The sequence below is a fragment of the Stomoxys calcitrans genome, chromosome 5 (assembly GCF_963082655.1).
Source record: "Stomoxys calcitrans chromosome 5, idStoCalc2.1, whole genome shotgun sequence".
Classification (NCBI taxonomy): Eukaryota; Metazoa; Arthropoda; class Insecta; order Diptera; family Muscidae; genus Stomoxys; species Stomoxys calcitrans.
Window position 1 is genome coordinate 94507110 of NC_081556.1, and position 118353 is coordinate 94625462.

Genomic DNA, 118353 nt, shown 5'->3' on the forward strand with positions numbered 1-118353 from the left:
GCCTATGATGCTCGATATGACAAGGCGAGTTATTGGCGCCTTTAAATAATCAATAGCCTCTCGGTTCCCACGGCGATGGTCCTTTGGACCGGAACGAGCTTGCTCTCCAACAGGAGCAACACCACACACAAATCTGACATCAGAGCCATAGCTTATGTAATATAAGCAATTATATTACAGGCATTAATGCAGAGCAAGTGCTCCATAGTCCCCGGAATTCCTTTATGTTCGGTAACCCATATCAGTGTCTCATCGTGGACCTGTAGCCTATCCAGGGACTTCTAACAATCTGCCACGCACGTCGACCTCACTATCTTAGAACCCAAGGCCTTGAGCGCCGCCATACTGTCCACATATATTCTGAGTTTTGAGGACGGTAGATTCCTTACCAGATGTTCTCTTGCGGCTACCGTAATGGCACAGACCTCTGACTGAAAGACGTTGAGTACGTCGGAGTAGACCTCCAATCCAGTCCCTGACTGCATCTGGGAGTCATCAGTAAAGAACTAGTTCCCCCCTTAAACATAGCATTCGCCTTCAATTCATCCCTGCCTGGAAAACGAATCCTGAATGTCCTAATCCCAATCGGTACCGGTGATCTTGCTCAGTCTACCCTCCACATCAATAGCATCTAGTATGGATCTGTGACCGCACCTGTCCTCCTTCAACATGCAGAGCCCTTACAGCCTAAGCGCGACCTTGGCGGCGCAATTCCGAATATAGGCCCTAATGAACTGCAGATTCAGCATCGCCTTTAGACCTCCCTGCGGTGCGGATCTCAGTGCTCACTGTGACGAGTCCTCTTATGTACGGCCCTCTACCATACCAGCGCCTAGCGAAGTAAAAAGTGCACAGTGCCTTAAGGCTCCTTTCCTCCGTATTCTTCTTCCAGGATAGCTTCGAATCGAGGACTATGCAAAAATACTTTACCTCCTTCGACAGCTCCAGGGTGATTCCATCCAACGACGGAAGTTTGAACTCTACAAGTGAAGAGCGCCAGCTTCGTGTTTCTTGGGTTAGCCCTCAACCCATTTCTGGTAGCCCATCGCAACAACCTCCTCAGTGACCCTTCCATGACCTCGCTGAACGTCGACGGAAACATGTCTCGGACCAGTAACACGACGTCGTCCTCATAAGCAATTATCCTCGTGCCATCTCCGCCGAGATCCAACAGGATTTCCTCAATATCCCAAAAGGCCGCCAAAGTGTACTCCTTCTACCGGAGGGACGTCTCGACCTCACGTACCATTTGTCAAGAGCGGACAATCAGCGGTATCGACCGGAAAGTCTCAGTGAGAGGCCGGGCAGCACCGGCTCTTGCATAAATACTGAGTGGCTATGATGATCCATATGACAAGGCGAGTTATTGGCGCCTTTAAATAACCAATGGTCATCCTGTTCCCGCGGCAATCGGTCCTTTGGATCGGAACGAGCTTATTCGCCTACAGGAGGATCGCCACCTCCACATAAAATAGGTGGCTACAATAACAACAACCAAGTCCCTCCTCTTTTACCGGGTCACTGTTTGTAACAAGCGTTATATCTATAAACTATTCCCCGATCCGGTTGCAGAAAGAAGGCCCATTACACCCATTATTACCAAGCCCGTGAATAAAATGTTATCAAAAAGTGACTCACCCCTTTTGTGATGTGTAAAGTTATTTGCGCGGCAACTACTGTTAAGTCCTCATCGCTGAAACGAGAAATCAGAGTTAGGAACAAATCTCTACTGGCTACGATACAGCTTCTAATCTTACCTTCTGCCGGAGGGAGAGATAAGATTTAGATAATGTGATCTGAGTCCACGACCCTTGTTACATCGTAATCACGGTTCCTGAACGAGGGCCACGTCAGTGCCGTCTCTTTCCATAGCATCAGGGTACAACACAAAGCCACAACAACTACAAAGGTCTTTCGTTGTTAACACACTGTGTTTTCCGATTTTCGATATGAGCACCATTCACAATTCTTACCATTTAACAGCGATGATGATTATTTTAGTTTTTAATTTATGTGTATTCTCTTGCTATAATATTAACATATATTTTTTTTCAAATAAAAACCTATTCAATATTTTATACTTTTTTCTTTGCAGCCTATGACTCCGCTTGAAACTTCAGCATCTGACAGTTCTCAATACTTTAAAGCCAAGAACAAGCAAAATAATAACGGAAACTCAAATAACAATAACAACAACAACAACAACAAAATAAAGGCAAACGATAAAAAATCGAATAACAAGAATAATCGAGCAAGACTTGAATCTGAATCGTCATCGGATGTGGATAATCACAAGAATTCAATGATGTTCGAAATGGATATGTAGACTGCCTCCGTAGTTTAATTAGGAATAGATTCCATACGATATGCACAATACCACCACTAACAACAACACAACACCCACATAAAACGACACAAATTTGTATTGTGACATCGTGTTTTTTATAAATCAGCATAATCATATAACACATACGTACATACATACATATTTACTACGCCCACACACAGAACACATCTAAAAAAACATACATACACACATACATTGTTTTAGCCCATAGAGGGAATATCTATAATAATTATATATAGTACACACTGTTATTGAAACTAGGCTAGAGTTATAGAAAACAAGAGCAACCAATTAATCAGGATACAATTACAAAAAAAAACACATTTCTGAATATTTATTAGAACTACTCGTACTCTTTAATTGCCTTATAACAAACGAGATACATACATATGTATTTGAATACAACAACACAATCACAATAACTGAATTTTTCAACACACCAACTATAACAACAACAACATCACCACGATGATGATGATGATAATGCATGTGCATGCGGCTCACACAATAAAAATTAGAAAAACGAATTATCCACTTAACGTAACGTTACAGATTTTGGCCTTTTGATTTTTTTCATGAATTATGTATTGCAAATATTTTTTTATGAAAACCAACTTGAAACCAAGACTTTGAAATTTGAAAAATTATTAAAATATTTAGAAAGATAAACTTTTGTTGATATATTTAAATTATTGTTAAATTTTGATTGTAAACCCCTGTTACATCTGAGGAAAATTAAAAAACTCAAACAAAAGAAATGTGCATGCATACCTCTGGGGCTGTGTCTATATGTCTCTCTCGGGTATCCTCTTAAAAATCCAATTTTGTTTTTGGATTCCAGAAGAGCAGCCTTCTTCCGAAGGGATTGCATGTATTTACAGCATACCACGAGTATATTCGGTTTAACTTTATTATATTTAGTTGTTCATATCAAATTATTTATATTGAATGTGTTTTTATGGAAAATCCTTTTAATATTTCTAATGTTATGCAGATATATTGAAGTTACTCCTTATACACACGATGAATTGTTTAATACTAGTAGTGTATCAATTGCATATTAGACATCAATATTTTTTAAAGGTGATTTATGTACGTACTATTTTTTTCCTTAATTGTATAATAAATTTTTTGAAAAAAAAAAACAAAGTGTGATGTCTTAGTTTTATTTTTTCAGAATGATATAATCTCCAAGTAAGTTTTAGTATCAAGAGTGGTTTCGGGGAAGACTTCACGACGAATCTAACTCAGAAAACTAGAGCAAATTCTACAATTAATGTAAATGGCACGTCTTATGGGTTGTAAGTCAACTATAGTTGCGTGTAAAAAATTCTTTACATCTGCTAACCAGTGTCGACCCATATGGTCCGAAGACAATGCCTGCAGTGCCGCCTGACACGTATATCTTGAGAGTATGATCCGGTAGCCCCTCCTGAATCCGCTATTCGCTTCACCCATCCAGATGCCTATATGACTTCCTTATCAAAAACAACTCAACATAGACATCTGACTCAGTGTCCATAACCAATTTATGTATACAGAAGGCCCTGGGAAAGACGGAGAACCCTCCCGTGGCACCTAGTCCGTCGAACCGCATAAAGCATGGCGTCTTGCCGTATCGTCAGCTACTAGCAGAATAAAGCGTGATTTTTTAGATGTTGACATCATTGGACCGTAATTCTTCGAAACTGATGCGAATCGTAACGTTGCTGTGAATGGTGAGCACTGTCGTGGGATGATATCCAACTTTTTTTGCCCAAAATGCAAGAGCTTGACTTCCATGACAACAAGACGGTGTCGCATGCCACACAGAACGCGTAACAAAGGACTTATTGAGAGGCGAGTGAACATTTTATTTTACTTCGGACCGATTAATTGGCCGCATAGATCGTGCGATTTAACATCTTTACGAGAGTTTTTTGTGGGGCTTTGTCAAAGCTCATGTCTATACAGACAAGTCCGCTTCAATTGACGTATTGGAAGACAATATTGAAGCATTTATTCGTACAATAGGCCGCAAATGATATGCCGCCTGAAGGGGGTTGTTGTTGTAGCAGTGTGTTGTACAGTGCCGATGAACGAAGAAGGGTCAATCCGGTACGTACAGCTGGCAGCCATGGGATTGGTCTGAAGGGGATGAAATGGAGGATAGGTAGAGGATAAACACTGCGGGAGATCTAATCCCGCTTTGGGGAACTCCCTGTTTTACTCTACGCGGTTTCAACTTCTTATCTCTAAATTCCACAAACGACTGGCAACCCCACGTATAATTCCTGGCTGAAGGGGTGTGTTGGCGATATTACTGCACAGGAGATGTCGCAGGGGTCATATAGTCCGACGACTATACTCCCTAGATGATATAACGCCAGAGCAAGATCGAAAATGCACCTACGGTTCTGGCAAATCGAACAGAACCTGTCCGGGGTTCTCTTCAATCCCGGCACGGACCTGAGGCGACAGCCCCTGGCCGATGAAGAGTTCTATCGGGTCAATCCAGTACACAGAACCGGTTGACATGTGGTCGCATAGAGATCTCGCTGAGGAGAAGCACCCATAGACAGTGCAGGAGATCTAATCCCGCTGCGCTGAGACACTTTGCAAAATATTCAGTATGACTATACTCCCTAGGTGATATAACGCCAGAGCAAGATCGAAAATGCACCTAGGGTTCTGGCAAATCGAACAGAACCTGTCCGGAGTTCTATTCAAAACCGGCACGGACCAGAAGCGTGCCGAGAAGGCAATCCGGGATGTGATTCTCTCATGATGGAAAAGGATGACAGCCCCTGGCCGATAAAGAGTTCTATCGGGTCAATCCGGGATGTGCTTCTCCCATGATGGAAAAAGATGACAGCCCCTGGCCGATAAAGAGCTCTATCGGGTCAATCCGGTACACAGAATCGGTTGACATGTGGTGGCATAGAGCTCTCGCTGAGGAAAAGCACCCATAGGCAGAAACCGGGCGAAACACAGTTGTATACGTCTTGAGCAGTGTTGCCGTTTTTGGTAGGTTCCTACCAAAATTGATAAGTTTTTATCCTCTTGGTAGGTTGGTAGCCTGATCTCATATATATACGTAAAGTTAATTGCTTAAAAAATCACTGGTAATAACACAAAACTAATTCACTTCAAGTAGTTTAGGTGTATTCGTTAGGAGTGCAGAATAAAATCATGGATGTTACTTTTACAAGGGATCTCACTGCTTCAAATTTCAGGAAAAGGACGTAAGTTTTGATATTGACTATAACTGGTACGAGTGTTAAGGGATCTCTTCTAAATTTCGTAAATCTGTGTAGGAAATGCGGGTTTTGTGCGTTCAATTCCTTCAGTCGGAATACCGGAATATGTGGCAACTGCATACTATTGGGTTGCCCAAAAAGTAATTGCGGATTTTTCATATAGTCGGCGTTGACAAATTTTTTCACAGCTTGTGACTCTGTAATTGCATTCTTTCTTACGTCAGTTTTCAGCTGTTACAGCTTGCTTTAGAAAAAAAGTGTAAAAAAAGTATATTTGATTAAAGTTCATTCAAAGTTTTATTAAAAATGCATTTACTTTCTTTTAAAAAATCCGCAATTACTTTTTGGGCAACCCAATATATGGCAAAATTTGGTCCATACTCATGTTCCATGTAACGGCGAAAATGGCACCTTTCGGGACTCAAAACACGTTAGTCTGGCAATCGATTTAATTAAGATTTCTCATCGGGAGTTCAGTATAAAGGGTCTTATATCAAGGTATAGGCCATTTTTGAAGGCGGCAGAGTGATTTCAACAAACAAACGGACGGGTGTGCCTAGATTCTCTATAAAAACGACGATGTAGTACTTTGTAGAGTTGGAAAGGTGTGTAATGTAATTTGATGTGTTCAAAATGGAATGTCAAAATTGCCAACTATGCGGCGATGGCTAAAAATACACACTATACTACATTTTTGTCTTGAAGGTCTGGTTTTGGTCTGGTTTGGTAGGATTTATCTTAAATTTTGGTAGGAAATAATTTTCTCAAGTGGCAACACTGATGTTGAGTACTGTTCACGGCATAATACTCCAATAGCGACCTTGTTGTTGTACTAGCCACACATTTATAGTGGTGCCAACACACAAAACAAGAAGATATTTTCAGGTCTTGCTAATACTTTTGCTGTTAATTGAAGCTCTCTTTAACCAGTGAGACTAACCCTCAAAGTTTGTATTGGGTTGCCCAAAAAGTAATTGCGGATTTTTTAAAAGAAAGTAAATGCATTAGAATGAACTTTAGTCAAATATACTTTTTTTCTGAAGCAAGCTAAAAGTAACAGCTGATAACTGACAGAAGAAAGAGTGCAATTACAGAGTCACAAGCTGTGAAAAAATTTGTCAACGCCGACTATAGGAAAAATCCGCAATTACTTTTTGGGCAACCCAATAGCTTCGTTTAAACGCACCCAAAATCAACTCACCTCTAGTGTTTAGGTTTAAGCGATGTGCATTTCTGTGACAACCCAAGCTTAGCCAAATACTTCAGTCACTCGCCTATTTGCCTGCTCAATACCTTGTTTGATGGTTTGTTATCCTCAAATAATAGATGAGACGGGTATAGATGTCATTGTTGTTAAATCACCATTGCTGTAAATAGATTGAAGGTTAAATTAAAAAAATTTTTTTCCCAGGTCCTTACCTTGTTCTCTGTGTATGAATACCAGATGGTTTCCTTCTCATTGGTCAATTGAAAGGCTATTTTTCTTACCATTGGATTTCTTTAGTCAAGTAGTGGGCTGACATGGTAGCACCAAACTTTAAACCAAAGCTGTACGTTTTTTTTTCGTGAGAAATCTAAGTTTATATTGAGTGGACGTCTTTGATAGGAAGGTAAAAAAGTTTCTCCCATTAACGAAAGCCATCCATTTATCCCATGCAAAAAAATATATTTTAGAATATTTTTATATAGAAAATATAAAATTGACAATAAATAACTTTTGGAATTAAAAAAAATGTACACAAATATAATACAAGCTGCAACCAAATATTCACTAAAATCTCTCTTCCACTAGATTACGATAGTGTACAATCTGCTGTAGATCTCTACGTTTCCCTTCCAATACATAGAGCACCGGACAATCCAAGGAACTGCAATTCAAATCGCCCACACGACCACAACACGCCTGACAAATGTGTTGAGTTGTCAGGTAACCTCTTTCGATTTTGGACATTTTTGTTTGTAATATGACCATAGAACGGGTGGCATTGCCGGTGCAGGTTTCACAAATACCCAGTTTAGTCTGACGGCCACAATCGACAATGCAATTTGTGGTGGAGAAGAATTGCGAAATTGTACTTTTCTTTGACTTGCTGCTGGTACAAGTTGATATGACCTCGTTGGCCATGGATAAGGCAGGAGTCATAAGAATTTTGCGAGGTAAGTTGGTAAACCTTTCGAGTGAGAGAGATATTATGACTTAGAAAACTGCCGTGGTTTCAATTTCGTCTTAACCTACCATTCGTTGACATCGGCCCCAATAAGTAGCAAACAACGATTAAGGGGCGGTATTATGGCCTTAGTTATATAATAAATCCCATTGATTTTAAGACCTTCATCTGCCAGCACTTCATGGGGATGTCGTATCAATCGTATCAGGGGCACTCCCGGGGGTCCATTGGTTATGATAAACGGCACCCGCTCTCCTCTTCTGGGAATTCGCCTTGGATCAGTTTGTATCCATTTTCTAGTTGGAATTAACATTGAGACTTAGTAATGGATTTGCATTTTCAATTATTCCTTTTGAATGTTGTACCTGGTTAACTCCAGGGCTGGTACACAGGCACTTGGCTTATAGCCATTCAATCCACGAAATTCCTTGGCAAATATGAGATCTTGCAAATTAGCCCGACCGGATAATAATTTTGTAAATTGTCTGCAAACGTATTGTTTTACCTGACTGACATCGGCCGTCTCGAAAAGTATGCGCAGAACTTTCTCTAACATCTGAAAAGTATATTTGCGATATCATTAACGGCGTACTTTTCCAAACATAGAACAAATTTCTCAGTCTTCTGTGTTTTGTTTTCAAATGTCTGTAGTTTAGAGATAGATGTCTATCTAGTCTTACTTCTGTCAATGTATGCCTACACTAATGATGTATGATCTCGTTAGCGAAGATCTCGATTGGGTTAGCTTAGGTTAAAAAGAGGGTGCAGATATTAATCCGCCCCATGCCACTATATACATACACCTAAGCCAGTAATCGGCTTGTTGTACGCTGTAAAAACTATAAAGTAAACTCTAAAACGAAAATTTTAAGTTCGGAATCCCGTGCTACTTACAACATCCTTAATTGTTTTCAATACCACTCTCCCTAAGTTGGGTGATGTCTGATATTGTGTCTCCACCTAAGTACCGGTATCTGTTGGGCGCGAAAGCCGGGCAATGACGAAGGAAATGCTCCAACGTCTTATCATCTTCCCCGCATGCCCTACACATGCTGTCACTTGTCGCACCGACTTTACATAAGTGAGCTCGTAGTCCTATGTGTCCCGTTATGATACCAATAGCTATACTGACCTCCTTCTTGCTTCCTTTCAGTAGCAGCCTTGTCTTCTCACGATCTGGATCCCCCCATAGGATTTTCGCCATCCTACCGACCGTTTCGCTGTTCCACAATGTTGCATGCGCATTCGTCGCCTACTCCCTTAACTCGGACTTCGTCGACCCGAAAGGCTTCGGGTTAACCAAGTTTATTGACGACAGTCCTCTGGCCTTCGCTACCAAATCGTCTGCCCTTTCATTTCCCCTTACTCCGTTATGGCCCGGCACCCAAACGATGCGGATTTTACCATCCTCAGAGAAGGATGGTAAAATACACTGCAATACTGTTCGTGACCTTACCGTCCTGGTTGTTATTGCCCTTATGGCAATTTTACTGTCCGTAAAGATGTTCACACTCGACGTCCTCGCGTTAGCACCACACTACTTCAAGCATTCCGTGATCGCCCGGATCTCCGCCTGCAGGACCGTATTATGGTTAGGCAGTCTAAAACAGATCTCAGTCCCTGGGTTCTTAATGTAAACCCCCAGGCCCACTCTGTCCTCTAGCTTTGATCCATCTGTGTAACATGATCTTCCAGATGGTAATACTAGAGTTTCGTCAATTCAAGACTATGCCGATGGCAGCATTGCCTCGCAATCGACTTCGAGGTTCATCTCAGGTATCCGATCGGAAACCTCTTTCCTTCCTTCCAGGTTTCCTATCGCCGCCTCCATTATACCGCGATGGTATGAGTTGCTTCCATCCTCAATCCATTTTCCCATCGCCTTAAGTCTCATAACCTCAGTGGCTGCCTCACACTTAATCTGTATGTCAATGGGTCGGATATCTAGATCTTGAGTTGGAATTGTTTTGTGGGGATTTAATCCACTGTTTTATGACTTTTGGGTTTTAAAGGGGTTCTCAGGCCTTTTGAGAAGGAAAGGGCCAAGGTATAAAGAAATAATTTTACAAGTACGGTCAATGAACTTGGTATTAACCCCAGAAATACTTAGCTGGTATTTTCGCAAAAAGACAGAAATTGCGTGTTTTCAAAGAATCTGGGCGGGCTGGGGTAGAGAGCCCCCCTCTCTCTCTCTCTCCCTCTATCTCTCTCTCTCTGTGCGTGATTCGTGACCAGAAACCTAGCTGAAAAATTATCTTTGAGGAAAAAGTTATACTCCTGTCGCAACTGGATAGGTCGTCGTCGTCGTCGTAGCCATATTTTCATGTGGAGATGGCGATCTTCATCAAGCTACTGTAGGTCAACAAGCTCGTTCCAGTCCAAAGGACCAAACGCAGCGGGATCAAGGTGGCCATTGGTTATTTAAAGGCGCCAATATCACGCCTTGTCATATCGAGCATCATAGGCACTCAGTATTTGCCGCTGCCGCCCTTCCTCTCATTGAGACTCTCCGATTGATACCGCTGTATGGAACATTCCACTATCCGCAAACTGTGGACTAGCCCGGTAGCTCGCAGCTAAGCTTCTCGTGACAGCAATGAACACCACACATCGGACCTAAATGTTGAAGCCTGTGTGGTGCTCACATCTATCCTGTGCCGGGATAGGTAGACGGATGTGGAATAGGCTGAAACGTTGTATTTTATATTTACAGCGGTGGTTGAGCCAATCCTCGTCTATGGTTTTAGTTGTTGTTGAATAATGTAGTCACATTTGCATGTGAAGAAGGCGATCCTCGTCAAACTCCTATAGGTGAGCAAGCTCGTTCCGGTCCATAAGACCGATTGCCGCGGGAAAGTAATAGCCATTGGTTATTTAAAGGCGCCGATAACTCGCCTTGTCACATAGAGTATCATAGGAACGCAGTATTTAAGCAAGAACCGGTGCCGCCCGGCCTCTCCACTCGATACCGCTGATTGTCCGTGGTTACTGTCATGCCGTATGGACCATTCCACTATCCGCATACTGTGGACGCACCCGGTAGCTCCCAGTTAAATGATGAAGGTGAACACTACACAGATCGGAGCTCAAAGTTTCAGCCCGTGTGGTGCCCATGGTTATACCGTGCCGGGAGCTAATATGCCTTGAACTTGTATATTGGGTTAGTCGGAAAACTTGCGTTCTTTAATCTTTAAGAGTCTGGTTATAGAACGTGGCATAACATATACTGCGATTATGTACCATAGGTGTACTTCCCATAGCAGATTGTACGTACCAGGTTGATCGATGGAGGCCTTCATCGGCAAGGGCTGCCGCATTAGTGTACATCGGTAAGGGCTGCCGCATCAGTGTACATCAGTGCACTGCTACAACAACATCCCATAGCAGCCGATTGTACGTACCAGGTTGATCGATGGAGGCCTTTATCGGCAAGGGCTGCCTCATCGGTTTACAAAACACAGCTACAACAACAACTTCCTTAACCGTTTGGAGGTGGTTTTCTCAGAGAATGAGCACAGGGGCAGGGGTACCTCGCAATTTCCCCGCATCATGTGTATACACGGATGCTTCCAGATTGGCTTGGAGGCCCCGAGGCGGGAGTCTTTATTAAGGTGCTAGGAATTAGGGAGATATATAGACAACTTGGTGGGTGTGTCGTCTTTCAGACGAGTCTTTGAGTTCGCGGTCCTGAAGAAACTGGAGTCGATGTAGTTGCAGAAGTGGTTGCCTGATTACAAATGAAAATTCGCTTATGAACATTCCATTAAGGAACATGGGCAAACTTCTCACATATCAAAAAGGGCTGTCCGATTCATGTTTAGGCTCAATGACAAGGGACCTTCTTTTTATAGCCGAGTCCGAACAGCAAGCCGCCGTGCGAACCCCCTTGGGGGAGAAGGTTTTACATGGTTTCTATGCATGTCATAAGTTAGGCTAGGTTGGGTTTAAGTGAGAGTCTAACATCAGATTCACTTAGACTTTTCGTCTATTGTGGTACCACAGGGACCGGAAAAAGGAAGATATCTTCTTAAACTTCATTGAACCATCCAGATCGCTTTAAAAAGTCCAACAATTTGCGAATGTTCACATCCGCTAAAACCAGAGAAGTTCTCAAAGAAATGAAAACCAAAAGTGGAATTCATTCTCATTGCCAGTGCGGCACACACACAGCAGATGTTATATATCCTCTTCTTCCTGGCAACCTTGAGTCTGTCAGCATTTTTCTCGACCAGATAGTGACCTGTCATGACGCACACATTAATTGAAGCGTGTTTCTTGCCATCGACATCGCAGCGATAGACCTTTTCAAGTATAGGTTAAGTCACATAATTTTCCTGTGCGAATTCTCGGTAAGATACAGGCCTGAAGACGCTAAATGTGGGAAACACTTATCGATGAAAACTCTTGCTGTCGTTATGCGGTCCATACGACCGATCGCGGCGGGAACGTTTTGCAAATTGCAAATGCAAATTTTGCCCATGAACATTCCACTAAGGAACAGGGGCAAACTTCTCACATACCAATGAGTGCAGTCCGTTTCATGTTTAAGCTCAATGATAAGGGGCTTCCTTTTTATATTCGAGTCCGAAAGGCGTGTCGCAGTGCAGAGAAGTTTTACATGGCATAGTACCTCACAAATGTTGCCAGCATTAGGAGGGCAAAACTACCGCTGAAAATTTTTTTCTGATGGTCTCGCCAGGATTCGAACCCAGGCGTTCAGCGTCATAGGTGAACATGCTAACCTCTGCGCTACGGTGGCCTCCGAACGTTATAGTCATTGGTTTATTTAAAGGCGCCTTGTCGTATCGATTATCTCTTAGAATTCTATTATCCGCAATCTGTGGACGCGCCCGGTAGCTCCCAATCGAGCTTCTTGTGATGACAATGAACACCACACAAATCGGAGCATAGCCATCCCGCGCCGGGAAACTCTTTTTCCATCTACCCAGCTACCTTCGCTTTTGTTGTTGTTGCAGTCAATGCGTTTTCGTCCATTCATTTGTCAGCTAAGTTCTGCTTAATATCTATAACTAGGAACTCTGCGCCCAGGGAGTTTTGATTCTAAGTCGAGTAGAATTAACTGGGAAGTTTAAGAGGTGACGTGTGTAATGTGGTCTCTGGTTACAAGTCGGGGACACATGCAACACGTTGTCATCAATCCTAGAAATAGAGGCGGCCGAAACTGCAAGAATACATTCTAGCCAGAACAACTCTGGTTAACTTCTTCTGGTGCTATGGGTGGTGGTCGAACTTCAAGGACGATGTACTCTCGGTAGCTAGCTTAGTAGATAAAATTTTATTCACCCAAGCCCACGCCTGAGTTTTTTTATGTCGACTCACGTTCATGCACGATCACGTGACAAAAATATTTTTCATACACGTCCCACAAAGAACTCACGCGACACTCACGATTTATGAGACATTCAAGACTCCTGAGAAAATTACGACTCACGATAAAATTACGTCGCAAGAGAAAAATCAAAATCACGATTCACAAAGACGCATGGTGAATTTCTCATAAATCATGAGTGTCTTCCGAGTCGTAAGTGTCCTTTAGCTTACATGTCGCTAGAGGCATACCCACAGATTCCAGTTTCCCTGGAGTGTGTAAGGTAGTTCCTAGTCTCGCCAGCTCATCCGTTCTGTTACCACGGATATCGTAGTTCCAATCGGTTCTATCAGGAATAGTGGTCTGTAATTTTATCAAAAAGCGGCTCAGGTAAGGTGTAATCCACACTGCCTGGAACATCGGATATTGTATTAAGGATAACACAGTGTCCGTAGCCGCCACATGACCAATGAGAAAGCTCTCTTAACCTCACGGCAGTGGTCGCTGCAATTTGGGTAGCCATAATGTTCAGAGGCATAAGATGTAGCATTAAATTCAGTGCATCACGCGTGAGTCATAAGTGTCTCGTGAATCATGAATGTCTTCTGATTCGTGAATGTCTTGTCATTCATGGGTGTCTCATGAGGCATGATTTTCTCGTGAGTCATATGTGGTGTCATGAGCATTATTTCACTCATACGCGCTCACGTGCGAAGAATTTTAATGCAATCACGCGCGATCTCGTGGACTCCCGTGCAATCTTCTACTATCTAGTCCCGCCTAAAACACTGCCTAATCTAGAGATTACTTCTTGTAGCGCTGAACATCTCGCTTTAGATGATGTATAAGGAAGGTGAATGCATATCTGTACGTGTTTTGTCCTTCGCTTTTGCCGTGTGCGTTAGTTTCCCATTTCCTTTCTGTCTCTTTTCTCTCTACTACATTACGCTGTACTGTGGTGGATCTCTTTCAGTATTATTCGGTTTCATTTTTTGACCAAAGGTCTCCGAGGGCAACCGAGTTTGCAAACAAAGGCCCTTTAACCTAGGTTAGCATAGTTTAGGTTTTAAAAAGGTGCAGACATTAATCTGCCCCATGTCACTATAGACATACACCTAAGCCAGTAATCGGCTTGTTGTGCCCTATAAATACTAACAAGAAACCTCAAAAAAGAAAATCGAAGGTAGGAATTCCATGATACTTACAAAATCCTTAATTGTTTTCCATGCCACGCCCCTAAGTTGGTTCATGTCTGGTATTGTGTCCCCACCAAAGTGCCGGTAACTGTTAGACGCGAAAGCCGAACAATGACATCTTCCCCGCATGCCCCACACATGCTATCACTTGCTGCACCGATTTTAAATAAGTAAGCTCGTAGTTACAATAGCTATACTGGCCTCCTTCTAACTTCCCTTCATCCTAATTTAACATCTATAAACTACCTATCTAATGAATAACTTATTCAAAAATCTTACCTTGGCCACCATGGGACAGCCATCTCTTCGCACAGTTTCAATACCCTTTGCCTCATAGACAGGCTCCTTCTGATCGGCCGTCTCATACATATAGCCCACATAACGTTTTTTTGTCTATAGCCAAGAGAAGAAACGCAAGGTTACTATTTCAAGCTCCGAATTATAATGAATGCAAAATTAACACACCTGTAGAATACATGGCTGGTAAACCTTTTCCAATTTCAATTTGACCGGTTGAGGATTGTTTTTCGTTATAACTTCGGCAATTTCTTCACCTATGCGAAAAGCCTCTTCACGATTACGACCAGGTACTAAAACAAACAAAGAATCCGTATCACCGTAGACAACCTTGACATTCCAATTTTCATTGGCCTCCACAGTTTTTATGGCTCTTTCCAAAGTTTCACGGCCCTTGGCCACAACAGAGTCACCTACTTCTACGGCTGGCATGCGACCACTGAAATTAGCTGCCGTATAACCATAGGTAACATTGGCCATTAGCTTCAAGCCCAATTGTCGTGAATGCAAAATCCGCTGTAGTGCCGAATTTGATTTGTGCAGCTTCATGGACTGTTTAACCATTTGGCGGGTATTCAAAATTTCTGTTAGCATACGAGGCAGTATGCCCTCGCGCACGGAAGACTTGACAAATACTACACCGCAAGGAGAGATGGTAATGAGATCGCGATCAACCAACTTCCTGAGCATGGCAGGAGAAACGCGTAATTGTGAGGCGCCAAACTCAAATGGAGTGGATCTGAAATAAAATGGGAAATATATGGTGTAGAAAAGCATGAAATGCAGGACATTTTGGGTTAGAAGAAGTGGTCATGGTAGCCTTCTAGAACGTTTTACTTTACTTACTGTCCCAAATGTTCTACACGCCCCAAGCACGTGGAAAAACAATAATTGTAACCTATAATCATGCTGGGATATAAACTCTGGAAATCCAACACAATCAAGGGATCAGCATAAAAGCGCGACTGGGGTTCTAATATCAAGGGTAAATACTCGGGCGCTCTCATATGAGCTCTTTGCTGTACACTGGGAGATAGGGGGACTAAGTTTTTAGGTTTGGCAATTCTGAAATGTGAATACAAACAACTATATTTTTTAAGGCTACCAAACAATGAATTCAACTCACCTTAACATCATGCTTTCCACCCGAAATTGGGATCCTCTCGACAGTACTTCATAAAATTGTATTCCTATTAGTTTTGCCATTTCACTGGTACGACCAATCAGGTCCAATTGATCCAGCAGTGCCAAAGTTCCTCGCACTCTTTCCAAAAAGTATTCCAGGACTATCCAACGTGAACCAGGGGAAAAATACCACTCGGTTAATGAGCGAAAGCTGTGACAGGGGCATCGTTTGTGTAAAATGTGATACATGACATTTTCAAATGTGTAAGAGGTCAATGCTATTTCGGAACGCATTAAACGCCAAACATCCAATAGAATTCTTCCACATAATTTCATCTGCAAAATAAGAATACAAGAAAAATTCTATACCACAGAGGGTGTGTTTGCATGAAATGAGAGTCATTGCAAACAGACCGACTTAAGTCTAAAACTTCGCACACATCCTCAATTGAATTGTGACCGAGATTACGTGAGTCCCTCAGCTAGTCGGCAAGGTGAAGTCGAGAAAGAAACCTTTGTATACATTTTTTAAGCGATAAATGGAGTAAGCAAGACTGTGTCGTTGGAATGGTTTTCATTTTTGAGACGGAAAACCTGGCGTACTCCCTATCGAAAAAGTACCAGCCAGTTGTTTTTGATTCTTTGTTCTCAAGCTCATTGAAACTATGTGTGTGTGAGTATAACAGTACAATGGTGCAGTGGGTCACTTAGAAGGAAATCTAATGTGCAGTGGGTCACTTAGAAGGAAATCTAAGTGACCCACTGCACCATTGTACTGTTATACTCACACACACATAGTTTCAATGAGCTTGAGAACAAAGAATCAAAAACAACTGGCTGGTATTTTTTGGATAGGGAGTACGCCAGGTTTTCCGCCTCAGAAATGAAAACCATTCCAAGAATGATGCAATTTACCGGGGTGAAACAATTCAGGGGTTTTTGTTAAATTCCTAGAATTAGGAAGCTACATAGACTTCTGGATGGTTGCAGTGCCTTTCAGGCAGAGGTTTTCGCGAACCTCAAGGCTTTGGATGTGAACTTGAGTGAGGAACGGCGGCTCTCTCTGACTGTCACGATTTATGTGGATAGTCAGGTGGCGCTGAAGGCCCTGGCTGCGGGTCAGGGCTTGTGCTGGATTCCGGGCCATCAAGGGGTGGTTAGTAACGACCCGGCTGCAGAGCTGGCCAGATTTGAGTCCTGGATGGATTCTTCGATTGCTACGACGAAGGCGAACCCCGCTTGCGCTGGCTGTTAGGGATTGTGGATGCCCATTACAACGAACGCGCAGACTTGGCGTAGGTTGGCGCTGCGGGCAGCAGGGTAGCAAAACCCTACGCCCGAAGTTCTCGGGAAGGAGGATTCTTCGATTGCTACAGCGAAGGTCAACCCCGCTTGTGCTGGCTGTTAGGAATTGTGGATGTCCATTACAGCGAACGCGCAGACTTGGCGTAGGCTGACGCTGCGGGCTGCAGGGTAGCAAAACCCTACGCCCGAAGTTCTCGGGAAGGAGAATTCTTCGATTGCTACGGCGAAGGTGAACCCCGCTTGTGCTGGCTGTTAGGAATTGTGGATGTCCATTACAGCAAACGCGCAGACTTGGCGTAGGCTGGCGCTGCGGGATGCAGGGTAGCAAAACCCTATGGCCGAAGTTCCCGGGAAAGAGGACATCGATTGTCCTGGAGCTGACGAAGCGCGACCTTGGTCTGTTAGTGGGGGTCTGGACAGCTCACTGCGATGTCAGGTCGCTGACTTTGCGATGGGCTCGAGGCGAGGATGATTTCTGCAAGGTCTGTGGGGATGAGAAGGAGTTGGAGACGCATCTGCTGTGTCAATGTCCCGCGATGGTGGGGAGATGGGGTAAGATTATGGATAAATACCTCTTTTCTTCTCTAAGCTCCTCATAAACATTCGATACTGTAAGTGTTTGGGTTGATTTCTGCAAGGTCTGTGGGGATGAGAAGCAGTTGAAGACGCATCTGCTGTGTTAATGTCCCGCGATGGTGGGGAGATGGGGTAAGATTATGGATAAATACCTCTAAGCTCTCTATAAACATTCGATCCTCTTGTCATTCTGAAGTACTGTAAGCGTTTGGAAATTCGTTTGTCTAGTTCTCTCTTTATCTTCACACGCATGTGCATGTACATGCAAAGTCCTCTCACTCTCTCTCTCTCTCTCTTTCTTTCATTTCACTTTCTATTATTTTATCTTTTTCTGGGATGAACACAATGGACTAAGGGTCTCCGGATGCTAAACGCGTGTCACGCGCATGTGCATGTACATGCAAAGTCCTCTCCCTCCCTCTCTCTCTCTCTCTCTTTCTCTCATTTCACTCTCTCTTATTTTATCTTTTTCGAGGATGAACACAATGGGCTAAGGGTCTCCGATTGCTAAACGCGTGTCCTTTAACTTAACCTAGCCTATGATCTCAACAGGATTCTTAAACTTTTGAGCCATGATGCAAACCTGTGAGCCAGATGGCCTCCTACATACCCAGTCGTAATTCTTTATAAAAGGCAGAATTGGAAAAGGAAAGAAGGAGAGCAGTAAACTAAGTGTATGTAGTTGTAGTCCAAACGATTCCTACATAGGTGTGTTTGGTTCGGTATCGGCTATGTGGATTATGGTGATGTCGACAAATGTAATACAGTGCGGGGTATTCAAGGCCTGAGGCCCAACATTTTTGGAAAAAAAAATGTTGTTGTTATAGCCACATTGGCTGTTGTTGTTGTAGCAGTTTGTTGTAATCTATCTTCGTCTATCGTCTGCTTGATTCTGTTGAGTGTCAAGACCCAGGAACTCTGCGACTAAGATGGAGTGCATCCACAGGGATCTGGGTCTGAGTCCAGTGGGTCTGGCTGGGCAGTTAAACAGGTGACGTGTATCGTGCGGTCCCTGGTTACAATTATCATACATACATCTTGCACATCGGCATGAATCCTTGCTCTGTAGGAGTTGAGGCGGCCGCATCTACCGGAACGTAATTGGTTTGCCGGGGGGGTCAATTTCTTCAGATGCAATGCGAGGCCACCGTAGCGCAGAGGTTAGCATGTCCGCCTATGACGCAGAACGCCTGGGTTCGAATCCTTGCGAGACCATCAGAAATTTTAAGCGGTGGTTATCCCCTCCTAATGCTTTGTGAGGTACTATGCCATGTAAAAACTTCCCTCCAAATAGGTGTCGCACTGCGGTACGCCGTTCGGACTCGGCTATAAAAAGGAGGCCCCCTATCATTGAGCTTAAAACTTGAATCGGGCTGCACACACATTGTGAGAAGTTTGCACCTGTTCCTGAATGGATTGTGCATGGGCAAATTTGCATTTGCAATGGGAGGCGGTCATTCTCCAAGGACAACATTCACCCGGTAGCCATTTACCGCATCTGCTACCGTGTCTGCATGAATATTGTCTTTTTTAATGTTTCCCAAACATCCCATTGCGGAACAAATTAGGGGGAAATTAACTTCTCACAATATCAATTGAGTGCTGCCCGTTTCAAATTTAAGCTCAATGATAAGGGGACCTCCGGTTTTATGCCGAGTCCGAACGGCGTGTCGCTGAAAAGTGACACCTCTTGGTTGAGAAGTTGTACATGGCTGAAATACTCACAAATGTTGCCAGCATTTGGTGAGGGGATAATCACCGCTGAAAAATGTTTTAAGGTGTTCTCGCCGACAGGATTTGAACCCGGACGCTTGGGCACGATAGGCGGGCATGCTAACCTATGCACCACGGTGGTTCCCTGAATATTGTCTAGACCTGCTTGATATGCCGCTTGATCTAGAGGTTCTCTCTTGTAGAGCTGAATCTCACGCTCTAGATCATGTTGGTCTACCTTAAGGCTTCTGGGCGGTGGATATCTATCCACAAGATGATGATTTGGATGATATCTGCGATAACAGCCCAAAAGGTATTGCCTAGACAGCATGTTATGTCTGCGCACTGGTATGTGGAGGTAACGATCTTCGTCAAGCTCTATAGGTGAGCAAGCTTTTTCCGGTGCATAGCACCGATCGCCGTATGAACATGATGGCCATTGGTTATTTAAAGGCGCCAGCAACTCGCCTTGTCCTATCGAGTATCACTGGCACTCAGAATTTTAAGCAAAAGCCAGTGCTGCCAGGCCTCTCAGTGTGACTCTCGACTCGATATCGCTGAATGCCTGCGACTGTATTTGCATTACACTATCCACAACCTGTCGATGCGCCGCTATCAGAGCTTAGAGTTCCAACCCGTGTGGTGCTCATTATCATCCCGTGCCGGTTCTGGGAAAAAAATAGCTACCAGGCTACAGTATGTTATGAATAGCCATTGACCAGTTTAATGGACCTTAAGTCATATTATTGAATCGGTCAACACTCATTGATATGTGAGAAGTTTGGACATCTTCCTTAATGGAATGTTCATGGGCAAATTTGTCACCGAGTAAGTCTTGCACATTTTCCGATGTTCCAGCAGGGTGGATTACACCCTACTTGAGCCGCTTTTTGTACCTTTATTCCTGTTAGAACCGATCGGAACTACGAACCTGGTAACAGAAGTTACATAGACTTCTATTCAGATGGTTCCAAACTAAACGACCGGGTGGGCTTTGGGGTGTACTCTAAAGATCTAGAACTGGTCATATCGAAGAGGTTACCCGACCACTGCAGTTTGTATCAAGCGGAGATCCTTGCCATTAAGGAAGTGGTGGAATGGCTAAGATATAATGTCATTACGACGATTGACATAAATATCTTCTCAGACAGCCAGGCATCCATTAAATCCCTGGGGAAAGGATTTCTGAACACATAAACAGCCTTTGACTGTCGCAGATTTCCAAACGGGATGGCTGAACAGTTCAAAATTCACCTGGTCTTGGTGCCGGGCCAAAGAGATATCCCAGGGAATTGTAAAGCGGACGAGCTGGCTAGACTAGAAACTACCCTACACATTCCAGAGATACTGAAGAATCTGTGGGTATGCCTCTAGCGACATGTAAGCTAAGTTTTTAGGGCCAGGCCCAAAGAACAACGAATGATAGATGGTCGCAAAGAGGGGTCTGTGAGCATTCCAAAACTATGTGGCCTAATCTAGACTTGAAGAGGTCTATCGCTTTGCTGTCATTGGCTAGAACAGACGTCCCAGTCCCATTGCGTCCGTCATGACAGGTCACTGTCTAATCGGAAAACATGCTGACAGACTGAAGGTTGCCAGCAACGACTTTTGCAGAAGCTGTGAGGACATCTATGTGTGTGTCCCGCACTGGCAGTCAGAAGGAGTTCCATTTCAGGCTCTCATTTCTTTGAGAACCTGTCTGATTTAGCGAATGTGAACATTCGCAAGTCATTAGGCTTTTTAAAGTAATCTGGATGGTTCAACGGTAGGAACTAGAAGGCATCTTCATTCTTCTGTTCCTGTGGTATCACAATGGACGAAAACGCCTAAGTCAGTCTGATGGCAGAGTGCCTATTAAACCTAAAGTCTTGCACATAAAAGACTTACCTCTACATCCAAATCGGTAAATTGTTCACGATCCTCATCGACAAAATCTCTTGTCTTTTGCGACGGCACTCTCGACAGCAGGGGAGCTATGTTTAGACACAAATATTTTGCTCTATCGATGATAAAACCCCACGAAGACATCTCAATCTCATAGCCGGCATAAATATCAGGATCCCAACGTGCACATAGACCTAACAAAGACTCCAATGCTTCAACTTCGCTCTGGACAATGGTTACCTCCAAGTCACTGTCTAGACCGTGTATACGACCTTCTTTGGGATGAATGTCGCGGGGATCATGTACCATTATGTAACCACATGCCTTGCGAGGTAATTTTTTATCGTTGTCAATGTGATCATTGGGTATACTATTTTCGATGGCATAAAATAGACAGCGTATTTCATCTATTTGGGGATTTGGAAACAGATCTTCGCGAGTAGCAACAAACACTTCCAAGGTTATGATGGTAAGATAGTTAAACTGAAATGCAATGCAGAAGTGAATAGTGAGGAGAACTAAGGACGGATAAAAGTACCAACCTCTATATCGGCTTTGGCTTCTTGAAGATTTTCTAGAGCCACTTTGAAACCAAAACTGCTATTCAAGGTTGACTCATTCCCGGCCATGGTAACATCATGTGCTGCTATTTGACGTAAAAATGAAGAGCGTTCCATTTCGGCCAAGGCTGTTTGACTTGAAACACTTGTCTCACTATTTTGGGAAGAATGAGGTATAACACTCTCCTCAGCCGACTGAGAAGTAGCTTCTCTTCCTTGAGAGCTTTCTCTACTCTGGGAGGAAGTTTCTCTATGCAATAACTCTTTGCATTTTTCAGTCATTTCTGATGTTACTCCCTGAGAGCTTTCTCGACTATGCGAGTTTGCCTCTTTTTCCAATGCTTGTCTTAATTTTTGATTGAGTGAAACTCTACGCAGAACACGTCTATTGTCACGTCTTCTAAAGCTAGGCAGGCGTTCTAAGGGAATTTTTTCAAATTTTGTGGTCACAGGAGTAAAACTTTTGTTCAACTTCTCCCTTAAATCACTTTGCACTGGTGTGCCAGGGGTTAAGGGAGTCAACGTTAGACTCATTGAAGAGGTGTCCAAGCTGTTATCGCTATCCTCACCGGATCCATTAGAGTCGGCGGCATTTAACATCATAGTTACCTTCTGTCGACGTATTTTAATGGGACTATCCTCTTGGTGGTGAAGAGCACCAACTTTCTGCTCCAACTCTTCGGCATTGCCTTTACTTTTCATCAATTCACGAGCTTTAAGCCAAAGTTTGGCATCTTGCCTCGAGGGGGCATTTATTTGTGGCTCAATACTCACCCTCTTTTGGGAGGCAAAATATTCCCTTATGCGTTGGCTATTCCGATATTTCGTAAGCATCTCGGGCCCACCCAGCAAGGCCAATTGTTGCCGTCTCCAGGCTGTAAGGCCTTTAATTTGGCCCCCCAAAACACTTTGGAATTCTTCCAAATCATTGAGTTTATTGCTATTTATTTGCAAAATTGTAAACCCAACTTCCTTATGTTTGGTGACATCATCAGGATTGCTGTAAAATGGGTGTTGAAATTTATATTCGGGAATTTTCAGCTTGCTGCAACCTTTGATAACCTCCTCTCGGTTGGGAGGCAAATCTAAGGGTGTCAATACTATTAACGATTGCATGTCAGTGGAATGGGCATGGGCATCTGTGCTATTGGAAGATGACAAAACTATGCTCACCTCCTTATTTTGAGGCACAGCATATGGACTTGAGTTTTGGGTAAACAATAGAGGGCTATTTAAATCGATTGACTTTTCACATAGTCTCGGAGTTTTGCTTTCTTTGACAGCATTTGCCATGGGAGGTGTAGGAGTACAGCCTATTTCGTCATCCCAACTTGCAAAAGGTGGCGATTCAGCTATGAACTCTAGGGAAGGTGATGGCATTACGAAACTTGGTGCTGTGCTCTTAGCCGAGTCTTCCAGACAATCATTGGAGAGCAAAGATGAGAGTTTTAGGAGAGCCTTTCGTATATTGTCATCATTATCTTGTTGTTCCGCTTTCGATTCTTTGATTTCTGAAGTCAAGCTCTCTATTCCCGATAAAGATTTATTTCCATTTATTTTTGTTTCCTCACTTGATAGCACTATCAGGGAATTTTCTTTGGAACTATTCTCAGATTCCAAACTATCTTCAGTTTCCAATCTTAAATTTTCCATTGACTCTACACTCTCATTTTGTTTTTCACTTTTACCAATTTCTGATTTCTCCATCTCGAATTCAAGATTATCGGGAGTTTTGAAATTAGCATGGTCCTCAATTTGAGATGTAGATATTCCCTCAGCTGAACTGTTGTTGTATTTGCTGGCCAATTTGAAATGCTGTTCTTCCATAGGCAGCTCTCCATCTTTTGAGTATTTAAGGCTCTCGTTTATATGATTCCTTGGAAAATATTGTTCTGAAATACGTTTTAATCGCACCTGACACTTTTTGATTGTGTTTTCCCCCTCTGAAAGTTTTACATTAGGACAAGCGTTTTTAGGCTGTAACTTGGAATTGCTTGCTCCATCGGACTTATCTTGCTCCCTATTAATACTTGGTTTAGAATTTCTGTTGTGATTTTGATGCAAAGCCATTTCTTTGTTCTTTTCCAAATCTTTCTTTTTATTTGATGACCTTTTATCTACTGGCCCTCTCGTAGCTGTCAAATCTTCTGTAGCTTCTTTAGTGGTCACAACCTCCCCTTTACTATTCGATAATCCCCTCGTTTTTATGTTCTTAGCTTCATTAAACTGATTAGAAATGTTTCGTTTGCTTTTCAAATCTTGTGTAGCTTCATAAGTGGCCACAGCCTTCCCTTCAGTATTTGGCAATCCCCTCGTTTTTATATTCCTCATGTTATTTGGTTGGTAAGTAGCTTGACCATACTGGTTAAAAGGATTTCTTTTGCTTTTTCTTAAACCATTTGAGGTAGTAGACTCATCTGTTTTCTTGTTATTCAATGAAACTTTGCCCACTGGTCCCTCTGCAGCTTTCAAATCTCTTGCAGCTTCATTAGTTGTCACAACCTTCTCTTTAGTATTTGACAATACACTCGGTTTTGTGTTCTTTGGGTGATCAGAGGTTTCACCACACTGATTAGAAATGTTTCTTCTGCTTTTTCTTACATCATTTGAGGGAGGACAGTTGCCTGTTTTAATGCTTTCTCCTAAAGTTTCTGAATCTGCATTTGTCTTACAATTTTCTGCACAATGCTCCATTACTGAAAGGACGTTGGTTTGTTTTGGTTTTTGTTGCTGGATATTCTGATATTCTTCTTCTCTGGAATCACATTTGGTTTTACTTTTCGTAACTCTGGAGTGATTTTCCTTTTCGACATTCAAATAGTTTTGAGTTGCAACACCTGATCCACATTTTTGAGACGAACATGGAAGTGATAGCTTCTCACCCATTAACTCCGAAGTCCATTCTTTTTGCATAGTTATGTGAGGAGGCGAAGGTTCTTTTTTCTCAGCCGTTTTAGTGTTGGTGGCACTTATGTCCCTACTATCGCTCACCGACTTTGACGAATCATTAAAAAATTTAGAAGAATTAACTCCTTTGGCTTCGGAACATGCCATTTTACGTCTTTTGACAGAGTGTGCCATTAGAAAGCTTCTACGTAGTCGCTTTAAATTTGGAGTTTTTCTGTGGCGAAAAGATACATTTTCCGCTTCACTATCCGAAGCAATAATTTCGTCATTATCATCATCAGAGGGAACAAGAATAGGATTTACTTTGTAATTAGAACAACTGGCTGCATTAGTTTTAGTTTTTGTTTCGCTATCCTTAGACTGTTGGGGAATATCTTTTGGGGTAGCTTCTTTAGAAGTCGTTGAGTTACTTTCATTTGTTTCCATTATGTTTGCGGCAACGGCAGACGCAATGCTGTTAAGAATATTCTGCTCCTTACTTGGAGACTTACTTTCAACATTGTAGACTTTGAGAAATTTTTCATTTGTTCGTCGTGGTGTTAAATTGCAAGTGACATGCGTTTTATCCAAGTCGACCATTCTTTTTGTCGATCGTCTTTTGGTGTTACTGAAATGAATTTAGACACATGAATGACAGTATAAAAGTTATACAAGCTTAACCTAAACAAGTAGACACGCATTAAGTTGGGCAGTGCCGTTAATGCCATGTAAAAACTTCTCCTCAAAAGAGGTGTCGCACTGCGGCACGCCGTTCGGACTCGAATATAAAAAGAAGGCCCCTTATCATTGAGCTTAAACTTGAATCGAACTGCACTCATTGATATGTGAGAAGTTTGCCCCTGTTCCTTAAAGGAATGTTCATGGGCAAATTTTGCATTTTGCATTTGTATTCACACCCTTTCCTTTGGTGGTGAGTATAAAAAACTATTACAAGTAAAAGCATGTAAAGTTCGACCGGACTGAATCTTATATACCCTCCAACATGCGTTGCCTTTGACGGGTTCTTTGAATGACTTTTTCAAATATGTAGCAGATAGATCTACAGATACAAATGGACCGTACTCGTAATGACTATTAGAAGCCATAAAAATAGTTTTAAAATTTCAGCCAAATAATTGCGCCACCTATAGGGGGCGATCGGTTTGTATGGGAACTATTTAAGGTTATAAACCCTTTTGGACTACACTTGGCAGGGCTGTTGGAACCATAGCAAAATTTTATGTGCAAAATTTCAGCCGAATCAGTATGGATTTCGAAGGCTGCATAGGACTACTACTGCTTTGCATGTTATCACCGCACACATTTGCTGTGGCTTCAATCAGCCCAGGCCATGCGATAGGACGGTCCTCGTGACACGGTCAGCCATGCCAAACTATTTGAGAACATCGCCAACACGTCCTTCCAGCTAGGCCTAAAACGCTGCGTCGCGAATTATCTGTGTAGTCGCCAGCGGTGTGTGGAAGAGATAAGAAGTCAAACACCTATAGAGTGAAACAGGGAGTTCCCCAAGGCGGGTTGATATCTCCGGCACTGTTTAACCTCTACCTATACTTCATTCCTTCCCTCCAGACGGTTTGGAGATCGTATCATATGCGGACGATTGTACGATCATAGCATCGAGCCCCGCATTCATTGATGACATCTTTGATAGGTTGAACGTCTACCTCAACGAACTTGCCTCCTATTTCGCTGCAAGAGTTCTAAAGATATCTGCCACCAAATCTTCAGCCACATAATTCACTACAGGGAGCTGAATATGATGGTCGATGGAGCAACAATTCCGACCATCAAGTATCCCAAAATACTTGGCGTCACATTTGACAGCTCTCACACATTCTCCTCACATTGCAATCTGCAATCTGCAATAAGGTCAGAAATAGAAACAAGGTCCTCAAGTCACTTGCTGGCAGCATTTGAGGTGCTGATAAAGAAACCTTGTTGACCAGGTACAAAGAAATTGGTAGGTCTGTGGTAAGTTATACAGCGGTGTGGTCTCGTCAGCTCTGTAACACGCAGTAGAATAATATTCAGATCTGCCAGAATGCCGTCCTTTAAACTGCGACGGGATGTGTCCGCAGTCCTCACGTGGACCACCTCCATCAGCAGACAAATATACTACCAGTTTGAAGATATTTCTACATGCCGTCCAAACAATACCTTCTGGGCTGTTATCGCGGGGACCATCCAAATCATCATATTGTTGTATCCACCGCCCAGAAGCCTTAAGATGGACCTATATGATCGAGAGCGTGAGGTTCAACGCTACAAGAGAGAACCTCTAGATCAAGCGGCATATCAAGCGGGTCTAGACAGTATTCGTGCAGACACGGTAGAAAATGTGGTTGAACAGCTCGGGTTGGTCCTTGAAGAACGACAGTGTCCCATTGCACCTGAAGAAATTGACCTCCCCCGGCAAACCAGATTTCATGTGGGGCGTCAATCCTCGAGAACCTCTAGATCAAGCGGCATATCAAGCGGGTCTAGACAGTATTCGTGCAGACACGGCAGAAGATGTGGGTGAACAGCTCGGGTTGGTCCTTGGAGAACGACAGTCTCCACTTGCACCTGAAGAAATTGACCTTCCCCGGCAAACCAGAGTTCATGTGGGCCGTCGATCCTCGTCAAGCTCCTTTAAGTGAGGAAGCTCGTACCGGTCCAAAGGACCAACCGCCGCGGTAACAAGGTGGCTATTGGTTATTTGAAGGCGCCAATAACTGGTCTTGAAATATAGAGCATCACAGGCACTCAATATTTATGCAAGAGCCGATGCCGCCCAGCCTCTCACTGAGACTCTCCGCCTTTAACCGCTGATTGTCCGCGACTGCCGTTGCAGCGACTCCGTATGGAACATTCCTTGTTGTTGTTGTAGCAGTGTGTTGTACACTGAGGCAGCAGTCCTTGCCGATGAAGGACTCCATCGGGTCAATACGGTACGTACCATCGGCTGCCATGGGATTGATTCCTTGTTGTTGTAGCAGTGTGTTGTACACCGATAAAGGACTCCATCGGGTCAATGAGGTGCATACAACCGGCTGCCATGAGATTGACCAGAGTAGTTCTGGATTAATTACGGTCCGGCAGTTGCAGCCGCCTCAACTCCTACTATGCAAAGATTGAAGCCAACGGGCAGGATGTGTCCCTATTGTGATCTGGGACCACACAGCATCTGTTTAACTGCCCAGCAGACCCGCACGACTCAGACCCAGATCCCTTTGAACACACCCCACCTTAGTCGCAGAGTTCCTGGATATTGATATTCAACAGAACCAAGCAGATTAAAGATAGACACAACACAATGCTACAACAACAACAACACTAACTTGTTATAATATTATTGATAACCTATTCATTTCTTCGACTAGTTCTTTGGAGGGGTTTTACATCTAATTTACCTGCTTACTTTGTCATATCAACGATTTCCACCGGTTCATTTTGAATGTCTGGGATATTGGATTCCAAAGAAATACTTTTGCGACGTAATTCTGTCAGTGCCAGTTTCTTGCGTAAAGAAGCTAAAGGTCTAAAATAAAGTCGACGATTTGGTATAAAAGTTCATGCAAACGAAGAAATCAACTTACAGATTGGTAGATTGTTCAGCTGCTGCACTTGGTTTACTAGGCGTTGTCGGGTTATGGACAGAACTAGTAATAATTTCTGAAATAGCCAAAAAGAAAAAACGTCTCAAGTTTGATTTAAAAGATTCATGGCCTGTTTGTCGATATCGAAGAAAAAATTTTGAGAGTGATACTATCACTCTGATCCAGATTCATATATCAAGAGGGTTATATACTCTTGATGAGCAGTACTCTCTTTTTTATATACCGAAATATTTCCTTTTTTGACCGTATTGCCATTCTACAAAGTCTTGAGTTACACGAAAGTTGCACTTCGAGATCGACAGATAAGCCATAGTCCGCCAGATCAGTTAAACCCTTACTTTTGCCAGTAGATAAATTTGTAATTATCAATGGTAATGGCTTATATTTATGACCACTTTTCGGAGTTCTCGGAGAACGGGTGGGCGAACCGGCAAGAACCAAACGCCGCTGTTTCGGGGTTGTAGGGGTGCGCGGTGGTGTTTTTGAGCTTATATTAGCTTTTGTTGATTTGGTCGGAGTCCTTGGTACATCATCCGATCCATCAGTTTGTGGCAGTGATGCTAGAATAGAAGTTTCTGTAGCTGTTTGTGTTAGTTTCAATATAAGATCATCTAAATTCTCCAATGCCACAGAAAAATCATGTATATTATCGTCGTCCTTTTCGTCATCTTCGTGATCGGATTCAAAATCTGGCAAACAGGATTGCTGCTTAGCTGCGGCGGTGGTTTCTTTATCCAAAAGTTGCGGAGATAAAACATCCACTTGTAGTTGAAAATAGAAATTAGGAAGAAATTTTTAGAATAAAAAGTTTACTCTACTTTAAAGAATACTTCTACTTACAATTGTTGTGAGTTTGACTAAGTGGCGCTAAACTGCTGTCCAAGTCAATTTTCTCGCTGTTATTGTCATCTTCTAGTTGCTGTAGAATGTCCAATAGTTCTACATCTTCATCACGCACTAAAAGATGAGTAACATTTAATACCAAATTAGATTTTAGAATTGTTTCTCTGGGAAAAGTGATGTTATTCTGAAAGAAAAACTTTGTAGACTGACTACCTTAGGTTTGGTAAGGTTTAAGTGGCAGTCGGCTATGTCCGCCTATGACGCTGAACGCCTGGGTTCGAATCCTAGGGAGATCATCAGAAAAAATTTTCAGCGGTGGTTTTCCCCTCTAAATGCTGGCAACATTTGTGAGGTACTATGCCATGTAAAACTTCTCTCCAAAGAGGTGTCGCACTGCGGTATGCCGTTCGGACTTGGCTATAAAAAGGAGGTCCTCTTATCATTGAGCTTAAACTTGAATCGAACAGCAGTCATTGATATGTGAGAAGTTTGCCCCTGTTCCTTAGTGGAATGTTCATGGGCAAAATTTGCATTTGCTATCAGACTCACTTAGACGTTTTCGTTCATTGTGATACCACAAGAACAGAAGAAGGAAGATGCCTTCTAGTTCCTACCGATGAACCATCCAGATCGCCCAATAACTTGCGAATGTTCACATCCGCTAAATCAGACAGATTCTCAAAGAAATGAGAACCTAAAGTGGAACTCCTTCTGACTGCTAGTGCGGGACACACACACAGGTGTTCTATAGTCTCTTTTTCTTCTATGCCCACACAGCTTCTGCAAAAGTCATTGCTGGCAACCTTCAGGCTGTCAGCATGTTTCCTGATTAGACAGTGACCTGTCATGACGGACACAATGACTGAGGCGTCTGTTCTAGCCAGTGACAGCAAAGCGGTAGACCCCTTAATGACAGCAAAGCGGTAGACCCCTTAAAGTCTAGATTAGGCCATATATTGGGTTGCCCAAAAAGTAATTGCGGATTTTTCATATACTCGGCGTTGACAAATTTTTTCACAGATTGTGACTCTGTAATTGCATTCTTTCTTCTGTCAGTTATCAGCTGTTACTTTTAGCTTGCTTTAGAAAAAAAAGTGTAAAAAAGTATATTTGATTAAAGTTCATTCTAAGTTTTATTAAAAATGCATTTACTTTCTTTTAAAAAATCCGCAATTACTTTTTGGGCAACCCAATGGTTTTGGAATTCTCACAGACCCCTCTTTACGACCATCTATCATTCGTTGTGCTTCGGGCATGGCCCTGAAAACTTAGCTTACATGTCGCTAGAGGCATTCCCACAGATTCCATAGTCCTTGGAGTGTGTAAAGTAGTTCCAAGTCTCGCAAGTTCGTCTGCTTTAGAATTCCCTGGGATATCTCTGTGGCCCGGCACCCAGAACAGGTGAATTTTGAACTTTTCAGCCATCTCGTTGAGAAATTTGCGACAGTCGAGGGCGGTTTTTGTGTTCAGAAATACGTTCTCGAGGGATTTAATAGCTACCTGGCTGTCTGAGAAGATATTTATGCCAATAGTCGTAATGACATTATATCTTAGCCATTCCATCACTTCCTTAATTGCAAGGATCTCTGCTTGACACAAACTGCACTGGTCGGGTAACCTTTTCGATATGACCAGTTCTGGATCTTTAGAGTACACCCCAAATCCCAACAAGTCGTTTAGTTTGAAACCATCCGTATAGAAGTCAATGTACCAGTCTGTTACCAGGTATATCGTAGTTCCCATCTGTTCTATCAGGAATAGTGGTACAATAATTTTTATCAAAAGCGACTCAGGTAGGGTGTAATCCACACTGCCTGGAACATCGGATATTGTATCAAGTATAACACAGTGTCCGTAGCCGCCACATGACCAATGAGAAAACTCCCTTAACCTCACGGCAGTGGTCGCTGCAATTTGGGTAGCCACAATGTCCAGAAGCATAAGATGTAGCATTAAATTCAGTGCTTCAGATGGTGTCGTCCTCAGTGCGGCTGTGATGCACAAACAAGCCATCCTTTGGAACCGATTAAGTATTGAGCAGTAGGTGGACTTTTGAAGCGCCGTCCACCAGACCACAACACCATTTGGCATCATAGGTCTGACAACTGCAGTGCATACCCAATGCATGACACGCGGTCTAAACCCCCAACTTTTGCCAATGGCTCTCTTGCAGGTGTATAGGGCAAAAGTGGCCTTTCTTGCCCTTTCCACAATGTTGAATTTGAAGTTCAATTTCCTGTCCAGCAAAACACCCACGTATTTTGCGCTTTCTGTGAATGGAACATTCTCTCCGCCCAAAGAGACAGGTTCCACTGTAGGCAATTTTTATCTCCTGCTGAAAAGAACTACTTTTGTCTTGCATGGATTTATACCCAGACCACTTTCAGTAGCCCACTTTGCTGTTGCATGTAGAGTTTCCTAAAGTATATCTCTTAGAGTGCTGGAAAACTTTGTCCCTAACCGAAAAAGTCACTTCATGCATACGCACCACTTGTTAATGGCTATATTCCAAAGTAGAGGAGACAGTACACCTCTTTGAGGTGTTTCTCTGCTGACCCATCTTTTTAGATCCACAGATCCCAAGCCTGCCGTAATGCATCTTTTAGTAAGTAATTAATAAACTTTCTTACGGAAGTGTCTAGAAACTCCAACTCCTCCATGATTGACGTCGGCTTAACATTATTGAAAGTACCTTTAATGTCAAGAAATGCTATTCCTTGACAGCGAGAGAACCTTCTATGTAGCCGACTAGTTCGTGAAGGGCTGTTTCGGTGGATTTGCCTTTACTATATGCATGCTGCTGCCGTGACAGGCGATCTCCAGTGATTTTTGCCCTAAGATATGTCTATATTAACCTCTCAAGAGTCTTCAGCATAAAGGATGACAGACCAATAGGACGAAAATCTTTCGCCTTCATGTGGTAGGGTTTCCCTGCTTTCAGAATGACCTTCGTGTCCCTCCATCCCACAGGTATATATGGTATTCTGATACAAGCAGAGTATATCTCCCTAAGCCAGGAAACCAGTCTATCAGACACAGCTTGTAATTCAACAGGCGTATACATCATCAGGGCCTGGCGACTTAAAGGAGTCGAAACTTCTTATCGCCCAAAAAATTTTCGGCTCAGACACAAGTTCCCTAAGGGCCTCCGACGAATGCTTTTCAGTGACAACCTCTTCTGGCGTCACGTTGTCCGTTGGAGAATTTCTAAAGATTCCGAAAGTGCAAACTCCAACAAAGAAATTTGTGACGACTTAGCCCACAAACTGCAGTCCATCGCTGCCTTTAGTTCCTTACATATTACATTCTAGTTCTACCCTTAGTTACTTACATGTTGCATTGTGTGGTACATGTTGCTTATTCTGCGACTGCGTCAAGTTTAACACCAATTCCTCATCAACTATGGTTTCTTCAAGGAATATACTCTCATCCTCTGCAAGCTTTGCAGTTCCATCACTCTCCAAAGAAGTCAAATCCAGCGACAAACTTTGCTGAAATGCATTGTTATTGGATAAATGATTTGCCACAAATGAGGCATTTATCAAATTATCCTTTTGACTGCACTCCTCAGGATACACTGAATTTTGTAGCATTTTTGTTAAGTTAAATGTTCGTTTTTGTTGTTTGGCAGTGGAAAGACTTAAATTCAAATTAATATTGCTTGCATTAGTGACGTTTGATTGTAGAGTACAATTAATGGTTTGATCAGATAACTGGGTATTTTCTAAGGCGGATGTTTCCAAGGCCAAGAGTTTGCTTAATAAGGCTGTGCGATAGAAGGTTTCACTTTCGGTTGGATAGATATTTGGTCTATCTTGTGTAGCTGGCACCTCAAGAGCAGGTATCTGTAAGAACAAGAGGAAAAATCTAAGCATTCTTCCGAAATTCCGAATTTCATTCTACTTACTGCCTTTAATTTCTCCTCATCATCGCCAAGAGCCTGAGCCATTTTCTGTCTACGCAGTTTCTCATCATTCCATATCGACTCAATGCCTGGATTGGAATGTGCTGTATTTGTTGATTTAGAGACCAACTGAAATCGATTCAATATAAAACTGGAACCAATATCACATTCAAGTGTGCTGCAGGATAGCTTCTTAACCACATTGTTGTCTAAAATCTGTGTTTCCTTGAGATTCTTAAAGGGCACCAACTCGTTGGCATCACTGCGACGAAACTTTACAATTTCCAAGGGAACATGTATAAAGCTCATTCCATACAAATTGTAGTCAATCATGAATTGCAAGACATAAGGGACATGAGCTTCATGCGGATGGAAATTTTTGTTCATTATGGCTCCATTTTGCAGCAGATTTGCGGCTCTCCTTACGAAGCGGGGATTAAACATATATATTTTTAAATACTGATGCTCGGAGCGGTGATAGCCATAAAAAGGTCTACAACATAAAGAGAATGAATTTGGATACATTTTAGCCAAACTACGGTTAAAACTACGCTTACATGCCCTTAACCAATTGCACTTTAAAAACATGCTGCGCCCCTGAACTTCCCTGACTTAGAGACACATTTATGGCCTTATCCAAATTCATGGCTAACTGATATACTGCCTTATTTACCGACTCAAAGTCTTTCTGGTCATAGGGTACATAGAAATATGGGAAAACTCCATGCACATGCATGCAAGTCTTTTGGCCTTGAGCATTTGAACCGAAAACCCGTATAATTGGCACCTATTTAAATTGATATATATGTTAAAACGAAAGGATTTATGGAAAAATGTAAAAAAAATGCATTACCCTTTTAATTTCCTTGCCACGAAACTCTGAGTAGACCGGATCCAAACCGGGTACCGGTTTTTCCATGTAAAAGTCGGCTATTACCAGACGCAGAGAAAATATGCCCTCATTGTTGGCGTTGTCCATATTAACTCTTGGCAAATGGATTCATCCAAATTCATGTCCAGGCAAAATAAGGCAGTTGTGAAATTTGCGCGCTGCAACAAAACAAAAACAGCTGATTATATTTTAGAGATGCAATAATAACGATAACAGGAAATCGAGGCGTTACTATGGTGTTGCTTCAACATCGATTATCAACATGTTGCTGAAAAATGTTGAGTTGTTTTATGGACATGCAACATGTTGATATTGATTTTGCTTGAACGGAAATTAAGCAGCCATCAAACCGTTAACTAATGTTGTTTCAAATCATTTGCAGGCAACACTTAAGCTGAAGTTACATACCACGCGCAGCACTTATGCGTACTTGAGCAATCTAATGCGGTCACATGCGATCTTTTGGTTGAGTTACATGCCATGCACCTTTTGGTTCGTGGACAAAGAATTCCGGGATTTAAACTTCTCAAGGGTACGGGGAATAGGAGACACAGAGCCTGTATTCTTGAAAAAGGTAGTCTAAATATTTTTCTTCTTCCGTCGCTACGCACCGAAGATTCAGTAGTAGCCAACTTTAAAATAAATAAGACTCATTACTGGCTGGCTTCCCTGTATATGGAACACGATTCAGAGATGCCGCCTTCAAACCTTAAGTCGCTGGTTGAAGCTGCTTCTTTAGGGAAGGAGATCCTCAGATATGGGGAAGTTCGGATGTCAACGAAAGGGGTGAGCTGCTTATTGAATATATTATTGGATTGCCCAAAAAGTAATTGCGGATTTTTCATATAGTCGGCGTTGACAAATTTTTTCACAGCTTGTGATTCTGTAATTGCATTCTTTCTTCTGTCAGTTATCAGCTGTTACTTTTAGCTTGCTTTAGAAAAAAAAGTGTAAAAAAAGTATATTTGTTTAAAGTTCCTTCTAAGCTTTATTAAAAATGCATTTACTTTTTTTTTAAAAAATCCGCAATTACTTTTTGGGCAACCCAATATAAGTTGCAATCAGGCGATTTGTAATAAAGGGGATAAACCGACCTTTATTACCAGGAACAGGCAGGAGGTACAAGATATTACCTTTGTATCGGAAGATATAAGTGGAAGAATATACGACTGGGAAGTGTTGAATGACCACAGCTTCTCTGATCATCGTTAAATTAGTTTTGATCTTAGAGAAAATACTGAAGCAGTGGTCCCTCGGCTAAACGGCAGACAGGCGGATTGGGATAAATTTCGGCACAAATTCTGCACCACTATCCCTTCTAGAGTAGAAATGGAAGTGGAAACTATGGAGGATATAGACATAGTGGTCAAGCGGATCACGAAAGCCCTGAATGACTCGCTTGTGTCAGCGTGCCCTAGACAAGGGATAAACAGCGACCGCCATGGTGGACCACAGAGCTGGTTGGTCTAAGGAAGAATTGGAAAATTTTTTTGCAAATTTTGCCCATGAACATTCCACTAAGGAACAGGGGTAAACTTCTCACACATCAATGAGTGCAGACCGATTCAAGTTTAAGCTCAATGATAAGGGGTCTCCTTTTTATAGCCGTGTCCGAACGGCGTGGCGCAGTGCGACACCTCTTTGGAGAGAAGTTTTACATGGCATAGTACCTCACAAATGTTGCCAGCATTAGGAGGGGAAAACCACCGCTGACAATTTTTTTTGATGGTCTCGCCAGGATTAGAACCCAAGCGCTCAGCGTCATAGGCGGACATGCTAACCTCTGCGCCACGGTGGCCTGCAGAAAACTCTTCAGCAGAAAACTCTTCAAAGCCACAAGAGCTGCACACGATTGAGACATCTATAAGGCTGAGCTAAGAAAATATAAGGGCGAGCTTAGAAAGGCTCAGAACAAATCCTGGTTAGAATTCTGCAGCTCCGTGGAGGATACATCTGAGGCCTCTAGGCTAAGGAAGATTCTGTCCTCGAGACCTATTACGGTGGGGTATATCCAGAAGTCAGAGAATGTATGGACAATGTCTAGTGAGGAAACACTAGAACTACTCGTTGATACACATTTAAATTCTACAACGGACAACGCGTCGCCAGAAGTGGTTGTCACGGATATGCATTCGTCGGAGGCCATTAGGGAACTTGTGTCTGAGCCGAAAATCCTTTGGGCGATAAGAAGTTTCAACTCCTTTAAGTCGCCAGTCCCTGATGATGTATCACCGGTTGAATTACAAGCTGTGTCTGATAGACTGGTTCCCTGGCCTAGGGAGATATACTCTGCTTGTGTCGTATATGCCTGTGGGATGGAGGGACACGAAGGTTATTTTCATTCCGAAAGCAGGAAAACCCTGCCACACGAAGGCGAAAGATTTTCGTCCTATTAGTCTGTCATCCTTTATGCTGAAGACTCTTGAGAGGTCGATAGAAACATATCTTAGGGCAAAGATTCCCGGAGATCGCATGTCATGGCAGCAGCATGCATATAATAAAGGCAAATTCACTGAAACATCCCTTCACGACCTAGTCGGGTACACAGAGGGTTCTCTCGCTGTCAAGGAATATACAATGGTAGCATTTTTTGACATTGAAGGTGCTTTCAATAATCTAAAACCGACGTCAATCATGAAGGAGTTGGAGTTTTTAGGCATCAACTCTACCGTAAGAAAGTTTGTTAATAACTTACTTGCTAAGAGATGCATTACGGGCGGCTTGGGATCTGTGGATCTAAAAAGATGGGTCAGCAGAGGAACTCCTCAAGGAGGTGTACTGTCTCCTCTACTTTCGAATATAGCCATCAACAATATATTATTGTCTCTGGAAGAAAAAAGCGTAAAAGTGGTCGCATATGCTGATGACGTGGCAATTGCGGTTAGGGAAAAGTTTCCCAGTACTCTAAGAGATATACCTTAGGAAGCTCTACGTGCAACAGCAAAGTGGGCTACTGAAAGTGGTCTGGGTATAAATCCATGCAAGACAAAAGTAGTTCTTTTCAGCGGGAGATAAAAGTTGCCTACAGTGGAACCTGTCTCTTTGGGTGGGGAGAATTTTCCATTTACAGAAAGCACAAAATACATGGGTGTGTTTGCTGGACAGGAAATTGAACTTCAAATTCAACATTTTGGAAAGGGCAAGAAAGGTCACTCTTGCCCTATACACCTGCAAGATAGCCATTGGCTAAAGTTGGGGGTTTAGACCGCATGTCATGCATTGGGTATACACTGCAGTTGTGTCACACCTATTATGCTATATAGTGTTGTGGTCTGGTGGACGGCGCTTAAAAGATCCACCTACTTCTCAATACTTAACCGGATCCAAAGGATGGCTTGTTTGTGCATCACAGCCGCACTGAGGAAGACACCATCTGATGCACTGAATTTAATGCTACATCTTATGCCTCTGGACATTGTGGCTACCGAAACTGCAGCGACCACTGCCATGAGGTTAAGGGAACTTTCCTATTGGTCATGGGGCGGCCACGGACACTGTGTTATACTTGATACAATATCCGATGTTCCAGGCAGTGTGGATTACACCCTAACTGAGCCGCTTTTTGATAAAAATTACTGTACCACTATTACTGATAGAAACGATTGGAACTACGATATCCCTGGTAACAGAAGTTACATAGACTTCTATAGGGATGGTTCCAAACTAAACGACCAGGTGGGCTTCGGGGTGTACTCTAAAGATCTAGAAATGGTCATATCGAAGAGGTTACCCGACCACTGCAGTGTGTATCAAGCAGAGATCCTTGCAATTAAGGAAGTGGTGTCATGGCTAAGATATAATGTCATTACGACGATTGGCATAATTTATCTTCTCAGTTAGCCAGGCAGCTATTAAATCCCTGGAGAACGTATTTCTGAACACAAAAACCGCCCCCGACTGTCGCAGATCTCTCAACGAGATGGCTGAACAGTTCAAAATTCACCTGTTCTGGATGCCGGGCCACAGAGATATCCCAGGGAATTCTAAAGCAGACGAGCTTGCGAGACTAGGAACTACTATACACATTCCATGGGCACTGGAATCTGTGGGTATGCCTCTAGCGACATGTAAGGTAAGTTTTTAGGACCAGGCCCGAAGGGCAACGAATGATAGATGGTCACAAAGAGAGGGCTGTGAGCATTCCAAAACTATGTGGCCTCATCTAGACTTGAAGAGGTCTACTGCTTTGCTGCCATTGGCTAGAACAGACGTCTCAATCATTGTGACCGCCATGACGGGTCACTGTCTAATCGGATACCATGCTGACGGACTGAAGGTTGCCAGCAACGACTTTTGCAGAAGCTGTAGGGACTTAGAGGAGGAAGAGACTATAAAACGAACACCTTCTGTGTGTGTGTCCCACACTAGCAGTTAGAAGGAGTTCCACTTTAGGTTCTCATTTCTTTGAGAACCTGTCTGATTTAGCGGATGTGAGCATTCGCAAGTTACTGGGGTTTTAATGCGATCTGGATGGTTCAACGGTAGAAACTAGAAGGCATCTTAGGTTAGGTAAGAGTGGCAGTCCTTTACAGACTCACTTAGACAATTTTAAGTCCATTGTGATAACACAGTAGCGACAGATCAAGGCTTCTGGCGGAAATCGAGCCCACGACCACTGCACTGGTAATCCAAGGACGTTACCAACTCGGCTAGCGGGGCGCCCGGGGCATCTTCCTTCTTCTGTTCCTGTGGTATCACAATGGACGAAAACGTCTAAGTGAGTCTGATGGCAGATTGCCACTTAACACTAACCTAACCTAGCCTCATCGTTGAACACAGTTCTTCGATAAAACAGTGCATTTCGATTGACCTGTTTTCACAAAGCACGAGTTTTGATAATAAAAAATAAATGATTTACAGTGGTTGCCCGTGAGCAATTTTTTCCATGATGAAACGACAGAGCATATTGAACACTTTTCAAATATGACTTTTGCACATAATTATCAACCAGAGATGCCACCTCATTAAAAATCACCTTTTAATATCAGAGAGAAAGAAACAAATTTTTCTCGCATTTTCATTTTAGATTTTATTTTGAAATATTTTTCATCTTTTCCTTCTTTTAACATTTCAATAGATTTCAAATGTTTTTGACTTTTTTGATTTGTTTTTTTTTTTTTTATTTTTTTTATGGTAATTTTTATTTTGTTCTGAATTTGAATACTTTATTTGAATTTGAAACTCTTATTAAAATGCTTAGTTTAAATTTATGTTTCATAAACTCTTGTTAGAAAGTAAAAGGTAAAAAAAAGCGTTAACAATTACATACACAAAGATTTCAATAATAATAAAAAATAGGCGCTTACATGAACTTGACTTGAAATTATCAGTAGGAGGAAATGGCAAACAGAATGGAGCATGACATTTTTAAGTGTGTGTGTGTTATGGAGAAAAATGAGCTTCACCTATAGGAGCATTGAGTCTAAATGTAATGCCTCTTTTTAAGTTCAAAATTAATGGTATGGCCTTGGATTTTTGTTTATTTTTTTTTTATTATTTGCTTTTGGGGATGCTAAGAAATACTTTTTTTTGTATGAATCTTTGTTGTATTCAATTTCGAATGCGACGACAATTGCTCTTGGGAAAGGAAGGATATCTGTTGTTGGGGGTTTTAAAAATGTTCTCCTTTGCCATTCATTATCAATAATCAATAATTATTTATAATGCATTTTAAGTTTGATTTTCTCTTCAATAGTGTGCTTATTTGCTTTTGTTAATATTATTCAAGTTTTGGTTTTTCTTTATTTATTTGTTTTTTTTTTGTTTGTATTTGTTAGCTTAGAAAATGTTTATAAGAATTACATACTATCAATTAGTTATAATTATTAATAAATTTTACAAAGTGCACATTTCATGATTTTTTTACTAGTTTTTTAAATGTTTGTTTTTGTTTTTTTTTGGTTTGTGAATGTTATTATTGTATTGTATTAATTTGTGATTTTTCAGTAAAATGCATGTTTTTTTATTACTAGTTTAAATGTTTTAGAAGACAAAGAGATAGGGAAAAATAGTGGCAAATTATTATTTGAAAAAACAAAAATTAATCCTATGTACCACATGGAGGTGGGTAGGCAGTTCCGCACAAGTTTAATTGAGCAGAGTAATTCTTAAAGTAATAGCAACATTTTTTGTAGTTCTTGGTTTCGCGTCAGACAACAAATCAGCTGATCTATAGTCATTTGTGTTGGATAATTATCGATATCATGTGATTACAGAGAGTAATAACCGATAAATGGTGATTTGCACCAAATAACCCTTAAATACAGGATTAACTAATTGATGTGTTTTATTTTGGTATTATATGGTGCAGATCGCGATTTATCGGTGATTATTATCTGTTATCGCAGAGTAATTCTTAAAATAATCGCAACATTTTTTGTAGTTCTTGGTTTCGCGTCAGACAACTTACTGCAAATCAACTGATCTATAACCGATCTAACCGATTAATGGTGATTTGCACTAAATAGCCCTAAAATACACTATTAACTAATTGATGTGTTTTATTTTTGTTTTATATGGTGCAGATCACGATTAATCGGTGATTATTATCTGTTATCGCAGAGTAATTCTTAAAATAATCGCAACATTTTTTGTAGTTATTGGTTTCGTGTCAGACAACACACTACAAATCAGCTGATTTATGGTCATTTGTATTGGATAGTTATCGATATCATGTGATAACAAAGAATGATAACCGATTAATCGTGAATTGCACTAAATAACCCTAAAATACAGGATTAACTAATTGATGTGTTTTATTTTAGTTTTATATGGTGCAGATCACGATTAATCGGTGATTATCATCTGTTATCGCAGAGTAATTCTTAAAATAATTGCAAAATTTTTGGTAGATAACGATAGTATCATATCTAACTGGATATGACTAAAATTAAAGACCACAACTATAAGGTTGCGTCACTTACGAAAACCAAAACTGGATAGGGCCCATGAATCGTCATCAGGACTCAACTGACAAGGTGACGGAAAGCAATCAGCCCACACAAAATGTTTTGAATTTTCGCATTTTTGCTTGTCAAAGAGCTGATTGTTTACGTTTTTCTTATTTATTGGTGAAGCTTCTGTCGTCTAGAGGTGTTAAGGCCATGACATAACTACCAGGTGGTGTACCGTAAACAGCTGAGTAAAATTTTTTCTCGCGAAGTGCACTATCTTTCAACCAGTTTTGGTTGTGTGTGTGTGTGTGTATTATAGTTAAGAACCATAGCACACACAAACAAATAAAAATGGCGCGAACTAGTAACATACACAAAATTAGAGTTGCACTAATCACTGATTGTGACAGGTAGTAAATGAATATATCTTGGTTAAGGCTATTGTTAATTTATTAATCTAAAACTGTGCCAATTGCGAATATCAACAAGCGTCATCAACATTTTTTTTCTGACAAAAAAAAACTGTAAACAAAATTTAAAAATTTAAACAAAACACAAAACTTTGAACAATATTTAAAAAAATGAATTAAAAATTAACCTTGCACAACTTCACCTACTCACCAACAATAAAACCCTGTTTACACTGTTCATTATATCCGGATTTAAGGCTCTCGTCAGCTGATTTTATAAAGGAAAAACCGATAACAGAGGCATTAAATGTGGATTTAAAGAGCAGTGTAAAACGAGGTTTAATGCTCGAAGAACACCTCTCAAGTGAAATGTTTCTCTTTAACCACTAAAGACAAAAAATAGACCTGATCCTGGCTGCTTTCCAATACCTTATTAAGTGAATCCCAGACAAAAAATGATAAGCTGTTATGGCCACCGTAGCACAGAGGTTTGCATGTCCGCCTGAACGCCCGGGTTTGAATCCTGGCGAGATCATCAGAAAAAAAATTTCAACGGTGGTTTTCCCCTCCTAATGCTGGCAACATTTGTGGGGTACTACGCCATGTAAAACTTCTCTCCAAACAGGTGTCGCACTGCGGAACGCCGCGGCTATAAAAAGGAGGCCCCTATCATTGAGCTTAGAATTTGAATCGGACTGCACTCATCAATATGTGAGAAGTTTACCCCTGTTCCTTAGTGGAATGTTCATGGGCAAAATTTGCATTTTTGTTAGGGCATACCAGCGATAACTAACCTACACAACATTGCACTGGACATTTATGTATGCTATTTTTTTTTATTGAAATACTATTCAATAACCTGTTCTAGGCTGTTATCGCATAACATCGATAACTACCCAACACTTACATTGCACTAGAATTCTATCCAGCACATCAAACTTGCACAAATATTAATAAAATAAAAAAAGGGAGCAGTACCCGCCCTTGATAGAAACAAAAAATACTCCGATTATTGCGAAACAAGAAACAAAAAAAAAACAAGATGAGAACTACTCACTTATGATGAAAATAAAGCTCGAAGAACACCTCTCAAATGAAACGTTTGTCTTGGACTGCTATACAAGTTTTTTCGGAATTACCAACTGACTTTATTAATCATGGTTTTATTTAGCCTGTGCATTGGTATTGCTACTATATAAATCGATCTCCTGATTTTTACTTCTCATTTTCGTTGGAATATAGGTGACGGGATATTAACGATAGTATCGATACTATCGATATTTATTACTAAATCTATCGAAAATATCGAATGTTGCTATTATCGATAGTTTGCCAGCTCTAACTGTAGATCTATGTATGCTATTTTTTATCCTAGTATGTTTTATACAGTCCAAATAACGTATTTAGGAAGTTATCGCATGATATCGATAACTTTTCAGTTCAACCTTGCACTGGAATTCTAGCCAGCACATCTGACTTGCACAATTAGTAATAAAATAAAACACGGTAGCAGTACTTGTTTAAACAAGTAAGAGCGTGCTAAGTTTGGCCGGGCCGAATCTTATATACCCTCCACCATGGATCAAATTTGTCAAGTTTTATGCGCGGTATCTCTTTTTAGGCAAACAAAGAATATTGAATAAGAACTGTTATGCTATTGGAGCTTTATCAAGTTATAGTCCGATTCGGACCATAAATGAATGCTAAAGAGAGAAAACAATTTTTACAGACATTTGTTTAACATCACCATTCACTGTTGATCACTTGCTCAAACATAAAGGCACCATTAATATCATTAAGGATGTCAAACGTGCCGATTGAAAATGTCATTAAATAGCATGGCAAAACAATTAAAGGTGGTCTCATTCATGACATAATTACCAGATAGTGTACCGTAAATAGCTGAGTACAATTTTTTTCTCGCGAAATGCACTATCTCTCAACGAGTTTTGGTTGTGTGTGTGTGTAGTATAGTTAAAAACAATAACACACACAAACAACGAAAAATGTGGCTATTATAGTTAAGAACAATAACACACACAAACAACGAAAAATGGCGCGAACTAGTAACATACACAAAATCGGAGTTGTACTTATCACCGATTTTGACAGATAGAGCACTCTATATTTTGTTGTTGGGCAACTGCCAATACCTGTAAATAAGTATATCTTGGTTTCTTGCTATCATGCTGATCGACGTTTTGCCAACACATGTAAAGAAATTTGTGTGTATACGTGTACATACATGAGCAGATAATATGCGAGAAAGAAGATAACAACAAAGAGAATGTGAACAAAAATCTGACATCTTAATACTGTCAAACCTGGCCGGCTGTTAAAAGTTGCTCGCGTGAGACCTTATGAAATCCGCCTTGATGATATTTGACAGATAGTGCACTCAAAATTTTGTTGTTGGGCAACTGCCAATACCTGTAAATAAGTATACCTTGGTCTCTTGCTATCAAGCTGATCGACGTTTTGCCAACACATGTAAAGAAATTTGTGTGTATACGTGTACATACATGAGCAGATAATATGCGAGAAAGAAGATAACAACAAAGAGAATGCAAACAAAAATCTGACATCTTAATACTGTCAAACCTGGCCGGCTGTTAAGAGCTGCTCGCGTGAGACCACCTTATGAAATCCGCCTTGATCAAATAGGAGACAACGCAAACAAAGAATGAATGTGAAAAAGAGAATAAGTTGACATCCTCAATGCCAAGCACTGCCAAAAATTAGAAAAAATGCAATGTCGGGTGATCGCTTGGCTTAACCTTATTCAGTGAATCCTGGTTTAACATTCACAATTGACAGATTTCGACAATCTTAATGGGACCTATCCACTTTATGTTTTTGTAAGTGACTTTACCTTCTATAAGTGAATCCTGCCATGTCTTATAGATTACATTTAAATTTTAGCAGATAATCTGTTTTATGTTCCAAATTACAATGCATAGGATTAAATGAACTGGCAAAAAAGTACACGACAAGCATGGGTTACCACTGAACTGGATATTCAATGAAAAATAAGAACGAAAAAAACATGTTGGGCAATTTTTTAGTTCAGTGACCTGTGTATCAAAATCGCAGTGCTGCCACCTATTATGCGTTTATCGAATGAATTAAATGACAGGAGGTGGTAACTAACCTTAAATAAACTGACTGAGCTGTTAAACTTAAAGGGCCAACTGCTGCGAACTAGTTCAGTTCGTCAGTGAACTATTCAAATAAAATTTTCAATTTTGCAATAAACACCTTTTTAAATAAAGAAGGGTCTCTTGTTTTTTGTATAACTTGCCTTCTATTACAACACAATTTAAAGCTGATGAGTGAAATTACTAGAAATTGTTTGTTCATTTCACTTAGTTGTTGTTGTTGTTGTTCGTTTCAAGACAAATATATATATGTATATGTATGTATAGTAAAAATCGCTTTTGGATAATTTAAAAATATATATAAAATTTGAGGGGGATCTTTACAATGTTTGTGTTAATAATTAGCATTTATTGATTTAAATTTATTCAATTTATATAATTATTATTACTTTAAGAGAATTTGTTTGGTTTCTTGTTAGATTTTTGTTATATATTATTATATATTATAATTAGATTAGATGATTAAATTTATTTGCAATTTGTATTATTAAAAAATAGTTATGTAGAAGTCACTTTTTTAACACATACAAATATTTTCTATATGATTTTGTAATTTTAATAGAAAATGTTAATGATGTTAACTTAATGTTGATTCAAAATGGATTTATGAAATTTGTATGAAAAAGAAAAACAAAACAAAAACGTTTATTGAAAATTGATTACATATAACAAACATAAAGAGGAAAAATAACAAAAAAAAATATTAATTTAATGATTATTTTTATAAATTTGTAGCTTTCTCGTCTTTTAGTTGTTAATTCTATTGCATATGTTTTTTTTAGCGTATTAATATTAGTGTTAGTAGAAGGTGTAATGGTCTGGAATGGGGTTTGTGGTGAGTGGATAAGTTGCATGACTTGATAAAGGGGGAAATCGATTTCGATAAAAAAATATTTACCATATTTTGATTTGGCGGCCTGTGGCCGAATTATTGCGTACGTGATCGAGTGCGCTTTCGAATCGAATGGAATTTCATCTCCTATTTAATGGATGTTATACCCATTTAATACAAATTTTAATGTATATTTTTTTATAAATTACAATCGACTTAAACATTTGCGTTCTTAAATTTCAAAAATTCTCTTTCAATAAAGAAATACATAATTCACAATAGAGAGATTTCGAACGGGTTTACTCATTCACGCATGCATTGATTCGGCCCCTGTATTATTCTAGCATTATGCTATCCAAGTATCGGCTGTCATCGCACTTTTCGAAATTGAATTGATCACACCGTTAACATACCAAGTTCGAGTTCCACAGTGAAAATCAAAGTTAACAGTATATGGGCGGGTTTCTCGTAGAAAAACTAAAGATCGTGTTCGCTAACCAGAACATTAATGTATCATGGTGACAAACCTTCTGTTAACATACTTGGTTTTCTCGTACACTTTTAAGGTAAATTAGACGATATGGCAACATTACGCAGCAATCAGCAATAAGAGTGTTCGCGTACTTAAAAATTTGCACAAATTTTTATAGAAAGTCGTTCGTTTTTTAGTAAAAGAGAGTGTGAGAACGAAAAACATTTGGAGAGTTTGCAAATTTCTTGTGGATGTTCTTTTTCCCCGCTGTAGTTTCTGGTCTACTGGTCCAAGTACCGGCAGCAATCGCGAATCATTTGATTTTTTTTCCACCACACAAAGGGCTTTTATGTCCAAGTACCGGCAGCAATCGCGAATCATTTGATTGTTTTTCCACCACACAAAGGGCTTTTATGTCTTTCTGCTTGTGGTGTATTCGTTGCCCCTTTTCTCCCCGTTTCGTGTGCAGTGGTTGACGCTCTTGTTCTCTTGCCGCTGTCATCCCGCTGTTTAAGGCATAACACTAAACATTAGGGGTATTTACGGTGATAAGAGAGCAGGTTTGAATACATTGTACACACAGAAAAAGTTTAATATTTCTGATTGGCACTATGTTTGGTGAGTTTAGAATACCAATACCAACATACGAGGGATACGTTCGAACTTTTTCACGGTATATTCGCATGTTCATTATCATCGACTGATCTCTCTTTATGTCTCGCTTTATGTGAAGCCCAGGTGGGTGAAGATTCTGATCCACAGGATTTTCACATTCCAGGGTATCACACTCTATCTCTTTTTATCCCCCACAGAAGCCTTGTAATGACATAGTGTTCCATAGGCAGCAACACTTGGGCTCACAAAATCCAAAATTCAATTCCATTTGGGTTAAATTTAGGATTGGAACACACGTACTTTACTTCGGGTTTATATATAGAAGTCCAAACTCGGAAAGGGAGGTTTCCTTAAGCGGCTTTGACTTCCTTTCAGACTCAATTACTACAATCTTAGAGGATTTTCGGGACAGTGAAATCGTTGTTGCTGGAGATTTCAATGTCAATAACTCCTTTTGGCTTTCCCATCCGGGACATACGACGCCGGAGGGTTAATACGCCGAGCTATTCGCCACGCAGAATGGCCTGATGCAACTAGTGAATGAACCGACACACATTTCATGTGTCGAAGGGCACCAACATAACACTCTTGACCTATTCTTAATTTCGCAACCTGAGAAGTATGAAGTTAATGTCCTTGCGCCTCTTAGTAACTCCCATCACTGCACCATTTCAGCGTCCTTTTCGTATTCTGCTCTTCGCACCGCCTCTTCCTCAGTCACGAAGCGTTAAATTTTTGCATACGAAAGAGCACGTTGGGCTGAGCTCAATGAAATTTTCCAGCATTTTAATTGGAAACTTTGTTTTCTAAACGGTGACGTTAATGCTGCTGCCGAAATGGTGCAGGAAGTAATATTAATAGGAATGGGGTCGTTCATTCAGACTAAGAACTTATCGGTTAAATCAAAAGATAAAATTTGGTTTAACCGGGCATGCGGAGATGCTGTCGGATCAAAAGAGGATGCATTTAGGACTTGGCGTCTGAACAAAAATGCCAATACCGAAATGCTGCGCAAACAGGCAAGAACTTCGTGTGCCAGAGTTACTTAGAGTACTTAGACACGAAAAGTTTCTTTACGAACAGCGTCTTCGTGCCAAAGTTATTGCTTCTCCGAGAGGAAGCAAGGGCTTTTGGTCATTCGTAAAAAGAGTAAAGGGCAACCCATCGGCAATCCCAACTCTAGTTAAGGATGATCAGGTGTTCACTGACCCGCTTGATAATGCTAATCTATCGGCTGAAGTGTTTGCAGGAAATTCTTCCTTGTCGTTTATCAATCATCTACTCCCCGTGATTGATAGTGTACCTAGTTCGATGCCTCAGGTATTCTTGCGAACACATGGAGTTAAAAGGGTACTTACGGATCTCGACGTTAATAAATCTCCGGGCCCGGACGGTATATCAACACTTGTCCTTTCTAAATGTTCTTTGGCGCTTGCTCGTCCACTACGCAACCTTTTCAACCTTGCTTACCATGCGGGAGTTTTCGCGAAGGGTTGGAAGGTTGCGAACGTGCATCCCATCCCCAAAAAGGTGGGGCGAACAACCCTGCGAATTACCGGGAAATTGCGATATGCTCCGCGTTCCCCAAGTTTATGGAGAGTATGGTTAACCATCATCTTGTCAGATACCTAGAGTCCAATGGCCTTCTTAGCGACAGACAGTATGGGTTCCGCAGAAATTGCTCTACGGGAGATCTAATGAAATTTTTATGGGAACGATGGAGTCTCTCTATCCATCAGTTTGGTGAGAGTAAGGTCGTGGCTCTGGATATCTCTAAGGCATTTGATAGGGTCTGGCACGAAAGCTTTTGGAGTCTGTAATAACTTCGTTCGATTTATATTGAGCTTTCTTAGAGATCGCACTATACGAATTTTTGTAGATGGGTTCTTATCAGATGAATATACATTGACCGCAGGTATGCCACAAGGCTCTGTCCTTTCCCCTTCCGTTCTCCTTATTTTCATTGACGATCCATTGGGTCAGACTTCGAATCCAGTCTACTCACTTGCCGATGACAGTAGTCTGTGTCATTCATATTCGTTCGACCATAGGTGCAGCCCTCAAGAAATTGTGGACAGGAGGCGTATTATGGATGAGACGCTCTCCCAGGATTTGTTGGCCCTTTCCGATTGGGGTAGAATGAACAGAGTAGACTTTAACGCTGTTTCTTGTCTCACAACCGATTCACTGAACGATTTCTATCGTCGATATGTATCGACGGTATGGATATTGAGCAGTCAGATGCTCCTGATGTTCTGGGCATGAAGATATAATGTGATGTCCGCTGGTCAAAACACGTATTCGAAGTGTCGAAAGAAGCATTCAAGTGTATGGGCTTTCTTAAGCGGTGCAAGAAATATTTCACCTCTTCTGATCTTCTCAATATCTATACTACCTACATTAGGCCGAGGATGGAATATAACTCTTATATATGGGCAGGAGCTCCAAAATCATCTTTGGAGCTACTTGACCGGGTTCAACTGAGAGCGATGGTGTTGATTGGAGACAGTAGGGTATCCATCTTTTTTGCTTCTCTTGAACATCTTCGGAATGTGGGTAGCGTTGTATTGCTCTATCGTTATTTTCATGGCGTGAGATATTCGTCTTCTTATTCCTGATGTTAGGATGTTCACCAGGAATACAAGACTTGCCAGGAACTCACACCCGTTTGTAACTGACCGAACCCGAACCCAGTCGGCCGAACCATGCATTACCGAGATAATTCATTTTTCGCCCGAACCATTCGTATGTGGAACCGAACCCACCGACATTGACGTTCAGAATTTTAAGACTAATATCTATAAACACTACTCATTCTTTCCCACCCTCCAATCCTTAACTTTCCTAATTGCCAACGCAATGCACTGCATATATAGGGGAATTCCCCTGCGTGTTGGTTACGTGAAAAAAAAATTATAATGGATAGTTATCGATATGATGCGACAACAGCCGATAACACATAATTTGCTCTATACAGTATGAAAATAAAATACAGAATTTTTTCTACATTATGGCTGGTACTATGTTTGGTTTTTGCGACTTTTTTTCGTGATTACTTTTTTTACATAATAGATTTTGAAGGAAAAAACTTGCTGATTTCATTCCCTCACTACAAATGAAGAAATGTTCACAGAGTATTATGTTATCATTGAGATTTGTTTAGTGTTTCAAAAAAGTAACCATGAAAAACATGTGTTTTCACCGGTGAAAACCAAACATAGTACCAGCCTTTACCCGTGAAATATTAAACTGGATAGTTATCGTTATAATGAGATAACAGCCGACAACACTTTCGATGACAAATCGTTACTAGTTTGCTATGCAGCCAATCTGAACTACATTGATTAGTGCTAATATAAAGTGGGCCAAGGGTTTCAAAATATAAAAGATTACCATGCGAAGAAATTAAAATACTTACGTCCAATTGTAAGCTTCTTCAATTGTTTTACAATAGAAAAACAAGACTCATTTGGCAGCAACATTGTATTTCGACAGATTTACAACAATGAATATTATTCTTATTAAAGAAAATCAAAGAAAAAACTTTTAATAGTATCCGTTCCTCAAGATGATATATCAAATTTTTAATTAGCACGAAGTAATTACTCGTTGGCAAATTATGACTAGTCTGTTCATCGATACCATCTGATGCACTGAATGTCATTTTACACTTAACTCCACTGTTTTGACAAAAGAACTGTCATGCCTTAATGTAATGCCCGATATTCCCCACAATGTCTATTAAACATTGAACCTCTGTTCTATAAGAAGTACTGTTCTGATTGAGCCGATAGGAACTCCAACATCCTGAGGCCTCTAGGCTAGAGAAGATTCTGTCCTCGAGACCTATTACGGTGGTCGCGTATGCTGATACCGTGGTATTGCGGTTATGGGAAAGTTTCCCAGCACTCTAAGAGATATACTTCAGGAAGATCTACGTGCAAGAGCAAAGTGGGCTACCGAAAGTGATCTGGGTATAAATCCGTGCAAGACAGAAGTAGTTCTTTTCAGCAGGAGATACAAGTTGCCTACAGTGGCACCTGTCTCCTTGGGTGGAGAGAATGTTCCATTTGCAGAAAACGCAAAATACTTGGGTGTTTTGCTGGGCAGGAAACTGAACTTCAAATCCAACACTTTGGAAAGGGCAAGAAATGTCACTCTTGTCCTATACACCTGCAAGAGAGCCATTGGCAAAAGTTGGGGATTTAGACCGCGTGTCATGCATAGGGTATACACTGCAGTAATCAGACCTATCATGCTATATGGTGTTGTGGTCTGGTGGACGGCGCTTCAAAAATGCACCTACTACTCAATACTTAACCGGATCCAAAGGATGGCTTGTTTGTGCATCATAGCCGTACTGAGGGCGACACCGTCTGATGCACTGAATTTAATGCTACATCTTATGCCTCTGGACATTGTGGCAACCCAAATTGCACCAACCACTACCGTGAGGTAAAGGGAGCTTTCTCATTGGTCATGTGGCGGCCACGGACACTGTGTTATAATTGATACAATATCTGATGATCTAGGCAGTGTGGATTACAACCTACCTGACCCGCTTTTTGATAAGAATTACTGTACCAGTATTCCTGATAGAACCGATTGGAACTACGATATCCCTGGTAACAGACTGGTACATTGACTTCTATACGGATGGTTCCAAACTAAACTACCAGGTGGTTTTTGGGGTGTACTCTAAAGATCTAGAACTGGTCATATCGAAGAGGTTACCCGACCACTGCAGTGTGTATCAAGCATAGATCCTTGCAATTAAGGAATTGGTGGAATGGCTAAGATATAATGTCATTACGACGATTGGCATAAATAGTTTCTCAGACTGCCAGGCGGCCATTAAATCTCTGGAGAACGTATTTCTGAAAAAAAAAACCGCCCTCGACTGTCGCAGATCTCTTAACGCCTGTTCTGGGTGCCGGGCCACAGAGATATCCCAGGAAAGCAGACGAGCTTGCGAGACTAGGAACTACCCTACACATACCAGGGACACTGGAATCTATGGGTATGCCTCTAGCGACATTTAAGCTAAGCTTTCTGGACCAGGCCCGAAGGGCAACGAATAATACAAATTTAAATTTTCTTCTTCAAGATCACTTTTTAGTGTTTAGAGCGCACAACAAGCCGATTACTGGCCTAGGTGTATGTCTATAGTGGCATGGGGCAGATTAATATCTGCACCCTCTTTTCAACCTTACCTAACGTAACCTAACGTCACCAAAAACAAAACATCGTTTCTATTGTAGTAGTCTGGTGCCTCGGGGACCGCCCAAAACACGCCAAGTGGATATATGTCAATCACAACAACTCGGCGTCATAGGCGGACATATGCTACAATGGCACGAATTCGATATTCACAGGGCGAAGTGTCCCCACCCTTAAAAGATATTAGAGAGTTAAAGAAGGCTCAGCGTACCGGGCCAGGTTCGGCTAGTACAATATAAAAAGTAAAACAAATATTACAAAAAAGCAATACTAAACATGTTTGTTAACTTTTAACAACCTTTTCGTTTAATTTTGGTTAGTTTTCCATTTCATATTCCCTTTTTCAATAAATAATAGTCAAATGTTTAGCCAAAATAAAACAGCTGAAGTAAAACAGCCGTTTTCGAAAAATCGAAATTCCTTCTCCCAAATTTTTCATCTCCCTATTTAATGAGAATAGGAGGATTTTATTCGAGGGAGAAATTAAACTCCCAGGGAGTTTTCAGAATTGAACTGCTTCTCATTCCTGACGCATAGTTGTTTGTCAGTCATACGAAACTTTCTTGAAACGCGTCCGATCAGCTGATTGGACCGTGCTCTACTGAGAATGTTCCTTGTTTGCACTGTCCATTTGTAAGAGAAATTGACCATCAGCTAATGTCTTTCCCAACTGCTACGATATCCAGATATCCATAAAGCAAAAATATCAACAGATACTCTTAATCCCCCCTCTGATCCTTTACCTAGCTATCCTCAACGAAATGCACTACATATATAAAAGACTTTATAAGCTTACATGAAAAAATTTAAATTTTTTCAATTAATTGCAGATGTTTGTGCATATGTGAATTTACAAATATTTTAAGTATTTAAATTGCAGTTCTCCATTTTCATCATGCGCTATCACGTTATAAAATATATAATCGGTTAACGTATCTAAACACCACATTGATTCTTTTTACTTCTCCCACATTTCACTTAAGACTCAGTCTCTCTTACTTGATATCGCATCTAGCAAGTGTGTGTTTTCTCTCTTGAAGTATATGTGTGTGTGTACTCATGAGTATTTTCTCAGTACATGCATGAGAACTGTTATCAGTTCAATTGTCAACTAATCCAAACACCACTGTAACTGAACATGCGTGTGGGTGTGTGTATGTTGTATGTTATGTTTCTGCACTGCGTTACTTTAAATAGGCGCTTGTAGGAGTTCGTTTGTTTGTGATAATGAACACCTTCTCTTTTCAATAAGAAGGTATATTACGATTGTTATTTTAAATATATATTTGTTGTTGTTCTTGTGTTTCTGTTGTTGTAAAAGTTCGTTTATTGCTGATAGTTGTTGTAGATTAGTTAAAATGTTTATTTAGATCTATTTTAGTTGGTTTTTTTTGTTAAGTTTAGATTTGTGTTTTTTATTATGCTTGTTGTTTGCTTATTTTCACGGTAATACTCTTCTTCTTCTTCTTCATTACTTGGAAGTTAATGTTCATGTTCATGTCCATGTTCTTTTTGTTTTTGTTTTGCTTTTATTTTGTTTATTTTAAATTTGTTTTATAAAGTAAATTACTGTACGCCATGTTGCTGCTCAGTTTGTCGTATTTTAAGCTTTTTGTTGTTTTGTTGGTATTAAAAAAAGTTATGCTCTCTTCATGTTGTTGTTGGTTTTTCTTTAACATTGGTTTTATTTTATTTCTTTGTTTTTGTTGTATTGTTTTGGGAAATCATTATAAAGACTTTAACAAACTTAATCTTAAAAAAGCAAAAAAAAAAATCTTTAAACAAATAAATAAAAAAATATATGTAATTTCTGAAGAATAGAATAAAGAATATAAGAAAAGAAAACAAAGGCAACTTGAGAGGGGAGGGTAGCAGATGAGTTAAACGAAAGAAAACAGCATTAGATATTGAGTTTAAAAAGTTCAAAAAATTTTAGAAAAATAAATTACAGCTTAAGTTTTGTGTGTTATTCAAAGAGAACTTGGAAACATTTTAAATGTAGAGGTATGTAAAAAAAAAACTATAAAAATTGATTGTATCCTTTCTTAAATTTTCAAATATAATAAATTTTTCTAAAAGTAAATGTTAAACTTTATCCCTTAGAGGAAGAGGAAACAACGAAAAATAAACGATTTAAAATATATGTATATATATAAATATTAGTTAAGTATATCATTTTAAAGTGAACGACGCAAAACGTTCAGTGATGATGTTGTTGTTGTTGTTGTTGTTTTTGTTTATGACAATGATGGAAATGATGATTATATGATAATAAAGGTGATATTGGTGTTGAGATAGTGGGAGAAGTTGTTTTGGGGTCGGCAGGAAAGAGGAAGAGAATTTACTTTGCTAGGGATTTAAGGACAATTTGGAGTTGGTTCAAAGGGGAGTTGTTTATCAGTTTTTCAGTTTTCTGGTTTTGTTTTGTTTTGTTTTTTTTTTCTTCTTTGTTTTCTCTTTTTTTAATTAAGTAAGTAATATAAAAGCGACGTTTTATCTTTAAACGTCAACAACCATTTTTTTGTGTATGTCTGTGTTACCAACCACCGAACAGAATTCATCGAATGAAATTTTGCCATCCTCATCCTTGTCGGCAAAACAAATTGTCTTATCCACAATCTGTTGTAATTGTGTATCCTTCAGGTTATTGCCCACCATCATCTTTAAGACCTTCAATTTGGGAGAAAAGAAACAAAAAAATAAAAGGAAACACAAAAACATTATATTAAATAGCTTCATAAAAACACTTCAAAAAAATTGTGATGCTTTTTGGTGTTTACATTTAAAGATATCTCTGTTGATTATTTGAGAAATGTTGCCCATCCTAAATATCTATTATATAAAAATTAAATTGTTGCGCTTTGTTTGTTTATTTGTTTGTTAGTGTGTTTGTCTGTTCCGTATAGACTCAAAAACGGCTGAACCAATTTTCATGAAATTTTCACAGATGGTAGAGTTTGGGCCTAGGTAGTACCCCATAGGGTACTATATTTTTTGATATCCGAAGGTGGGGCGGACCCTTCCCCATGCCCCAATTTTCAAAAACACCAGATCTCGCGTTAAGCGAAATTTTGTATGCCACCTTATGGTACCCCAAAAACACGAAATTGGTAAAGAAAATTTTGGGGTCAAATAATCTGGGGGGACGCCCCATCCCAAAACCCACCCGAACGGACATGTGCACCGATTGGGACAATATGGGTATCAAATGAAATGTATTTAAGAGTAGAGTACGAATTTGGTATGCAAATTTCACTCTTAAGTTTCGGGATGTCCCCCACCCCCAAAAAATCCCTAAGAGGATACTTTTACCGCTTTGGGCAATATGGGTATCAAATGAAAGGTATTTGAGAGTAGAGTACGAACTTGGCATTAAAATGTTACACTAAGTGTCGGGGGGCCCTCCAAAAAATACCACCAAACAGGACACTTTAACCGCCTTGAGTAATATGGGTATCAAATAAAAGGTATTTAAAAGTAGAATACAAATCTGAGACAAAAAATCATTTTTTGGTGTCTGCTGGCCTCCCCACCACCTAAGACCCCCTAGCCCTGAATATCTTGATAGCCTTCTTCAAAATGCTTGACATTATGGGGCTCAAACAAAATCGTGCTCTAGCACTATGCTGATATTACTTCAGGGTTGGCCTCTAAACTCCTTTCAAACCGCTCAGGATTAGCTACTATGGCGATAAATAATAGGTATTTGATAGTAGAAAATTAATTTGATAGTAGAAAATGAATTTGATATCCAAGTTTGAGGCCAAATGTTTGGGGGTCGTGCCAACTCATAAACTCCCCCTAATCCAATGGCAAATGGGGCTCAAATTAAAGAAATTTGAGAGAATAACACGATGCTGATATTTTTTCAGGGCTAAGTACGGGCTAATGCTGGCAACATTTGTGAGATACTATGTCATGTAAAACTTCTCTCAAAAGAGGTGTCGCACTGCAGCACGCTGTTCGGACTCGGTTATAAAAACGACGACCCTTATCATTGAGCTTAAAACTTGAATCCGACTGCACTCATTGATATGTGAGAAGTTCGCCCCTTTTCTTTAGTGGAATGTTCATGGGCAAAATTTGTTGTTTGTTTGTACCTGATGGCCCACCCTGCATACCCCTTAAAACTGGAAATATTTGTGGATTATGGCAAAGGGACACCTCACCCCATAAACCCCCCCTAAACTACACATATATACCGACTATAGCAATATGTAGCTCCAATGTGATTTTCGGGAGTGGAGTATGAATCTGATATCCACTTTTGGGGCAAAAAGTTTGGCTACTCCAATCCACCAACAAATCCAAGAGAATAAAGTAGATCTAACATCCAAACTTTAATGGGCGGACCCTCCCCTTACCCTATTTCCAAAAACGCCAGATCTCGGAGATGGGTGGTATATCTACGGGGCCGTCCCACCTACCAAACCACCACCCAAATGAAATATAAACCAATAATGCAAATATGGGACTCAAGTGAAAGGTATTTGAGACCAGAGCACGAATTTGATATATGGGGATCCGCCTCACTCTCAGAAACTCCCCCATACCGACCATAGCAATATACGGCTTCCATGAAAGGTATTTGGGAAAAGAGCACCAATATGATATTCACAATGGCGCGAAATATCTGAAAGGCCGTACCAGCACCCTAAAACAGGACTTATTTCCTGACGTGACCCTATAGGGCTCAGATAAAATAAGAGAGTGAAAGAAGGCGCAGCGGAGCGGGCCCTGTCCAATTAGTAATAGCATAAATTAAACGCGTAAAGACGCATTACGATCGGCGGCTCGATGTTCTGAGTGGAACGAGCCATGTCGGTTCGTCTGCCCGTTCGTCGAAATCAAGATAGAGGTCGAACGCGTAAAGCCAGCTGCTTGACATTTTCCACAGACACTTAATATTAATGCAGGTCGTTGGGGATCGCAAAGGAGCCATATCAGTTCAGATTTAAATAGATATAGCTCCCATCAGGGACGTAGCCATGGGGGGTTTTTTACTGTCGGTAAAGATGTTCACACTCGACGTCCCCGCGTTAGCACCACACCACTTCACGCCCGGATCTCCACTTGCAGGATCGTATTATGGTCAGGCAGTCTAAAACAGATCTCAGTCCCTGGATTCCCAATGTAAACCCCCAGGCTCACTCTGTCATCTAGCTTTGATGCATCCGTGTAACATGATCTTCCAGATGGCAATACTGGGGCTCGATCAATCCAAGACTGTGCCGATGGCAGCAGTGCCTCGCACTCGACTTCAGGTTCATCTCAGGTATCCGATCGGAAACCTCTTCCCTTCTTTCCGGGTTTCCTATCGTCGCCTCGATTATACCGCAATGGGATGAGCTGCTCCTATGCTCAATCCATTCACCCATCGCCTTAAGTCTCATAGCCGCAGTGGCTGCCTCATACTTAATCTGTATGTCAATGGGTTGGATATCTAGAATAGTCTCCAGTGCCCTAGTGGGCGTGGTCCTCATCGCTCCGCCTATGCCACAAAATGTTCTCTGAACCTGTTGTATGGTCCTTATGTTGTACTTTTTCTCCATAGCAGTCCACCAAACTACAGAGACGTAAGTAAGTATTGGTCTAATAACGCTCCTATAGAGCCAATGGAGTATCCTCGGATTCAGGCCCCATTTCGAGCCTACGGCCTGTCTACATAGTGCCCAATATCTGTGAGCCTTCTCAGTACGCTCCTGAATGTGACACTTCCAATTCAGTTTCCTGGCAAAGGTATTTGACCTTATCAGATATCGGAATTGTCTTATTGAGGAAACTTGGTGCGTTAAATTGGCCCACCTTCGTCTTCCTCGTGAACAGGCATATATCAGTCTTCTCTGGGTCCAGCCCAGCCATATGCCATATGCAAGGTCCATTCGGCCATTCTGCATAGTTCATTCGGATCCTTACCCCTTAAAAGTATTTTAACATAGTCTTCGGGTTCAAATCCCTCCTCAGTCAGCATCCGTAATAGGTCATTTAAGGTGGTCACCCATAGGAGTGGCGATAAAATGCACCCCTGTGCCGTGCCCTGTGCCACTTTCTCCCTTATATTTATGCCATGGGACACACACAATTTATTCACCAGTTCCTTATCATATGGTTAATCCAGTCTCTAAGGACCGGGTCCACTAAGTACTGGTCTAAGGATTGGATCAGAGTGTCGGTTCGCACATTGTTAAAAGCCCCCCTCGATGTCTATGCATACCGCCAGTGTGTACGTTTTGGCATCGAAGGATTCTTCTATTTTATGCACAACCTCGTGAAGGGCAGTCTCCACCGACCTTCCCTTGACATAGGCAAGCTGTTTGTATTTGATCAGTTCGCTGGATGTCCTACTCTTTATCATGGTGTCCACAATACGTTCCATGGTTTTGAGTAGAAAGGACTCAAGAAAGGTTTTTGAGTAGGCCTTTGGTGTCGCATAACTTGCCTTGCAGGGCTAGGGTACTAACACCACCCTTGCCTCCTGCCAGGCTTTCGGAGTATATCAAATCCTAGGCACGCTGTGAAAATTTTGACCAGACGAGGCGCCAGATAGTCTGCCTCTTTCTGTAGTAACGCCGGAAATATTCGATCGGGTCCGGGTGACCTAATGGATTCCTTCACCATAAATTCCGTTATTATTAACCTTCGATCAATGTCATTATTCCAAGATTCCGGTGTCTCCGTGAGTGCCTTCGTATCCTGTCGTATCCTGTGGAAAATGGGGTTTCATCAAAAGCCTCAACATGTCCTCCGTTGCCTCTGCTCTCACTCCCATGTCGTCTACATAAGTTTCAGTTTGGGCATGGGTTTGAATAAGGAAGTAACATTTTATTTGTTTCCTATTGCGCTTGTGAATCAAGTCGTCTTTAGGAGCCCTGTTCAAATTCAGATGAGTGCTTAACAATCTACTGGTATGTAAAGCACCATGATCCATTTGACATTGTCCGCTAATGATATTTCTTGGTCGAAATTGAAATCGCAACACCAGATAGCCAGTCTATGCTTTTCTTTGGATAAAAAGTATTATGCAATGGTCTTAAGCCGGAGGGCAATCTCCTGCAGTGGAATCTCAATTTTTATTTCTACTTAATGTTTTAATTGAAATTTGTTTTGTGATTTTTTTTTACTATGTACAATTGGTACTTACTTGAAACAGTTCACCATTTGATATGTAGCCATCATTGTCCATATCATATATACGAAATGCAAAACGTAACTTTGATAATTTATCGCCTTTAACGCTAAATTGTGAGACTCCTTGTATGAATTCCTTAAAATCTACTTCACCATTACCATCCGCATCGAATATGTCAATGACACGTTGCACCAGGGGATTCTGTTGTAATTCTGGCAATGACATAAACTCATCGACACTCAAGGCACCGGAATTATCTAAATCGAGTTTGCGAAAACGTTTACCCAATCGACGAATTTCATCGGCATCGACTGCAAAGAAATAAGGAAAAACAAAAAGGAAATCAGATATAAACTATAAACAAAACAAGTCAAAAGCGTGCTAAGTTCGGCCCGGCCGAATCTTATATATCCTTCACCATGGATCGCATTTGTCGAGCTCTTTTCCCGGTATCTCTTATTAGGATAAAACACAAAGGATAAAAGAAAAAAATTGTTATGTTATTGGAACTATATCAAGCTACGGTTCAGTTCGGGCCACAATTGAATTGAAAATTGTGTAAAATTTCAGCCATATCTAGTAAGAATTGCGCCCTCTAGAGGCTGAAGAAGAGATGGGAGCTGTATTCGGCTATAAACGGATTCAAACACTATTCAACACGTATGTTGAAGGTCATGGGAGAAGCCGTTGCACAAAATTTCAGCCAAATCGGATAATAATTGCGCCCTTTAGAGGATGAAGAAGTCAAGATCCCAGATCGGTTTATATGGCAGTTATATCAGGTTATGGACCGATTTGGAAAATAATTGCGCCCTCTAGTGGCTCAAGAAGTCAAGAGCCCAGATCGATTTATATGACAACTATATCAGATTATAAACCGATTTGAACCATACTTAACACAGCTGTTGAAAGACATGACAAAACACTTCATGCAAAATTTCAGCTGAATCGGATAAAAAGTGCGCCCTCTAGTGGCTCAAGAAGTTAAGACCCCAGATCGGATTATATGGCAGCTATACCAGGTTATGGACCGATTTGAACCACACTTAGCACAGCTGTTGGAAGTCATAACAAAACACGCCATGCAAAATTTCAGCCAAATCGGATAGGAATTGCTCCCTGTTGAGGCTCAAGAAGTCAAGAACCCAGATCGGATTATATGGCAGCTATACCAGGTTATGGACCGATTTGAACCACACTTAACACAGCTGTTGGAAGTCATAACAAAACACGCCATACAAAATTTCAGCCAAATCGGATAGGAATTGCTCCCTGTTGAGGCTCAAGAAGTCAAGACCCAAGATCGGTTTATATGGCAGCTATACCAGGTTATGGATCGATTTCGTACTTAGCACAGCTGTTGGAAGTCATAACAAAAAACCTCATGCAAAATTTCAGCCAAATCGGATAAGAATTGCGCCTTCTAGTGGCTTAGGCATCAAGATCCAAAATCGGCATCTTTATCAAAACATGGACCGATATGGCCCATTTACAATCTCTACCGACCTATACCTATAAGAAGTATTTGTGTAAAATTTCAAGCGTCTAGCTTTATTGCTTCGAAAGTTAGCTTGCTTTCGACAGACAGACGGACGGACATGGCTAGATCGACATAAAATGTCATGACGATCAACAATATTTATACTTTATGGGGTCTTAGACGCATATTTCGAGGTGTTACAAACAGAATGACGAAATTAGTATACCCCCATCCTATGGTGGAGGGTATACAAATCAAAGCTTGCTATGAAAGCAAGCATAACTTCAATAATTCTAACAAGCTAAGTCCTCAGGAGGCCACCGTAGGGCAGAGGTTAGCATGTCCGCCTATGACGCTGAACGCCTGGGTTCGAATCCTGGCAAGACCATCAGAAAAAAATTTCACCGGTGGTTTTCCCCTCCTAATGCTGGCGACATTTGTGAGGTACTATGCCATGTAAAACTTCTCTCCAAACAGATGTCGCACTGCGGCACGCCGTTCGGACTCGTCTATAAAAAGGAGGCCCCTTATCATTGAGCTTAAACTTGAATCGGACTGCACTCATTGATATGTGAGAAGTTTGCCCCTGTTCCTTAGTGGAATGTTTATGGGCAAAATTTGCATTTAAGTCCTCAAGTAAGATTTTTAATTTCAATTTGGCACTCATATACAATTTTTCATTGTTTTTTTTTTTTTCAGTGTACAATAATAGGCAATAATATTGTTGACACAATTGTGTTTTTTTTTTGCCGTCAATGCAAAATATCTTTATTTTATTGTATACTTAACTTAAACAAAATCGTCTCTCTTATCAATATTTTTTTTTGAAAATTCAAGGGCGTGCAAATATAGGGCCCTACTCTCAATCACTTTGGTTTTAAAATAATAAAATGCGAATAGAATAATGAGAAGAATTTCATGGGAAGTGTTCTTGTTGCTCTATTCATGCAAAAGCCTCCTAGATATATTTAAAAATACCTATATAAAAAAAAAAAAATATATATCAAAAAAAAAAAAAACAATCGAACAGATAAATAGTGGGTGGTGATGGTGAACAGCTAAATTGCTTAATAGTATTTACTTTGTGTCTAGTGTTCTGCTTATTTTTTTTGTACGTTTTTGTTTTTATAACATTCCACCTTTGGAGACAGACACAAAACTGTTTTTCATTTGTTTTCACGAGAGCGATCAATAATAGGATAGCTATGTGCTTGGTATGTGTGAGTGTGTGTGTGTATGTTTTGTCAGAATGTCAAAGCAACCTGAAGGCTCTCTCTCTCTCAGCGATTCATGAGAGAACAGCGACCAGTGGCAAGACTACAAGAGAGTAAGGGGTTACGAGAGTACAAAGGAAATACCAACAAATTCATCAGACGTTTATTGTGAGTCCCATATAATCTTTGAATACAATTTTACTCGTCATTAAAATGTCCGCTAATGACATGGGATCATCATAACGATATATGTACAAGTATTTTTTTATTAGGATGTGCATTAAATTATTAATGAAATTAAGTTTACAAACATCGAATCGAAAAAAAAATAAATTAACTTTTGAAAATTTTTCCTCTGCATATCAGTGGAAATTTTTATACCCACTATAATGGGTAAAGATGGTTATCAACCACAAAATTCATATGTAATACATATGTTTATTGAGTCTCCTGTCTCCTTGGGTGGAGAGAATGTTCCATTTACTTTCTGCAAAATACCTGTGAGTTTGAAATTGAATATCAAATCCAACATTTTGGAAAGGGCAAGAAAGGCCACCCTTTCCCTATACACCTGCTAGAGAGCCATTGGCAAAAGTTGAGGATTTAGACCGTGTGTCATGCATTGGGTATATACTGCAGTTGTCAGACCTATTACGCTGTATGGTGTTGTGGTCTTGTGGACAGCGCTTCAAAAATCCATCTACTGCTCAATACTTAACCGGATCCAAAGGATGGCTTGTTTGTGCATCACAGCCGCACTGAGGACGACACCATCTGATGCACTGAATTTAATGCTACATCTTATGCCTCTGGACATTGTGGCTACTCAAATTGCAGCGATCACTGCCGTGAGGTTAAGGGAGCTTTCTCATTGGTCATGTGGCGGCTACAGACGCTATGTTATCCTTGATACAATATCCGATGTTCCAGGCAGTGTGGATTACACCCTACCTGAGCCGCTTTTTGGTAAAAATTACTATACCACTATTCCTGATAGAACCGATTGGAACTACGATATCCCAGGTAACGTATGGATCCAAACTAAACGACCAGGTGGGCTTTAGGGTGTACTCTAAAGACCGACTACTGCAGTGTGTATCAAGCAGAAAACCTTGCAATTAAGGAAGTGGTGTCATGGCTAAGATATAATTTCATTACGACGATTGGCATAAATATCTTCTCAGACAGCCAGGCAGCCATTAAATCCCTGGATAACGTATTTCTGAACACAAAAACCGCCCTCGACTGTCGCAGATCTCTCAACGAGATGGCTGAACAGTTCAAAATTCAACTGTTCTGGGTGCTGGGCCACAGAGATATCCCCGGGTATCCTAAAGCAGACGAGCTTGCGAGACTAGGAACTACCTTACACACTCTAGGGACACTGGAATCTGTGGGTATGCCTCTAGCGACATGTAAGCTAAGTTTTCAGAACCAGGCCCGAAGGGCAATGAATGATAGATGGTCACAAAGAGGGGGCTGTTAGCATTCCAAAACTATGTGGCCTCATCTAGACTTGAAGAGGTCTACTGCTTTGCTGTCATTGGCTAGAACAGACGTCGCACTCATTGTGTCCGTCATGACAGGTCACTGTCTAATCGGAAAACATACTGACACACTGAAGGTTGTCAGCAACGACTTTTGCAGGAGCTGTAGGGCCGTCGAAGAAGAAGAGACTATAGAACGAACACCTTCTGTGTGTGTGTCCCGCACTAGCAGTTAGAAGGATTTCCACTTTAGGTTCTCATTTCTTTGAGAACCTGTCTGATTTAGCGGATGTGAACATTCGCAAGTTATTAGGCTTTTTAAAGCGATCAGGATGGTTCAACGGTAGAAACTAGGAGCCATCTTCCTTCTACTGTTCCTGTGGTATCACAATGGACGAAAACGTCTAAATGAGTCTGATAGCAGACCGCCACTTAAACCTAACCTAACCCTTCATTCGAATATTGTCCAGATCGGGTCGTATTGTCATAAAGGTGCCGTATACTCCTATCTCCCGATTTAAGGTTTTGAGCCTATAAAGGCTATTTTTTTACCCGATTTCGCTGACATTTTAATCAATGCGTTGTAGGAGGTAGAGCGAGGGAGGGTATTCTACTCTCTACATTCCCATCGAATGTGATTAAAATTTCATATTAGAAATTATTTTTAAAATTGCAGAAAAAAAAATTTCGAGTTTTAAAAATCAAATTTCAAATGAATAGATTCCAAATCCTAAAACTGCCGACTACTGGTACACTTACCCTATGTGGGAACTTTTTCGGGGGGTTTTTACTAAGGAGATGTTCATCTTTGAACATTAGATTTATAATTTAGTTTGCAACACATTATCATCTCTTACTCTATAAAGAAGCAGGTAGCTGACACGAAGTGTTACCAAGTTCACTCTGATATATCTGTTAAACTAGAAATGACATATCGACCATTGACTTATTTCGTCATTTCGTTTATAACACAAATATTGACCCAACATGTAAAAGCGTGCTAAGTTCGGTCGGGACGAATCTTGGATAACCACGACCATGGATTTCGGTAAAAATGTAACCTTATTAACTGAGTTTGTTTTTGAATTATTTCGATCTCAAGAAGTCATATCGGGATATCGGTTCATGGGGGACCTATATCACCATATTGATCGATTCGGATAAAACTTAGCACTGATGTTGTAAGTTATAAGATAGGTTTTTAGGTTAAATTTTGAACAAATTAGGTGAACATTGAGGATTCTAAGGGCTGAAGAAGTCACACATGAGGATCGGGTAATATTGGGCCTATATCTGTTTACAAACCGATTCGGATCATACTCGGATGAAAATGGAGGCTTCTTCTAAGGGATCAAGAATTTAAATCCGGGGATCGGTTTATATTGTGGCTATATCTGTTTATTGACCAATTGGGACCATATTCGACATGGTTGTTGGAAGTCATAGTTCAAGTTTTTGTTCCAAATTTCAACCAAATCGGATGAAAATTGAAGGTTCTAAGGGCTCAAGAACTTAAATCCGGGGAACGGTTTATATGGGGGCTATTTCTGTTTATAGACCGATTCGGATCATACTTGGTGAGAATGTTGAAATCATAAATCAAGCCGTTGTTCCAAATTTCAACCAAATCGGATGAAAATCTAAGGTTCTAAGAGCTCAAGAAATCAAATCCGGGGATCGGTTTATATGGGGGCTATATCTGTTTATAGACCGATTTGGATCTTAGAAGGCATAGATGTTCGAAGTCATAACTCAAGTCTTTGCAAAAATTTTTGCCAATTCGGATGAAAATTGAGGTTTCTAGGGACTCAAGAAGTCAAATCGGGGAATCGGTTTATATGGAAGCTATATCCAAATCTGAACCAATATGGCTCATTTGCAATTCCCAACGACCTACATCAATAGTATCTGTGCAAAAATTTCAGGCGGTTAGCTTTGCCCGTTCGACCGGTATCGTGATTTCGACAGACGGACGGACAGATATGGGTAGATCGACTCAGAATGTCGATACGATCCAGAAAATATATATTGGGTTGCCCAAAAAGTAATTGCGGATTTTTTAAAAGAAAGTAAATGCATTTTTAATAAAACTTAGAATGAACTTTAATCAAATATACTTTTTTTACACTTTTTTTCTAAAGCAAGCTAAAAGTAACAGCTCATAACTGACAGAAGAAAGAATACAATTACAGAGTCACAAGCTGTGAAAAAATTTGTCAACGCCGACTATATGAAAAATCCGCAATTACTTTTTGAATAACCCAATACTTTATGGCGTCTTAGATCAATATTTCGAGGTGTTACAAACGGAATGACTAGATTAGTATATACCCACCCTTTGGAGAGGGGGGTATGGCACCCAGAAGGTTGGAAAAGTCAAAAGTGATCAACTTTGATACCCTGTATCTCACCCTGTATTAAACATATGGACCTACAACAGCACTTTCTTGAAAGGCTATGTTATCTGTAGATCTTGTATTGCTAAGATCAACAGATAAAAAGTTGTTGACTTATTACAAATTTGTTTGCCGATGGAAAAATCAGGTGGTAGAAGACATCTTGAAACTGGGTGTCGAAGATTTTACAAGGAGCGCGTAAGATAAAGACACTTGAAAATTTATTCCAAGTTCGGCTAATGGGACAAATGTTCCGTCATAGCCAATTAAAGTAAGGACATAAACAACATAATTTTTGGCCTTTTTATATGAATTCGCAAAGAAGATATGAATAATTTGCCAATTTTATGATATAGAACAAATTTGACCAAGGTGGCGTATGATTGCAATCACAGGAGCCGAATAATAATCATACGCACCCTAAGCCAATAGAAAAATTTTTTAAATGACAAGTTCTTGCGAAATCATGTGGTCTTACGAACTTTATGATACCTTTTATGTAATTTAATGCAAATAATATTGGACCGCCGTCCGCAATTTTTATACCCTCCACTATAGGATACTAATTTTGACATTCTGTTTGTAACACCTCGAAATATGCGTCTGAGACCCCACACAGTATACATATTCTTGATCGTCATGACATTTCAAGTCGATCTAGCCATGTCCCTACGTCTGTCCGTCCGTCTGTTTGTTGAAAGCACGCTAACTTTCGAAGGAGTAAAGCTAGCCGCTTGAAATTTTGCACAAATACTTTTTATTAGTGTAGGTCGCTTGGGAATGTAAATGGACCAAATCGGTCCATGTTTTGATATAGCTGCCCTATAAACCGATCGTGGGTCTTAACATCTTGAGCGTCTAGAGGGAGCAATTCTCATCCGATTTGACTGAAATTTTGTACGTTATGTTTTGATATTACTTCCAACAACTATGCTAAGTATGGCGCAAATCGATACATAACTTATATAGCTGCCATATAAACCGATCTGGGATCTTGACTTCTTGAGCCTCTAGAAGGCGCAATTCTCATCCGATTTGGAAGAAATTTTGTACAACGGCTTCTCTCATGACGTTCAACATACGTGTCTAATATGGTCAGAATCGATCAATCGCTTGATACAGCTCCCATATAAACCGATCTCTCGATTTTGCTTCTTGAGCCCCTACAAGGCGCAATTCTTATCCGAATGAACTGAAATATTACACAATGACTTTTACAATGTTCAGCATTCATTTATGGCCCGAATTGGACTATAACTTGATATAAAGGATACCGCGCATAGAAATCGACAAATGCGATCCATGGTGGAGGGTATATAAGATTCGACCCGGCCGAACTTAGCACGCTCTTACTTGTTTTTCGCTTAAAATGCCAAACAGTCGATTTGTTCAACTCATCAGAATAAAATTTTCCCACGAACATTCGGTTTAGGAACAGGAGGCAAACTTCTCCCATATCAAAAATGAGTGCTGTCCGATTCAAGTTTAAGCTCAATGATAATGGACCTCCTTTTTGTAGCCCACGTGCCTCTGAGCGATACCACTTTGGGGAGAAGTTAAATAGAAAACAAGTAAAAGCGTGCTAAGTTCGGCTGGTCCGAATCTTGGGAACCCACCACCATGGTTTCTGCTAAAATATGGAAGCTATATCTGGTTATAGACCGATTTGAACCGTACCTTGCGCAGTTGTTAAGAGTCATAAATGAACACTATATGCAAAATTTCAGCAAAATCGGATAAAAATCGCGGTTTGTAAGGGCTCTAAAAATCAAATCGGGAGATCGGTTTATATGGGAGCTAAATCATGTTATAGACCGATTTAGATCGTAATTGGTACAGTTATTGGAAGTCATAACGGAACACTATGTGCAACAATTTCAGCCAAATCGGACAAAAATTGCGACTTCCAGGCGCTCAAGAAGCCAAATCGGGAGATTGGTTTATACGGGAGCTATATCAGATTATTGACCGATTTGGATCGTACTTGGCACATATAGCAAAAAACTATATGCAAAATTTCAGCCAAATCGGATGAGAATTGAGACTTCCAGGGGCTCAACAAGTCAAAACGGGAGATCGGTTTATGTGGTAGCTATATCCAAATCTGAACCGATATGGCCCATTTGCAATCCCCAACGACCTTCATCAATATAAAGTATCTGTACAAAATTTCAAGCGGCTAGCTTTAAGCGTTCGACCCCTATCGTGATTTCGACGGACGGACGGACATGGCTAGTTCGACTCAGAATGTCAAGACGATATATATACTAAATGGGGTCCTAGACTAATATTTCGAGGTGTTACAAACGGAATGACTAGATTAGTATACCCTCATCTTATGGTGGTGCGTATAAAAACAAAGTAGTATAGAAAATATCTCATATTTTTATACCCAACACCGAAGGATGGGGGTATATTCATTTTGTTATTCCGTTTGCAACACATCGAAATATTCATTTCCGACCCTATAAAGTTTATATATTCTTGATCAGCGTAAAAATCCAAGACGATCTAGCCATGTCCGTCCATCTGTCTGTTGAAATCACGCTACAGTCTTTAAAAATAGAGATATTAAGATGAAATTTTGCATAAATTCTTTTTTTTATCCATAAGCAGGTTAAGTTCAAAGGCTTAATCGGACTATATCCTGATGTAGCCCCCATATAGACCGATCCGCCGATTTAGGGTCTTAGGCCCATAAAAGACACATTTATTATACGATTTTGCTGAAATTTGGGACAGTGAGTTATGCTAGGCCCCTTGACATCCTTCTTCAATTTGGTCAAGATCGGTCCAGATTTGGATATAGCTGCCATATACCGATCTCTCGTTTTAAGGTCTTGCGCCCATAAAAGGCGCATTTCGGAAAGTGAGTTGTGTGAAGCCTTTCGACATCCTTCTTCAATTTGGCCTAGATCGGTCAAGATTTGGACTTATTTGCCATATAGACCGATCTCTCGATTTAAGGTTTTGGGCCTATAAAAGGCGCATTTATTGTCCGATGTCGCTGAAATTTGGGACAGTGAGTTAAGTTAAGCTCCTCGACATACTTCTGCAATATGGCACAGATCGGTTCAGATTTGGGCATAGCTGTCATATATATGTATCCCCGGATTTCCACTTTAATGGCCGTAGTAAGTACAATATTCAACCGATCTGCACTAAATTTGGCACGGGTTGTTTTGTTGCTGATCTTAACCTATATGCAAGATATCATCAAAATCTGTTCAGATTTGGATATAGCTCCCATATATATTTATCGCCCGATTTGCACTTATGTGGTCGCAGTAACTGAAATTTTCAACCGATCCGCACTAAATTTGGCAGAGGCTGCTTTTTTGCTGAGCTTAACATGTTTGCAAAATTTCATCAAAATCTGTTCAGATTTGGATATAGCTCCCATATATATGTATTGTCCGATTTGCATTTAAATGGCCGTAGTAGGTACAATTTTCAACCGATTTTAACAAAATTTGGCATGGATTGTTTTGTTATTGATCTTAATAAATCTGCAAAAATTTCATGAAAATCGGTTCAGAGTTAGATATAGGTCCCATATATATGTATCGCCCGATTTGCATTTAAATGGCCGTATTAGGTACAATTTTTAAACGATCTGCACAAAATTTGGCATGGATTGTTGCTGATCTTAACATATCTGCAAAATGTTATCAAAATCGGTTAAGATTTGGATATAGCTCCCATATATATGTATCGCCCGATTTGCACTTTAATGACTGTAGTAACTACAATTTTCAACGGATTTGCTCTAAATTTAGCAGTGATTGTTTTGTTGCTGATCTTAACATATCTGCATTTTATCAAAATCGGTTCAGATTAGATAGATATATAGTTCCCATATATATGTATCGCCCGATTTTCACTTAAATGGCCGCAGTATCTACTATTTCCAACCGATCTGCACAAAATTTGGCACAGATTGTTCTATTAGTGATCTTAACCTACCTGCAAGATTTCATCAAAATCGGTTCACATTTGAATATAGCCCCCATATATATGTATCGCCCGATTTGCACTTATGTGGCCGCAGTAACAACAATTTTCAAACGATCTATTCGAAAAAGTCGTTTCAGATTTAGATTTGGCGCTCATATACATATCTATATTGCCAGAACTTATAATTGTAGGATAGGTGTAGGGTATTATATAGTCGACACCGTGCGACTTTTGCACTTCCTTTTATTCACTTTTATTTTAACAAAAGTCTTTCAAAATACCAATTGAAAAGAAAATATTTGAGTCAACATTTCATACTTGTATTACAAATTTATCTATCAGAAGTATTTGCCACTCATCTATCTGTACGATGTAAATTCTGTCATAATTTTTCTGGAGGTTTGCCTTATTACCCGGTACATTAATACAGTTAATAAAAAACCACCCCTAAACATAAAAATAAATTTTTTGAATATTAAATTTGCTAATTGTGTCTTTTGTATTCGGGACTCCCGATACAATTTTGGTGGTCTGGCGTAACGTTGTGAGTGAATTTTGACTTTTCTGTTGTCAACGTTGATGATGAAAACTCAGCCCCCGTGTCCGCAGGCGACCATTTCAAAGCGATTTTCGATTCGGATGTTAAAAATAACAAAATTTTCAAGACAAAATAAACAAATGAATGAATGCATGTGTGCTTAGGTGTTTATTTTTTCAGTATTTCTATAGTAATATAAGGTTTTTTTTTTTCTTTCTTTCTTAAAAATGTTGTCACATGTGTGGCTGGCTGTTCAATGTTTTTGGGTGTGCGTTTTTGTGCTTGCCTTTGTTTTTGAGAAAAGCAAAATGACCAAGGCAACAAAGTTATTTTTTTTTTCTACCAGGAAAGAAAAATGAAATCTAAGGAGAGTCTAATGTAATAAAAGAAAATGTTCGCGAATGCAAATACTTGTCTTAATTCATTCATAAAATAATTAATGTAGGCTGTTTTTTCATCTTGCAGTCGGTCCGTTGAAATATCACATGACTGTTCTTAAACATCCCTACTCACTCTAAACCATTTTGACAAATGATTTCCTTAATGCGAATTTGCCGATGAACATTCCATCAATGAACAGAGGCAAACTTCTTGCATTTCAGTGAGTGCTGTCAAGTTAAAGCTCAATGATAAGACACCTCCCTTTAATGGCCGAGTCCAAACGGCTTGCCGCAGTACGACACCTCTTTGGGGAAAAGTTTTTACATAGCAAAAAGCTTCACAAATGTCGCCTGCAATAGGAGGTAATAGCCACCGCTGAAAAATGATTCTGATATTCTCGCCAGGATTTGAACCCAGGATTTCAGCGTCATAGGCGGTCATGCTAAACTCTTCACTACAGTGGCCTCCAAATTATAATTGAGTGTCGACGTCTAATCTTCACATTGGTCTAGAGTAGTCCCTTACACGCTTGTCTTACCAATACACTCGACGAAGTTTGTTATTCTAAACAGCAAAATAGTTAATAAAAAGAACTGTAAATGGGAAAGCAGACATGGCTACTGCTTTAGGGCAGGCATAGGGCGGTTGTTGTTTTGGCAAACATTTTGGTCTGTTATTTTAGCTGAAACAAATCTTGTGTTCTATCTTCCGTCTGTTTGATTCTGTTGAGTGTCAAGATCCAGAAACTCTGCGGGGTGCGTCCGAGTCCAGTGGGTCTGGCTGGGCAGTTAAACATGTGACCCGTGTCGTGTGGTCCCTGGTCACAATCGGGACATACATTCTGCACGTCGGCATCAATCCTTGCTCTGTAGGAGTTGAGGCGGCAGCATCTGCCGGAACGTAATTTAGCCAGAACTACTCTGGTTTACCGGGGGTGATCAATTTCTTCAGGTGCAACGGGAGACTGTCGTTCTCCAAGGACTACATTCACCCATCTACCGTGTCTGCATGAATGTTGTCTAGATGTAGATCATGTAGACCTTAAGGATTTTGGTCCACAAAACGATGACTTGGATGGTCTCTGCGATCACATCCCAAAAGGTATTGCTTAGACAGCATGTAGTTATGTCTTCGAACTGATAGGATCTTTGTCTCCTGATGGAGTGGGTCCACATGAGAACTGAGGGCGGCATTCTGACAGATCTGAATATTATTCCACTGCGTGTCACAGAGCTGACGAGACCACACTGGCGCTGCATAACTTACCACAGACCGGCCAATTGCTTTGTACGTGGTCAACAAGGTTTCTTTGTCTGCACCCCAAGTGCTGCCGGCAAGTGACCTTATTTCTACTTTTGACTTTATCGCAAATTGCTGTGGCATGTGGGGAGAATGTGTAAGAGCTGTCAAATGTGACGCCAGTATTTTGCGACACTTGATGGTCGGAATCATTTCTCCATCGACCATCACAGTCAGCTCGGCATTCACCTCACGCGTATTTGTAGTGAACAATGTGGCTGAAGATTTGGTGGCATATATCTTCGGATTTCTTGCAGCGCAGTAAGAGGCAAGTTCGTTGAGATAGACGTTCAACCTATCGCTGATGGGGGCCTGATACCATGATCGTACAATCGTCCGCATATGATACGATCTCTATGCCGTCTAGTTGGGGTGGAATGGAGGATAGGTAGAGATTAAACAGTGCTGGAGACATCACCCCGTCTTGGGGAGCTTCATGTTTTAATCTACGGTGTGTCGACTTCTTATCCTTATTGTAAATTCCACAAATGACTGGCGACCACATAGATAATTCGCGACCTAGCGTTTCTGGTCTGGAAGAAGGGACGTGTTGGCGATGTCCTCAAATAGTTTGGCATGGCTGACTGTGTCGAATGCCTTCGATAGGTCCAGCGCCACGAGGACCTTCCTAACACATGGCCTGGGCTGATTGAAGCCACGGCAAATGTGTGCAGTGATGGCATGCAAAGCAGTTGTTGTGCTGTGCAGACTTCGATATCCATTTTGATGCTCGGCGAAAGGAAATTCTCCTACGAGGCCCGGGAGGAGTAATGCCTCAAGCGTCTTTGCGTCTTTGCTACAGGTGAGAGAAGGGAGATCGGTCTGTACAACTCCCCCAAGCTCGGGTCTTTTCGAGGCTTCAGTAGCGGGATCACTCTGCCTATTTTCCAGACACCGGGAACTATGAGAGTGTTCAAAGACAGTTTGAGGGCAGTAGTACGGTACTTAACTCCAGGTAAATCCAGATTCTTCAGCATCAGTGTAGATATTCCGTCGGGGCCCAACGTCTTGGATAGTTTGGCACCACTTAGCCCACGGTAAATTGTGATGGCTGTCCATTGGCTCGGAGACAACGGATACGGCGAATGGCTCTCCTCCTAGCCCTGTAACTCTCGGGATGCAAAAAAAAATGGACCGTTGAACAACCTGGCGCATCTCTTCGGATAAGTCACGGTTACGTCGCCAAAAGTGAGTGAGGTCCTGTCATCCCGTCTACCGGTGTTCGAGAGTGACTTAACAGTAGACCACAGATCGACAGAACCGGTGTCTATGTTACATATCCTAACCTAGAGGTTTGCCCCACTTTCTTTGACAATGTCACTACTCCAGCTATTGTCCACATATATTTGCAAAAAAATTACTTCAATTTATGAGTATAAAGCTTTGGCTGGACGAACGTCTTTGTTCCATGCATATTTGCCCTACCATATCCCATAAGTAGAACGGTGCATTTGTGTTATTCTCAAATATTCACAAATAATCCTTTTTCGCTACACTTGTCAGAAATGACCGTACATTAAGAACAATGTATTCATGTTGTTCTCAAATGTTCATGAACTTTCATATGCCACATAGATTCTTCTATGAGAGGGCCGAAACCGTTTCTTCAATGTAATTAAGCAGTCAGTCTGCTGTTTTTGCAAACATTTTCGACCGTGTTCACAAAACTAAATATCAGCTTAAAAATAGGTTTATTTGACAGTTCTAACAAGGAAATCTGTCAAATAAACGTACATCGTATTTTTCAGCAACTAACAGATTTTTCAGCAGTCAGTTTGCTGTTTTTGCAAACATTTTCGGCCGTGTTCACAAAACTAAATATCACCTTAAAATAGGTTTATTTGACAGTTCTAACAACGAAATCTGTCAAATAATCGTATTTCAAAACTACATTCAGTTTTTTGAATGTCAGTGTTTGTTTTAACAGCAGAACTGCTGCTGTAATAGGAGAAAAATAAACTACCAACAGTCAACAGACAGTGTTTGCTGTTATCAGCACACTTTTTCCTATGAGTGGATTTAATGGAAAAGTTTTTTTAATTACTTACAGTTGGAGCACATCTCCATTGGCAGAGAAGTTTCATTTCCCTGGAAAGAAAAAAATAAGCAACAATTATTATAAAATTGACAAGCAAACAAAATATACTTCAATAATCCTCTTATAAATAAAAATGAATTTGTGTTTTTTTGTTTGTGTGTTCCTTACAGACTCAAAAACGGCTGAACAGATTTTCTTGAAATTTTCACAGAAGGTGCATAATGACCCCGTGGCGAAATTAGGATACTAAATTTTTTAATATTTGAAGGGGGGACGGACCCTCCCCCTTATCATTATTTTCAGAAACGCCAGATCTCGGAGATAAGTGGTGCGATTTAAACGAAATTATGTGTGCTCTCTCAGAGTAAACAAAAATTTGTTATCCAAATTTCGGATGGGGTACCTAGGGGGGCCACCCACCCCCAAAATCTACTAAATATATATATAGACCAATCACGACAATATGGGACTGAAATGAAAGGTTATTAAGATTAGAAAACGTATCTCCAATTGTCGGACCAAGTGTTTGGGGACCCACCCCAACACCCAAAACACCCCAAAATCTGACATATTTACCAACCAAGAAAGGTATTTGCGCGTAGAGTACGAATCTAACATCCAAATGTGGAACCAATCTCCTTCTTATAAATAAAAATGAATTCGTGTTTGTTTGTTTGTTTGTTTGTTTGTTCCGTAAGGACTCAAATACGACTGAACCAATTACCTTGAAATTTTCCCAGATCGTGTAGTTTGGGCTGGAAGCAAACATAGGCTATATATAATTTTTTGATATCGGAAGGGGGGGGGCGGACCCTCCCCCTTATCCAAAAACACTACCCAAAATTAAAAGTAGACCGATCGTTACAATAGATATCAAATGAAAGGTATTGAAGAGAAGAGTAGAATACGAATATGGTATTAAAAATTGGGTCCAAGTAACTAGGACCCAAAACACCCTAAAATAGGTTTATTGGACGAGCATGACAATATTGGACTCAAATGAAAGGTATTCGGGAGTAGATTACGAATATAGTCACCAAGAAGGAACAGGCTTTATAATTTGTTGATATCGAAAGGGGCGGACTCTCCCCCTTAGCCCAAAAACACCAAAAGTGGAATGATAAGGACAATATGGATATCAAATGAAAGGTATTGAAGAGTAGAATAGGAATATGGTATTAAAAATTGTTCAAGTACCCAGGAAGTCACCCTAACACCAAAACTTCTAAAAGTAGACAAATTGAACGTCCATATCAATATGAGTCTCAAATGAAAGGTATTCGGGGTAGATTACGAATCTGGCATACAAAATCAGATCGACGTGTAGTGGGTCACACCACCTCCCAAAAATGCCCCAAATGGGCATATGACCCATAATGACTATATGAGACTCGGTTTGTTTATTTGTTCCGTATAATCAAAAACGACTGAACCAATTTTTTTAAAATTTTCACAGATTGTGTGGGTTTTTGTGGAAGGAATATAATTTTTGTGGAAGGTTATATAATTTTTACATATCGGATGGTGGCGGACCCTTCCGCTTACCCCAAAAACGCCATCCAAAACTTAAAAGTGGACTGATAGGCACAATATGGGTATCAGATGAAAGGGATTGGAGACTAGAAATCGTATTAAATTTCGAGTCCAAGTATCCAGCGGGTCGCCCCAACCCGAAAACTCCTCTAAACAGATATTTTCGACGTTCCTATCAATATGGAACACAAATGAAAAGTATTCGGCAGTAGATTACAAATGTGGCATACAAAATTAGGTCCAAGTAATGGGAGAAAGATTAGATTAGATTATGAATATGACATAAAATTTGCGTTCAAGTATAGGTGGCGCTTTTTCGAAATAGGTTAATTGACCCATAATGGCAATATGGGACTCAAATGAAAGGTATTTAAGAATAGAAAAGCTTCTCTGATCATCGTTATATTAGTTTTAGTCTAGGAGAAAATACTCATGTAGTGTTCCCTCGGCTAAACAGAAGAAAGGCGGATTGGGATAAATTTCGACACAAATTCTGCACCACTATCAAAGGTGAAAGATTTTCGTCCCATTAGTCTGTCATCCTACAATGGTAACATTACTTGACATTGAAGGTGCGTTCAATAATGTAAAACCCACGTCAATCATGAAGGAGTTGGAGTTTCTAGGCATCAACTCTACCGTAAGAAAGTTTATTAACAACTTACTTACTAAAAGATGCATTATGGCAGGCTTAGGATCTGTGAATCGAATATGGGTCAACAGAGGAACCCCTCAAGAAGGTGTACTGTCTCCTCTACTTTCGAATATAGCCATTAACAATATATTATTGTCTCTCGAAGAAAAAAGCGTAAAAGTGGTCGCGTATGCTGATGACGTGGCAATTGCGGTTGTACTTCAGGAAGCTCTACGTGCAACAGCAAAGTGGGCTACCGAAAGTGGTATGGGTATAAATCCGTGCAAGACAGAAGTAGTTCTTTCAGCAGGAGATACAAGTTGACTACAGTGGAACCTGTCTCCTTGGGTGGAGAGAATGTTCCATTTGTAGAAAGCGCAAAATACCTGGGGATTTTGCTGGACAGGAAACTGAACTTCAAATCCAACATTTTGGAAAGGGAAAGAAAAGCCACTCTTGCCCTATACTCCTGCAAGAGAGCAATTGGCAAAAGTTGGCGTGTCATGCATTGGGTATTGGGTTGCCCAAAAAGTAATTGCGAATTTTTTAAAAGAAAGTAAATGCATTTTTAATAAAACTTAGAATGAACTTTAATCAAATATACTTTTTTTACACTTTTTTTTTCTAAAGCAAGTTAAAGTAACAGCTGATAACTGACAGAAGAAAGAATGCAATTACAGAGTCACAAGCTGTGAAAAAATTTGTCAACGCCGACTATATGAAAAATCCACAATTACTTTTTGGGCAACCCAATATATGGTGTTGTGGTCTGGTGGACGGCGCTTCAAAAATCCACCAACTGCTCAATACTTAACTGGATCCAAAGGATGACTTTTTGTGCATCACAGCCGCATTGAGGACGACACCATCTGATGTACTAAATTTAATGCTACATCTACAAATTGCAGCGAACACTGCCGTGAGGTTAAGGGAGCTTTCTCATTAGTCATATGGCGGCCACGGACACTGTGTAATACTTGATACAATATCCGATGTTCCAGGCAGTGTGGATTACACCTTGCCTGAGCCGCTTTTTGCTAAAAATTACTATACCACTATTCCTGATAGAACCGATTGGAACTACGATATCCCCGGTAACAGAAGTTACATAGACTTCAATACAGATGGTTCCAAACTAAACGGCCAGGTGGGCTTTGGGGTGTACTCTAAAGATCTTGAACTGGTCATATCGAAAAGGTTACCCGACCACTGCAGTGTGTATCAAGCAGAGATCCTTGCAATTAAGGAAGTGGTGTCATGGCTAAGATATAATGTCATTACGACGATTGCCGTAAATATCTTCTCAGACAGCCAGGCAGCCATTAAATCCCATTAAACCGCGCTCGACTGTCGCAGATCTCTAAACGAGATGGCTGAACAGTTCAAAATTCACCTGTTCTAGGTGCCGGGCCACAGACATATCCCAGGGAATTCTAAAGCAGACGATCTTGTGAGACTAGGAACTACCTTACGCACTACAGAGACACTGGGACCTGTGGGTAGGCCTCTAGCGACATGTAAGCTAAGTTTTCAGCACCAGACCCGAAGGGCAACGAATGATAGATGGTCACAAAGAGGGGGCTGTGAGAATTCCATTTTTCCATTTTTCGTGCCAAGCGTTAGAAAACAAGGTCGTTTTTGTTTTCTATTTGTAATAGAAATGGATTACCCTATGGTCTACAGCCGAACAATATCTGATGGTATGAATTATTTCAAGACCAAATAAATTTAGCGCAGAACATGTGAAAGATGATGAACTTAGTTTAATTTGCCCAAATTTCCAATTTTCCAATTTTAAAGAAAACAATTCCTGTGGTGGAAGATTTTTTTACTCCAGGGAGCACCCCATAAAAATATGTTAATGAAGGTCAAAATATCGTTAAATGTAGGAAGTTGGAAAAATATTTTTACATTTTTAAAGTAAAGATGCTTAGTTTATTAATTGGAATTAAAAAAACAGAAAGAAATTAAAATTCATCCGTGAAGTGTAATGGGAATCAGTCAGAGTATGAAATTCTAATTGGAAGACTGTATCCGATTCGATACCTTGGCTCGCAATCATTAGCAAAATCCTTCGATCAAGAAAAAAATCTTTAATTATTATTTTGAGACAGGCTTGAGGAGTTCAAACTAACACCAAATAATAAAAACAACAGTTCAACTATTTCCAACTATACAAGCCTTAATTATCCGTATGCTTTTTTGTTGTTTAGGAATGTTTTACATGGCTTAAAGTGCCAAATCTGTTTCATTGTCTGCCAGGAACAGGAGTTCGGGACTAAGCCATAAAATGCCGACAAATAATCAAAAACTTACAATTCCCTTAAACATTTTGCACAACATAGCTACCTTTATATTGTATTTCCTTCTATAACATCCTTAGGTCTTGGCAACACAAAAACACGCAAGGTGACCTTGAAATATTTATTAGAATCCTTCTTCCTCTAAAAGACCAAAGATGTGTTAACACACATTGTAGAAAATAAAACAATTGGGTGTGTACATGGATGGGTGAGTGAGTGAGAGAGTGGGCTAGAGTCTCATTTCATATTCATATGAAAGGAAACAGGAAGTAAAAACAAGGAATGCGGACACTCGAAAATCATCCAACGATCAAAAGCCAAAGTGTGAGTCAAACATCAAAAGGAAATTGTAATAATGACGAGTCCCACACACACACACACACACAACACCCAACATACCAACATTTGGGTAGATGTGTTGGTATGTGTTTACATGCAAACTGTTGAATAGATTAAAGAAAAACAACATAGCAAAAACCAAGGCAAACAAATAATGACAGAAGTAACGAGGGAGAAACCGAACAAAACACACAATTTAGTTAGCCTCCCCACAATATGAACGCCCAACGACGACATCGTGTACACATGTAAAATTTCTTATGAGAAAAGCTCCCGCCAATCAGCATCTTCAGCTAACAGCCAGCAAGAAATAAGAACTGAAAAGGAAGACTAAAAGAAAAGCCTACTACTAGGGATGATTAAAATGGGTAAATTGTACTTGTTTAAATATTTGCAGAAAATGAAAGTAAGACAAGTAAAAGCGTGCTAAGTTCGGCCGGGCATTTGTCGAGTTTTTTTTTCCCGATATCTCCTTTTAGGCAAACAAAGGATAAAAGAAAAGAATTGATTTAATATTGGGGCTATAGCAAGTTATGGTCCGATTCGGACCACAATTGAATTGAATGTTGGAGACCATAGTAGAAGTCATTTTGTTCAGCCAATTCGAGTAAGAATAGCGCCCTTTAGGGGCTCAATAAGTAAAATAGACAGATTGGTTTATAGGGGAGCTGTATCAGTCTAAAGATCGATTCGGACCATTTTTGACACGTATGTTGAAGGTCATGGGAGAAGCCGTTGTACAAAACCTCAGTCAAAACGAATAATATTGGGTTGCCCAAAAAGTAATTGCGGATTTTTTAAAAGAAAGTAAATGCATTTTTAATAAAACTTAGAATGAACTTTAATCAAATATACTTTTTTACACTTTTTTCTAAAGCAAGCTAAAAGTAGCAGCTGATAACTGACAGAAGAAAGAATCCAATTACAGAGTCACAAGCTGTGAAAAAATTTGTCAACGCCGACTATATGAAAAATCCCCAATTACTTTTTGGGCAACCCAATAATTACGATCTCTGGAGGCTCAAGAATTCAAGATCCCAGATCGGTTTATATGGCAGTTATATCAGGTTATTGATCGATTTGAACCATATTTGATACAGTCAGTTAGAAGTCATAACAAAACACCTCATGCAAAATTTCAGCCAAATCGGATAAGAATTGCGCCATCTAGTGTCTCGAAAAGTCAAGATTCAAGACCGGTTTACATGGCAGCTATATTAGGTTATGGACCGATTTAGACCACACTCAGCACACATGTTGAAAGTCATAATAAAGCGCCTCATGCAAAATTTAAGCCAAATCGGACAAGAATTGTGCCCTCTAGCGGTTGAAGAAGTCATGATACAAGATTGGTTTATATGGCAGCTATATCAAAACATGGACCAATATAGCCCATTTACAATCCCAACCGACCTACACCAATAAGAAGTATTTGTGCAAAATTCCAAACGGCTAGCTTTACTCCTTCGAAAGTTAGCGTGCTTTCGACAGACAGATGGACGGACGGACAGACGGAAGGACGGACCGACGAACGGACGGACGGACATACGGACATGACCAGATCGACTTAAAATGTCATGATGATCAAAAATATATATACTTTATGGGGTCTTAGAGGAATATTTCGAGGAGTTACAAACCCAATGACGAAATTAGTATACCCCCATCCTATGGTGGAGGGGAGGGTATAAAAATTAAAAACAAAACAAGTAAAAAGGTATTAAGTTTGGCCGGGCCGAACTTTGGATACCCACCACCTCGGGTATATATGTAAACCCCCTTTCGTCACAATCCGGTGAAAATTGGATAACTTATGCACCCAAATCCACCACTGACATTGAATGGTTTAATAAATACAAGTCACTTGAATTTTGTATTTCAAATTTCAACAAAAAGCTTTTATGAGCTTCAGACCCTTTATCGGCATATCGGTCTATATGACAGCTAAATCTAAATACAGTCCGATCTATACCATATTTGGGTCAGATGGCGGTTGGCCTAAAACTACTTAATGTTTAAAATTTCAGCAAAATCGGATAAAAAATAAAGCTTTTATGGGCTTCATACTCTTTATCAGGAGATCGGTCTGTATGGCAGCTATATCTAGATATAGTCCGATCTAAATCATATTTGGGGAGGCTCAAAACAACTCACTGTTTCAAATTTCAGCGAAATCGGGTAATAAATAAAGCTTTTATGGGCTTCAGACCCTTTATCGGCAGATCGGTCTATATGACAGCTATATCTAAATATAGTCCGATCTAAACCATATTAAGCTCGGATATCGGGAGGATCAAAACACCTCACTGTTTCAAATTTCAGCGAAATCGGGTAATAAATAAAACTTTTATTGCCTTCAGACCCTCTATCGGCAGATCGGTCTATATGGCAGCTATATCTAAATATAGTCCGATCTAAACCATATTTGGGTCCTATGTTGGGAGGCCTAAAGATACTCTCTGTTTCAAATTTTAGCGAAATCGGTTAAAAAATAAAGCTTTTATGGGCTTCAGAGCCTTAATCGGGAGATCGGTCCATATGGCAGCTATATCTAGATATTGTCCGATCTGAACCATATTTGGGTCAGATGTCGGAAGGCCCAAAACTACTCACTGTTTCAAATTTCATCAAAATCGGTTAATAGATAAAGCTTTTATGGGCTTCAGAGCCTTAATCGTCAGATCGGTCTATATGGCAGCTATATCTAAATATAGTCAGATATAAACCATATTAAGCTCGGATATCGAGAGGCTCAAAACAACTCACTTTTTAAAATTTCAGAGAAATCAGTTAATAAATAAAGCTTTTATGGGCTTCAGACCCTTTATCGGCAGATCGGTCTATATGGCAGCTATATATAAATATAGTCCGATCTGAACCATATTTGGGTCAGATGTCGGGAGGCCTTAAACTACTATTAGCGAAATCGGATAAATAATAAAGCATTTATGGGCATTAGATCCTTCATCATCAGATCGGTCTATATAGCAGCTATATCCAAATATGGTCCGATTTGGCCCGTTCAAGTACTTAACCAGCGTGCATCAAAAAGACGTATCTGTGTTAAATTTCAGCTCATTATTTCAATTTTTGAAAGCTGTAGAGTGATTACAACAGACGGACGGACAGACACATGGACATCGTTAAATCGTCTTAGAATTTTACGACAATCCAGAATAAATACTCTTTGGAGGGTCGGAAATTGATATTTCGAGGTGTCGCAAACGGAATGACTAAATGAATATACCCCCTATCCTTCGGTGGTGCGTATAACAAGTAAAGCGTGCTAAGTTCAGCACTTGTTCTTGTTCTTTGTCTGGTATCTCTTTAAAGGCAAAAAAGGATAATGGATAAGGATAGCTATATCATTGAAGCTACCTCTGGTTATGGACCGATTCGGACCATACTTCGGATGATGGAGACCATAGCAGAAGTCACTGTTCAAAATTTTAGCAAAATCTGTTAAGAATTGCGCCCTATAGGGATTAAAAAAGTAAACTAACCTAACCTATATCTGTTTGTAGACCGATTCAGACCATACTTGGCACGTAGAAGTCGTTGTGCAAAATTTCAGTCAAATTAGAAAACAAATGTGCCACATAGAGGCTCAAGAAGTACAATCGGGAGCTTGGTTTATATTGGAGCTATATCAGGTTTTTGGACCCATTCGGACCTTACATGGCACATCTGTAAAATGTCATAAAAAACTTCCTAGTACATAGTCCAAATTCAGCCAAATCGGATAAGAATTGGGCTCTCTAGAGACTCAAGATCGATCCGAAGATCGGTTTATATGTGAGCTATACCAAAATATGAATCGATATGGCCCATTTACAATCCCAAGCGAGCTACACTAAAAGGAAGCATTTGTGTAAAATTTCAAGCGCCTTGCTCTTCTCCTTCGAAAGTTGACGTGTTTTCTTTAACCAATAATTCGATGTGTAACAAAGGAAATGGCGAAGTTGGTATACCCCGTCCTATGGTGGAGGGTAGGTTAGGTTAAGTTTAAGTGGCAGTCTGCCATCAGACTCACTTAGTCGTTTTCTTGGCAATTGCAGTTAGGGGGAAGTTTCCCAGCACTCTAAGAGATATACTTCCGGATGCTCTAAGTGCAACAGCGAAGTGGGCTACTGAAAGTGGTCTGGGTAGAAGTTCCTCTCAGCAGGAAATACTTACAGTGGCCCTGTCTCCTTGGGAGGGGAAAATGATACATTTACAGAAAAAAAGTTACAGAATGTTCCATTAACAATTTTACAGGAATATTTAACTTCAAATCCAACATTTTGGAAAAGGCAAGAAAGGCAACTTTTGCCCTATACACCTGCAAGAGAGCGCCATTGGCAAAAGTTTGGGATTGAGACCCTGCGTCATGCATTGGGTATATACTGCAGTTGTCAAAGCTATAATTCTATATTGTGTTGTGGTTTGATGGACGGCGCTTCAAAAGTCCACCTACTGCCAATACTCAACCGGATCCAGATATAGCTGCAAGAGAGCGCCATTGGCAAAAGTTTGGGATTGAGACCCCGCGTCATGCATTGGGTATATACTGCAGTTGTCAAAGCTATAATTCTATATGGTGTTGTGGTTTGATGGACGGCGCTTCAAAAGTCCACCTACTGCTCAATATTCAACCGGATCCAAAGGATGGCTTGTTTGTGCATCACAGCCGCACTGAGGACGACACCATCTGATGCACTGAATTTATTGCTATATCTTTGCCTCTGAACATTGTGGCTAGGCAAATTGCTGCGACCACTGCCGAGAGGCTAAGGGAGCTTTCTCTTTGGTCATTTGGCGGCTACGGACGCTATGTTATCCTTGATACAATGTCCGATGTTCCAGACAGTGTGAATTACACAGATGTTTCCAAGCTAGACGACCAGGTGGGCTTGGGGGTGTACTCTAAAGATCTTGAACTGGTCACATCGAAAAGGTTACCGGACCACTGCAGTATGTATCAAGCGCAGATCCTTGCAATTAAGGAAGTGGTGGAATGGCTAAGATATAATGTCATAACGACGATTGGCGTAAATGTCTTTTCAGACAGCCATTTAATCCCTGGAGAACGTATTTCTGAACACAAAAACCGCCCTCGTTTGTCGCAGATCTCTCAACGAGATGGCTGAACAGTTCAAAATTCACCTGTTCTGGATGCCGGGCCACAGAGATATCCCAAGGAATTGTAAAGCGGACGAACTTTCAGAACCAGGCCCGAAGGATAACTAATGATAGATGGTCACAAAGAGGGGGCTGTGAGCATTCCAAAACTATGTGGCCGCTTTGCTGTCATTGGCTAAGACAGACCTCTCAGTCATTGTGTCCTTCATGATAGGTCACTGTCTAATCGGAAAACATGCTGACAGGCTAAAGGTTACCAGCAACGACGAGGAAGAGACTATAGAACACATTTTGTGTGCGTGTCCCGCACTAGCAGTCTGAAGGAGTTTCACTTTAGGTTCCCATTTCTTTGAAAACCTGTCTGATTTAGCGAATTGCAACATTCACAAGTTGTTGGGCTTTTTAGAGCGAACTGGATTATTCAACGGTAGGAAATAAAGGGTGATTTTTTTGAGGTTAGGACTTTCATGCATTAGTATTTGACAGATCACGTGGGATTTCAGACATGGTGTCAAAGAGAAAGATGCTCAGTATGCTTTGACATTTCATCATGAATAGACTTACTAACGAGCAACGCTTGCAAATCATTGAATTTTATTACCAAAATCAGTGTTCGGTTCGAAATGTGTTCAAATTTTGACAAATTTTGTTCAGCGATGAGGCTCATTTCTGGTTGAATGGCTACGTAAATAAGCAAAATTGCCGCATTTGGAGTGAAGAGCAACCAGAAGCCGTTCAAGAACTGCCCATGCATCCCGAAAAATGCACTGTTTGGTGTGGTTTGTACGCTGGTGGAATCATTGGACCGTATTTTTTCAAAGATGCTGTTGGACGCAACGTTACGGTGAATGAACACATTTCGAACCGAACACTGATTTTGGTAATAAAATTCAATGATTTGCAAGCGTTGCTCGTTAGTAAGTCTATTCATGATGAAATGTCAAAGCATACTGAGCATCTTTCTCTTTGACACCATGTCTGAAATCCCACGTGATCTGTCAAATACTAATGCATGAAAATCCTAACCTCAAAAAAATCACCCTTTAGAAGGCATCTTCCTTCTTCTGTTCCTGTGGTATCACAATGGACGAAAACGTCTAAGTGAGTCTGATGGCAGACTGCCACTTAAACCTAATCTAACTTAATATATGAGCGAACTAATGCTCTTCATTCTATCCACCTTGCAGAGGACAGTCCCCTTTCTGTGTCTTTCACCTTTGATACAAAACCAACACCTTCATGCGAAAACAATGAACGCATCGTTGATTGCAAGAACAACAAACGAATTGAATTTTATTTTGATCAAAGTTCCATTTTATACGACACAGTCTGCTACACAGTGGCAGCAAAAGAACGAAAAATGCTGTATAAAAGAATGCATTATAGGAAATGCGATGAAATCACCGTAAAGTAAATATTTCACCTTTACTTAACTTTTTATCATACATATGGTTTGATTTGGAATCAGGGCTTAGATAAAATCGCCATTTTTAACACTCCAACCCGAAGCCTTTCGGATCGACGTAGTCCCAGTTAAGGGTGTGGGCCACGAATGCGCATTTAACTGTGTGTAACAGCGAAAATCCTATGGGGAGATCCAGAATGTGAAAAGACGAACCTATTACTGAGAGAAAGTAAGCAGGAGGTCAGTATAGCTTTCGGTATCATAATAGGACACATAGGACTACGCAAGTGATAGCATGTGTAGTATATGTGGGAAAGGTGATAAGACGTTGGATCATTTCCTATGTCATTGCACGGCTTAAGCGGCTAACAGACATCGGCACTTAGGTGGCGACACAATACCAGACATGAACCAACTTAGGGGCATAGAAAACAATTAGGAATTTTGTTAAGTAGCACGGAGTTCCCGACAAAGATTTTCTTTTCGACATTACTTTTTAGTATTTAGAGGGCACCTTTTACTCCGGTGGATGAGCGGCTAGCCACAATCCGCATTAAAGACAAAATCTTCAACATCAGCCATATTTGAGCCCATGCCACGACGGAAGACAAAGACGAGCAGACCAAGGATATTTTCTACGAGCGCCTAGAGAGAGAATATGACAGCTGCCCCGCCCATGATATTAAAATCGTTCTGGGAGATTTTAATGCGAAGATAGGCAAAGACATTTTTGGTCCTACAGTCGGAAAGTTTAGCCTCAACGAGATAACGTCCAGTAATGGATTGAGGCATATATATTTCACCGCGGCAAAATACATGGTAGTTAGTAGCACCAGATTTCAACATCAAAATATTCACCCGATCAAAACACGAGGAACCAAATTGATCACGTTGTGATAGATGGAAGACATTCATCCAGCATGTTAGATGTACGATCGATCCGTGGAGCGAATATAGATTCGAATCATTACCTTGTTGCAGCAAAGGTTCGCAACCGTTTGAACATGGCGAGGAAAGTACGATCTGACACTGCATGGAAGCTAGATAAGCTTGAAAAGCTGCAAACACAACAGATGGCAGCGGAATACACCATTCGACTGACCCAACTGCTTGATGGAAGCACTCCTTGTTCCGATGATATAATGGCGCAGTGGCAAACTATTGCCCACTCCATGAAAAATGCCGCGAAATCCGTACTTTGGGTACCAGAAGCCTCCTCCAAGAAACCCATGGTACGACCAAGAGTGTCGAGATGCTACTGAGCCAAGAATGCGGCATATAGAGCAACTCTGCAATCAGTAGCAACGCACCAGATGATGGAGAGGTATCGAGAGAAAAGGAGAGAGGAGAAACGTCTATTCCGCAGAAAGAAAAAGGAAATGAAAAAGCGTGAGTGTGAGCGAATGGAGACGTACAAGAGTCAGAATGAAGCCCGGAAATTTGACCAAAGAATTAAACATCAAACCGACGGCTTTGATGCAGGCACATCCTCCTGCAGAGACAGAGAAGGAAATCTGGTAACTGACACAGATAACATGCTGAGGATATGGAAAGAACATTTTACCCAACTGCTAGTGTCCGATTTTGGCGCGAAGAGGATACCGCGGAAACAATTCCTGATGATGGTATAGAATGTTTACCTCCTAGTCAGAATGAAGTCCAAGTAGCAGTGACCCGACTAAAGAACAACAAGGCAGCAGGAGCCGACGGGTTACCCACTGAACTATTTAACACCGGAGGCGACACGCTGACGAAGCGTAGGCATCAGCTTATCTGCGCAATCTGGCTAGAAGAGCGCATACCCGATGATTAGAACCCCAGCATACTATGTCCCGTACACAAGACAGGAGACAAGACGGAATGTGCCAACTACAGAGGAATAACTCTCCTCCCCATCGCATACAATATACTCTCGAGCGTGCTGTGTGAAAGATGAAAACCTAAAGTCAATGAGATAATTGGACCCTATCAATGCGGCTTTAGACATGGTAAATTCACCCTGGACCAGATATTCACACTGCGCCAACTTCTGGAAAAGACCCGAGAAGGACAAATCCACACCTATCATCTCTTTGTTAACTACAAAGCCGCCTTCGATACTCCTTTTCGTTCAATGCTAATACGCGTTCCTCAGTAAGAATAGAAAAGAATCTCTACGAACCATTCAATACCAAACGAGGCTACAGACAAGGAGACAGCCTATCGTGTGCTCTCTTTAATATCCTGCTGGAGAAGATTATGCAAGATGCAGATGTGAATAGATATGGCACACTAATCACAAGAGAACACATGCTACTCGCCTATGCAGACGACATCGATATCATAGGTCGGTCACCGGACCTATGATATCGAAAGAGAGTCAGTGAAAATAGGTCTGACAATGGGGATAAGACGAAATGGATGGTTTCAACTCCCAAAAAGCCTTGCACAACCGAGCAGATAAAAAATGGAGAAAGTTGGGAACCACAACTTTGAGATAGTAGGTAACTTTATCTATCCCGGCACCGCCGCAACCGAAACGAATGATACCAGTAAGCAGTTTAGAAACAAGGCCACCTCTCGACAGACGAAGATTACACTATACAAGACACTGATACTACCCGTGCTGTTATATGGTTCTGAAGCATAGGTACTTGTGAAAGCAGATGAGGCAGTGTTTGGAGTATTTGAGAGAAAGATTCTTCGTAAAATATATGGAATATAGACGACGTATGAACCACGAGCTGCATGACGACGATAGCATAGTTACACGCAACAAAATACAATGACTGCGTTGGCTAGGTCATGTTGTCAGAATGGATAAAGGAGCTCCAGCAAAGAAGTCTTTTGAAGGCAAACACGGTGGCACACGCAAACCAGGAAGAACAAAAGCCCGATGGAAAGATCAAGTGGTGGGAGACACCTCGAAACTTGGTATCAGAGATTTTAGAATGAGCGCATTTGATCGAGGCGCTTGGAACGCTATTCTACGTTCGGCTGGCTAGTGGAACGAATGTTGTGTCATAGCCAATTAAAGTAAGAGCGCACAACAAGCCGAATACTGGCTTAGATGTATGTCCATAGTGGCATGGGCCGAAATTATATCCAGACCCTCTATTCAACCCAACCTAATACTCCAATTTAAAAAAATCACAAATCAGTTAAAAAATAGCCTATTTATGATATCAAGAAGTTTAGTTAGGAAATTGGTATATATGTTCTTACAAAGATTGTAATATAGTCCACATTCGACCGGTATAGTCCACATTGGACCTTAAACTACCTGTGGTAAAAAATACCTGAGCCAAGTTTTAGTATAATATCTTCATTACAGGATCGGGGCTATAAAAAGCACTGCTAAATAGGGACTGCACAGATTAGATTAGATTTTTAGGCATTAAAAAAGTTGGAGAATGGAACGGAAAGTTGGAGAAAGGAACGGCCTATCATGTCATATCTATTCGGTCATACTAAATGTCAAGCGCTTCATTTTTCAATCGAAGTTTTTTGCGATGGCTTCAGATGCGGAGAATCCGGTATCCATAAGTAGTAATCAACGATAGTCTGGCAACGTTGCAGGCATTAAACAGTACGTGTGTAAGATCCAGTTCCCCAGTTGCCCCAGTTCCTAGGTGGAATGTTCATGGGCAATTATTCATTTTGTGTAAGATCCAAAATCCTGTGCTGGATACGGGAGTATTATATCATGACTCTATGCTGAGTACCGGAATATAAGGATTTAGATTTGATTCTTTCCCTTACGCAAATTTTTCATAAACTCAAAGAGCATTTGAAGCAAACTCGATATATTCGCTGGAATACTAACGTAGGCTGTGACCAAGCAAAGTTGGCGAAGGACAAAAGTTCGAACGGTATATAAATGGTTTCAACAAGACGATGTCATATGCCACACAGCACGTGTAACAATTGAGAGGCGATTTCGGTGAACATTTTATTGCACGTTCGGGCAAGACAAATTTACCAAGGTAGTGTACAGCAAACACCTGAGTACAAATTTTTCTCGCGGAGTACACTCTCCGTCATCGAGATTTCAAAACATTTGGTTGTGTGTGTGTGCTTTATAATTAAGAACCACAGCACACACAAGCAAAGAAAAATGGCGCCAACTAGTAACATACTCAAAATTAGAGATGCACTAATCACTGATTTTGACAGATAGTGCACTCGGTTTTTGTTGTTGGCCAACTGCTGCTACCTATTAAATTTGTCTTGCGTTCGGGACTGGTCAATTGGCCGCCTAGATCGTGCGATTTAACGCCTTTAGATGATTTTTTTGGATCGACGTTAAAGCTCATGTCTATACAGTCAAGCCCGTTTCAATTGACGCATTAAAAGACAACATTGAGGCATTTATTCGTGAAATACTGGTCACGCAGTCACGGTCAACATTTGCATGAAATACTCTTCAAACATTAAATTATATGGACCGTACCATCGACCGTACTTGGACGTATGAACCACGAGCTGTATGACGACGATGGCATAGTTACACGCATCAAAATACAACGGCTGCGTTGGCTAGGTCATGTTGTCGGAATGGATGAAGAAGCTTTAGCAAAGAAGTCTTTTGAAGGCATACACGGTGGTACACGCAAACCGGGAAGACCAAAAGCCCTATGGAAAGATCAAGCTGTGGGAGACGGTGTCAGAGATTTTAGAATGAGCGCAGAAGATCGAAGCGCTTGGAACGCTATTCTACGTTCGGCTAGTGGAACAGATATTCTGTCATAGCCAATTAAAGTAAAGTAAGTACTATCGATTCAAATAATGACTTAATGCACGTATTTTTTAACGTTCCTATAGCTCTTAAAAATCACCTTTTATTATGTGGGCCTAGTCTACGAAAAAATGTTCATGACTGCAGGCCTCCAAAATTCGTCAGTTTTAGTGATAAAGGTTTGCCTATTTTCCTCTATTCCTCTTTCGCTTTCCCTCTCTCTCTCTCTCTCTTGTCCAAATGTGATCTAGGCACTCCCAACTTCTTTCTCTCTCTCTCTCTTATCCTACAATTGCTTTATGTTGAGCTACCTTTTCAATCTACCCTAAATAAAGCAATACCACATCTTCTCACTCCATAAGAAAATTCCTAAAAATATTTTAATAGCCAAAAGGATCTCATTTGGAGCAAAATAATCTGTTAAAGCGAACAAAAATGGGTAGAAATTTTGAAATTTCATTTTTATTCTGTTAATTGTAGAAAATAGGATAATAAACTTCTTTATTAGGATATTTTATAAGCGCCTTTATGGCCCATAACCCACTGTGTGTCTAAACATAATAACATACAAACACAAATGCGCTTACACTCGTATACTCTTGCATACATACATACATACAAATGCAAATCGCACAACAAACACTCGTAAAGGACAGACACGAAAATTTTAATGACCCCCAAGGTAATAATGAAACCAAATTAAACTAAAACAAGCGAAAAAGTCTATTTTACTACAGATGGCAAATACCGTGAGGGGTAAAATAGAAAGAGAGCAGTTCGATGGCTCGAGAAATGAAAGAACCAGAAAACGCATTCGTCCATAAAGGTTTAAAGATATTCCCAAAAAAGTTGGATTTTCCTATTGTATATGACATCCTAATGTCTTAGTAGATACGAGTATGAAAATGTAGGTATGTAGAAAAATGTGTACCATGAAAAGGTGTAATAGGTAAAAAATAGCTGATGGTACTTTAATATTCATTAACTGCCGCCGAACAGACTAAAATCAGTTCGCTACACCGAAAGTCTTTTGTTTGTTTTGTTTAATATCTTGTGTTTGTCGGTTTGTTTGTTTGTTCCGTATAGACTCTAAAACGGCTGAACCGATACCTTGAAATTTTCACAGATTGTGTAGGTTGGTCTGGAAGGAAACATAGGCTATATAATTTTTTGATACCGGGAGGGGGGCGGACCCTCCCCCTTACCCCAAAAGTACTACCCTAAAATAAAAGTTGACCGATCGGGACAATATGAGATTCAAATGAAAGGTATTGAAGAGTAGAGTACGAATTTCATAATAAAACTTGGGTCCAAGTACCTGTAGGGCCGCCCCAGCCCAAAAACTCTTAAAATAGGTTTATTTGATGATCATGACAATATGGAACTCAAACGAAAGATATTCGGGAGTAGATTACGAATATGGTCAGGAAGTATGAATAGGCTCTATAATTTATTGATAACGGAAGCGGGCGGACCTTCCACCGTTACCCCAAAACACCACCCAAAATCAAAAGTGGACCGATAAGGACAATATGGGTAGCAAATGAAAAGTATGCGGGAGTAGATAACGAATCTGGCATACAAATTCATGTCGAAGTATAGGGAGTCACCCCACCCCCACAAAAACGTCCAAAATGGGCACATTAGCCAATCACGGATATATGGGACTCGGTTTGTTTGTTCAGTATAGACTGAAAAACGGCATAACCGATTTTCACGAAATTTTCGCATATTGTTTAGATTGGTCTAGAAGAAAAGATAGGTTATATAATTTTTCGGTATCGGAAGGGGGACAGATCATCCCCCCTTATGCCAAAAACACAACCCAAAACCAAAAGTGGACCGATAGGGACAATATAGGTATCAAATGAAAGGTATTGGAGAGTAGAATACGAATATGGTATCAAAATTTGAGTCTAAGTACCCATCGGGACGCCCCAACCCCAAAACTCCTCCAAACATACATATTGGACTTTCATTTCCAAATGGGGCTCATATGAAAGGTATTCGGGAGTTGATTTCGAATCTGGCATGCAAAATCAGATCGAAGTATAGGGGGTCACGCCACCCCTCAAAAACGCCATTAGACCCATTATGACTATATGTTACTTGGCTGAACCGATTTTCTTAAAATTTTCATAGATTGTGTACGTTTGTCTAAAAAGAAACATAGGCTATACAATTTTTAGATATTGAGTGGAGGCGTCCGCCTCTCCCTTACCCCAAAAACCCCACCCATATCGGAAAGTGGTTCGATGGGCGCAATATGTGTATCAAATGAAAGGTTTTGGAGACCAGAAAACGAATATGGTGCTAAACTTCTGGGTCCAAGTACCCAGCGGGCCCCCAACCCCTAAACTCCTCTGAACAGATATATTCGAAGTTCATGACAATATGGGACTCAAATGAAAAGTATTAGGCAGTAGATTACAAATATGGCATAAAACATTAGGTTCAAGTAATGGGAGGTCGCCCACCCCCAAATGGGCATATTATCCGACCATGACTACATGGGACTCAAATGAAAGGTATTAGGGAGTAGATTACGAATATGACGCTAAAATTTGCGTTCAAGTCTAGGTGGCGCTTTTCCCCCTAAAGATACGGCAAATGGGTAATTTGACCCATTATGACAATATGGGTCTCAAATGAAAGGAATTTGAGAGTAGAAAATGAATTTGATATCCAATTTTGGTGCCAAGTGTTTTGGGGTACGCCCTAAAACACCCCCTAAACGGGACTTATTTCCGTTGGGAATAAAGAACGAATTTGATATCTATTTTCAGTGTAAAGTGCCGGTCGCCGCCGCAGCCCCAAAACACCCTCCAAACGGTTCATATTTACCGGCCATGGCAATATAGGGCTCAAATTAAAGGGATTTGGATGTGTAGCACGAATTTCATATCCATATTTGAGTCGAAGTGTATGAGGTGTCATTTCTCCCATAATGAGAACATAACCCTAGGAAGAACCTTACCACCAGAACCGAGAAGGCGCATATTCTCACACATCAATGAGTGCTTTCCGATTCAAGTTTAATCTCAATGATAAGGGACCATTTTTATAGCCGAATCCGAACAGCGTCTCGCAGTGCGACACCTCCTTGTGAAAAATTTTTAAATGACCATGCATGGCATTGTACCTCGCAAATGTCGCCAACATTAAGGGGGGATAAACACAGCTTTGTCCGATGTTCTAGCCAGGATTCGAACGCGTTCAGGTTCATAGACTATAGACAATGGCACGAATTCGATATCCGCATTTAGGGCGATCCGCACACCGGGTGAATGTTGTCCTAGGAGAACGACCGCGTCCCATTCCAACTGTAGAAATTTACCTCCCCTGGCAAACCAGAGTAGTTTTGGCTCAACTTCGATCTGACAGATGCAGCCGTCTTAACTCCTACAGAGCAAGGATTGATGCCAACTTGCAGGATTTGTGGCCTGGGAACACACGACACATGTCACCTGTTTAACTGTCTTGCCACACGACTCAGACCCAGATCCCTCTGAACGCACCCCATCTTAGTCGCAGAGTTCCTGGATCTGGACACTCAACAGAATCAAGCAAACGAAAGATAGAACACAACAAACTGCTACAACAAAAACAACAACCATATATCATTTCAGGCACGGCTCGGTATAGCTATGAGCACCACATTGGCTGGCACTTTCAGCTCCGATCTTTGTGGTGTTAATCGTTATAATAAGAATCTAAGCAGGGAGCTTATGTGACAAGGCGAGTGATTGGTGCCTTTCGTATTGGCGCCGGTCCTATCGACCGGTACGAACTTGCTCGACCATAGAAGCTTGATGAGGATCGCTACTTATACATGCAAATGTGGCTACTAGCCAGTGCATGATATAAACCCCTAAATTATACCAATGACCCTTTTTTTGTTGATGCCAATGACCATCTAGAGCCAATGAACATCAAGAGCTATCCTAGCACGTCATAGCTGTGAGCACTCCACAGGCTGGAACATTGTGGTTCGTTCTATGTGGTGTTCATTGCTGTCACGAAAAGCTTAGCTACGAGCTACCGGGCGCGACCACTAGGCGCAACTTCAGTCGCGGACAATCAGCGGTATCGAGCGGAGAGTCTCAGTGAGAGGTCGGTTGGCAACGGCTCTTTCACAAATACTGAGTGCCTACGATGCTCCATATGACAAGGCGAGTTATTGGCGCCTTTATATAACCAAGGTTACGTTTAAGTGGCAGTCTGCCATTAGACTCACTTAGACGTTTTGGTCCATTGTGATACCACAGGAACAGTAGAAGGAAGATGCCTTCTAGTTCCTACCGTTGAACCATCCAGATCGCTTTAAAAAGCCCAGAAACATGCAAATGTTCACATCCGCTAAATCAGACAGGTTCTTAAAGGAGAACCTAAAGTGGAACTTCTTCTAACTGCTAGTGCGGGATACACACACAGAAGGTGTTCTACAGTCTCTTTTTCTTCTTCTTCTTCTTCTTAAATAACCAATGGCCACACTGTTCCCACGGCCATCGGTCCTTTGAACCGGAACGGACTTACTCACCTAGATGAGGATCGCCAACTTCATATGAAAATGTGGCCACAACAACAACAACCATCTAGAGCTTTCTGAAGGATACCTACTAGAGGCTGTGAAATTTTCCCTCAACCTTAATAGCTAAGTCACCATTATGCAATGAACCAACATTTATGAGGGTTAGATAGCAGATCTAGTAAGCAGTTATCGAGTGAATGCCGTTCTTTAGGGCAATCTACTACCTATAGTAAATTTGCCCATGAACTTTTCATAAAGGAATAGGGGAAAACTTCTCACATATCCACATTCACATGAGTGCTGTCCGATTCAAGTTTAAGCTCAATGATAAGGGACCTCCCTTTTTATAGCCAAATCTAAAAGGCGTGCCGCAGTGCAACATCTCCTGGAGAAGTTTTTAGCTGGCTTCTGTGCATGGCATGGTACCTCAAAAATGTCGGCAGCATTATGAGATGCAAAATTTTTTCTGATTTTCTCGCCAGCATTCGAACCCAGGCGTTCAGCGTCATAGGCGGACTTGCTAACCTCTGCGTTACGGTGGCCTTCTACTACAACCTATAGCATCTTAGGCGGCCTGATCTTGTTCAAACCTTGGCTCATATGGAATTCCGACGAACAAATCAACATCGTGCTAAACAATTTACGAATTCCATGTCGATTTTTAACAGTTGTAAAATCTTGACAGGAGTAGCGTTTTGACATCGGCAAAATCGCCTGTACGATTGTTCTCTACTTGAATTCGTTTCTAGCGTCATTGAGGTGAATGTTTCAGGCAATTTTCCAGATAAAGGCTACTTTGAAAATTGTTCAATGTAGAATTCAGGGCCTTTTCCAGTAGCTTGAGTTACCATATAACAAATTTGAGATACTATTAGGTTGTCCAAAAAGTAATTGCGAATTTTTTAAAAGAAAGTAAATGCATTTTTAATAAATCTTAGAATGAACTTTAATCAAATATACTTTTTTCTAAAGCAAGCTAAAAGTAACAGCTGATAACTGACAGAAGAAAGAATGCAATTACAGAGTCACAAGCTGTGAAGTTTGTCAACGCCGACTATATCAAAAATCCGCAATTACTTTTTGGGCAACCCAATATGTTCAGAACCCATCGTCCTGAGCGGTATGACGATGCATAGTGTGTAGTACACTGAATCGGCAGCACTTGGCGATGAAGGACGTATATTTTGTGATAGTTCACTGTAACGGTGATTGGTCATGGAAATGGAATTTCTTAAGATTGGTAAGCGGCCGTCGTTCAAAGATTTTGACGTCTAATCTGTCTATCCGTAGTTGAATACACGTTTCTTCTACTGCCAAGGAAAGTTCTAAATCTAGTTTCCATTTTTCCCCGTCTAGCACTCCAACTATACATTCGATATACGATTTTTAGGTATATAATGACAGCCGTGCTCTTCAAGTGGCAAGCAAGTTTGAATCGAATTTATTCACCGAATCTAACCAGCCTGTGTGGTGTTCACAGCTATACCGTGCCCGCGCCGGGCGTGATATCTATCATTATACCAAGTGATCCAAACGAAATTTGAAAAACCTTAACCTTTGCCAATATTAACAACAAGAAAGGCAAAATTTAGAACAATATTTGAAGACAGCGATAAAATTGCATGGGAACAACAACGAGCAAATAAGAAGCAAATGATTTATTTTTCGGATGGCATTAAATTCCCCTTTAGGTATGTAGATATTGGGCACTTCACTCCTCTGATAGCGATTTATTTATAACAAAAAAGGTTAGACTTGTTTGTAGCAAAAGCTCCAAAAAAAAAATGCAACGAAAGATACCTAGATGGCGTCGTCAAAGTCTATTTAATTTTTATTTTCTAATACTAGACAAGATGTTTTATATTTATTGTATTTATGTTATCCACACACCGCTTTACCGCTTTCCTTTTTGTCGTTTTACTATATAACCTTTGAGAAAAATATTTATTTTTGTTACTTTTAACAAAAACTGCTCTTTTGGCCATAGAAAAAAATGACTATTAGATATCATCATCAAACCACTTTTTGTAGCAGACATTTGACCTAGTTTTATTTTTCCTTTGACACTGGCTGAGACACTCAACGTGTATACGTCGACGGCACGCCGCTTGAAATCGTTCAAGCGACTTGGACCTGTGTGTATGGTAAGGTGGCAGGTGTCGGCAGTGGTTGGTTGCCTCTTCGCTGCTAGTCTTTTTCATTTCCCTCTTTTGTCTTTGCCTTTCTCTTCTACTGCTGAATGAAGGTGATGTTGGTGCCCTCGTTGAGCAAAAGAAAGGGCTCTCTACACATCATATGGTCTCGTTCAACACATTAAGCCCCAAAGAACAAGGTGAAAAAAATTTACTATTTACCATTTTGTTTGTTGCTTAAGTACTCCTCCTTATTAATATGACGATTTTAGTTGAGAATTTTTTCTACGACTCGCTTTTTTCCTTGCTTTTTATTTTTGCTTTATTTTTCACTTTCTTCTTAATAAAATATATACGCAAAAATATGCGCTGATTTTCACTAGTGTATTGGTGTGTGTCACACTTTTTTTACTTTTTTAGAAGCAGCAGAAAAAAAGCAGATGAACACCACAAAATATTTTTATTTCCTCTTTGCTGCTATTTTTCACGAATATTTTCCTTTACACTTTTATCTAATGATTTGAGGATTTGGTGTTATTAAATTGTGGCAAAATATTAAAAACAACTTTCCGTCAATTCATGTTACTTTGTCGTTTTGTATTTTTGCAAATTTCAATTGGAATTTAATTCTTTTTTGGTATGTGTCTTTTTCCGTTCATATACACAAAATCAGTGATGGTAGATGGGTGAAGTTTTAGTTCGATTACATTTTTCCCACCACGATTACCAATGTCGCCTATCGATATCACATTAGGACTGTTTTTGTTTAGCTGTAATAGCTTTTTCTACATTTGGTTTTGGTTATCGGTTTATTATCTGTTATCGAGAATAATCTATAAGCATCTAGCTCTACTTTGCACCACAAACAGTAGATTACTATAGATGAATTTTTCCTCCCATAAAAAAATTGGCAACCACGAACAACTATTAGAAATGTGACGTTTCTTTTGTTTCGTTTTTAAGAGCCACCTAAGAGAGATGATAAAGGAATTGGGGGAACATAAAAACTGTAGAAAAACACAAGTAATTAACAACAGGAAACTAAGAAGAAAGTCAAAAAGTGTTTTGTAAAACTAATTTATAGTTTAAAAGCAAATAAAATGCCCACAATCGATTGAATACAAGCTAAACCATGTTCGTTGATCATACAAAGTTGCACTTGAAATCCTTCTCTACTTGTCTTAATTTTTTTCTAATTATTGTACTTGGTGCCTCTTTAAAAAGTCGGCGGTTTATCTATATCCATTTGTTGTCTGTGCTTGCACTTGATTTCAACATTGTGTATCCGATGCGGAAATGGCTGATAGCCATAATCTGGTATGTTGTACAATTCACTTTCCTTTTCATCCCTTGAAACAACTTTCATCATAAATGTTTGATATTTTAAGTGATTATTACAATTTTCTTTCAAGAAAAGATAATTCCAGAACGCATCCGAATATGTTAGTCGTTTCTCCAGTTCCATTTATAAGTGGCAGTGTTTTATTAAGCCCTCGATATAAATTCAGTGCATTATTATATTAGACGGTTATCGATATCATGCGTTAATTAGTAATTGATTTTCATCGATATCATTGTACAAAAGAATAATAGAACGATGGCACTATCGATATTTTATTTTTGTCTGAATATCGATTGATATTTTTCCTATCGATACTATCGGCAAAGGTAAATTTTTGCAAAATCGAACAAAAATAGGCGATCGGACACTAAATGTAGCCTTTAAAATACATTGCGCCAATAGAGAGCAAAATTTTCATCCGATTAAGGTAACATTTTGTAAAATGATTTCACTCATGACTTCCAACTGACTGTATTAAATTTAGTTTTATTCCGTCTGCTCATTGACAATGTTTTTATATAAATCGATTTCGTGAATTTTATGCGGAGTTTACATGGCACATCTGATGCATGGTCATTGTAATGGTATTGGGGAAAACAGCTGTATGCAAGGCAGATTTAAAAAGGTGGTCTCACGCGAACAGCTGTTAACAGCCAACCAGGTTTGGCAGTATTAAGATGTAAGATTTTTGTTTACACTGCAGGTGTCCGTGCAGCTATATAGCGATTTAGTGGAAATTAAGCGGGAAGACCGAAAAAAACAGCAAAATCGATATCTCATAAAATCCAATGCTTGAGACACATTTGATAACTAATGGGTAGTTTACACAAGGCAAACAACAAGGCGGATTTAAAAAGGTGATCTTACGCCAACAGCTGTTAACAGCCGGCCAGGTTTTACGGTATTAAGATGTCAGATTATTGTTTGCATTCTGTTTGTTGTTATCTCTTTTCTTGCATATACTCTGCTCATCTACGCACACGTACACACACAGACACACAAATTTGTTTGCGTGTGTTGGCAAAACGCTAATCAGCTTGATGACAAGATGACGGATTCCACCATATGATTTGTGGTTATTGTACAAATGAGACCACATTTGCCGACACTAATACAAACCTTTCACTGTATGAAACTGTTTTATTTTTTTAGTTTCGTACAGTTAAAAAATAAGGTGAGTCGATTGTTACAACAGTAATAAAAACATACCTATGGTTTGAATGCAATACCAAAAACTAGTTAGAGTCGGAAGGAGATAACAGCTTAGATATATACAAAGCCTTATTGAAAATATACGGGTATTTATTTTGCTTACAATAAGTAGAAATCTTAATGTATGAAGACCCCATAAGTTTGAAATGGTATGCCAATCGACTGTATATGAATCGTTTATCGATAAAAGCCGAATCGATTGCCATTTACCATTGCAATTAGATTTAGATTTCATTGGGTTTTTTTAGTTAAAACAAAAGGCTTAAACCAGAGCAATAAGCAAATAAACAAAGCAAAAGAGAAGAAACCAAAATACAGTTTGCAGATATATGAATATGGAAAGCAGTGATACTCCCACATCCTTGCGTCCAGCTGCAGGAGCCACGATGTTCAACAGTTACATGTCAGGAGGTTATTCGGGCGGCAATGACATGGGCGAAGATATGAAAATAAGAAAACCTCTTGTAAACTTTTTGGAAGAATTTGAAAAGCTGCCATACGAGATTCATCGATATTCGAGCTTCTCAACAAATTATGTGCCAGAGTGAGTACAATAACCCCAAGCAACGGAATTCAAGCAAGAAAAACCGGACATTGAGGAAGGGCGTTAGAAAACAATTCGAATTAGTAATATTTATTTTAATATATACAACGATATATAGGCGTTCTGGTTTGTTAATTTTGCTAAAGTTATGCAAAAATTTTGTTTTTCTGCTTGTTGCCCATTCGCCTATACACCACATCTGCAACATACACATGTGCATATAAACGAAGAAAGAAAATTTGTTATGCAGCAGCCTTGTTTTGTTATTCTTATGAGTCGGCGGTGTGGTGTCGTTGCTTCTTATATTGTTTTTGTTATATTCGTTTTTATTTATTGATGTCTGGTCGATAATATAGGAATGCAGAAAAAAGCAACAACAAATACAGTGAGAAAATACAAAAAACAAACGGTGTTTTTGGTAACAACAAACAAATGTAGCAGCTAACTGCGCAGTTGGCGGCTTTTCCATATTGTCAAGTTTGCCGTTATGACTATAATTGGAACAATTTTACTTTTGGCTGCATACCAGAATATTGTTAAATAATAAGTCATCATTTTGTTCACGAACAGTTTGTTGTCGTTTGAAGACAACAAAACAGAACACCCTAAGATGTGGACTATAGTCAAAAGGGGCACCAGCCCATTTGTATGGGAGGTTGTTGAAGGTCGAATTTGAAGTTCTTGTGAGAACATCAGGCACAATTTTCAATAGTTCTTTGCACCTTACAAATGCTGGCGACATTCGTCGCTGTAACTGAGTTGTGTCGTCATCAATTAATTGTTAGCTAAGGTTCTGCCTTGTGGTAGTAATGGCAAATAGACCTTTTCAACTAGGCTGGGGTGGGTACAGAGTGGCTATTAATCGCATCTGCTACCGTTTCTGCATGAATGTTGTCTAGACCCTCTTGATGTGGCGCTTTATCTTGAGGTTTTCTCTTGTAGCGCTGAACCTCTAGCTCTAGATCACTTAGATCTATCTTAAGGCTTCTGGATGAAATAAATTGACGGTTGAACAACCTGGCGCATCACTTCGAATCAGTCACGGTTATTTCGCCAAAGGTGACTGAGGTCCTATCATTCCATCTACCGGAGATCTGTTAAAGTGACTTAACAGTAAACCACAGCTTGCCTAAACCTTTGCCTAGGTTACATTGCTCCAAGTGTTCTAGCCACTGATACCGCTTATGCTCGTTGACTACCCTGTTTATTTCCAGATTCAGCTCGCTGATTCTGGGGTTAGTGGGGTCCATACCACGAATCCCATCACGATCGTCTGCGAGTATTACTGCCTGCGCCGGTAAATTAGGCCACACTTGAGGTATTCGACCGGCTGGTATAAAGCGAGCGGCTGCTACGTTAATGATGTCTCGGAATTTCCTCTCGGCCACTAGCACATCCGAGGGGGGAGGCAGTTCACTGAAGCGGCATTTGGTATACTCGATGAAGCCAGCCCATTCGGCCTTTTTCTGATTGATAAACGTCCGGCGCTCAGAGGTTATGAAGTCGGGTAGTCGGTCGATGGTGAGAATATTGGGGAGGTCTGACCCCACAGAGATGACGGCTTGCCAGGATACGTCACTCAGGAGATCTGGGGATGCAATGGAAATGTCTGGTGAGCTGCTGCACCTCCTCGTAATCCTAGCATCCTCATTCACCGTGCAAAACGTGGAGCTTTCAATCTGCTCTGCCAAAGCTATGCCGCGCTTGTCGTTACCAAGGGTAGAATTTAATGAAGTGTGATGCGCATTAAAGTCCCCTAGAACCAGACGATTATGGCCAGATAGTAACCCACTTACGTCGGGGTTGTAAGCTTGGCCATTAATCGGGACACAGCTACCAACCGGCGGTATGTACACGTTGTATAGCTCTATCTCGGCAGTACCAGACCTGACTGCTATCCCCATGCACTCCATGTAGGGGTCACTAGTGCCAGGCACAGGTGAAATGGGTCTATATTGCACGGAATGGTGTTTCACGAAGGCCAATCCTCCACCTCCATTACTTGAGTGATCCATGTATCCGTGACAACTGGGCAAGCTGCAGGTGTTGGTCAGCTTTGTCTCCTGGATCGCTGCGATCAATGTATCCCTTCGACTCATGAAATCCACAATCTCATCGATCTTGCCACGGAGTCCGTTGCAGTTTAGCTGCAAAAACGATTCATTTCCCGCCACTGGCATGGCAATATTGGGGCTGGGATGCTGCCGTTGTGTATATTGCCGTACAGGAAAGGTCGAGGGGGATCACATAGTCCGACGACGACGCTTGCGACTATATGACTATACTCCCGTAGTGAAGTGAGGCCAGAGCAAGATCGGAAATGTACCCACTCCATCCACAGGTTACACCTCACCGACACCGACCGATGATGGAGGCGGTTCTGGCAAACCGAACAGGGTCTGGGGTTCTTTTCAATCCCGGCACGGACCAGAAGCGTGCGGATAAATGCCTCTCTCATAACAAAAAAAGACGAACACATACTGTGAGGCGGCAGCTGTTGCCGATGAGGGTTCTATCGGGTCAATCCGGTGCGTCCAACTGGCTGCCATGGGATTGTCACTTTTTGTATTCACATGTAATTTAAAATTTTGTAAAAATTGTCAATTTACATACGATGCATCATTTTTGTGTGTTATTTCGTATGCCATAACCTAAAATGTTAGAAAATCATTCGACTCACAACAAAAACAGCTGATTTCCTTATTTTTTTGTTAGAAGTTATAGAGCACGCTCTAAACCAAAAAATTACATGTATTGGGTTGCCCAAAAAGTAATTGCGGATTTTTCATATAGTCGGCGTTGACAAATTTTTTCACAGCTTGTGACTCTGTAATTGCCTTCTTTCTTCTGTCAGTTATCAGCTGTTACTTTTAGCTTGCTTTAGAAAAAAAGTGTGAAAAAAGTATACTTGATTGCATTTGATAAAAATGCATTTACTTTTTTTTAAAAAATCCGCAATTACTTTTTGGGCAACCCAATACTATTTTGAAAATTGATCATCATATGTTTGATTTGTATCACATGTATCTATAGTCTTACTACCAGTGATCGGCTTGTTGTCCGCTCTTATGAATATTTCCACTTCCATTTTGTTTTCAGAAATATACTTGTAGACTGTCCAAGTGATCAGTCATCGCGCTGGTCAGCTCACAACAATAATCCTCCACAGTTTCTAACGTTAAAACTACGTAGACCTGCCATAGTTAAGAAAATCAAATTTGGAAAATTCGAAAAATCCCACGTGTGTAACATTAAAAAGTTCCGAATCTATGGAGGACTGGATGAGGAGCATATGGTGCTACTACTAGAAGGGTAAGCTGCATGAAAAACAACTCTAGCTGTGAACTAAGACAAAACCACATTCGTTTACAGAGGATTAAGGAATGATCACATACCTGAGACCTTTAGTTTGCGTTGTGTAGCCAAAGATGTCAGCACAAGTCTGCCTATTTTATATTTAAAAATTGTTCCATTATTATCATGGGGTCCTACATTCAACTATAGCATTTGGTACATTGAACTGATGGGTCAGGATGATCCCATGTATACAAACAGTTGTCTTAAGGATTACAATAAGGTAAGGTGATCGGATTTCTAAATCTTCTTTTTGACTATTTCCATTATATGCTTTCAGTTGCGAGAAGTTGAAATTATACGTTTGTGTTTGAAACATTTTCGACAACAGGGCTACGATACCGCCTTTAAAGCCCTGCAGGACCAAACTAATGTACAGCTAGAACATTCATTAATCAGTGAATTGCATCAGTGTTTGGTGGTAAATGGTGATTTTGAAAAGGCTGAAAAATTTATTAGCGATTGCATTGATGAAGGTTTAATGGATGATTATTTGAACCGTCAGGATTACAAGCATGCCTGGCGTTTACAGCATGTTCAAGGCAATGCTCAACCGGGTAAGTAGTTGTTAAAAGCAAAAAGCATGTGAATTAAAAGTGGAAGTTGTTGTAACAGTTTATTGTCAATCCCATGGCAGCCGGTTGTACGTACCGGATTGACCCGATGAATTCCTTCATCGGCAAGGGCTGCCGCCTCAGTGTACCACTCACTGCTACAACAACAACAACAGCAGTTTATTGTGTTCTATCTTTTGTCTGTTTGATTCTGTTGAGTGTCAAGACCCAGAAACTCTGCGACTATGATGGGGTGCGTCCACAGGGATTTGGGTCTGAGTCGAGTGGATCTGGCCGGGCATTTAAACAGGTGACGTGTATCATGCGGTCCCTGGTTACAATCGGGACATACATCTTGCACGTCGGCATCAATCCTTGCTCTGTAAGAGTTGAGGCGGCTGCATCTGTCGTAACGTAATTGAGCCAGAACTACTCTGGTTTGCCGGGGGAGGTCAATTTCTTCAGGTGCAATGGGAGGCGGTTGTTCTCCAAGGACTACATTCACCCGGTAGCCATTTAGCACATCTGCCACCGTGTCTGCATGAATGTTATCTAGAACGGCTTGATATGCCGCTTGATCTGTAGATCTACCTTAAGATCATGTAGATCTACCTTAAGGCTTGTGGGCGTTGAATATCTATCCACAAGGTGATGATTTGGATGGTCTCTGCGATAACGGGCCAAAAGGTATTGCTTAGACAGCATGTCTTCGCACTGGCAGGATCTTTGTCTCCTGATGGAGACTCACATGAGAACTGAAGAGACAACCCGTCGCAGTTCGGAGGGCGGCATTCTGATAGATCTGAATATTGTTCCACTGCGTGTCACAGAGCTGACGAGACCACACTGGCGCTGCATAACTTACAACAGACCGGCCGATTGCTTTGTACGTGGTCAAAAAGGTTTCTTTGTCTGCACCCCAAGTGCTGCCGGCGAGTGATTTGAGGACCTTGTGGCATGTGGGAAGCATGTGTAAAAGCTGTCAAATGTGACGCCAAGTATATTGGGACACTTGATGGTCGGAACCATTTCTCCATCGACCATCACAGTCAGCTCAGTATTCATCTCACGCGCATTTGTATTGAACAATGTGGCTGAAGATTTGGTGGCGGATATCTTCAGATTTTTCGCAGCGAAATATGAGGCAAGTTCGTTGAGGTAGACGTTCAACCTATCACAATGGGTCAACAATGGGTGGGGGGCCTGATGCCATGATCGTATAATCGTTCGAATATGATACGATCTCTATGCCGTCTGAAGGGGGGTGGAATGGAGGATAGGTGGAGGTTAAAAATTAGCAAATACTGGACAAAATCGTATGATTTTGTATTATAATTAATTTTACCGATAGTATCGATAGTCTTTAAAACTATCGATATTAACGGAAAAATAAAACTACCGATACTTTCGATAGTACCATCGATAGTTTGCCAGCTCTACTCCGTTGTGAACTTGCCAGCCGAGCGACTTGCAGTGGAATACGATTCAGACTTATGACCGGTCTGATGTATGAACTGCAATGGACAGTCTCTTCAGTTCTCGCGTGGAACCCCTCGAAGAACAACCTCCCCCAGCAAACCAGAGTTGTTCTAAGTTAATTGCGTTCAGGTTAGAGCTGGCAAAATATCGATGGCACTATCGATATTTAATTTTTTGATTGAATATCGATTTTTTATACCCTCCACCGTAGGATTGGGGTATACTAATTTCGTTTTTCCGTTTGTAACACCTCTAAATATTCGTCTAAGACCCCATGAAGTATATATATTCTTGATCGTCATGTCATTTTAAGTCGATCTAGCTATGTCTGTCGAAAGCACGCTAATTTTCGAAGGAGTAAAGCTAGCCGCTTGAAATTTTTCACAAATACTTCTTATTAGTGTAGGTCGGTTGGGATTGTAAATTGGCCAAATTGGTCCATGTTTTGATATAGCTGTCATATAAACCGATCTTTGGGCTTGGGTTACTGAGCCTCTAGAGAGCGCAATTCCCGTCCGATTTGACAGAAATTTTGCACATGGTGTTTTGGTAACACTTCCAACAACTGCGCTAAGTGTGGTTCAAATCGGTCCATATTTTGATATAGCTGCCATATAAACCGATCTTGGATCTTGATTTGTTGAGCCTCTAGAGGGCGCAATTCTCGTCCGATTTTGCACGTAGTGTTTTGATATCACTTCCAACATCTGTGTTAAGTATAATTCAAATCGGTATATAATCTGGTATAGCTGTCATATAAACCGATCTTGGATCTTAACTTCTTGAGCCAATAGAGCTCGTAATTTTCATTCGATTTGGCTGAAATTTTGCATGAGGTGTTTTGTTATGACTTCCAATAACTTTGCGAAGTATGACGCAAATCGGTGTATAACCTGATATAGCTGCCATATAAACCGATCTGGGATCTTGACTTCTTGAGCCTCTAGAGGGCGCAATTGTCATCCGATTTGGTAGAAATTTTGTACAATGGCTTCTCTCACGACCTTCAAAATACCTGTCTAATGTGGTCTGAATTGAACAATAGCTCGATACAGCTGCCATATAAACCTTTTTCCCGATTTTGATTCTTGAGCCCCTACAAGGCACAATTCTTATCCGAAGGAACTGAAATATTACGCAATGACTTCTACAATGTTCAGCATTCATTTATGGTCCGTCTATAACTTGATATAGCTCCAACAGTTCTTATCAATAATCTTTATTTGCCTAAAAAGAGACACCGCGCATAGAACTCGACAAATGCGATCCATGGTGGAGGGTATATAATATTCGACCCGGCCGAACTTAGCACGCTCTTGCCTGTTATTTTTCCGATGGATACTATCGGAAAATTTTAATATTTTGTAAAATTAAACAAAAATAGACGATGCGACACTAAATGTATCTTTTATGAGGCATAGCGCGTATAGAGGGCGCAATTTTTATCCGATTAGGTTAACATTGACTTGCAACCGATTTTATTAATCTTGGGTTTATTTGGTCTGTGAATTGATATTGCTTCTATATAAATCGATCTCCAGGAGATGGGAAATTAAAGATAGTATCGATACTATCGATATTTATTGTTAAAATTATCGAAAATATCGAATGTTGCGATTATCGATAGTTTGCCAGCTCTAGTTGCGGTAGATGCAGCAACCTCAATTTCTACAGAGCTAGGATAATGCAACGTGCGGAATGTGTGTCCCAATTGTTACCTGGGACCACACGACACACGTCATCTGTTGAAGTGCCCAGCCAAACACGCTAGACTCAGTCTCAGATCCTTTTTTAGGCACCCCACTTTAGTAACGTAGTTTCTGTGGTGGAACCAAACACCACACTGCTACAACAACAACAGTTTTATGACCGTTCCAACTTTCGCTCTTATAAATATTGTACATAATTTTTCAAAAAAAAATCTCTCTCTAATTAAAACCTAAATAAATATTCTTTTTTTCAGGCAATCGTGGTGGTCACCAATTGGTCATGGATGCACAGAAACGTTTGATTTATCTCTTTGGCGGTTGGGATGGCTTCCAAGATCTTAGCGATTTATGGGTTTTCGATATACGGAAAAATTATTGGACACAGATATTCGAGCACTCGGAACAATTTAATGGGCCAACACCGCGCTCATGTCACAAAATGGTATTCGATCCGGTTAGTGAGAACATTTTTATGCTGGGACGTTATCTGGACAATTCGATTCGAACCACCGAATATATAAAAAGTGATTTCTTCTTGTACGATACACGGGCCCAAACGTGGCTGCAAATCTGCGATGACACATGTCAGGTGGGTGGTCCTCAGCTAATGTACGACCATCAGATGTGTATTGATGTCGAGAAGAGAACCATTTATGTATTCGGCGGCAAGGTATTAACGCCACGCAGTGTCAATGCCTCGACCACAAGTGAGCCAGAATATTCGGGGCTCTTCTCCTATCACATAGCCACGAATACCTGGACCCAATTACTGGTGGATTGTCATCATCCGACTGCCTCACAGCCCGATGTTTTGTCCATAAAATCTCGCATAACCCACTGTATGGTATTTCACAATGTATGTTTGACAATAGTTGGATTAGTTTTTATAAAAGTTGTTAACCAGCTTTTTGATTTTCCAGAAAAAACGCAAACTCTATATATACGGGGGTCAACGTGGCAAAGAAGATATTCATGACTTTATAACCTACAAAGTTGATTCACAATCTCTGGAGATATTGAATAGAAATCCCAGTACGGGCCAAGCAGCTTCCTCGTCAGTTGGTAATAATGCCACTGGCAACACTGGAGGTTCAAATAATCCATCGAATTCTGCCGATGGCAAAAACGAACCCTCTCCCGGCTATACACTAAGAGCAACCATAGACTGTGAACGCAATGAAATTTATATATTTTCGGTAAGTACGAACAAAGTTTCCCTAACTAGGAGCTATGACATTTATTTGCGTTTTGTTCTCTAATAGAGTTTAAGTAAAATTAAAGACCGCCGTGACATTCATCACGTAGATGCTTCCAATTCGTTTTGGGTTTACTCCTTGGACACTCATCAGTGGTCGCGCATATACACTAGCCGCTACAATTCTTCTTCTTCGGCAATCGATAGTACAAATTTTGACACAAACAAAAATAATCTTATGGAACCCTGTCCTCGCTATGCCCATCAATTTGTGTACGATGAAACGGCCAAATTGCATTATATGTTTGGTGGTAATCCAGGCCGTTCAACAACGCCACAATTACGCCTAGATGATTTTTGGATATTGGAGTTGGAAAAGTAAGTAGTCATACACAGATTTAACAAGCTTGTTGATGTGGAAGCAGTGCAGATTTGGGCCACCCAGCTTCTTCTTAAATTGTCCCATAGAAGACTAATTTTTTATTGAAACAAGGCTGTAGTGGAATTTCCATTTCGCGACAAACATCCCATTGAAGACAATAGACGAACTTTTCCCATATCGTAAGTGCTGCTTAATTTCATATTTAGTTCAATCTGAATGATAGTGCTTGCGAAATAGGTGTATTTACCGCGTAACTAGACAAAATTCGAAAGGCTACTCAGAAGAAGACTTGGGCAAGATAATTTAGATTATCCAAGCATAGAAGACATTGACGAATGTGTCAACAGGATTACGACTGCACTGGTGGGGTCCTTCGAAGATAGTTGTCCTCTTCGGGAGAGGAAATCAGCCCAAGAAAAACCCTGGATGACCGGGGAGATTCACAATATTGGGAAAGAGATCCGCAGACTTTTTACCAGAGCACGTCTAAAAAAAGCGGAAGTTTATTGGGATGTGTAATACACACGGCTCAAGGACTACAATAAGATTAACAGAGTGACAAAAGTGCCTCCTGGAAGCTTTTTCAGCGTTAATGACGCGGCCAAGATAAAAAGTAAATGCAAATGCAATTTTTGCCCATGAACATTCCACTAATGAACAGAGGCAAACTTCTCACATATCACTGAGTGCAGTCCGATTCAAGTTTAAGCTCAATGATAAGGGGCCTCCTTTTTATAGCCGAGTTCGAACGGCGTGCCGCAGTGCGACACCTCTTTGGAGAGAAGTTTTACATGGCATAGTACCTCACAAATGTTGCCAGCATTAGGAGGGGAAAACCACCGCTGAAAATTTTTTCTGATGGTCACGCCAGGATTCGAACCCAGGCGTTCAACGTCATAGGCGGACATGCTAACCTCTGGGCAAAAAAAAAGTATCTCTCAAAAACCCATGGCCCAACTTAAACTTTAGTAGACGACATGGGAGTGAGAGCAGAGACAATGGAGGACATGTGGTGGCTTTTGATGAAAAGCCATTTTCCACAGGATACGAAGGGACTCACGGAGACACCGGAATATTGGAATAATAAAGGTTTATAATTACGGAATTTATGGTGAAGGAATCCTTGAAGAGCTTCAAACCATTTAAGTCACCCGGACCTGATGGAATATTTCCGGCGTTACTACAGAAAGAGGCAGACTATCTGGCGCCTCGTCAACATTTCCACAGCGTGCCTAGGACTTGCATATACTCCGAAAGCCTGGAAGGAGGCAAGGGTGGTGTTTATACCCAAGCCCGGCAACAAGGCAAGTTATGCGACATCAAAGGCCTACAGACCCATAAGCCTTACGTCCTTTCTACTCAAAACCATGGAACGTATTGTGGACACCATGATAAAGAGTAGGACATCCAGCGAACTGCTCAAATACAAACAGCATGCCAATGTCAAGGGAAGGTCGGTGGAGACTGCACTGCACGAGGTTGTGCATAAAATAGAAGAATCCTTCGATGCCAAAACGTACACACTAGCGGTATGCATTGACATCGAGGGGGCTTTTAACAATGTGCAAAACGACACACTGATCCAATCCTTAGACCAGTACCGGGTGGACTCGGTCCTTAGAGACTGGATAAACCATATGCTAAGGAACAGGTGGATAAATTGTTTGTTCCATGGCATAGATATAAGGAAGAAAGTGCCGCAGGGCACGCCACAGGGGGCGTTTTATCGCCACTCCTATGGGTGACCACCATAAATGACCTGTTATTACTGACTGAGGAGGGAATTGAGCCTGTCTGCTATGTAGACGATGTAATAATAAATCTAAGGGGTAAGGATCCGAACGAGCTATGCAGAGGGGCCGAAAGTGTCTTGCATATGGCATATGACTGGGCTAGACCCAGAGGTCTCAATGTTAACCCAGAGAAGACTGAATTATGCCTGATCACGAGGAAGACGAATGTGGGCCAATTTAACGCACAACGTTTTCTCAATAAAACGATTTCGATATCTGACAAGGTCAAATACTTAGGTGCAATCTTGGACAGGATACTGAATTGGAAGTGTCACATTCAGGAGCGTACTGAGAAAGCTCACAGATGTTGGGCAGTTGGCTCGAAATGGTACCTAAACCGAGGATAGTCCACTGGCTCTACGGGAGCGTGATTAGAATAATAATTACATACGCCTCAGTAGTTTGTTTGGTGGAGAAAAAGTGCAACATAAGGACCATACAACAGGTTCAGAGACCATGTTGTCTTGGCATACGCGGAGCGATGAGGACCACGCCCACTAGGGCACTGAAGACTATTCTAGATATCCTACCCATTGACATACAGATTAAGTGTGAGGCAGCCATTGCGACTATGAGACTGAAGGCGATGGGAGAATGGATTGAGGATGGGAGCTGCTCATACCATCGCGGTATAATCGAGGCGACGATAGGAAACCTGGATGGAAGGGAAGAGGTCTCCGATCAGATACCTGAGTTGAACCTTGAAGTCGAGTGCGAGGCACTGCTGCCATCGGCACAGTCTTGGATTGACGGAACCGTAGTATTGCCATCCAGAAGATCATGTTACACGGATGGATCCAAGCTAGAGAACAGAGGGGTTTACATTGAACATCTTTACCGACAGTAAATCTGCCATAAGGGCAATAACAACCAGGACGGTAAGGTCACGAACAGTCTTGCAGTGTAAGAAGGAGATTAACGCCTTCTCTGAGGATGGCAAAATCCGCATCGTTTGGGTGCCGGGCCATAATGGAATAAGAGGAAATGAAAGGACAGACGATTTGGCGGTGAAGGCCAGATGACTGCCGTCAATAAACTTGGTTAACCCGAAGCCTTTCGGGTCGACGCATGCAACATTGTGGAATAGCGAAACGGTTGGTAGGACGGCGAAAATCCTATGTGGGGATCCAGATCGTGAGAAGACGAGGCTATTACTGAAAGGAAGCAAGAAGGAGGTCAGTATAGCTTTCGGTATCATAACGGGACACATAGGACTACGAGCTCCCTTATGTAAAATCCGTGCGGCATGTGTAGGGCATGCGGGGAAGATGATGAGACGTTGGAGCATTTCCTTTGTCATTGTCCGGCTTTCGCGTCTAACAGATAACGACACTTAAGTGGGGACACAATACCAGACATTAAACAACTGAGGGGCGTGGCATGGAAAACAAGGATTTTGTAAGTCAATAGCCCCGAATTCCTAACTTAGATTTTCTCTTTCGAGGTTACTTTTTTAGTATTTAGAGCGCACAACAAGCCGATTATTGGCTAAGGTGTATGTCCATAATGTCATGGTGCGGATTAATATCTGCACCCTCTTTTCAACCTAACCTAACCTGATCGTCTCCAAATTCTGATTCGAACTAGCCATGTCCGTCTGTCGAAATCACGATAGCGGTCGAACGCGTAGAGCTAGGCGCTTGAAATTTTGCACAGATACCATATATTGATGTAGGTTATTGGGGATTGCAAATGGGCCATATCGGTTCAGATTTTGATATGGCTCCCATATAAACCGATCTCCCGATTTGACTTCTTGAGCCCCCGGAAGCCTCAATTTTCATTCGATTTGGCAGAAATTTTCCACATACTATTCTGTTATGACTTCAAACAACGGAGCCAAGTACGGTCCAAATCGATTTATAACCTGATATAGCTCCCATATAAACCAATCTCCCTATTTAAATTCCTGAGCCCCTGGAAGTCGCAATTTTTCCTATTTTGACTTCCAACAACTGAACCAAGCGCGGTTTAAATCTGTGTATAACCTGATATAGATCCCATATAAACCGATCTCCCGATTTGATTTCTTGAGCCCCTGGAAGCCTCAATTTTCATTCGATTTGGCTGAAATTTGGAACAAAGACTTGAGTTATGACTTCCAACATCCCTGTCACGCATGATCCGAATCGGTCTATAAACAGATATAGCCCCCATATAAACTGATCCCCCGATTTGATCTCTTGAGTTCTTACAAGCCGCAACTTTTGTCCGATTTGTCTGAAATTTTACATGCAGTGTTTTGTTGTAACTTTCAATAGCTGTGCCAAGTACGGTCCGTATCGGTCTATAACCTGATATAGCTCCCATGTAAAACAATCTCCCGATTTGACTTCTTGAGCCCGTGGAAGCCACAATTTTTGTCCGATTTGGCTGAAATTTTGCACATAATGTTCTGTTATGACTTTCAACAATGGAGCCAAGTACGGTACAAATCGGTTTATAATCTGTTACAGCTCCCATATAAACCGATCTCCCAATTTGACTTCTTGAGCCCTTACAAGCCGCGATTTGGCATATAGTGTTCTGTTATGACTCTCAACAACTTCGCCAAGTACGGTCCAATTCGGTCTATAACTTGATATAGCTCCCATATCTTAGCAGAATCCATGGTGGTGGCTTCCCAAGATTCGGCCCGCTTTTACTTGTTGTTTTATAATTTATGCAATTTTGATTATTTTTTGCAGACCAAAACGTGATGAAATATTAAAACATTGTCGCTATTTGGTGCGCAAATTACATTACGAAGAAATGGCCAAGGCAGATCCCTACAAAGCAATGCATTATTTAAGGCACAACATCGCTGAAGTTATCGATCACAACAACGAAGAACAATTAAGAAATGTAAGATCATTGACACCATCCACTGATTACAAAGTCATTGTTGGAATATTCTAATAAAACCAAATTCTTTAATTGCAGTTCCATAGATTAGCATCGTTGTTGTTCAAGTGTGATGATGATATAGAGACGGAAGAGCGACGCTTGAATACACTGCCATTGGGAGCAACGGGGGCGACAACAACAGTTCTTGCAAATATAGAAAAATCGAATATAGTTGAAGAATGCACTTCGGATATGACTTCAACAACGGATGAAGGCAAGTATTCAGAAATTAAAGAAAAAAAATTGGGAAATGTGGCAAAAATTGAGAATAAATCATTCTCTCGTCAGGAGGAATGTCTATAATGTGCAGCATCTCAAGAATGAATCTGTGTTTGTAATGATTCTCCTGAGTGGGAATCTTTACGTCTTTGAAGTTTGGGCACAGTGGGCAGCAAGGGCGTTTTTCTGCTCTGACTTGTGTGAAGAGAGTCTAGTTTTAAATTTTGTCATAGTAGTGCCAACATATGCCATTGGGCATATGTTGGTCTTGTCCCCGTTGTATTTAATTTTATACACTATATATTCGATTTGTCCTCTTTTTCGATTTGGGACTCGGTTTTGCTGACTAGCTCATTGACGGTCCTGTTTGTCTTCCAGGCTAGCTGATACTTCTCCTTATCGTAGATATTGGACTTGCTTAGTCACTCTAAGAAGCCTTCTACATATGATACCGTTTTGTATATTTGTCCTTCTTTATCTTTAGGCCTTTCTGAATCATCTCCGTAGCTTTGTTTTGCTTTGCATATCAATTGTTTTATGGTGTGACTGGGAAAATCATTGGCTTTTAAAATGTCTTTTATTCTTCCCTTGTTTCTCGCGTGAAACTCAGTGTGGCTAATGCTAAAAACTCTGTTGATAAAATTTGTCGCGGTATTGGTTATTATTCGTCTGTGGTTTTTAGAATGAAAATTGACAAGTCGTCCGGAAGCGGTCGATTTTTGGTACCAATCAACTTTCAGTACGTTATTTTGTCTATGTACCATACAGTCAAGGTATGGTAGTTTGTTTTCCAGTTCCTCCTCGTTAGTGAACTGTATTTGTCGGTGGTAAGCAAATTGGCCCACTTCCGATTTCCTTAGGACTGCGAAGTTATCCACATATTTCGTTATTATCTTTGGCTTGGCTATTTTCTTCATTGCGTTGTCAAGTAGGTCCTCCATAATAATATCGGCGATAATGGGTGATGCTGGGGAACCCATAGAAATGCCCTTGAGCTGCTCGTAAACAAGTATCTTGTGTCCTTGATACAAAATGAAATTAATTCCTTAAAAATGTTGCATGGTATACGTGTGTGGCAACTCTGTCCCACATACCTTTTTGATTTAGTATTATTTTTGAATTAAACGTTTAATTTTAAGTACCATTTTTTACAACGCTGAAATGTGAAATTATAAGATTTTAGTAGCCAATAAAACAGTTCTTTAGAGATAGCTAAACAGATATGACTATAAATGGTGACCACGACGTGATCGCATAAAAGGATCATTTTAACAACGACGACCATAATACAGGAACTGCCTGGACACATCGAGTCATTTTAAGAACCGCGAATAAGAGAGACAATGGAAAAGCTATTCCAACGTTGCCACGAATGCCGGAGCATCTGGTCAAGGAGGAGACACTGGACACATATTCGTATTCCACCCTTCACGCCAAACCAGCGTTGTGGATAGCTCAAACTGAATCTCAATTTGCGGCAGCTGGAATAAGACAAAATCGATAACAGCCACACAGTAGTGGCAGCTATCGATAGCAATGTGCTGTCTCAAATCAGCGGACAACATGTACGAAACACTGAAGCAGAGACTCCCGAAGCAGTACGTCGATTCGGAACAAAAGCGAATTAAGCAGCTTCTACAGGATTTTGAACTCGGCGACATGAGATCGTCGCAGTTGCTACGAGAGATGCGAGACCTAACAGGAAAGGAAATTAATGACAATATGTTAAAATCCATTTGGATGAATCGTTTACCATCTGAAGTGCGTGCCATTATTTCCATTAGTGGCGAAGAGTTAGAAAGATTGGCTTTTTAGCTGACAAAATTTTGGAGGTATCCGATAATAATCACACTGCTGTTGTGTCACATCAAATGGCAATTCTCAACCACCTTTGGAGGCAAAAATTGTACAATTAACAAAAGAAGTGGCTGAATTAGGGACAAAACTACAACAACGCCATCGCTGAAGATCGCAATCGTGTCCTCGAAACCGTCCTAACAATAACACAGAAGTATGTTGGTATCATTCTAGATTTGGGGAAAAGGCAACAAAATGTCGTTCTCCCTGTCGCCAATAAAAAAACGAAGCTGTCTGTCCGATGTGGCGACTACAGTCACACCAAGGAATAAGTCTTGTCGCCTAACAATCCAAGATAGTCAATCAAAACTGCGATTCCTCATTGACACTGGTGTGGGGGTAAGTGTGATACCTCCAACACAATCCCAGAAGCGTCATCCGGACTCATCGTCAGTATTACATGCCGAAAATTATTGTTCGATAAGAATATATGGTGAGAAACAACTGTAGCGATCACGGAATGCGTGAGATGGTGTGGTGCTAACGCGAGGACGTCGAGTGTGAACATCTTTATCGACAGTAAAATTGCCATAAGGGCAATAAGAACCAGGACGGTAAGGTCACGAACAGTCTTGCAGTGTATGAAGGAGATTAACGCCTTCTCTGAGGATGGCAAAATCCGCATCGTTTGGGTGCCGGGCCATAATGGAATAAGAGGAAATGAAAGGACAGACGATTTGGCGGTGAAGGCCAGATGACTGCCGTCAATAAACTTGGTTAACCCGAAGCCTTTCGGGTCGACGCATGCAACATTGTGGAATAGCGAAACGGTTGGTAGGACGGCGAAAATCCTATGTGGGGATCCAGATCGTGAGAAGACGAGGCTATTACTGAAAGGAAGCGAGAAGGAGGTCAGTATAGCTTTCGGTATCATAACGGGACACATAGGACTACGAGTTCACTTATGTAAAATCGGTGCGGCAAGTGATAGCATTTGTAGGGCATGCGGGGAAGATGATGAGACATTGGAGCATTTCCTTTGTCATTGCCCGGCTATCGCGTCTAACAGATATCGGCACTTAGGTGGAGACACAATATCAGACATGAACCAACTAAGGGTTAGTGGTATTGAAAACAATTAAGGATTTTGTAAGTAGCACGGAATTCCTAAATTAAAATTAGCCGATTACTGGCTTAAGTGTATGTCCAAGGTGGCATGAGGCGTTATATCTGCACCCTCTTTTCAACCTAACCTAACGAGCATTAGTGTCGACCGACTGAAAGCTGCCCTTACATGCTATGAAGAAGTGTAGACAGGAGACAATTAAGTTCCCGCTCAGCCTCAGATATCACCGGCCTATACAACTGCCTCAGGAAGAAAAGTGTGCTTCAAGGTTCCTTGGGAAGGGGAGTAATGTGGCAACTCTGTCCCACTTACCTTTATGATTTAGTATTTTTTTTTTTTTTAATTAAACGTTTATTTTTAAGTACCACTTTTTACAACACTGAATTGTGAACTTATAAGATTTTAGTAGCCAATAACAAGAAGTAAAATATGGAGATCGGTTTATAGGGGAGCGGTATCAGGCTAAAGACCGATTCAGACCATATTTGATGCGTATGTTGGAGGTCATGGAAGAAGCCGTTGTAAAAAATTTCAGCCAAATCGGATAACAATTAGGCCTTCTTGAGGCTCAAGAAGTCAAAATTCAAAATCGGTTTATATGGCAGCTATATCAGGTTATAGACTGGTTTGACACAGTTGTTGGAAGTCATAATAAAACAACTCGTGCAAAATTTTCGGCCAAATCGGATAGGAATTGCGCCCTCTAGTGGGTAAAGAAGTCCAGATTCAAGATCGGCTTATATGGCAGCTATATCAGATTATGGACCGATTTTAACCATACTTGACACAGTTATTGGAAGTCATAATAAAACAACTCGTGCAAAATTTCTGCCAAATCGGATAGGAATTGCGCCCTCTAGTGGGTAAAGAAGTCCAGATTCCACATCGGTTTATATGGCAGCTATATCAGATTATGGACCGATTTTAACCATACTTGGCACAGTTATTGGAAGTCATTGTGAAACACGATTTTAACCATACTTGACACAGTTATTGGAAGTCCTAACAAAACACCTCATGCTAAATTTCAGCCAAATCGAATAAGAATTGCGTCCTCTAGTGGCTCAAGAAGTCAAGATCCACGATCGGTTTATATGGCAGCTATTTCAAAACATGGACTGATATGGCCCATTTACAAACCCAACAGACCTTTGAAAGTTAGCGTGTTTTCGACAGACAGACGGACGGATGGACGGACAAAGGGAGGGGCTGTTAAAAAAAAAATCCTTCTGTGCCACAAAAGAATTTTTTGCAATTTTATTAACCTAAAGTATTTAGTTTTTTATTTTATTTTTCCTTTACCATTTTTCATATCAATTTTTTGTGTGTTTTGTATGCTTTTATAACATCAGATGTTTGTGCTAAATCCGACGATATTACTCATGCCACCGACGATTTATCCATGGAGTCTTGTGAAAGCTCTGCAACTACTTCAGGTATTTCGGATGCCGCCTCATCGTTTTCTGCCTATCGTAAATCCGGAGGAAAACGCTCTCGTCAAAGTTATCTGTATGAATTGAGATCTCGTCGTTCTTTTCTTTTCAATACCCTCGTTCAATTGATGCCTTCGAATATGGTTCAACCGGAACGTAATCTCAGTGATTTTGTTATTATCTAGGCATTAAATTAAATTTAATTCTACAACGATATCCATTTGTTTGTAAAGCTTGGAAAAAAAAGACTTTAGATTTAAAATATGTGAATTTTTTATATTTCCATTTTGTTCATAAAAAAATTGTCTTAAAAGATTGAATGTAAAGTTTTAAAAATATTACTCTTGTGTAAGTTTTTTCGATTATTTTTATGTTCATTTCAGTTTATTTTGTATGGAAACATTTGTATTGTGATAAGTAAAATCTACTCAAAAAATCTTTATAGAAATATTTATTTGTTATACGTAAATGCTTGATTTCTTTGTTTTATTATTAAAACTTCGTTTTTATGTAGGCAACTCCGGACAAAGTCCCCAAGATACAAAATAATGTGCATACGAAAACGAAGAATAATCGATTGCTTATACCAAACGTGTTATAAAATTACTTTAAATAGACTTTTATCTAAGATACTGAAATAATAATTTTTCATACTTTAATACAAAATAAAAAACCAAAAGTTATTTTCTTTATTCGTTTTTAATTAAATTGACCCGATGGAACCCTCATCGGCAAGGGCCGCCAGACGTGTTCGTCTTTTTTCGTCATGGGAGAGGCACATCCCGGTGTGCCTTCCCCGCAGGCTTCTGGTCCGCGCCGGGATTGAAAACAACCCCGAACGCTGGTCCCATGCGGTTTGCCACAGCCGCCTGCATCATCGGTCGTTGTCGGTGAGGTGTAACCGGTGCATGAAGTGGGTACATTTCCGATCTTGCTCTGGCCTCACTTCACTACGGGAGTATAATCAGCGACCTGAATCTGGAAATAAACAGGGTAGTCAACGAACATAAGCGGAATTTGTGGCTGGACCACTTGGAGCATGTAACTTAGGCACCGATGTACGCAAGCTGTGGTCTAATGTTAAGTCACTCTCGAACCCCGGTAGACGGGACGTCAGGACCTCAGTCACTTTTGGCGAAATAACCGTGACTGATCCGAAGAGATGCGCCAAGTTGTTCAACCGTCAATTTATTGTGCATCCCGAGAGTGA

At 40.6% G+C, this 118353-nt stretch overlaps 4 protein-coding genes across 4 annotated transcripts in view; 2 read left to right on the forward strand and 2 right to left on the reverse strand.

Annotated features, from left to right (window-relative positions):
• LOC106086677 (protein kintoun) overlaps positions 1 to 3258 on the forward strand; it is a 28836-nt gene extending 25578 nt beyond the window's left edge. The window contains exon 4 of the mRNA XM_059369870.1: positions 2084 to 3258. Coding sequence (XP_059225853.1) covers positions 2084 to 2326 — 243 coding nt within the window. The 3' untranslated portion in view covers positions 2327 to 3258. The remainder of the gene's footprint in view (positions 1 to 2083) is intronic.
• Positions 3259 to 7252: 3994 nt separating this feature from the next.
• On the reverse strand, positions 7253 to 34034 carry LOC106086681 (DNA polymerase zeta catalytic subunit). The gene is made up of 17 exons (XM_059369871.1): positions 33846 to 34034; positions 33550 to 33779; positions 32996 to 33485; positions 32420 to 32933; positions 29086 to 29202; positions 28584 to 29006; positions 28225 to 28300; positions 28044 to 28166; positions 21722 to 25253; positions 21183 to 21662; positions 15703 to 16037; positions 15423 to 15641; positions 14745 to 15315; positions 14559 to 14672; positions 8120 to 8310; positions 7823 to 8050; positions 7253 to 7757 (listed from the first exon to the last, which is right to left on the reverse strand). The coding sequence occupies exons 1-17, from the start codon at positions 33969 to 33971 to the stop codon at positions 7358 to 7360; spliced, it is 8169 nt and encodes a 2722-aa protein (XP_059225854.1). The 5' UTR covers positions 33972 to 34034; the 3' UTR covers positions 7253 to 7357.
• An 18789-nt stretch (positions 34035 to 52823) lies between these two features.
• On the reverse strand, positions 52824 to 96800 carry LOC106086680 (calcineurin subunit B type 1). The gene is made up of 4 exons (XM_013251444.2): positions 96341 to 96800; positions 73414 to 73453; positions 58626 to 58924; positions 52824 to 54154 (listed from the first exon to the last, which is right to left on the reverse strand). The coding sequence occupies exons 1-4, from the start codon at positions 96341 to 96343 to the stop codon at positions 53984 to 53986; spliced, it is 513 nt and encodes a 170-aa protein (XP_013106898.1). The 5' UTR covers positions 96344 to 96800; the 3' UTR covers positions 52824 to 53983.
• Positions 96801 to 98889: 2089 nt separating this feature from the next.
• On the forward strand, positions 98890 to 117826 carry LOC106086679 (muskelin). Its single transcript, XM_013251443.2, has 10 exons — positions 98890 to 99216; positions 102316 to 102528; positions 102589 to 102793; positions 102851 to 103127; positions 106567 to 107168; positions 107233 to 107508; positions 107575 to 107885; positions 112370 to 112526; positions 112605 to 112782; positions 117063 to 117826. The coding sequence occupies exons 1-10, from the start codon at positions 99002 to 99004 to the stop codon at positions 117326 to 117328; spliced, it is 2700 nt and encodes an 899-aa protein (XP_013106897.1). The 5' UTR covers positions 98890 to 99001; the 3' UTR covers positions 117329 to 117826.
• Positions 117827 to 118353: the final 527 nt, after the last annotated feature.

Coding starts and splice junctions, on each gene's coding strand:
- LOC106086681 (XM_059369871.1), bottom strand. CDS start 33,971: ATGGACAACGCCAACAATGAGGGCATATTTTCTCTGCGTCTGGTAATA. Junction 29,007..29,085: donor TAGTCAAACTCACAACAATT/GTAAGTAGAAGT, acceptor TTCAACTACAAG/TGGATGTTTTATCTCCGCAA. Junction 15,642..15,702: donor GTGGAAAGCATGATGTTAAG/GTGAGTTGAATT, acceptor TTCACATTTCAG/AATTGCCAAACCTAAAAACT.
- LOC106086680 (XM_013251444.2), bottom strand. Junction 58,925..73,413: donor AATGGAGATGTGCTCCAACT/GTAAGTAATTAA, acceptor ATTTCTTTGCAG/TCGATGCCGATGAAATTCGT. Junction 54,155..58,625: donor CAAATGGTGAACTGTTTCAA/GTAAGTACCAAT, acceptor CCCAAATTGAAG/GTCTTAAAGATGATGGTGGG.
- LOC106086679 (XM_013251443.2), top strand. CDS start 99,002: ATGAATATGGAAAGCAGTGATACTCCCACATCCTTGCGTCCAGCTGCA. Junction 102,529..102,588: donor ATGGTGCTACTACTAGAAGG/GTAAGCTGCATG, acceptor ATTCGTTTACAG/AGGATTAAGGAATGATCACA. Junction 107,509..107,574: donor ATGAAATTTATATATTTTCG/GTAAGTACGAAC, acceptor GTTCTCTAATAG/AGTTTAAGTAAAATTAAAGA.